General features: G+C 41.3%; 1 protein-coding gene and 2 pseudogenes across 1 annotated transcript; 2 read left to right on the forward strand and 1 right to left on the reverse strand.

Moving 5' to 3' along the window:
* Positions 1 to 4,444: 4,444 nt before the first annotated feature.
* Positions 4,445 to 83,601, reverse strand: TBX5 (T-box transcription factor 5). The gene is made up of 9 exons (XM_088443474.1): positions 83,121 to 83,601; positions 81,387 to 81,547; positions 79,619 to 79,713; positions 72,112 to 72,231; positions 65,151 to 65,298; positions 17,605 to 17,757; positions 13,266 to 13,357; positions 11,042 to 11,271; positions 4,445 to 6,006 (listed from the first exon to the last, which is right to left on the reverse strand). Exons 2-9 carry the CDS (start codon positions 81,531 to 81,533, stop codon positions 5,435 to 5,437), a joined length of 1,557 nt encoding a protein of 518 aa, XP_088299600.1. The 5' UTR covers positions 81,534 to 81,547; positions 83,121 to 83,601; the 3' UTR covers positions 4,445 to 5,434.
* Positions 83,602 to 138,887: 55,286 nt separating this feature from the next.
* Positions 138,888 to 140,543, forward strand: LOC148509163 (uncharacterized; annotated as a pseudogene).
* A 2,526-nt stretch (positions 140,544 to 143,069) lies between these two features.
* LOC148509164 (uncharacterized) overlaps positions 143,070 to 144,179 on the forward strand; it is a 1,655-nt pseudogene continuing 545 nt past the window's right edge.

Below are 144,179 nucleotides of genomic sequence, written 5' to 3' on the forward strand. Positions count from 1 at the left end.
CAATTTATAAATGTAGTAATTTATGATGGAGACGAAAACTCAGTAGCTGCTTCCAAATATTTATCATTCCCATCTACACTGTGATCTATGCAGCTATAATTTTCTACAACTTGTTATGTAACTAACACCCATACACATGGCTAGGCACACCTGCTGGAGAGCAGATAGTAAAATGAGTGTACTGACAAACAGATATAGAACTGGATACTGCTCAAATAGAAATAATGTTCTAACTATTAATAATATTGGGTTGATTTTCCCTGATCTAGATTAGCAGGTTAATTTCTACATTTTAAATGTTTTAAACATGTTGCTGTTTTTACATTTGATTTCTTAGCACATTATTTGACACATGGTGGCTGCCTGGTGTATAATTTTTCTGCTTTCTTATATACTGCAGATAGCAGTCTACAATGCCTTCAGCTTTCTCTCTCATTGTGCTGCCCCCCTGCTTTCTTTTCCACCTTTCATCTTCCAGACTCTTACTGTTGGCTGTCTGTCTGAGCAGCCCTCTGCAGACATGCATCCTATGGCAGCACACGCCATTTTAAGCAGTGTGTGTTGTACATACTCTAGTGCACCGCCTCTTCTCTCACAACTGAGTATTTTCCGTTAATCCGGTGGTTACATCTAACCAGGGAGGGGATGGGAGTTCTGTGGTTAGCTGGGGTCTTTCCCTCATGATCACAATATAAATAAGGTCTGGAATACATTCCAGGTTTCCTGGTTTTTGGTTCATGTTGGCAGATCCATCGCTGCCTCTCATCGTAAGCACCCCCCTGAGAGATAGCTGTGGTTTTTCCTTTCTTTCCATCTCTGTGCACGCTCAGTTGCAGGAATCTTGAGGCGATCATGAATGGTGATGACTTAACCCCTTCATCTATAGATTGCCACACTCAATTGTGTGTAAGTGTGCTCTGAATAACTACATATTTGTTAAACGTTTGCTATTCTTTTTTTAAAAAAAATACTGCTTTATTGTGAATGGAAAGAAAACTAAGCCTACTAGCAATGTCAATATGACCTGTAACCTCTTGTAAGGATACTTAGTGGCCATTTTTATTATTCCAGTTACTACTAGTATAAGTTATTACACATATTAGCAAAAATACACTATGAATATAAATCCAAGTAGAAATTTAAATTAATAATTTTATACATCTCAGTCTAAATCCACATAATCAGAAAATGTTCAGGTAGACAATAGGCTTGATCTTTTTTGCATCTAGGTATAACACTTGTTCTGATCCTCATCCTCCAATCAGCAATAAGTTTTTATCTGTATATTGCAGGCAGGGCCGGCTCCAGGGGTCGGACCGAAAATGGGGGCGTGGGCTAATTACCATAGGTCACGCCCCCTATGTGATGTTATTAGGAGGCGTGCCCGTATGGCACACCTCCAAATAATGTCAGGCTGGGGGGAGCCTCACAAGCTGGGCTTCCCCCAGCCCCTCTCCCGTCACTGAATGGATGCCGCGCACATGCACGCAGCATCCATTCAGACTCCAGGGTCCGGCACCGCCGCACAGCTGCGGTGGTGGGGGTCCCCAACCTCCCGACTTGACCACCTGTGGGCCACTTTGGCCCACGTGTGGAACAGCGGGACAGTACTGTCCCACTGAAATCGGGATGTTGGGGAGGGGTGCGCCCTCTATGGGTGGCGCCACTGTGCAGCTGCACTGGTCGAACACCCCTAGAGCTGGCCCTGATTGCAGGTTAGACAAGAAAGTAAATGTCTGATTGATTGCTGTGGTTTATTGCAAGTGTTACTGCTAATAAATAATCCCTACTGCCCATGAATCTTATACTCAGGGCCTGATTCATTAAGGATCGCAACTAAAACAGCGCACGCAGGTGGCCGATTGTTGTGTACTGCGCATGCTTATGCATTGAAGTGTAGTGTTCACTCTAGGAATGGCACCGGGCAGGGCGCCGGACCTAGAGAAAGGGCACATCTGCGCGCGCTAAAGGCCAAGAGAAAAGGGGGTGTCTTTATGACGCGTCCCCTTTTCATCACTCTTGGGGCCGTGCCCAGCACTTACAGCCCCCAAGCACTGCGGTCACTGTGAATGGATGCTGGGTGCATGCCGTTTTCCCCACCCGCGGGACAGTGCAGCCCGTGGGAGGAGACAGAACCCGCAGGCTGTTTCAGCAGGGAAACAGCCTAGCAGGAATGCTAGAAGTGCACATGCGTGAAGGCTAGACTGCGATTGCACTGCAATTACACAGAGCTTGGTAAGCCATCGCAGAGTGAGTGATAGGTAATCTGCATTTGGGGGTGGTGACGTGGGAGTGTTTGGAGATATGCAAGTGTGCCTGTCCATTTGAAAGCCATTACATGGGCGTGCCTAAATTAGCGATTGCGACGGCATACGTAGCTTGAGTACTTACTGCGTGCAACGAGGTTAGTAATTTCTAAGTAAGGTCAGACCTGCTGTAATTCTGCATGAGGGGCTGATGGTACTTGATGTTACCGATATGCAGGACTGCAAGGTATTACGGATGTGAGATAGTGGTAGTAGGAGGCAGTGGGCGTTTGTGAGGTTTACTTGTTGCTAAAAACACAATTATACTTTTCAGAAAATGCATGTAGCCATAGGTATCATTGTGCATTATAACCAATGCAGGGAAATTATAGTAATGATCCCATTTGAATGTATATATATCTCTGTTATTTTAACAGTTACATAATGGGGGTAAGGTGCAATCAGGGAGATTGCCAGACTCTTCAGGGAGACAGGGTGATTGCTACTATCTCAAGGAGTCTCCCTGACAATGAGTGAGAGTTGGCAAATATGATATATATATACTGTGTATATATATAGTACCAGTCAAAAGTTTGGACACACCTTCTCATTGAATGGTTTTTGTTTATTTTAATTATTTTCAACATATGGAATTATGCTGTAAACAAAAAGTGTTAGACAAATTAAAATATGTTTTATATTTTAGATTCCTCAAAGTAGCCCCCTTTTGCTTGGATGCCAGCTTTGCACACTCTTGGCATTCTCTCAATCAGCTTCACGAGGTAGTCTCCTGGAATGGTTTTCCAACAGTCTTGAAGGAGTTCCCAGAGGTGCTGAGCACTTGCTGGCTGCTTTTCCTTCACTCTGCGGTCCAACTCATCCTAAACCAGCTCATTTGGGTTTAGGTTGGGTGATTGTGGAGGCCAGGTCATCTGATGCAGCACTCCATCACTTTCCTTCTTGGTCAAGTAGCCTGGAGGTGTGTTTGGGGTCATTGTTTTGTTGAAAAACAAATGATGGTCCCAGTAAGCGCAAACCAGATGGGATGGCATGGCGCTGCAGAATGCTGTGGTAGCCATGCTGGTTAAGTGTGCCTTGAATTTTGAATAAATCACCAACAGTGTCACCAGCAAAGCACCCCCACACCATCACACCTCCTCCTCCATGCTTCACAGTGGGAACCACACATGCAGAAACCATCTGCTCACCTTCTCAGCGTCTCACAAAGACACTGCAGTTGGAACCAAAAATCTCAAATTTGGACTCATCAGACCAAAGTACAGATTTCCACTGGTCTAATGTAATTTCCTTGTGTTTCTTGGCCCAAACAATTCTCTTGTTGTTCATCCTCAGTAGTGGCTTCTTCGCAGCAATACGACCATGAAGGCCTGATTCACGCAGTCTGCTCTGAACAGTTGATGTTGAGATTTGTCTGCTTCTTGAACTCTTTGAAGACTTTATGTGGTCTCTAATCTGAGTTGCTGTTAAATAGCGGTTTCTGAGGCTAGTAACTCTAATGAACTTATCCTCTGCAGCAGAGGTAACTCTTGGTCTTCCTTTCCTGGGACGGTCCTCATGAGAGCCAGTTTCATCATAGTGTTTGATGCTTTTTGCAACTGCACTTGTTCAAAGTTCTTGAAATTTTCCGTATCGACTGACCTTGATGACTTAAAGTAATGATGGACTGTCGTTTCTCTTTACTGAGTTGAGTGGTTGGTGCCATAATGTGGATTATGACAGTAGTCAAATAGTGGTGTCCACTGTGTACTAACCCTACCTCTACACAACACAACTGATCTAAAATATATTTAGATTTTTTTAACATTATTATTTTGTTTACAACATAATTCCATATGTGTTCTTTCATAGTTTTGGTGTCTTCAGTATTAATCTACTATGTTGAAAATAATTTAAATAAGCAAAAACCATTGAATGAGAAGGTGTGTCCAAACTTTTGACTGGTACTGTATATATTTATATATTTAAACTCAATTACATGATTCTACAGTTATTACATAAACTATATTACTGGGGCGATTAATTTCAAATAAATTTTAGTAGTATTGTAGAGAATTGAGTGTGTTACATTTATAATTCAGTTTTCAAGGCATTACATAAATAGCCATTTATGTAAGAAACATCACAGAAAGAGCAAGCAGAAAAAAATATATTATCTTTTATTATATAACAATGTCAATTACACAACAGTTAACAAACATAGCACAGTGTGTATGTGGAGAGGACAGGGACCCAATGCCCAGGTGCATTATAAAGTTACAATGGCACCGAGACTGTAGACTGAGGGAGAGCAGCTCACCCCTAACATTGCAACCTTACAGAATGCATTCCTTTTATAAATACCATGTGATAAACCATTTTAATTTAAGAGAGTTCAACTTGGGGGATACATTGCTCTTTGGGTATAGTTAGTGCTATTGGAATTGTTCTTGAGAAAAATACAAATGCAGATAGCCCAAGTCTTTTTCTTGGAGTAGTTATTTATCTCAAAGTTATAATGAAATGCATGTTTTTTGTATCGCCATCTTACTGACCTGTTTTATTTACATATATCTACGTGTTTAGGTGTGTCTATATTTTGTATGTAATCTTGGTGGATAATGATTTTAGTACGGTAACCCAAAAATCAACAGAAATTCCTGGGAACCATGGTTACATGAGTAGAATCACTGCCCTTCTCCAACACAACATCACTGTGTCCATACTTTTACTGAGATCTTCAAACCCCATGGTTTCAGCCTCCTATATCACATAGTGTAACACACTGCAAACACCAAACAGTTCTGGCAGAGGCAAGTAGGTGAATTGATGAAGTGCATGACCTTTTCACTTTCTTACTCCCACATGTAGGTACCATCATGGTCCAGCCTGCTGTGTGAAGTGCAAAGCCTCTGATTGGGCTCTTTCCAGCAGATGTTGTCACCTTAGCATCTTATTGGATGCGTTTTCTATCCAACATTCATCTCTGTCCTATCTATGATCCAGGTGTAAGAATGAATAGGAAGAAAGTGAAAGATGACTGTGAATGTTTGTTTTGAGGTGTTCAAGAAATAATGGTTCAACATACAAATCATTGTGTCTCTTTAGCATATGTCCACTTTATCGGGTCCTACAGACATTTTGTTTAGACCTTTCACTCCAAAAAAATGTTGCCTAATGTCTCTGCTCTGTTAGCTGTTCTCACTCCAGTCTGGCACCATACCCACCCCATGGACAGAGTGGTACTGGTGTGGGGATAGGGTCCGAGGAACACCATGTGGGTAGAGGAAATCAGAGGACTGGAGTGATGAAGCCTGTTGTAACCCAGACTGAGGAGCACACTGTCTCACGATCGCCGGATGAGAAGGTTGATGTTGGAACATAGAGTGGGAATCTGCAGCCTGTGTACCTGCATGGTTGCCCAGCCTGGGCATAAGTGAGCTGGAGGTGAAATGAGCTGAGAAGTGCTGGTAGGGCAGCCGCTCCATGGGTTGCATCCCTCCTCCCACTGTACAGCTGCTATAAGAGGGTACACTTGACCAACTATTACAGGAAATGTCTTCTATGCCTGCAACAGGTTCTGTGGCAGGCGCTGAGTTAGCATACATGCAGGCCTGGCGTTGGGCAGACTCTGTGCGAAAGGAAGTTGAAGAAGAGGAAGATGATGGTTGTGGGTACCCAGGCCTGTAGTATGGGTCTTCCTCACTTGGAGACGTGTCCATGTAGGGCTTCTTATAGCTATGCTCAGCTGACTCTTCACTCGCTGTTGGGAGAATATAAATATTTCTTGTTAAATCTTGCATACCAGTATGTTTGCATCACACTAACAAGGCATCCCTGAACAAATGTATTTTATTCTTTAATCTCTCTTCTGTGCCTGAGAATTATGATCTGATGCATAGTGAGCACTACCCCTGGTTACACAGCATATTTGTGTGAAATCTCTCTGCATATGCCCCAAAAAACATAAAATGTGCCTATGTAGACTTGGGTGATTCTGGCACTTAGATCTGCCTGCACCTTTATTGGCGTGACTGGGGAGGGAATTTGCACTCCAACATAGGCCAAGTGCAGTGAGGGTGTGTTTGCATAATTGGGAACACATACAGAACAGCAACCAGATGAATATATGACTGAAAAAGCCTTTTTACTACAGATGGTCAAGGGCAGGTACAAATTCTCTGCTGCTGCTGATGATGATGGTGATGATGATGACGACGGTTAGCAGCACTAGTGAACTGCTTGTGATTGGCTGATTGTCAATGCAATGTTAATGCTGATAGGTGCTTTATTCACCGCTCAAATATATATTATGCTTTTGTGCAAGTGTGTTTCAGCATTTTATTTTACTATCGGATATGATACAGGGAGTTTTTTCTGCTGTAGTAGATGTTGTTTTTTTTTTTTACATTTCATTGATTTGTAATAGCAAAATTGACCCACCCCCTGAATCTAGACAACTGTACATATGTGGTGTCATGTGACTATAAATCCAGGAAGCACCCATCATCTCTATCTGGCTATGATGACGAGAAGCACATGGTAAGGTGGTAAGTATGCTTTTTGTCACAAAAAAAGTTTTTTGCTTGTCGAGTACATTTGTTACATGTCAGGTATAATGACTGTCATGTCAAAGCAGATTTATCCAGGTCTAAAAATATATATCATAGATGTTGGTGATTTGCCAATGTATAAAACCATGTGAATCTTTCAGCTAAAGATTAGTCTGAATTACTAAGATAGGCATTTTTTTTCCAAAATGGTGGCTGTGGGGTAAATTGAGCCAGTGGTTCAACTCGTTGGAAATATATGTGCACACACTTGTGGATTTAGCAGAGTTCTTGTACACACCAGCGGATGCTTCAAAACTATGAACAGCCCAGTTGCTCAATCATTAGACTGGTTTATTGATGTTACACAGCGTACAGCCGTACTCACTGTTATACGCACTCTGGTCAGGATGGAGTGGAGCTTGTGCAGAGCAGGGTGTCATAGAGCTCACCAGCCAGTGAGTGTATGCTGGATGCAGGTAGCTGTGCAGGAGCACTGAACAGCATCTAGTACAACCGGTAATACGGAGCTAAGTGGTACTCGGCTGTATACCACTGCATTGCGATTATACAGTGACAAGTTGGCACCGTGCATGTGCAGTACTTAGGTAGGCACCCAACTTGGTACAGGGAATGAAGCTTCCCTGGAGCAGCAGCAGGCCCCTGATTTGCGCAGTAGCGCACTCCACTTCCAAAACAAAGTAACCCACCGTGAAGCACTGAAGTTAAGTCTCTGAAGTATGAAATAGTTCTCGATTTAGTATTACCCAACCAATTTGGAGTTTAATATTTTAAACATTGTAGAAAAGCTATGCCAACAAAGTACAAGAGAAACACTGACTGGGGCTCAACAACCCTTTGGGAGATGGAGAGAGCAGCCACCAATGTCAAGGGTGGAAATCCATCAGAGCAGTGGAAAATACAGAAATATTAACAGGTCAACCCTGCGTAGAAACATATAAAAGAAGGAGGAAAAGGAAGTCAAAACAATAGGGTACAGTGGGACAGCAAAGGCAAAGAGGGTCTTCACAGAGGCATACATATACCCTCCCCCCAGCACAACTATTATTGGATAAAAGGAGCTCAGGACACGATTCCCCTGCACATCTTCCTGCAATCACTGACAGTTGGAGTAGTAACCCCATGCCCCTGCTCCTCTCATGTGTCAGTCACCTCACTCGCTCTTGGAGTGAGAGACTGGTTATGGCACGGATTAAGCTTGGTGGCAGTGTACAAGTTCCACCATGGGTGGCAAAAGAGAGTGGAATGCTCCTGCCAGTATAATGTAAAAGAGTATTAGAAATCACTTTTACAGTCACGTGAATAAGACAGTCTGGCCTCTTTTATACCTGTATATCAGAATATAATTAGTAAGCAACCAGGCCTAGAATTTTTTATATATATATATATATATATATATACATACATACTGTATATCTACACTGTATATATATATATATATACATATATCTACACTATATATATATATATACATATATATATATATATATATATATATAAAATTAAATCTCGTGGGACAAATAACACATAACAGATTTTACTCTTTCATTATTATAAAAACATACCTTCTAACTGTCCCAATTTTGGTGGGACAGTCCTGCCTTCGGGCACTGTCCCGAAGTCCCCCAAGCGGGCTGCAGTGTCCTGCGGGGAAGGAAAGGTTGGGAACTCTCTTTCACCTGATGCTCTGTATAACATGGATTCGGCAAATGCAACCCATCTAAACAGTGTAGAGAGATATTTGTGCGGTCCCATCCACTCGTTAAGTAACGAGCAATAGGGATGTTATGGACAGCCATGCCCCAGATGTAGCATGCAACAGCGTGCGTGGCTATGCACCCATTTTGTTCGTACACACAAATTCCCAACTTCCTCCTTCCAAATGTCAGGAGGTATGCAGAAATGTGACAACTTGCAAAAAAAACATGCAAAAACATATGTATACTCCGTGATTCAGTAGAATCACCATTAGCAGTGGTAACGTAAACTGGCTCACTGATCGTGATCCAGGTCCTCTAGAGCTGTGCAAGATGACCTCAAGAAATCACCTCTCCACTACCTTCGTAATAGCTGGTATGATATTTTTGAGGTGATACACTGATCTCGGTTTTCAATTACATACTGGGAGCATGCATTAGCACATTGGTCCGTTCAGAGAATGTTAATCTAGATCAGAGGTTCCCAAACGCGGCCCTCAAGGCTCACCAACAGTTCAGGATTTAGATGAATCCATGGTTGAGCACAGATGGTTAAATCAAATTGACTGAGGTACTAATTAAGTCACCTGTGCTCAACCAAGGATATCTCTAAAACCTGAACTGTTGAGGAGCCTTGAGGATCGCGTTTGGGAACCTCTGATCTAGATGCCACTGACAAACTTTTTGAAAAGATTGGTTTTCGCTGAAAGCCATACTTGCCTTTTTTCATATTATATAGTCATGAAATATAACATTTAGGGCCTTATTCAGAAAACTCGATTTGCAGGGGGTGGGGTTGTCAGAAATTGCATTTTTCTTTAGTTTGCATGTACGGCAATTCGACAGACATGCAACTACATACGTCTAGGGGGCCGTTAAAAGGGCAGGTAGTGGTCATGCAGATGTGGCCAAAGTACAGTAACAACATAATGTGGGCATGTAGTTATGAATTGCAATTAAAATGTCTGGTGAAAATGTAGCCTCCAGGAGGGTTACAAGCACTATAAACCTGGTGAAATTTGCACACCGATAAAAATTACTGCGTTTGATAGGTTGCACACGTTGAAAACACACCCATATGTGCAAAATCACTAATACTGTTGCAAGAGTGTCACTTACATTGTAGTGCACACTTGCTTTACAAAAGAGAAAAGACTCTCCCTGATGGCAGGACGAAGCATCGGATCACCATCACGACCATTGGTTTCGGCATCAGCCATCTGAGTGAGCCTAAGGCTACTCAAAATGGCCATCACAGCTCAGCCAAGCCAAGAAAATTTGCATCAGAAGACACAGACACTGACCTTAGCACTCCCAGAAAATGGGGCCACACACCCTCATTTTCAGGAACGCTGGCTGTCTCTACTCCTTCCCCACCCCCAAACTGCGGCTTAGGAGCACTGCGACTGTATTCACAGAAGGAGAATTGCACAGTGCAGACCCTGCTCATGCATAGATCTCCAACACTCAGAGTTGTATGCAAACCATTGAGTTTGCTAACAACACTGAATCAGGCCCTGTGTTGGGGAAGGGGAAGGCTGCACATATAAGTGTGTTGTAAAAAAAAATCCTATTTGAGTCTACTTTGCTCTGCCTTACAGATGCACCAGTCCTATTGGGTACTTATTATCTGCTTTATCCATTCATTAACTGTACTGTGCCTCCATTGTGTACTGCAATTTTTAGCATTTTCAATTCTCATAGTGAAACCAGGTCTCCAGTCTTACTACAGCATCATCAGATCCTGGTACATTAAGGAGAAGGAACCACAGCTACAGACTTTCGAATGTGACCAACTCTGAATAGGTCCCAAAAATATGAAGTCCAGCACTGAATAAGGCCATTCAGTGGCAGCAATGGGGTCAGTGACACCCAGTGTGGTAAGTAAAGTCCCATGCACCTGCAGGCATAAAAAAAGGAGTGTGGTATTGTTGGTGGTGGCGTGGCCCTGCAGCACACACCCCGCTTTCATCACTCTGCGGGCGTGCCCAGCACTCCCCTAGATGCCGGACTGCCCTCAGAGATTCTGCCTGCACTGTTACGTTTAAATTAAAAAGATAATGTGTCGTCAATTTGTGTGTCGACTATTTGAAATTGTCAACCTTTTAATCCCGCGGCCTTCTGCACTGTTGACACCACCACTTGTCTGTTTTAGAAGCTTTAGTAAATCTAGCCCTTACTGTATTGTTTTTTCAAGTATTATATGCCGTGAAATGTTGTTGGCATTGCATACATTGTAAAATAAGGCTGTTCTTTGCATCATGCATCTACTCACAAATGATTTTGACTTTGGGAATAAAATGACTTGGCCACACATTTGTGCTGCAGTGTTTATGTACAGGTACAACATGGTCTTGTCTCTGCATTATAATGGGAAACTTGATCAAATCTATATCTGAAACACAACATGCTATTTTCTAAAAATGACACTTTTTTTATACAGTATACCTGAAATCTACACATATCTCTTAAAAAATGTGATTTATCATCCTCAAGAATAATCAGAAATATTTTGCAGTTGTACATGTACCTTTCCTTTTTGTGCAGTGGTATATGGGGCCGGGTTCATGAGGCAGAGATGGGTATGAGTTGGATGAAGGCAGTAGGTCCTGCGAGGTGCTGCTTACACCATTCTCACACTGGTACTGGGAATTGAGGTTGGAGGAACTAGTAATATTGCGGGATTCAGAGGGAAACGGGCTATGATTTGATGTAACCTTCTGTCGCACAGTGCTTCTTGGGACCACAGGATACTCTTTGCTGCAGAGAAAGGATAAGGAGTTATGGCATGACATCTTGTGCAATATAAGTGAATGCAAAAAAAAACTAAAAAAGAAAACTAATAAATAACTTTACAAAATATATGTACTTTTTTTAACGGGATGTAGGAATGAGACCAGCGGCCGCGATGCAGCTGGTCTCAATACCGACATCCAAATCCTGACAAGGGACTTAAGATAGGCGTCGAAAAAATACTGGCGCCTATCTTAATCCCGATGCCAGAACTCTGAAGGACGCCAGCCCGAACGAGGTAAGTACGGGGCACCCTTAGCGTTAGCCTCGGGTGGGGAGGGTTAGGTTTAGGGAGCATATTGGGGTTAGGTTTTTTTGGGGGGGTTAGGGTTAGGCACCCCTAGGGGGGAGGGCCAGGGTTAGGCACCCCCAGGGGAGGTTAGGGTTAGGCCAGAGGTTCCCAAACTTTTTTGAATCACGGCACCCTAGAGTAACGGCATTGTTTTCAGGGCACCCCTAAGCCAAACATTTATTATTGAGAAATTCAGAAAAAATGTAGTAAAGTGAAGTAAATTGTGCTTAACTGTCAACCTTAGGTTCAGTTATGTGGTTGTGGACAGGTTAGAGCTTCTGTGTGTCCACATATTTACATTACATTGACCATAAATAATTAGATTTGGTGCTGAACCACCAACTTGAGGCACCCCTGCAAGTGTCCCTAGGCACCCCAGGGTGCCACGGCACACAGTTTGGGAACCACTGGGTTAGGCATTAGGGGGAGGTTAGTTTTAGACATCACTAAGGGAGGGGTAGGGACAGGGTACATACCTGCCCTGTCGGGATCCTCTCCTTTCGGGCTGCCGGCGTAGGGATATGAACCGGCGGCTATTCAGCCCCCGGGACTTCATACCCATTCCTTTTTTAACTAGTGAGCTCCATAATTCTTGCTATTATCTTGGCACACTCTTTGGTCTATAATCCAATTACCATCAGCCAACAGAATATCTGATATTAGGGGGTATATTTATCAAAGTTCGATTTTACTTTCGTTTTGAAGTTCGATTTAGCTCACCTCAAACCGAATCAAATAGAAAGTACAAATCCTTCTTCAAATTCCTCATTTACTAAAATTCGATTTTAGAAGCATTTTCTAAATCGATTTCGATTTGGTTCGGTTTTGAACAGTGATTTGCTGTTCTATTTGGCATGTTCATGAACAAATCGAACTGCAAATCCCACTTCAAAACGAACTGCAAATCCCCAACTGAATAGAACTGCTTCATGCTTTCACTTTCAGCATGAGTAGTTTGTTTTCACACAGATACATGCATACATCAGTGAGATGCATGCATGTATCTTACTGTAACAAGCTTAGAGTTTTTTTTTTCCCTTGTACTTAGACAACCAGGACTGGCTATGAAAAGCCCGGGGTTGGTTCTGTTTTAGGGGGGGACCCCACGTAATTTTTTTTCTAAAATTAACTCTTTCTAAGCTTTTTACAGTAAGATACATGCATGCATCACACTGATGTATGCATGTATCTGTTTCAATCCGACCTGCTCATGCTCAAATCGAAAGCATGAAGCAGGTCTATTCATTTGGGGATTTGAAGTTCGATTTTGTGTTCAATTTCAAATCGAATAATAGTAAATAAGGGACTTGTGTGTTGGTCTATGTAAAAGTACCAATGTTTTTCCGATCTTCGATTTGAGTGCGATTTGAGTAAAATTCGGTTTTAAGTTCGATTTTACATTCGATTTGGCCTTTAGTAAATACCCAAATGCAAAATCGAATGTAAATCGAATGCCAAATCACTCAAAATTCAAAACTGAACTTTAGTAAATTTACCCCTCGGTGTTCACCTACTTGGTAACTTAAGCTTCATGTCATATTTGGAGGGCCTAGATATGAAAAAAAGTGGATATTTCCTGTTTCATACTAGTCCTAGAAGCCTTTGCTGCATTGTTAGCCGCATAAAAATGTTTACAGGTTCAGAGTACAAAATGAATAGCAGAAAATACCTTTGCATCCTGGACATGCGGTGCAGCTCCATGTCGTCACTCCCTCTAAATCCTTTGGCAAATGGGTTGTTTTCAATCTTTAACTGTGTTATCTGATAAGAAGATGTGACTGAAATCAGGATGTGGCAGCATTAAATTCTGTATATTGCAAGTGTTTTGAAAATCACTGACCATACTACCTATGCAGACAGTACCAGATACAGGTCAAAGGTAACATAGAGACAACACTGTACTTTAACACTTACCTTCCTACCGGCCTGATATTACTGGGACAGTCCCAGGTTCGGTGTGGAAGTCCTGACTTGAGGGTACTGTCTCACACATTTATTATGATTCCCTTGCACTTACCTATACTTGTCGACTTTCTATTATCCCCTTCTGGGAGAGTCCCAGAGGGGAAAACCTTATCCGACAGGTGGGTGGTGTGGTGCCGCATTATCATGATTGTGGTCCCTTCCAACACTGTTTAAAGCTGTGGTTCGAGCTGTTTAACAGTAGGGTTGGGGCTTACATCATAATCCCCCCCCATCCCCGGTGTTCATAACAACAATTTGCTGTAGTTTACAGCAAAGGTTGGGCTAGTATGACGCATTTCAATGCAAATCACGTCATCCAAACTCCCAGTTGAAGTGGGTGGCACTGGGAGAATGCCTAACTGGGAGAGACCCAAATTCGAGAGTTGTCGGGTATGCATTACCCTGCAGCACACAGAAGGCAAACAAATGTGGTTTTAAAGATTGTAATCTATAAAAGTGCGGTCACACTCACTGGGGGCATTATCATGTCCATTATGATGTGGTCACACCCCTTCCTGATTTGCTACCTAAAAATTGGTAAGTATAACAAAGCTCTATGGGACCTTGGTGTTGCATGCAAGTCAGGCGCAACTGCTGAGTTGCACGTATCTCTGCAGCCGCAATAGCCCTAGCTATCATCACTATAAATGCGCATTTGCACAAGAGCCTATATTGGGTGCAGAATATCTGTCCAAAATTAAATGGACCCCTGCGTACGCTACACACAAGTCATCATAACTGACAATTCCACCTACACACCCACGACATGCCCTCAGAACTCTTAGGGGGCGATTCAAATGTTTTGACGGCGTTTTTATTTTAAGACGCCCAACGGAGCATTTCAATTGTTGCTCCTTCAGGGCATGATGGCCGCCGGTGCCGGCATTTCTGCTCACACCCTCAGGAGGGTGCGAGCAGAAATGTGTGAGAAACCCACTGGTTAGGGTGCGCTAACCGCAGTTATCATACCATAACCAGAACTTTAAACGGGTTTAGCCGTTGTACACGGCTAAACCCAGGGCAAAGATGGCAATAATTAATGAGTGCCCAGAACAATTGAATTGCAACACTGGGCGCTCATTAATTATCACAGCTTAAAAAACATTTGAATCGCCCCCTTAGTCTGCATGTGGACACCCTGTTGACGCCCAATTACACGCATTCAGGTGCAAATGGTGATGCAACTCAAATGTGCATGACACAGAATTGCTTGCAGTTGCTCATAGTTCTCTATGCTTGGCAACAGAGCATGTTCAGCACTAAATGTTGTGCACCTGCAGTATATGCACAATTGAAATAAGAAGAAAGCATACTTGCCTACCCTCTTGATTCCGCCTAGAGCCTCCCGAAAATCGAGTGTCGCTCCCGGCCCCCCGGAAAGGCAGACAAGCCTCTCGGCAGCCACCGACCGCTCTGCCCCCCCACACGCTGTAATAAGAGAATCCCCCGCAGCAGGGGGGGCCGGTGATGTGAATCTCGCCAAATCGCATCATTTTGGCCCCACCCCCTGCTTCACAATGCCGGTAATCTCGGCATTGTGTAGAGGGGCGGGGCCATAATGACGTGATCAGTGAGGCCACGCCCCTGCTCCGCTTACAAATGCTGGCCACGCCCCCTTTATTTGCCCCGGAAGGGGCAGCCAGAAAGTCGGCAACCCTGGAAGAAAGATGAGCAAAACTGCAAATACATATAAATTTACGATTTACGATTGAAAGTGCCTCTGGTGAGCTGTTAAAACCAAAGCTGAGCACACACCTATACAATCGTGTGATTGGGCTGACAACTGTATAGGTGTGTATGCAGGAGTAATGCAGGAGCATTAGCCTATTACTTTAAAACGCCCCTGCAACGATCGGGAGCTGGAGGTGTTAATATTTATCTGCCCAACTGCCCAACCTGTGTGATCGCACGCCGGTCCCTGTATGCCTCTACCTGATTGACAGGCAGAGGTATTTACGGAGCAGTGTGGGGTTGACCTTGCCCGGGAGTGGCCTCGCTAGCCGGCTAGCCTGCGTAAGCTGAGGCTTACTCAGCCAGCCGGTGCTGTCCACCATCGCGACTGATGGTAGCAATGGTTATCCCAGCCTGCGACCTCAGTCGCAGTGCTGGGATCGCAAATACAGAAGGGGGTGTTATATAACTGTATTTGTATATTTCCAAGGACGGAATTGCAAAGCTGCTTGCGTGCAGCTTTGCAATTCCATCCTGTGCTGAATCACCTCCACAATGAGCTATTTCTAGCTTATTGTGTATGGGGCTGACGGGGTCAATCTGGGTGCACACTGCTCGGCTGTTCAGAGATCTAGAGAAGCCTAGTAAAATTTAGCTCCTCCAGCATTACAGGCTGGCAATGTCTTATCACTTCACCAGCTACTCTTTAGTGCTTGTGTGCAAATGTTAATCTGACTTTGCTAGTTCACACAAAAAAATTTATTAAATAGAATAAAGAATGGAAAACTTAAGTAAAAATAGAAAAAAAAAGGATTTTTATATAATAAATTAAGGGAAAAAATGCTGTAGTTGACTAATAAAGCATTTTTTTGAATACTGGCCCCAACTATCGCCATCCTCAGATATAGATGTACTTGCGCACTGTCCATGGGAAATAGGGGGAAACCTTCGCTAGAGACCCTCAGTGAAAGCTAGTTGTTAATTTCACCAGCAGGGAGGGCTTGGTAAGGGGTTGGGTACGGGATGCCGACACTCAGGATACTGGCACTCAGAATCCCGATGCCAGCATTACGACTGGGTTACAATCCCAATGTAACCACATGAATAAACTAACCCTACCCCTCCCCATAAACTTAACCCTTGTTCCCCGCAACCTAAACCTAACCTTCCCCCCGCAGCCTAACCCTTACCTTCTGGTTCTCGCAGCCTAATCCTAATCCTCCAACCGCAGCCATGCCCTTCCCCTAGTGCTTAATCCCTAACCATTCCCTTAACCCCAATACTTACTATTGTGATGCTGGCACCGGGATTCTGACTTGTATCGGGATTCCGGTGCCGGCATTCTGAGTGCTGGCATCCTGACAGCCGGGATCATAACTACATCCCCTTGGTAAATATGGTGAATGGGTGTTCGCAGAGCCGTAACTAGACTTTTTGGTGCCCTGTGCCAGAAAGAGCATTGCCCCCCCCCCCATTTTTCAAAGGGACATAACGCACCCAAAAAAGTGGAATGGCCTTATGAGGAAGGGCCAGGGAAGAGATAGGGGAGGCCAGGAGATGCTGGGGATGAAAAATAATAGGAAGCTACAAGTGAGAATGATAATGAACAGAAAATTGACAGGCCCAAACAGTACCCCCTGCCCTGTGGTGCCCTGTTCCATGGCACCGGCCGCACTACCCTAGCTACGGCCCTGGGTGTTCGTGTTTGCAAAGTGGATTTTCTCCCCATATTAAATAGGCCAGTAAATATGTTAACGGCATTGAAATTGCAGGAAAAAAATATATACATTTCAGTACAGTTCCTGGGTAACTTCTCATTCAGTATCCAGGTAATATGTCAACTGTTAGTGAAGTCATAAGTTTATCATCTGACCCACTCCCTTATTCCAAATGTGCAGATGAAATTCTTTCTAAGGATTTCAGTGTATTTTTATTTTACTCCTTTTTTTTTAATAAAGATTTCTCCACATGGACATAAATGTTCTTTTTTTTTTTTTGTATATACAGATTTTATAGAAGAAAAAAGGATTGGCTGGCTTTGCTCCTTTCCAGAGACCTGTAAAATGTGTGCATGAGCCATGGAAAGTAGGGTAAGGGCAATTTATTGAGCTTGTTTTGTTAACTCATTCACTGCTTTTTACCTAGACTAAGGTGCACTCATGCTAAATTTTTATCAGTAATATTTTTTCAACTTGTAATTTATTTTTATTTAGGGGGATGCTTTTGCTGATGTAACAACCACAATTTCAATTACCAGTAGACAATAGTGAACAAGTAATGGATTGTACTATTGCATTTGCACTAAAGCAACAGTTTAGCAATACAGTTGTAGTGAGAGAACAGTTTTAATGGTGACAAATTGTGCGCCTTACCTTGTGGTTCTGATAGGAGGTGACAGCTATAAAGGCAGTCTCTGAGAAGACATGGGTGCAGAAAGCAGTATTCTTGGACCCAAAACCATTATTTTCATCTGCTTTAACTATGTGAAGCCGTGGTTGATATTTGTGCATGGAATTCAGTATGATCTACAGTAAAAAAAAAAAGAGCAGAAAGAAATATAAAAGAAATGTAAAAACAAGTAATACGTTTTATGCAACGTCATGTCAGAAAGTCAGGTTTATAGATTTCCTAAAATGTAAAAAACACTTATAAACAATAAGAATGATGATTCTGTTTGTAGATGTCACAGTCTATTTTTAGTTACAAAAAAACAAAAAAAAATTGTGTATTGTAGTAATGGAATACTAAACAGTCACTATAAGTTGTTTTTTTTTACCAGCCAAATATAATTTTTTCCTTTTTATACTATAGTCTTACTAATAAGTTTGCAAACTGAAAATCAGTAGGGAAAACAGTTAGGGTATATTTAATAAAGTGCAGGTTTTTAGAAGCGGAGATATTGCCCATAGTAACCAATCAGATTCTAGCTTCTAGATTCTAGAAGGTGCTAGACAAAAGTTAAGTAGAATCTGATTGGTTGCTATGGGCAGCATCTCCACTTCTAAAAATCTGTACTTTAGTAAATATACCCCTTAGTGTATCAATATTCATTTATACTGCCTTATATTTTAAGTGAAAAATATACATATATCAGATTTTTACTGAGATTTAATATGACTGAAAATTTGATCGCTCTGATTTATATTTCTTTACATTAATTATAATTGTTAACTAAATGTTATATTTTATTTGCATATTACATCTAATGTAATCTTGACTTGAAAAGATCTTATGTAACTAAATTAGGAAACGTTTCTGGTAAATACACTTATGCGCCTATTTTTTTAGACTTCGAAAATAAAAGTTTCTTATTGCCAATTATCGTGGCAAAATAAATAAATAATTTTCAAGGCTATTTATGATTTTTTTGTGAGGAGTAAATAGTTAAATATTAATGTAAGCTAACATTTTATTGTTGGGATTGGACCCAGCTTGCTGACTGCACATATGCGAAATTATCAAAATGGCTATCAAAATCTGAAAATATTACTTTTCATAGCTTGATAAAGTGAAGATTGCATTACTTAGCTACTTTACTTTATTATCTCTTACGTTCAACTTTTGACAAATAACAGTAATACAGTAATACTAAAACCATTTTCTGGGGGGGCTGGTGGTGGATTTTAATAAATAGGCCGTCCATACAAAGTTGGTTTATTTTTTTTTTTAATGTAGCTTGTACAAACTCGTGCTATTCATTATATAACTATTGCAATGGGAGGAACAGTATCCCAGTATGTCATGTTTCATTACTTGACATGCTATGATTGACTAATGCATTCTCATCACATTATGATAAGAATCATTGATGATTGATGCATGTAGTACCACAGGAGCACAATGCTAAATCCAAGCATAGGTGTCATATTATTATTATCATTTATTTATATGTCGCCACAAGTGTTACGCAGCGCCTTACAAAATATATAAACAATTACGTGACCAAAGACTTACAGTACAATACAATAGAATGCAGGACAAGGACATGGATAATATACATTGCTAAATTAGCGACCACAACACCCACATAAGCAGCAGAGCTTAAGCAACCAAGTGTTAGGTGCCCTAGTGGGGAGTAAGAAGTAGATGAAAGTAGGGAGAAACACAAGAGGGTAGAGGGACCTACTGATAAAGGCTTCCATTCTAAAGTGGAGGGGCAGACAAACAGGTGAGTCACAGATGGGGAAGAAGGGGAGGAAGGCGCATACAGCAGGAAGTTAGGTTGAGAGCTGGAAGGCTTAATGAAGTAGTGGGTCTTGAGAGCCCGTTAAAATGATTGTAGAGAGGTGGAGAGTCTGATGGGGAGAGGGAGAGAGTTCCAAAGGTGCGGAGCAGCACGGGCAAAATCTTGGAGGCGAGAGTGAGAGGAAGTAATCAGTTGGCATGAAAGGCAGCATGCATTAGTTGAACAAAGAGGGCGGACAGGAGAGTAAAGGGAGATATCTATCTATATGTCATATCTATCTTACCAAGCAGTGAAATAAATTCTTCTATATCTGTATGTGAAAGAGTAGGAGCAGTTGAAAGGAACTTTCCTGAATACATATACCAAGGCACCCATTGGCTGCCTATACTTCCCATGGCAACCCATTATTTGAGGTGAGCCTCTAGTCACGTGCCACTAGCCTCTACCTTTGCCACCTTGGCCAGCCCAAATCTCTTCTGATTTTGGGCCAAATCACCCTGATATTCCCCACAGGAAAGCCACCTCTCCTCTCTTACCTACTTCCTTAAACATCCTGTTACAGGATCTACCACTATCAAAGGACTATTGTGATCCCAATCTGTGGACACCATCACTGTCACCATCACTATCTCAAAACTACTTCATCTTTATTCTAACTACAGAACTGATTGCTATCCACAGTCTCTAAACTGCTTCATAATTATGGACCTCTGCTTCTACTACTCCTCATTTCACCACCTTCAACCATCCGCAACTCCTATTCCAACCCATCACCTCTTTGCTACTCCTAGTGTCCCTTGGGGGTGATTCAAATGTTTACACAGCAGGTATTTTTTAAACATGGCCAAACTCAGTCGGATAGGGCGTGAAGACCGTGATAATGAATGGGTGCCAAGAACAAATGAATTGCAACACTGGGCACCCATTAATTGTTGCCACCAACACAACAATTGAATTGCCCCCTAATATTTTCATTTTCAACTACTTAGCCCGCTACCATATAATTTCCATATTCCAAAATAAATAGTCTCACATGATTCTCCTGTCTCTTCAATATCCCTCTAGAATGTAAGCTATCACAGGTAAAGTTATTTACCTTATGTGGCCTGCAAATGCAAGCTGCTGCTGTATTTTAAGCAGCAGAACAATTGGCTGGCTTCTGGCTGGTAGCATAGGCAGGCCAAGTAGTGCCAATATGCCAACAACTGAGGGGAGGAGCTATGGCTGGGTCCATCGTGTGACCTCCTCCTCCACACAAAGCAGGGAGGTCACTCTCAGTGGTACTGAAAATGGAAGTAGACAAACAGGCACAGTGGGCTTCAGTGAGGAACCAGACAAAGAAAGCCAGTGTGCTGTCCCAGGCCTCCAATGGCAGACTGTAATGACATTAAAGGGGCATTTGGAGAAGTGTAATGGCATGTGAGAAGCTTATGGCATAAAGGGGGCATTTGGAGGAGTATGATGCCATATAAGGGGCATATGGAGAAGTCTAGTGACATATACGAGACATGTGGAGAGGTCTGATGGCACATGATGGGCACGTGGAGGAGTCTGATGACATATAAGGGGTATGTTGATGGTTCTGATGGCATTGATTTTGTCTCTAATGTTGTTTGTGTATCTGCCTCCCATATGGGATTCTGTCCCATCTCTAACTTCCTAAGTGTGTCTGCATCTATGTGTCCTTTAGATGTGAGTCTGTTGATTTTTTCTCCATCTGGAGGGAATTGTGTGCCATAATGAAGAGGGCATTGTGTGGCATAATGTGGACTTTGGGAATAGTGTGGTATATAATGATTTCAGGGCACTTTTGCATAATGTGGACTGAGGCCACAGTGTGACACAATTTGAACTGGGAACACTGGGCCTGATTCAGATCCGTTTGCGAGCGCATAGCGCTCGGAAGCGGGTCGATGGTGGGGTACTGCGCATGTGCAAGCCCTGGAACAAGAGAGAAACTCTCTCGCTCCGGGGCCCACTACAAACGGGGTGGCTACAAACCATCGTGACCATCACCTGGCCGCTTGCAAAAGCTGTGGGTGGTCACCCACAGCTTAGTGAGTGGCCAGCAGGCCGCAACAAAAAACAAACAAAAACACCCTGATTAAGAGCGAGCGCTCTTCAAGACGTCCAGCTCTGAATGAGGCCCACTGTGTGGTATAATGTGAAATATATTTTAAACCTATAGTAAAACTTAAATGTCTGATCCACCAAATCTCCCTAACTTTTCAGAGTGGCCAACTCAAAAGAATAGTTTAATACCCATGTTTTAAGTACTGCTAAAATAACTAATGATTTAAAATTGACAACCAAAGAGATTTTAATACTCACAGTTCCACTATTTACAAGGAACGTGGGTGAGAGAAAGACAAAAGGGCTAATGCAATGTTGAATGCATCTATTTATGTAGTGTATCCTGCCTGTTTTCACACTGTGTATGCTCCAGAACCAAGCATCTCAGGCAGATCTCCACTTGTTTTGCTCAAGGGGGAGAAACCTGCGCTGCACTCAGTGATGGAGTTTTTGTTAGTCAGCTGCACGACCTTATAAGGTACCCTGTCCCTACTAATTCAACTTAAACTTAAAACATACAATGAAGGTCTGCGCTAGTCTTATTGTGTAGATATGATATAGTGAGTAAAGATGTTTACCACACATACACATGAATGACTTAATGGAAATATAAATTAGAGTGGTAAAAACCATTATAGGGGTTCTTTACAGGCAGAGTGGTACTCATACACTTTATATTTCCATTAAGTCATTCATGTGTGGTTAACATCTTTACTCACTATACCATAATTACACAATAAGACTAGCGCAGACCTTCATTGTATGTTTTACATCTCCACTTACGACTGAGTATTTATGACTAAACAGACCTATTTTCAGGTGGATCTTTAGCACCAGGGATATTATTGTCGCAAGTGAGTACTGATAGGGATGACAGCTATGAAACCAAGATAAGGGGTCTGATTGCAAAGATGCAGATGCAGAATTCTGCTTATGGGCGAATATGCAAAATTATTCTTGTCCGTTCCATGCAGGAACAATTCCAGCTGTAAATACTCCATCATTGCACGCATGGAAATAATTGTAAGTAGGCAAATATTTTTTTCCTTTCAACAGCCAAATAGCCCTCACATTTTTTTCTTTAATAAATATATGTAAAATAAGTTATGGAAAGTGAGGAGTGATAAATTAGAGTGATAAAATAAGCCTCACATAGGGGTCTTTTCAACACGTTAATTATCGGACCCATATAATTAACATTCCTTCTCGATGCGAGCGCTGGAGCAATTCATCATTGCTCCGGCATGGAGACGGTTAATCTGAAAATCAGCTGTCTCTCCCACAGGTCACGCATGCGCACAAGAGCTCCGATGTCCGGCGGAAGGAGTTGGACAGGGGCAGAGGGATCCGAAAGGATCTTTTTTCACGACCCGGTACTCCTTTCCATAGTGGGTAGGAGCTGGTTGCAGGAGCAATCTCCATCTGAAGATGGTGAATGCTCCTGCAATAAAGATCTGAAAATATTGTATTTGAATTCTGTTCCCATACTACTGTATGGGGACAGCGGGTCATTCCGGTAACCAGGAGATAGCTTTACCCCTTTGATGACTGGTTCGAACACATAATTTCTACAATTGCAGGTGAACATGTTCATTTTCACTTGCTTTTGTAGAAATTAAGTGATGATGAATAGACCCCTTAGACACAGGCATGGTTTATAAGGTAAATCTACATATTGGTATGTTGTTTTTGGATGCTTCTTTCAGGACATACCTTCCATCTCTTCTGTGGCAGCTTCTGTTTCTATAATGCGTGGGACTGGGCATGGGAAATTACACTCAGTCAGCTCTGCTACTTAATCACTTTCAGTTGCTGCATTAGTATCTGCCTACTGACCTTTTATTACCTCCACACAACTAGCAAGTAATCATCAGGATCATGCTCTTGTATTGCTGCAGCAATTCCAGCTGATCATCCACGTGTACAGAAAGAACCCACATGTACAGGGCAATGAAAACAGACATCATTTATTCAGACGTAAGTAAAAAAATTTTTTAATTTAGCGTGCAGTTACAGTATAACAGATGTAAGTTACATTGCTGGAACATAAGGACTACTATCAGCTCTCCACTCCACCCTACCTTTAATAGTGATCACCAGCTGCAAATCACTGTGATTGGTTCATTAGCTATGCTCTTTGACCAGCCCTTGCTAATAACAGTCCTTCTTGGAAGTGAGCGTGTGGGCAGCAGCCATGGCATAGATCAGCTAGGATAAGTGATGTAGGTTAAGTGGCATAAAGCTAGGGCTGTACTAGCAACAGTGGTGGTGGTCTAGGCAGTGACTGCATATCATTATTGCTAGCTGTTTGTTAGAGATGAGCGGGTCCGGTTCTTCCAGATCTGAGGCGAGATATGAGTCCGGCTCGGGTTTTCCAGTTGACTGGAATCTCAAAGCGAGGCTTTGATTTTCACGGGTTTTGGATTGTATAAAAGTCCCTCTCCACGGTGATCGGCGCCATTTGCTTGCTGAGTCCCAGGCTGTCAGGGCTGTGCTTCATCCAAGATTGGCTGCTGTGTCCAACCAGGGGCTTCTGTGTCCATCCAGGGTCTGCTGTGTCCATCCAGGGATTGCTGTGTCCATCCAGCGGCAGTGGCTGCTGTGTCCATCCAGGGGCTGCTGTGTCCATCCAGGGCAGGGGCTGCTGTGTCCATCCAGGGGTTTCTGTGTCCATCCAGGGGCTGCTGTGTCCAACCAGGGGTGCTCTGTCCATCCAAGGGTGCCCAGTGTATAAAAAAATAATAGCTAATAATAATATATTTAATAAAAAAACAATATATCAATTTTTTGTGCTATACCCCAGTGTACTATATTATTATTATTTTTATTTATTGCGACGCTGCCTATCAGACCGCAGTGTAATATTCATACACATATTGTTTGTGACACTGTAAGTGGTAGCGCAGTGTATAATAAATATTGTGACACTGTAAGTGGAAAATGCAGTGTATTCATAAAAAATATTGTCACATTGTTAATGGAAACGCAGCGTGGTTGCAAAATATATTGTGACACTGCTAAGTGGAGAACGCAGTGTATTTGTAAAAAATATTATCACACTGTAAATGGTAGCGCAGTGTGTTATTCTTTTCTTATTCATAAAAAATCTTGTGACACTAAGTGGTAGCGCAGTGTGTTATTCTTTTCTTATTCATAAAAAATCTTGTGACACTGTAAGTGGAAACTTCACAATTTAATAAAACAAAGTTAGTAATAAAACAATGCAACTTTTCACTTCTTTCCTCAATCATGAATAAATTATTAGTCTACACGTCGACTACAAGACCCTAAATAACGTGCATAATATATTAAACATAATGATATCACAAACGCTTCAGCTGAGATTTACATAAACATAGTCATAGTTTCAAAAGGTGAAATTAGAGGATATGGTTTAAAAATTTAATAAATCAGCTAAAACTACGTTCTCTGATATAATGTCCTTACTCCCTACCCATGACCCCTCTACCTGAATTTCATCGAGTCAAAGGGGCAACTCCATGCAACCGTATTCCAGAGTGCAGCTACTCCTCCTGTAGCCCAGGTCAGAAGATGTGTAGGGGGTGTGGTGATATGGACTAAAATGTAGCTCACATCCACTAAAGTGGACAATGAATCCCCTATCTAACAGTGAGCGCAGCTGTAATTTTACACAACACAGGATGGGATGACAATATAATAATGGGAGCTGATATAATCTGGGGTGATGGTATAGGCTGGTGTAATGATTTTAACTGGGGTTATAGGCTGGGGTGATGCCTAGGCATAAGACCAGAAAAGCCACATCTTGGGAGTGGAATTATTTTAACCCAAATTCTGACAACAGTTGTGAAGGCATCTGTACCATTTGTAAAGCCAAAATTAGTAGAGATAGGGACCTAAACCATCTATTATTATTATTATACTTTATTTATATGGCGCCACAAGGGTTCCGCAGCACCTTACAATGTACATAAACAAATGAGCACACAAGAAAACAGTTATTAACAGTACGGACAATGCAGGACAGATACATGATTAATACATTGCTGCATAACACTTAGATAAGCAGCATGGTGTCGGCAACCAAGGGTGGGGTACTGTTGTATATTAAAGTATAATCAAGTGAAGGAGAAGCACATGAGGGAAGAGGGCCCTGCTCGTGAGAGCTTACATTCTAAGGGGAGGGGGCAGACAGACAGGGGTGACACAGATGGGCTGGATACAAAGGTGACACTAATATAACATTTATGGAAAGGTTAGTTTAAACTTAAGAGGAAAGGACAATGAGTTGTTCCAAATTTCACCAAGCCTCAAGATTTGGGGGCCACAACCAAGGTCCATATCTAGGAACCTCCACCCTGTTACGTCATCAGCAGCTAAAAATGTAACAACAAGCAGTCCAGCATCAGCTAGCTCCCTTCTTTATGCTAGATCCAAGCACCTGCCATCTTCACCACCAACACCTTCATCAACAATATCCTCAATCATGAAGCATAGACAGCCCAGCTGAATGAGTGACAGGACAAGCCATTTGTGGGTGGTAACAGTGGCAGGCCACTAGAAATGGGGGAGTGGAGGTGCAAACGCAGGCATGCCCGAGCGTCTTAACGCCGTTTCAGAGGCATGCATATTTAACAGGCAGCATCATTGTACATGTCACCTGGTTAAATTTTACACTGAAGTGCTCGCAGTGCTTGCGGTAGGGAATAGTCAACCTCAAGCACTGCATTCGCTTCCAATGGTACCCGATGTACCGATGGTTGCATACACTTCCTGGAGATGTCATGCTCAGGTGGGCATCTTAAGACAGGCTGGTGTGCATCTACATACACGTGTATGCGGCTGCCAGAAAAAAGTAAACTTTCCCAAATAAAGACCCACTGGTGATGCAGATGAGTCAACACAACCAAGTTTTGCCATCTGGTCAGGTCTAAAAGAATTGCCTACAATTAATGAGACCTCTACATTGACTCCATCTGATATGGTCACCATTCACAGAATGGTTGAGGACTATTTTAATGATAGCAATCCTTTGCAAAGGATTATTTAACAGTCAATTGTTTTGGAAACCACTTTCTGGTCCCCTTCTGGAATGAAAATCCACTCGCAGCAGCAGCAGGCATGGTGCTCAATGATTCTTCTGGGGCAAGGACTGATGTGAATGAGTAAAATATTTTTTGTAAATGCCTCCCCTCCCCTTCTCCCTCATAAATTTGCTTCGGAATCAAAAAATGAAATTAAATTTACTACCAACCCTTCCTGTTCCTGCCTTCAACTACATACATACTCCAACTCCCTCAGGCCTCTTGAATTATAAAAAAAACATTTGATGTGCCATATTATAAGTTGAACTGTCACGTGTTTGTGCCACCCATTGCTGCCGCTTAGCTTAGTCAGCCAGCTAGCTGTGTCCATCAGGGGCAGTGGCTACTGTGTACATCACGTATTGTGACACTGTACATGGTAGCGACGTGTATTTATAAAAAATATTGTGACACTGTAAGTGGTAGCGCAGTGTATTCATAAAAAATATTATGATACTGTAAGTAGTAGCGCAGTGTATTATTCATAAAAAATATTGTGACACTGTAGGTCATTGATACCGCAGTGTAATATTTAACATTGGTACAAATTTATGTGTGTGCTATACCCCACTTCTTTCGTGTTTGTTGCTATGGATAACGATCAGCTGAGATGAGAGCAGGAACCACATACTAGTGCTGGAGCTGCTGCCAGTGCCACCAGTCATAACGATACTAGTCTGTCTACATCATCTACTAAAGTCGATTCCCAAGGGCATACAGGGCTTAAGTCAGGGCATCTAAAATCAGAGATGCAATCTTTTACAGTGGTAAAGAAAAAAACATCAAAGGGAAAGTTAGCTGCAGAAAGACATAAAATTGGCAATAGGCCTTTCACCACATGAAGTGGCAAGGAAAGGCCTTGTCCTTTATTTATTCTGCCTCTTATGATGATGAAAGCCCTTCTCCCTGTAGACGTTTCAAAAAAATTAAAAAAATTTAAGGCACAGGAACCAACTATGTGCTGAGAAATTTCACTAATGCCTGAGGTGAGTCTAAGTGTGTCGGCGGGTGCCATGTGTGAGCCTGACCTTTCCAAAACTGTACTTAAAGAGGAGCCTCCTTCCACCACTAGTGCATCCTGTGCAAATGTGGGGTTGAGCAGCACAAGTCAACATGCTGACATAGAAATCAAGGATGCTTATGTGGAAGTGCACCAGGATGAGGAGGATATTTGTGTAGCTGACACTAATAAGGATGTTGATGATAAGGATGCTGATGATGAAGATTTTGTTGATGAGGCTGTTGTTTGTGTAAATCAGGCCCCAGTGGAAACCGTTATTGCCCATGATAAGGAAAAGCCCATTGTCATGCCTGGGCATAAAACAAAAAAAATCCTCTTCTTATGTGTGGAATAATTTCTACCCAAATCTAGACAACAATTGTCAATCCATCTGTACTACTTGTCATACCAGAGTAAATAGTGGTAGATATCTGAATATCTAGGAACTTCCTCCCTGTTATGTCATCTACAGCGCATCCATCCAAGGTGTTTGCAAAATTCTGAAACTTTGGCTAAAAAAGTAACAACAAGCAGTCCAGCGTCAGCTAGCTCCCTTCTCTCTGCTAGATCTAAGCACATGGCATCCTCACCACCAACACCTTCATCAACAATATCCTCAATCATGATCGGAACTAGTCCTGCATCCAATTTGATAAGGCTAACTCAGTCCTCCCCTATCCTGGATTCCTCAGAAGAATCCTTGAGTGCTACACCTGCTGCTGCTGCTGCTGCTGGAAGTGGATCTTCATCCCAGAAGAGGAACAGGAAGACTACTAGTAGTAGTTAAAAAAAAACAATTGACAGTTAAACAAACCTTTGTAAGGGGGAGCAAGTATGACAGCAGTCACCCAGTTGCACAGCGGATCACTGACACCATAATATCTATGCTGGTATTAGATGTGCATCCAATATCCACCATTAGTGCAGTGGGTTTTAGCCAGTTAATTGAGGTCCTGTGCCCCTACTACCAAATCCCATCTAGATTCCACTTCACTAGAAAAGCAATTCCCAGCCTGTACAGGGACGTTAAAAAAACTTAATTAATGGCCTCCAAAATGCTGTTGTACCCACTGTCCACTTAACCACAGATATGTGGACAAGTGGAACAGGGAAAATGCAAGATTACATGACTGTAATAACCCACTGGGTGGATGTATTGCCTTTAGCGCCACCAACAGCAGCATCTAAGAAACAGCAGCTCAAAGACAGGCCACTCTGTGTATCACCAGTTTCACTAAGGGGCATACCGCTGATAACCTCTTAGAAAAACTCAGGGAATTCATTGCAAAATGGCTTACCCCGCTTGGACTCTCCTCTGGATTTATGATTTCTGACAACGCCAACAATATTGTGAGAGCATTACAGCAGGGTGAATTCCAACATGTTCCATGTTTTGCTCACATAATCAACTTGGTGGTGCAAAGTAAAAAAAAAATTAGAGGGCCGTGCATGAGATGCTCTCTGTGGCCCGCAAAATTTCTGGACATTTTCTTCATTCAGCAGGTGCATGTAGAAGATTGCAGCACCTGCAAGAAATGTTGAATTTGCCCTATCACCAGCTGAAGCAAGAAGTAGTTACAAGGTGGAACTCCATCCTTTATATGATTCAGCGGATGGAGGAACAGCAAAAAGCTACACAACGAACTATGACATAGAAAGGGGAGGGGGGATGTACCTTACTCAAGCTCAGTGGAAAATACTTTTTGTGTTGTGCAAAGTGCTGAAACCCTTCGCAGTAGTCACCGTGAAGTGAGTTCAGACACTACCAGCTTGAGTCAGGTAATTTCACTAATTAGATTGTTGGAAAAGCAGCTTGAAAAACTGAAGGAGCTAAAACGAAGTGATTCCGCTAAGTATGTCGACTTGTAGATCAAGTCCTTTATTCGCTTCGTCAGGATCCAAGGGTTGTCAGGATCTTACAATCGGATCAATACATTTTGGCGAACCGTGCTGGATCCTAGGTTTAAGTCATACGTATGTCTTTCTTCCCAGAGGACACAGATCTGAAGAGATGCAAAGAGCAAGGTAAGGAAATTGTCAGCTCAAGCGGCATGTGATGCAGCGATGGCTCCTCCTTTAGTTTCTCCAGCAACTGCGGCTGCCTGAAAAAACGAAACTTTCCCAAATAAAGACCCACTGGTGATGCAGATGAGTCAACACAACCAAGTTTTGCCATCTGGTCAGGTCTAAAAGAATTGCCTACAATTAATGAGACCTCTACATTGACTCCATCTGATATGGTCACCATTCACAGAATGGTTGAGGACTATTTTAATGATAGCATCCAATTTGGCATGTTAGACAGTCCATTTGACTCCTTGCAGGAAGAAAAAGCAATTTGGAGGCCCTTGCACAAACTGGCTTTGCTTTACTTGAGCTGCCCACCCTCCAGTGTGTACTCCGAAAGAGTTTTCAGCACAGCCGGGAGCCTTGTCAGCGATCGGCGTAGGAGGCTACTTTCTCAAAATGTGGAAAAGTTGATGTTCATCAAAATGAACTACAAATTCCACAAGGAAGACGTTTACCGCCAATTACATCCAAAAATTACAGAGGCATCTGAGGCTGTAATGGTGGATTCCAGTATGGACGAATAAATATTGTGTGAAGATGATGTACACCCTGATGAGGGTAAGTTATCGGATGATGATGGCGACAACATCTTGCCTCTGTAAAGCCAGTTTGTGCATGGAGAGATCATTGCTAGCAATGTCAGCTGCCCGTTTGTAGCTTGTTTTGTGGAGGCCCAAACAAACCAATCTCTTCAGCCACAATTGGCAGTCCTTGTCGCTGAAGTGATTGGTTTGTTAAACTGCGCATGTCCTGTTTAATATATACAACATAAGGGTGGGTGGAAGGGCCCAAGGAGAATTCCATCTTACACCTCTTTTCTTTGCATTATGTGCTGTTTGGTGCATTGCTGCCTGACATTTTTATTTTTCTAGTTTATTAAACTACCATCCTGTCTACCACTGCAGTGCCACTCTATGCCATGTTGGAAGCTGAACAGCTGAACTGCCTGATGTTAGTGCCGCCCACTGCTGTCGCTTAGCTTAGTCAGCCAGCTAGTTCAATGCAACCTTTTGGCCTAAACTGGATGAAATCAATATTGTGAGCTGTGAGATGGTCAAAATTGACTGGAAATTACTGGAAATAAATGTTATTGATATTAATAATACTGTAGAAACAAAAACAGGCCCAAATTATGTGATTTCAGCTGTTTTTATGATTTTTTAGAAAAAATACAGATCCAAAACCAAAACCCGCAAGGATCCAAAACCTTGAAGGAGATACAGATCCAAAACCAAAACATGGGGTCGGCGCACATCCCTAGTTATAAGGGACAATGGCCCTCATTCAGAGCCATACACTCTGAGCAGAGCGCACGCTCTGAATGAGGGCCGTCCTCCTAAAAAATGGAGCGTCCTCCTGGACGCTCGTATAGCTGTGGGTCACCACCCACAGCCTATACGAGCGTGCAGTTTGATGGCCGCGATGGTCTTGACAATCGCGACCATTGAAACTGCGAGCCGGAGCCTGCGGTTGAGGTTTTCAACCGCAAGCTCCGGAGTGATTTTGGCTCTATCAGAGCCAAAATCACTCCCACTGACATCACTAGTGATGTCAGTGGGCCGGCTTCTGACGAGAGGCGTTCCCTTGGGAACGCCCCCGTCAGGGAGGCACGCCCCCGGCACGCCCACCAAAGGGGGCGTGCTGTCAATCAACATCGACAGCACGCCCCCTTTGATCAGACACAACGAGCGAAGGACTTTCCTTCGCTCGTCGCGTCTGGCGCATGCGCACGACGGAGCTCCCTCCGTCGTGCGCATGCTCAGTGCAGAACATCGACCCACTTGTGAGTGGACAGCCGCTCGTGAGTGGGTCTGAATCAGGGCCAATAATCCTTATGGCTACATGCATTTTTTGAAAAGTATCAGTGTGTTTTCATCAACAAGTAGATTTTACTAACTGCTTTGGGGTTAATTTACATTTTGATGTAAATCAACTTTATTACACGCCTCTCAGATGTAGCAGCACATGCCCACTTTAACGCGCGCTAATAGTTGTTGCTTTCATAATCTCCCTGAAATTATTTATCAAAAGTAGGCAAGTATGATGAATTGGCCGTCGCCCGTCTGTAAGTTTATGCAAATGGCCTACAAATTCCTTCCCTAGTGTACATTTGTACAATATCATTGTACAATGTGTTTAATTTGAATTAGGGACAGAGGGCCTTATTCAGACCCGGTCGCAAGCACTGAGCGCTCGCAACTGGGTCGATGTTTGCCCACTGGGCATGCGCAAGTCGGAGCTGGATCAGATGTGCACATGCGCGAGACCCGGCTAGCGACGTGTGCTCTGTCGCTACGGGTCTCGCACCAAAAGGGGCGAGCTGTCGATGGTGATTGACAGCTCACCCCATTTGGGAGGCGGGTAAGGGGGGTGGCCGGCCAAACGGAGGCGTTCCCGACAGAATGCTTGCCGTTTGGGGACGGCCCCACTGACATCAGCAATGATGTCAGTGGGGAGCTTCCTGCTCGATCAGAGCAGGAAGCTCCCTGGGGCTTGCGCTTGCCGAGACCCAACCTTAGGGTCTCGTCGCAAGCCCAGATGGTCACGATGGTCCTGACCATCGTGACCATCAACCTGGTCACTCGCTAGAGCTGTGCTTGGTAACCCACAGCTTAGCTAGCGACCAGGAGGCCGTACTTCACACCACAAGCGGCCGCCCTCATTCAGAGCGACCGCTTGTATCTAGCGATCAACTCTGAATGAGGGCCAGAGTATGTCATAATATGAATTGGGGGCATGCACAGTGTAGCATATAATGTGAATTGAGGGCATGCACAGTGTGGCATATAATCTGAATTGGCAGCATGCACAGTGTGGCACATAATGTGAATTGGGGTATGCACAGTGTAGCATATAATGTGAATTGGCATGATTGCAGAGTGTGGTATAAAATGTGATTTGGGGGCATGCACAGTGTGGCATATAATGTGAATTGGTAGCATGCACAGTGTGGCACATACTGTGAATTGGGGCATTCACAGTGTGGCATATAATGTGAATTGGCAGCATGCATAGTGTAGTATATATTGGCAGCATGCACAGTGTGGCACATAATGTGAATTGGGGACATGCACAATGTGGCATAAAATGTGAGCTGGGGAACACATAGTGTGGCATATAATGTGTATTGGCAGCATGCACAGTGTGTCACATAATGTGAATTGTGGCATGCACAGTGTAGCACATAATGTGAATTGGCATGATTGCACAGTGTGGCATAAAATGTGAATTGGGGGCATGCACAGTGTGGCATATAATGTGAATTAGGGGCATGCACAGTGTTGCATAAAATGTGAATTGGCAGCATGCACAGTGTGAAACATAATGTGAATTATGGCATGCAAAGTGTAGCATATAATGTGAATTGGCATTATTGCACAGTGTAGCATAAATATGAATTGGGGGCATGCACAATGTGGTATATAATGTGAATTGGGGGCATGCACAGTGTGAAACATAATCTGAATTGGGGCATGCACAGTGTGGCATATAATGTGAATTGGCAGCATGCATAGTGTAGTATATATTGGCAGCATGCACAGTGTGGCACGTAATGTGAATTGCCAACCTACATTTGCAAGTGAGCAGCGCAATGGCCAGCATGCACTTTAGACAAGCGGAGTCCAAACCTGTAAGTATAGTGATAGCATTAGCTATATTTCCAGAGTCCATGACCCAGTAAGAAACTCTTCTTAAATTGTACCCCAAAATAATAGTTATCACAGCAAAATGGCAGGGAATCATAAATAGGCCCCTAAATGTGCATTGTTTCTACCTGATGATATAGGAGAAGTGGTGAGTGTGTACCTGTGAGTAGACAGATGCCTCTGATGGGTTCATTGAAAAGTCTTCTTTCTGTCAGTTACCTAGAAGCATTTACCTTCAGAAAGTCCATGGGGTGAAATGGATGTTGGTTTAATTCTATAGGATCATGTGATTCTTTATGTAGGTCTGTTTTTATCAAATTTTTGTTGCCAATAAACCTAATTTTTTTTCTACTGGAATGGACTTGTTCTGTGTTAGTGCTGCACTTACAGCTTGGCTATAACCTGTCACTCAGTGACTGCAGCAGTGCTCAGGACACTGACATCAATTGATTTTCTAGACTGCACTTTATTTCTTATTGAAATAAGAATTGTGCATTCTCATATAAGTGACATTATATAAGAGACTACACCGATATTGCAAGTCAAGAGCAGCTTACTGATATTTTTTAATCGTATGGGTCTTACTGTAACTTCAGGTCCTCAATGACATGGGTTACACTAGCTGCTTTGTCTTCCCAGTGTCGCTGTGGAGTTGAGCATCGCTTACCTGTCCAGTGACTTTTTTCTTCATAAATTGTGTGAAATAAGATTTTCTATGGCGATGAGTATCAATAGGAAATATTCATTTCTGTGGTGTATTAATAGACCCCACTTTCTTCAATTTAGCAGTAGGTCTCTAATGCAACTTATTGTGCACATTTGAAAAATGTAAATGTAAATAGCATCTGTGTGAAGGAAAATTCTTTTTGAATGCTTCAAACTATTTGCTTCAAACTATGTTTTTGTTTTAGCTCATGAAACATTACAGGTGTTTTCAGACATCTCTCAATCTTCCATCTATGAAGAGTTAAGGGGCGTCACCCAATACTCTGGTTTAGAACTGCAGAGATTTCCATTTCTGAATAGGAAAATCCATAAAGTTTACAGAACCTGGAAGAATAACCATTATAGTGGGCTAGGAGCCAAGTTGCAGAGACAGGCACACAAGCCAGGCACCATGCCCTCTGATTCAGTTAGTTATGGGAAATAAAAAAAATGAAATTAGGATTTTAGAGGCTTGAATCCCAAATAAATACATATTAAGCTTCCACAAGGCTCTCTAACGGAAATTTGTTTCAGTACATCATTGATCCTGATTAAATAAGTGTATATTTGGTAGGAAGGAACAAGCAATATGCTTAATTTCTGTTTTTGGATATTAAAAGATTTTATCCTGACGTTTGTGCAATTGTAATGAGACTAACTTATGCCCTTTAATGTGTTAATATTTAGAAACAAAGAACTGACAGATATATATTGTAATTTCTGTGTATTATAACTATTATATAGGTGCTATATGAATGGAGGAGATGAACTGTCCAGCAGACAGTGGCATATCTATAATTGGTGCAGTGTGTGCGGGGCACACGGGACCCCGGGTCCAGGGGGGCCCTGCACCCATATTATTTTAAACTTACCTGTCCATGGTCCTGCGGCGGGTGTCAGCGCTGCTCAGAACACCGGAAAATGGCCGCCACTGCCATTTTTCCATTGTTCTGCGCATGCGCAGTAGACTCCGGGCACACTCTAATGCCCGGAGTCTACTAATGCTCCGGTGGCTGGCCAGCCGCGTCAGTTGGCTGCCGGCCACCGGGAAGAGAAGAGGAGGCCCCGCACAGGGAGTGCACACGGGCCCCTTCCTCTCTTAAAACGCCCCTGCCAGCAGACGTTGTTTTAGGAATACATGGGACATATGACGGACTATTATGTAATGGATATGTGTGCACTGTGGGCCTGGTTCATTAAGGATCGCTATTGCGATCACAGCTCCGTAATCGCACACAGTTCTGCTGCAAAAATATGCTAATGAAAGCTATCGCAATGCCGTCGCACTGCCAACATAGAGACCCCCACTGCCTCTCACTATCGCTATCTCACATCCGTAATACCTTGCAGTCCTGCATATACATCGGTAACATCAAGTACCATCGGCTCCTCACGCAGAATTACAGCAGCCCTGACCTTACTTAGAAATTGCTAACCTCGTTGCACGCAGTAAGCACTCAAGCTGCATATGCCGTCGCAATGGCTAATTTAGGTACGTCCATGTAATGGTGTTCAAACGGACAGGCACGCCTGCGTTTCTACAACCACTCCAACATCACCAGCCCCAAACGCTGACCTGTCACTCACTCTGCGGTAGCTTACCGTGCTCTGCGTAATTGCAGTGCGATCGCAGTGTAGCCTTCGCGCATGCGCAGTACACAACAATCGACAAACTGCGTTGCAGTTGCGATCCTTACTGAATCAGACCCTGTGTCAGTGGAGTACAGGAAAGTGAATTATTTATATGTTGTTAAGTACAGGTCTTTGCATAAGGAAGAGGTCAAAGGCCTTTGTCCTGGTGCCCCGGAAGTAGGAACATATAAAATGTACATGACATGATGTCATTATAGACACAGTACTCTTATATGTTTACATGTTTAGAAAATGCCATCCTTTTGATGTAAAATGGATGACTATGTATACCCATTCACTATAACATTTGGCGTCAGAAGCAGCCGACTCCCGCCAACCCCTGCAACAAGGGAGACAGTCTAGCTCACGAGGCCTCTCTCATCCCAATGGCTTAGCCAAATTCCTTTGACATGTAGGTAACTTGCAGGCCTCAGCAGTGAATGATCTAATGGCTTTTAATTTCATTACAGGGACTCTAATTGAGAGGCTACCGCTGCACTTTCGCTCTCGAGGGACATCTTACCCTATTCCCTCAGTCTCTACTCACAGTAGGAGCACGGCTGTTACCCCCTGTGCTTGCCCCCCCTCCAATTTCCCTCCTCACCTCCCACCACTCTGCAGCAATAACCGTACGCTACATTACACTCTGACTCTTTCTAGCCTGTACAGATGATGCATCTCTTTAATCTACTATCTCTTCGTTTTACTGTCTATTACCTAGAGTGTCTATAGAGTGTCTAGAGTTACATTGTCAGGTACAAATTCTGCACTCACAAGCCTAACAGTATTCGTTTCTTGTAATGCATACTTACCTTTAATGTACCAAGTTAGATGGAAAGCAACATTACTGTAAGTTGCCTTATCTTTTACAATAGCTAGATAGAAGTCAGGTTACAAGTTTTCAGTATGGTGATAACTACTATTATGAAGGAAATGAATGATGACATTCATATTGCTATATTTTCTGAAGTGTTACCTGAGAACAACTATAAAATGATCTAAGAAAATATTGAAGATTGATAATTACCAAATTCAAAGTAGAAAATAACGTTAGATACCTAAAATATAAATGGGGGTGTGCACATAGCAACCCCAATGTCTGACGCTGTCTCCATACTTGTCAGGAAATTACCGGTGCCACCAGTATTCCAAAGAGATGACAATGTCAGTGATGTAGCAGCGCAGCCGAGCCCTCCCCTTCACTTCACACCTTAATTATATCCGGCCCCAGAGGTGCTGAGGATGGAGCAGTGCAGTGAGTAGCACATATAATATATGAAATACTGTCTAATTCTGCTTGGCATTATATGAATTGGGGGCTCTACTGGCATTAGAGACACAACACTGGGAGGTGCTAAACACACCCATCTGCATGGAATATCCCTCTCTAGACACCCTAATGAAATGAATTGCGCAAACTAATGATAATATACAAAAATAGTAAGATTGACAGAAATAAGTGTTGCCAAAATTCTCAAAACAATAAGAAAGGGGCCTATTTTGATTTTGTGTTTTAAGTATTGTAATGCCTAATGCAGGATATATCAGAAATACCTCCATTGTTAAGCAATCTAATGCTGCAGACCACAGTCCCCATTTTTCTAAATGGGGACTGCAGTCTAGTCCAGTTTGGCATGTTCCAAAAAGCGTATACTTTCGGAGCTTGACCCCCTTTAGCTGATGACTTTTTTAGTTGGTGCTAGCTGCTTTAACCCTCTAGGTAGAGCATTGCCGGTGAGGGACCTTCTGATACCTCCATGCTCCTCCCCTTTTCTGCATCACAAAAGTTGTCTGTGCATGTGTGGCCTCATAGCAAAGATAGCAGCAAAGTTATAGCATTAATTAGTCCTTTGCTGCCAACTTTTGTCGCCAGAATAGGCTCTTAGCAGAGACACTGTCCCGGCAAGAGGTTTTATCAAATACCAACCAAAAAGTAATTTGTCATCACCGTGATATGTACTGTTAGGAAATTATTCTGGCCCCTTGGCCATCAATGATAAATAGACCCCAAAGTCTGCTATCATCAACATACTTCTGTTTGGCAAATGTATCAAGTTGGGATTTGCAATTTGTTTTTGCTGAATGCCATCCATGGTTGTTAGTGGAGATAGCTCAGGGTGAGGAATGAAACATTTTCTATAACATGCACCGCACAGAATGACTGACACAATACATTGACAACTGTCACCAATTCCGTTTCAGGTAAAGTTCTCCTCTTCAGATTATAATGCAATTCCTAGATAATATACCAAATTCTTGTACATACAAACTTGTATCTCAGTACAGGTTGAGTCTCCCATATCCAAATATTCCGAAATACGGAATATTCCAAAATACGTAATATTTTTAGCATGACTGAAATAGTGAAACCTTTGCTTTTTGATGTTCAATGTACACAAACTTTGTTAAAGGCACAAAATTATTAAAAATAAAGTATAAAATTACCTATAGGCTATGGCCCTGATTCAGAGGCGCTCGCTATTTGCGAGCGCTCGCTCTGAATCAGGGCAGGCCATTTTCATTTTACCCCGGCCTCCAGGCCGCTCGCTAAGCTGTGGGTGACCGCCCCGTCTTGTAGCGAACCCCGGGACGAGTGATTTCTCACTCGCTCCGGGGCTTGTGCACGCCGCGCGTGCGCACTGCCCGGCCATCGACCCGCTTGCGAGCTATACATCCATTGTCTGGAATATTCTTTCCTGCCACCATAATATCTATCACACTAATGTTTTATATATCAGTGGTGGGATCAAAATGCCCAGCAGAAGTAGCTGACAATTGCTATCATCATCAGTGCGGGGGTCAAGCAGAGAAACATCTACTGACAGGCTTATTTGTGCCTGTGTCCAGATCTACCTCTGTCACATTTAGATGAAATTGTCCTTACTGTAATCGGCCTACACTAAACCTGCCTCTTCCCAACCCTGTTCCGCCTTTCTAAATGTAAGTGTAAGATGCAGCTCAGTATGCAGTTGGACAGAAGTATAAACTTAATGTGTACTTGCACAGTATAAAAATGCATATTTTATGCAGAAAAGAAGCATTTGTTCAACTTTAGGGACCATGCCCACAGGGCATTTCACTGTTCTTTACATTCACTATTTATAGCTTCTTATTTTTTCACTGTTATCACACCAGTAATTTTATTAGTAATGAATAAAAATGTATGAAGAATAAGAACTTTTTTTTTTCATTGATGAAAAACTTATTGCTAATGATTTGTTTTTCCAATTTTCGTTCATTAAAAAATCCCAGATTTTAAAATGTTTGCCTTGATATTTCTGGTATTCCCAGTGGTAGCAGCATTTTGTGTAAAAAGAGTATTGTTTTCTAATATTTGTATTCCAAATTATAATTACATTAATTCCCTATTAGTAACCATATAAAAGGAGACATAGGGGAAAATGTAATGACTTACGAGATGCAGACATGACGCTATTCCGCCAAGTCTGCCCGTTATTTTAAAGTGGCATTAATTTAAAAGGCAAAAGAATTGCGCTGAAGCCTGCATCTCGTAGGCTATTGCATTTCCCCCATAGTGTCATACTTAGGGGTATATTTACTAAAGTGCGGGTTTTAGATGTGGAGATGTTGTCCATAGCAACCAATCAGATTCTACTTATCATTTATCTAGTACCTTCTAGAAGATAATAGCTATAATCTGATTGGTTGCTATGGACAACTCCATTTCTAAAAACACCCTGCACTTTAGTAAATATACCCCTTAGAGTTGGACATAAGTGTGTTTGTGACTTGTGAAGATTTGTATTTCCATACTGTGGTGGTGTATCTTAAACTTGCAGATCCCTGCACTTAGAGAGGGGTATCCGGGGTGTTAGCTTGTGAGTTCGGAGCAGTACGCAAGTCAACCATGCCTCTTACAGACGTGATTGATTTTAATTCAGAAACACCTTTTAGGAAACACATATTTGTGGGTGCTATAGACATGGTTTAAGATTTGATGAAGTTGATGATAAAACAGCTGTATTTTATCTATACACTAGAGTACATCTGTTCAGTTTCTTCTTGGATTGTGATTGTGATCTATCCAAACTCAACACAATTTAAAGGAAGACCATCAATGAATAATGAATTATGACTAAAATGCTAATCACATAAAGTTTTAAGATAAATGAGAAAATCTGTTTGAATTTGAATTTCTAACTACTAAATGCTGACATTCCAGAGCTAGTGTGAGTGGCAGAATAGGAGATTGCACCTAATGCTTTAACTACTCCACTGCCAAACAATCTGGCAGCACATTGTATAGTAACGGGATTACAATTCATTTTTTTATATCAATTGTTCCCAAAATAGTCTTCATCCAATCTTCAAGGGGAATATAAAATGCATGTGGAGGTTAAAGGGTTAAAGCAGACAAGATATGTCGAAATGGAATTTCCAGCCATACTAACGGATGCTGATAGAATTTGCCCTGTTGTCTTATGATAAATATACAGGCTCAAAGCAGAACTTATCTGTAAAAGCCTTTGAAGAGTGACTTAACCCCTGCAAGAATGACTGAAGTTTGGAAGGAGCTGCTTGCACTTCCATCCGGCCTTATGTTGCCCTCTGCTCTCCTTTCTGCTTAGATCTCTTTGTCTCTGGAACTCCTTATCCAATGGTGTATGTGAGCTGGACTTGATCCTTTGTTTATTGCTAAAGATGTCTCTTTGTTCATATGAACTGAGAAACCCGAGTCAGCTTAGTTAATAAGGTTTTTTTTGTTAACTCCTTCGTTAGCAAAGGTGCGTTAATTTAAAACGTTTTGCATCCATACTTTATCTCGAAAGGGTTAAATCATCCTTTTCTAGTTAAATAAAGAGCTAGGTCTATTTTTAGTATCTATCCTAGTTTTATGTGTATTTTATGGTTAGTCTTTTTAAAGGAAACACATCAATATAGAATAATTGAATATGTTTTCCAAATTTGAGCATAACTCAACCATGCAATTAATTTTATTAGAAAACAAGTTTTAGTATGTTGTTTGAATGCTCTTCGGTATTATTGTTTTATATTTAGTCTTATTTAATAACCTAAACGTTTCACTGCTACAGGTTGACAGACTGTTACTGTGAATTTGGGCACACATGTGGGTGGACAAAGTGGATGATTTGCACAAATGCCCCGTGAGTTATGTTACGGACTGCAGACAAAGTTGATGGCACACAATCATTCAGCTGCATTCTCCATTTTACATTTAAATTACATTATTTTTGGTATCACAACATTTTTTAGGACACATTAAGTAAATATTGGGTAAACTAACCAATATTGCAATGTTATGCCAGCTTTATGAGTGATTAATGTCCCTTGCTAGGTAAATAAGGAATGTCAGAACAAAGCGCTAATTATGTTTATTTCTGTTTTATTTTGGACCCCATATTGAAAATTTCCTTTTTTATGGTAATTTTATAAAATTACTTACACAGCTTTCTGGGTTTTTAGACATTAACGCGCATCAACCTGGGTTTTTTGTTATGTGCGAATGCAAACAACCCAGGTTGAAGTCCTGGGTCCACGACCCTCATCTGTATTAGGGTCAGGGCCTGAGACCAGGGAAAATCACGGGTTGACAAACCCATGTATTTCCCGGGTGGTCTGTCTGAAAGGGGTATTAGACACATCACAAGTTCTCCTTTGCATTACAGTGCTTTACTACATAATGACCTTGGCCCTGATTCAGAGCCGGACGCTCTGACAGAGCGCTCGCTCTGAATCAGGGCCGTCCCTCCTACCTTTTGGAGCGGCCTCCTGGCCGCTTGCATAGCTGTGAGTGACCACCCACAGCTATAGCGAGCGGCCAAAATGATGGTCGCAATGGTCAAGACCATCGCGACCATCGGGCTTGCGATGAGACCCTTGCGGTAGGGTCTCGCTGCCGCAAGCCCTGGAGTGCTTTTGGCTCTATCAGAGCCAAAAGTACTCCCACTGACATCACTAGTGATGTCAGTGGAGTCGGCCCCAGACAGTAGGCGTTCCCATGGGAACGCCTCCGTCTGGGCAGCCACGCCCCCGGCACGCCCACCAAAGGGGGCGTGCTGTCAGTTACCATTGACAGCACGCCCCCTTTGCTGCGAGACCCATAACGACGGCTTGCCCGGCGTTATTCGGGTCTCGCGCGTGCGCACGACAGAGCCGGCTCCCTCGTGCGCATGCACGAGTGGGCAACACGGGTCTGAATCAGGCCCAGTGTTCATCTGAGAGACTGCACCTAATATAGTGTGCTGTCTAGGACATATGCTCTCGCTCAGCATAGCTCCTTCTATTTGGAGGAAGCTGGCCTGGGAGAGAGCATAGTGCAGTCTGAGAGGGCTACAATATGCTCTTTCCCAGACAAACAATGGTTCAGGAAAACTGTGTGTAGTTTGCTTAATACAATAAAAATAGTGGAGGACCACATTACTTCAGATGTTTGGCATTGTATGCACATCTTTTAAGCACTTCAGAATAAATTATTGTTCTCTCTTTAATTGTATCAAAGCTTTGTCTAAAGTATCTTATAGCTTTGAATGCAGTTCTGCTGTACAAAGAGAAAAGTCTTCCATCTAGTACAAATGAAGTGCCTATTTATCTTTGGCTAGAGGTGTAATTTTAAAATATTTTCTTTTCTCCCGCATTCAGGGGTGCCAAAGGGGAAGTGGGTACAAGTTACCTGAATCCAGGACCTCTATAGGGGCCTGGGCGTGCAGGGGAGGCGTAATCATGCTCCATTGCAATGTCACAACCATGCACGCATACTATAGAAGTGTGCATAGCCACAAGTCCTCCAGTGGTCACTCCACCAGTACCAATGTCCACCGAATGTCTTGATGCCCTGCCTGCATTTAATTAAAAAAAATATATGCCCAAGCTTAAAAGCTTTAACAGGTGCCCTCACCTTACTGCTTGGAGTGCCAGTAAAGTGATAAAGTAAAAATGACATACTGTTTCACTTGGCTAAACTCTGTTGTTATGTGCAGCTTGCCGCTGGGCATTGGACCTAAAATCCCCAAAAATCCATTGGTAGAATACGTTTTTGAAAACAATGTCTAAACAAAAAAACAACAACAGTTAATTGTATAACATACTTTATAACTCAGTGGTCGCCAACCTTAATTGAGGTGTGAGCTACTTGAGAAAATGAAATCTCTAAATTGCTATTAAAATTGTAGAAAAAAAAATCTGATATATAACCTAAGGTTATTTAATTAAATTTGTTTTAAAAAGTTTAAGAACAGGCACATTTCACTGTTAATTACCGGATCCAAGCAGGTACGTGCAGTAGAGGAGCAAAAGATATAGGCAGGGCTGCTGTGCGATTTTCCGGTAGGGCTGGGCGAGAGTCTCTTGCTCCGCCATGGCATAGACGCCGTGGGTGGAGTCACGGGGAAGCACAGTCTGCAGCAATCACCTGAAGTGCTTGCCTGTGGTTCCACCCATGGCGTCGACGCCATGGGGGAGCGAGGGTCAGAGGTCACTTCTTCCTAGTTGACTCTGCAGCACTGCAGCTAGGTAAGCTACCAAAATTAAGACCACGAGCTACTGTAAGCACGCAAGCTATAGGTTGGAGACCACTGATATAACTGAAATACATACTAAATAGAAAAGAAGTAACAACCTGCGCTGTCAATCAATATAACAATCAAAAACATGCAAAGAAAAGCACATAAAAGGCTAAATAGCCATAACATTTCTTCCTTCTTGAATGTTATGGCTATTTAGCCTTTTATGTGTTTTTCTTTACATTTTATTGGGATGTAGTCAAAAGGTCAAAAATGTCAACAGTCATAATGTTGACAGTTATAATGTCGACATTGTTAAAATGTTGACTTGTACCTGGTCGACATTCTCAGAATGTTGACAGATTGAATGTCAACATTGTTATTATGTCAACATTGTTAATGACATGCAACTGGTCAACATTCTCTGAAGGTCGACAGATGAAATATTGACATTATCAGAATGTCGACATAAGGATTAGGCTATGGATGGAAGGGTTAGGCTACGGTAGGAGGATGCAGTTAGGCTGCGCAATTGGGATTTTAGGGTTAGGCGCTAGAGGGAGGGTTAGGATTAGGCTATGGAAGGAGGTTGCAGTTAGGCTGCGCGGGGGTATCTTATGGTTAGGGACTAGAGGGAGGGTTAGGGGTAGTGATTAATTAAGGTTAAGGATAGCGCAGAAATACATACTGGAATGTTGAAGGATAAAAGCTCTGACCCAGAAGTCACAGTCACATTACCGCCAGGATCCAGAAGATGCAGCTGCAGCCGCCTGGAGCAAGTAAGTCACCGCTGAGCCACCAGGATGAAAGCCGACATTCTAACATGTTGACATTTCATCATTGTGTACATGATGAAAGTCGACATGGTCAACGTCAACATTGTGACCATGTTGACATGATGAATGTTGACATTATGACTGTTGACATTTCATAGCACCACAATACTGTATAAATTAACAATTATGACTGTTGACATTTCATAGCACCACAATACTGTATAAATTAACAATAGTATTGGAGGAGACAAAGAGCAGTAATCCGATTAATATGGAGAGTGAATCAAAAATAAGCTGTTTCGTTAACGTAAAAATCATATTTTCTTTAACAAAGAGGATTTTGCCTTTCATAAATCTGCCATTATAACTCAAATTCAGATGTGTCCACATACACCTATCCTAAAATGGGGCTATTTGGCACACTACAGGTTTTGCAACTGGGCTGCACCATGTGTAGCACCAGAAACTTTTTCACATCACTAATGCAACAAAACTGCAATGCACGGGTACCCTGAGTACTGACGATGACATTTCATGTAGCTTCTGTGATCCAAGTGACCAACACCATGCCTCATGCCACGCAACTTCATACCAATTCCTTTGCAACAACAATGCTACTCCTAAGTAACTAGGACACAATGTGCATGATTTAGAGGTGCACGCTAATGCAACTGCAGCTTTGTCTTTTTGCAGAGTCACAGCAGCGACAATATACCATGCTAGTTTCAGCCTTACCCTTTGTGTCCTAGTGTATGCCAGAATGTGCAAGCCCTGAGATGCCCACTTTCACTGCCCATGCAGGGTATAACACTGCTGGTGGTTCTGAACAATCCATCATCGTGTGCAGCATGGATAATTGCACCTGTCTATGGTTAGGTGCAGTATATTCATCTGAACTCTCGCTAAACATGGCCTCTGTGCTTGTGCATATGAGGACATAGCCACATTCGCTGACATGCCTGCGACACTCCCACAACACGCCAATGAGATGGCCTTATTTTGGTTCTCTTCAGGCCACCGCCCAGAAGCGCCCATAGTTTTGCCTTGCCAGTTCTGATACCAGCGGTCCCATACCCAACTGCGCATTAGTGCGTACACTCTAGTTTTCTTTTGAATCTAGTTAACGCGTTTGTAGTAGCAAATAATCATGTACCCCTGAATCAGGCCATATAAGTGAATATGTGTGCAGTTACCATGTGAATAAGAAGTTCAGGTAAAAGAATAAAATTACAGGAATTGCAACCATGTGTGCAGTAAAGTGCAAAAATGTTGTGTGTATAAGGACACATCATATCCTCAGCTCTAGAAAAGCCATGAAATGTTTACATATCCAGTAGATTTGTGAATATTATTAGTAACATTTTCAAATAAAGATACCTTTGTATTTACTACAGCTGTATTCTTTGTCTCATACATGACTGCTAATCTAGTCACTATCTAGAGGACTGTATTCCATAACTGCTGAAATGTCAAAATAAAATAACTGCATGCAATTTCTGAAATGTACAGTATTCTACTAAAAAATACCCAGGGTTCACAAGGAAATCCTATAGAAAACAACTTTTGATAAGTACTGTATATGTACAGCTTACATTTATGAGAAAATGTGCCAAATGTACTGTATATAAAAGAACTTTACATTTATTATAATTTATGGGACAAAGACTTGAAATCAGAATAAATATATCACAAAGAAGCCAGAGAATAGAGCTGGGAAACGCGAAGTGTTCGCACTCATAGTTACATGATCTTACCTCCTGTAATATCACTGCTTCCAATAAGAATCCTGCTTTGATTGAACTTTGTATAAAGAGTTTAATTTTACAAAGTTTAAAAATGTTTGTAGACTTGTCATGTGATTTGTTTGCACACTTTACTAACCTGAGACACATTTGTTTGTGAACAAGGCATTAAATTCCTGCTGCTGATGATAATAGCAACAGCACCACCATAATGACATAATTCTAATCTTTTGAAGTTTTTCCTAGAAATGTGCAGATTAGTAAATATTTTTGCAATAATGAGATGCAGGGGTTATTGTGAGCCGGCAAGAGGTTAAATGTTGTACTTCTTGTAGATTAGTACATGTGGAATGATATCTCTATGTGAAAAGCCCAGTAACTTCAAGGTTAAATCCAAAGTCACTCTGTCTTATCTGCATACTCACAAGCAGTACTCAGCAGATAAGCACACAGCACCACTAGCAGCCCCCCATCCCTGCCTTTGTGTCCCACACTGAACAAATAAACTCTTTGGTGATGTAATCATGTGTGTGTTCTCCATTGATTCCTAATTCTTATTTTATACCCAGACACCCATATATTACCCTAGCAGCATTACAGGACAATTCAGACCTAAGTGGCTGAGGAATTATTTATATAAAATGTTCACAGTCTAAGACCCTTTTGTTAATGTTTTAAAATAGCCAGTGACATAAGCAAATGTATATGTAATTGCTGAATATTACCAAATGGAGTGATTCAATGACTGTCCCTGGCTTCTGTGACTAATGAAGCTTATGCCTAGCTTATGCCGGTCCTTCCCTATCCTCATTTAATTTGGGTCAGTGTACCGTATTATATAGTAATATAAAATAATATATCAGGCAATGGTATGAATGAGTGGGATATACAGTCCAGTTTAGGAAATGTGTTACTGCCTGGCCTTACTTGTGTTCTTCAGGAGGGTTATGCTGGGTACACACTGACAGATACATTGGCCGATCAATTGATCGGCCAATATAACTGCTGCACGTCTGCCAGTGTGTACCCGCGATATGTCGGTGAATGTCGTCATTCACCGACATATTGCATTGGCTGTGCTGCAAAGCCGATGGACAGATATGTCTGCAGACATATCTGTCCATTGGCAGGTGTGTATGGGCGATCGGTAGACTGCCTGTACACACAAAGCGGCAGCCGCAAGGAGGGGAGCCGGACACGCCCACGACCCGCCCACCAGCCGCCGGGATCCGAGGGCACAAGCAGATGATGGTTGTTCAGTGTGTATGAACGACCATCTTCTGCAGATATATCTGTCAGGTGTGTACCCATCTTAAGTGTCTATGGGCCTAATTCAGACCCACTCGCGAGCGCTCCATCGTGCGCATGCGCGAGACCCGGATAGCGACAGGCAAGCTGTCGCTATGGGTCTCGCTACAAAGGGGGCGTGCTGTCGATGGTGAGTGACAGCATGCTCCCTTTGGAGGGCATGTCGGGGCGTGGCTGGCCAGACGGAGGCGTTCTCATGGGAACGCCTACCGTCTGGGGCTGGCCCCACTGACATCACAAGTGATGTCAGTGGGAGTGCTTTCGGCTCTGATAGAGCCAAAAGCACTCCAGGGCTTGCGGCAGACGAGATCCTACCACAAGGGTCTCATCGCAAGCCCACAGCTATGCGAGCGGCCAGGAGGCCGCTCTAAAAAAGAGAGGGAGGGCACTGATTCAGAGCGAGCGCTCTGTCAGAGCGTCCGGCTCTGAATCAGGGCCTATGTTTCCTGTCTGCAAGATGAACACCTTGGCCTTTGAGGGGGTAATTACTGGTGTAATTACTGTGAATCTGTACACGAAGGGGCTGATTCTGAGCCAAGCGCATCTCTTTTCACGAATGCAAATAGCGAGTTTAAGTATACAGTGCATATGCGGAAGCGAGTTTACGCATTTTTCCATATCTCCAGCTGATTCTGAGTCCGTTTAAAAAGAATACATACTAGATATAGTTTATATACATTTAAAATAGATCTACTCTCAATTTTCAAATACTTAAGCCACCTTCTGGACTCCCTCCCTCCCGGTTGTTGTGTTAAAACTCACCGCGCCCCACTACTACTGAAAGACAAGGACGGAGACACACTGAAATCTTCCTCCTTAAGGAGAGTTCTCTCCTCATCCGTGATAGCACTGTGCTAAGTGCCGAAATTAACAAAGGGGTAAGCGAGGGGATGAAGTGAGCACACGGGGGGAGGTTTGAGACCTACTACAAGCTATAACGGCATGCATATCTTGCGGTCTTTACAGCTGTAATCTTTAAAATACCATTATAATAACAGACTGTTACAAAGTTGTTTAAAAAAAACGGATCCTAGTGCTTATTTTTCTCCTGGCATAGTCTGTTATACTATGTGTCAAGCGATATCAAAAGTGAGTGATTAGGAAAACTAATCACTTAAAAACCACAGTGACTACTGATCACATTCTCTAATTAACTCATTGAAAATTGTTTGTATACATGTATATTAAATTTTTTCTGCTTTTTAAATAAATTGTATATTTTTATTCAAAACTGTTGCGCTCCTTAAAGGCGTATATCTCCTATTTTTGTGTTGTGATTCTGAGTCAGACTGACCTTTTGCTGTGTAGTGCATTGCGTGAAACTGGCATTTCGGGGTGGGAACTAGGTGGCAGCCATGCCATCGCTATGAACTGTTTTGTCTTATGGGAGTGTTAATGGTGTGTAGATAGAATTCTGTGCTATTTGGAGTAGAGTCATGTGTACGGAGTAGAGAGGCTTGAATCAGATGGATCTCTTGCATCTAGCTAGTGCAAGTGCCAATGAAGGTTGTGGCTGTGAACAGACAAACACTTGAAGTCGCAAGGATTCCCGCATTAGCCGTACAGGAAACTCACATTAGTATAATGTAGTAAATCTGGCAGCCACTGTATTAAGCAAAAGCAGCCACTTTGCATCCGACCCAGAATCAAAGTCTGGAAGCAGCTCTGTAGAAGAACTCTCTCTGTCTCAGTCTTTGCCAATGTGTCCTACAAGTTGGGGTGTGTTGTATGCACAACAAAACTAAATCCTAAGTAATACCCCTCAAGTTATTAATATTACTTTAACCCAGAGCCAGATTAAGGATGGGGGGCATGGTGCCACAGGCCTCCTCTCTCAGGCCCCTAACCCCCACCCCGGCCAGGGCACACTGCTGCACTGTACAGTCCCGAGCATTTTCAAAGAGTTGGACAATTGGGGGTTGGCCAGATCACGAGTGGGGGTGGGGCGGATGTCGAGTTGGGTTGGTGCTGACCTGCGGGAGGGCCGGCAGAGTGGGGACGTGTCCCCCTGTCTTAAGTGCCCTGGGCCCTCCTGAAGGATTAATCCAGCCCTGCTTTAACCATCTATTATTACCCAGATTGAAGGTCAGCTGTTAAGAAGAAGCAGTGTATAGATTATCAATTGCTCAATGATTTCAATGAACCTTGTGTTCTAGGGGCACATTTATCAAAGATCAATTGAGGTAAATTCCCCGAAAACACCTGTTTTCGGGGGTTTACCTCAAATACTTAGTATCCCCCGAATGTATGAAGGAGGGACCGCAGCAGGTATCTCCGATACCTGCTGCGATCCCTCCATTGCCGCCAGCAGCCGCCTCCCCCATAGGTTTCTATGGGGGATGCGATGCTACCAAATGTATCAATATCGGGAATGCTTTGCATTCCCGATATTGACCCCAGCAGCTAACGCCATCTGCAGATAGCGTTAGCCGCTGTGTCCTATGGGCACTTACCGCATTTGAGCCGGCGGAGGGATCTTCCAGATCCCTCCGCTGGCAATGGGCGCCGCTCATGTGCCGTCCGCGGGACTGCGTATGCGCAGCAGCCCGGAATGCGCTCCGGCCACATCGCAGGGACAGGCTCTTTTCGGAGCCCGTCTCCATGCATGTACTGGGTCATACATTCGGCCGGTATGATCGCATTTTGCAATGCGATCATGGGCGATACTGCATGCCCTGATCGCATTGCAAAATGCGATCCTTAATAAATGGGCCCCCTAATGAGGTAGATATAAGAACTTTGTTTCAGACACATTTGATACAAGGGAATGTGTCCGACATGCAGGTTACAATAAGAGGTGACATTGTACGTTTCATTAATAGTAAAAGATGGAAGCATTTCAGAGACAAATTTTAGAAATATTGATGTGTCTCTTCTCTCTAAAGATTATGGAAAGTTGTACACCAGCAACCTAACAGAAAAGTATTAATAATGATATTTGGTGACTTTATTCTGTGCATTTTTATGTTTTTAGGTGCTGTGTTGTCTGTTTTTGAATAACTATTATATAGACATAATTCTGAATATTTATCTAGCATAAGCTTTCCATGCCAAGATACATTTTCAAAAGGGTAATAAAGATTTTGGCCCAAATGTAATAGGGTGAGAGTTTAGAAAATGTGTTTAGCAGTAAAATCTCACATTGATCAAGTTTTATCTTCAAAATGGGAAAACATCTGGATGAGAGTTTAAATTGTGAGAGTTTTTTTAATCTAAAAACATGAGTTTGCATATCCTCGGTCTGTATTACATTGGCCGAGTTTAAAAAGTGTGAGAGCTTACTGATAAACTCTCACATTTTCTAAACTCTCACTCTATTACACTTGGCCCTTTGTATTTCTGTTTTTTTTTTTTCTTTTTAAGATGTTGTGTATTTAATCTGTCTGTTTTCAGTTTGCTTTTGTGGGAATGAGATTTGCATTCAGATAGTGCCACTACCCTGCACAAATGATCGTCCTCAGATGTAACATTTCCCAGTCATAAAGTAAATTTTTTTTTGTAGGCCTACTAATGAAAGCAAACAATATTTCATAAATGCATTGTGCAAAGAAATTGCTTTCTGTGCCTACAGCTAACTTCTGCCATTGCGAGTTCAAGGTCTTTATCAAGGCTGCCTTGATAAAGACCTTGAACTGGTTGAAACGCGATGGCGGTAGAGGGACATCACAAGACCTTTTTCCAGGGCCGGTGTGAGACGGATGAGGATCAGTAGCTGAGGTTATTACCCGGGTTAGAAACATCTCCTCAGTCATTGTATGCATCTATTTGACCGGATTCTGGTAGGAGGCCAACTTCACCTGTGATGTTGTACATGTTGGTTGTTCAAAGAAGCCTAAATCTGATATTCTGCTCACTTGGAGTGGATTAACAGTCTATTTTTTTTATGAAAGTATTGTTTGTGGTGTATAATAAACGTGTTATGTACAAATGTTTGGGTTAAATTAGCCTATTTATTTTGGAAGGCACGTTTTTTTGTTAATCTGTTTTGCAGAGTGAATAATGGCCCTGATTCAGAGCCGGACGCTCTGACCAGAGCGCTCGCTCTGAATCAGGGCCCACCTCCATTAATATGGAGCGTCCTCCTGGACGCTCTTATAGCTGTGGGTCACCACCCACAGCATATACGAGCGTGCAAAATGATGGTCGCGATGGTCTTGACCATCGCGACCATCAGAACTGCGAGTAAAAGCCTGCGGTTTGGTTTTTCAACCGCAAGGCAGGAGTGATTTTGGCTTTCAGAGCCAAAATCACTCCCACTGACATCACTAGTGATGTCAGTGGGGCCGGCTTCAGACGGTAGGCGTTCCCTTGGGAACGCCTCCGTCTGGCAGCCACCCCCCCGGCACGCCCACCAAAGGGGGCGTGCTGTCAGTCACCATCGACAGCATGTCGGGTCTCGCGCATGCGCACGACGGAGCTCCCTCCGTCGTGCGCATGCGCAGTGGGGACCATCGACCCACTTGCGAGCGGACAGCCGCTCACGAGTGGGTCTGAATGACCCCCAATATTCACCTACTTGTTTGATTAATATTGTGTATACCTGTTTTGACCATCTGCACTAGATTATATATTTTCTTATTTTACATGTTTTTGACTTTTCACATCATATCAATCCTTCAAGATGGAAGGATAAAAGGAAAAATAACTGATACATTTAACATAAGTATCACCTTGACACGATTCATTATTGGCGCTAGGGTGGTGTACCTTAAAAAATTCTTGGGCTTTTGATATCTGACATCTGATGTGTTTGCAGTCAGACTTGGACGATTCCATTCATTTTAATGCAGTCAAAAATTGTTCAAATCGTTCAAATTGTTCATCTGACAAATCTGAGTGTGAAAAGTGTACCTTTTTACATTGTAAATACTTATTTTCTATAAAGTTTAGATGGAAAATAAACATAGTAAGAATTGCAACTAAAATGCAGAAAAATAACAATATTATTGTGCAGTTAGTGACAATGAAAAAGAGTAATGTATCCAAGACCACCCTTTAAATCCAGGGTCTGTACCTGGAAATTAAGATAATTTGGCAACTATCGGCTAGCTCAGTCTTTTCCAACCTATTTCATGTGAAAGGTACATCCTGCACAACTCCATTGTGCTTTGTTTAGATGCAACCTGCAGATGTACAGCATACACCTGAGCTAAGGCAAATGTGGCCATGAAACATACCAGTGGCTGCAGTACTGTGGTTATCAAGGTCATGACAGCAATGGGGCTCAGATGTCCCACAGTGGTTACCTTGGAGTACAGTGTCAGTTCCAAGAACCCTTTCCCATTGTTTACTGTACAATGCTCAACCTGAATGCTTTGGCATATAGCAAATAATCCTGTTACATTATTAAAGTGAGTATGGTAAGTATAAAGACTTAGGTGCAGGATGTGCAATGTGGGGGCCCCTGGACCTATTGACCTGCGTGCACCGCACACCCTGCACCCATTATAAATACAGTATGCCACTGGTGAGGGTTTGAATGTATGGATGAGGAGCTTATATTATATAATGAGGAGCTTATATTATATAATATATTATATAATGCCGAGAAGGGGATCATGTGTACTAATTATTTGGGCTTGTTGGCTGTGTGCTGAGTTGCAATGGGAGCAGGGAGACTGCTTGCTGCCACTGGGCAGCACCAGTACCTGGGCCCGTGGCAGCTCTAGGCATCCATGATGGGAATGTGGTGCCATTGGTGATATTTACAAAATGGTGTAGCGAAAATAGGACCACAGCAGGACAATATTCCTCCCTGTAATGCCCCGTCCCCCAAACATGCGATTTTTAGGATGTCACAATGAGGTGGCAGGGCCTCCGGGACCAGGAAATAACTGAGCACCTGGGCAACTCTGTGATTTCGACCGGAGTGTCCTAACTATGCTTCAGGTGGCTCTCTAGGCAGGACGGCTAGCACACCCCTACTTAGAGCCCTAAGCACAGATGGAGTGGTAAGAGAATTTAGGATGGATTCTAGGGGGGATAGCTGGAAGTAGGGTAAGCCAACTAGCTGTAGGTTGCAGTATTCTATGTGTGTATACACATACACACACATATGGGTGGGTGATTACCAGACCTGTGTATGGTATTGAATGATGTAAACCAGAAAGTAGGTATAAAAGATAGAAATGAACATATGGTATGAATCTGTGTAACACCATCTTCAAAAATGAATGCAATTATCAAGCATTAATAGAAAAAAAACAAGAAAAATGCCTACTTTTTGGATGCAGTTGCATTTATTTTAAAGATGAGCGTTTCGGTTTTACTCGTTTATGTTCGGATCCCAAATACAGCATCTTATTGGCTATCCAGCTCTCACGTGTTTTGGATAGCCAATAATATAAATCCAAACTTGCGCTAATTGGCAAAAAGAAAGGAGTCAAAACTGAACTGCTCATATCTAATTTATTTATTCATTTATTTATTAAGTAAGAAACAATGATGTTGTCTATGGATGCTATGTGGAAGGAGGCCAGGCCTAATATCTGTGGGCATCTAGTTACACTACTGTAGAAGCAATATGGTCCCATGTGGCTAACCTGACAACCCTAATACAAAGTGTACTTACTTCTGTTAACACACAGTCAGCTAGACATAAGTGTTGCAGAATAAATAGTTTTATATTGAACAAATGGATTAATTGTAACTTATTTACATTATTGTTACATAGATAACCATGTAAGCATTGCTCATCTTTGTTGGTTGCAAACTGGAAGCTTATAATCCATTTAAGCATTACATGATATTTATAGTCACATACAGGGTTAAATCCCAGAAGCCCTCCCCTTTTGTGTGGTTCCCCTCTCCCTGTAGGCTTTTCTTTCTCTCTGCCTTTTTTCCAAGACAACCATTCCATCAATCCTGAAAAGCCGCAGAGTAGAGCCCTGCCAAACAGCAGTGTGTGTATAAGAACCCTGTTCATTCATCCATTGATGTATGAGGGAGATTTGATCTGTGCCTCCATTGGCATCACCTGCGTTAACCACCGTCTGATCACGGAGTTCACCCGCTGGCTGCTGAAATCTCTCTGCACCAGGGCCTGGAAGGATATGCCCAGCACGCTGCTTGCAGAGTAATTCCTTACAATTACCATCTCCTCACTACAACTTGGCTCACACATCCACATGTTCAAAGTAACCCCTTCACTGACACATATATCTATGAGATCATTTTCAGGACCTGAGATATTAACATTCAACTTTCACTATTCAAAATATTATTCTTTATATCCAAAATTCAAAGTGCTATGAGAATAGTTACAGAATGTGAATTGTTTTGCTCATGCTATATGTGATTACTACTTTAATTGGTTATGTAACCAATGTCTGTAACGGGTTGTTATACATGCTTCTCTTAGTTGCTATTACATCTATGTCCTTAACAGTGGAAATTATTTCTTCCACCATGGACAAGGACCATATAAGTTTCTGCAAACAGTTCCAGTGACCGAAGATGGACATGTACTATTACAGTAAACAAAGGCCTCAAAAGTTCTTACTGCTTGAGTATTCTGTGGCACCCTTAGTTCAATAAAGGTTAGTAGACATGGTACGATATCTATGAACGATATGAACGATAACGATATCGTTCAATGAGCTATTGTTCATATCGTTAATTCTTATGCAGTGGACGACCAATGATGCGCGTTCCCGCATGAAAGATATCTATGATCGTCCGTACATGCAGGCCAACTTGCACGATATTGTCAACTTTGCCTGTTCAGAGATGTGGCAGGATGACTTCACTGAAAGATATCTTTCAAGTCGTTGGTGGTACAGATTGTACTGGGTGTATGCAGCTAAACACAACAGATAGGGCCAGCGCTAAGCTTTTCAGCAGCCAGCGCCAGTGCTGTGTTGTGGCCCCTTCCCTCCCTCGCTCCCTCTCCCTATGCGTATACCAATAACACCAGTATGTGGGAGGAGAACGGGGTTTACAGAGCCGGCCAGCGGGAGGTAAGTAATCTTCAGGCACGGTGCTCCGGGAGACGGCCCAGCTAGCCCGTGCCTTCATTCGCCACTGATAACAGTATATTAACTCATTCATTGGACTGTGACTTCCAGAGTAAAAACAACAGGTATAAAGATTGGACTTTGCTTTAGTGCATAGTTTTTATTACCTATCAATAGTGCACTGTCAATTCTGTGTGAAATCTAAACACTTGATGACCACAACATACAAAACACCCACACACATATCTTATACATCTGCACTGCACTGTAATATCACCAGAATTAAACATTTGTTATGAGTAAATAGTAGCAGTGCCCAGCTTGTTACCATTTGTAGATCGGGGAACAGGTTGGCATTTTCTCCTCTTGGGAGTGTGTCGCTATGACATCATAGCAAAGTGTCACTTTTTCAGCCTATTACCTACATGGAGGAGCTACAACCAGCAGCTTCTCAGGTAAGAAGCTGCCAGCTGCTGCTCCCCTATGTTTGCGACCGGACCATAATGAAGTGTCATAGTGAACATAAAGACACTGAATAAGTAGAATTATGTTACTTATAGGGACAAATTTATCACATCCCACATTTATAATGGGGGTCGGTTCAAATCCTGATGCCAGAAGATCGGCACCAGTGAAGATTCCGACTGCGCTAAAGGCAAGTACTAACTAACCTAACCCCCCCTAACCCTCCTTTAGGGGTGCCTAACCCTAACCTCCCTCCCTAGTCCCTAACCCTAACCTCCCTGGGGGTGCCTAACCCTAACCCCCCCTTCCCCTAGCCTAACCCTCCTGGGGTGGCTGCCTAACCCTAAGTCCCCCCCCCGGGAGCCCTTAACCTAACCCTCCCCCCGCGGCTTACCTTTAATCGGGATGCTGGGTGTCGGGCTCTCGGTGTAGGTAAATTGACAGGCGTCGGGATTTCGACACCTGCCATTAGACCACTGCCGGGATTAGACCCTTGGTATCCCGACTGCATACCCTTATAATGTAGTCACAGGACATGAATGCAAATTATCACTTGCAATTATCATCCTTCGGGTGCCAAGACAGAGATTCCGAGAAAGCTCTGTCTCAATGAGGTTTTAGAAACAGAGAGATAGCTACCGATACAGCTTTGCTTCTGGGTTCAGACCCGGCAATCCTAATACACATGCACAGCCTGTGGGCAACAGTACAGGTGAAAGTTCCCTCTATGGGCTAAGACCGTCTGAACATGGCATTAGCTATTGATACCAAGTTCCAGAATGCGAAGCGCTGCTTTTGTGATCAAAAATGGGGGACTGCAGCAGATATACCCAATATCTACTGCAGTCCCCATATATTCTTGGGTTGTTTAATACTTGTGGGATTTCCTGCAATATATAATTATGATAAATATGCCTCTTTGGCACCACGTAAACTATGGAACCCTAGGTGACCACCTATGTTTGCCTAGTGATATCTCCGGCCTTGCACATGCACAGTGCACTGAATTTGTATGAAAGTCAATTTAAAAATAAAAAAAAAATAGGCTAAAAAATAATCACATACCCAAAGATCTCCTGTATGCCTTGAACACTTCAGTGCAGCATACAACATGTACAGTTGCAATTAAATAACATAATTTGTATAGTTTTGTTACTTTTGTATGAATTTGATTGCATGTCTCTCAAACAATAAAATATTTTTATACAATTTAATCAAAATTAATTTGTATAATTAATGTAAGTAGCATGATCTTTAATTTATAGGTCACTAATGCATTTTGGTTTAGTAACTCATACACAAATGTTTTACTGTGAATCAAAATAAATGTGTCTAACACACCGTCCCTTAACTTTTATCCACCAAACCCTAGCCGCATCGTTTATACATTTAAAAAAAAAAAAAAAGCTAATAATTTGCATGAGTACAGAAGACTATATGGTTCCTATTTTGTCCATATATAATACATAAAATAAAACTATTTCCCCAATATAAATGAAATAAAATATAAATTGTCCCACCCACCCTTATAAAATTATATATAATTAAAATTCACATTTGTTCGCAAAGTTATAATGAAAACCACAATTTTATGCTAATTGGCCAGAATATAAAAGAATATTTATCAAAGAGTATAATATAATATTTAATTGTAAGAAAATTACGTTTAGTGGTCATGTCATGGAAGGGGGTTATGCACAAAGTCCTACCTACATGGTGATGTACATAAATTACAGAAATTTACCTACTGAAAGGGGGTTATGCAGGGCCGGATTAAGGTCTGTGGGGGCCCCTGGGCATCAAACATGTGGAGGCCCCTATTAAATGTGACAAACTGGGGGTATGCACAATGGGGACCTTATGCAGAGCCCCCAGTAGTGTCAGTGCCCACAGTGGTAGTGCCACGTATGGAGTTCACCCAGTAGTAGTGCCCCTTATGCAGTGCCCCCTATGCAATACTCCCATTAGTAGTGCCCACTGTAGTAATGCCCTCTGTATAAATGCCCGCAGTAGTAATACCCCTGTAGTTGTGCCCCAAATAGTAATGCCCCCAGTAGTAATTGGGCGTGTGCCCAATAGCAATGCCCTAGTAGTAATGCCCCCTGTATAAATCCCCCAGTAGTAATACCCATGTAGTTGTGCCCCCAATGTTAATGCCCCCAGTAGTCATTCCCCCTTTAGTAGAGCCCTTGGTAGAAATGCCCTCTGTAGAAATGCCCTCTGTAGAAATGCCCCTCTATTAGTGCCCCCAATACTAATGCTCCCTCGCTAGTAGAGCCCCCAATAGTAATGCTCCTGATTAATGCCCCCAGTAGTAATGCCTCCCCCTCCGAGTAATTCCTTCCCCCAGAGTAGTGCCCCCAGTAGTAATTCCCCCCCAGTAATGCCCCCAGTAGTAATGCCCCCAGTAGTAATGCCTTCCCCCTCCCCGAGTAATGCCCCAGTAGTAATGCTCCCCCCACCAGTAATGCCCCCAGTAGTAATGCCTCCCCCGTCCCCGAGTAATGCCGCCGGTTTAATGCTCCCACCCCGAGTAATGTCCCCTGTAGTAATGCCCCCCGCCGGTAATGCCCCCAGTAGGCCGCTTGCACTTTAAAAAAAAAAAAAGCTCATACTTACCTTAACCTAAGCCCCGCGTCCGCTGCAGTCCGCCCGTCTGCTCCTCTGCACAATGGCAGAGACGTCCTGACGTCTCTGCCATAGTGCTCTGCTTGAGCCGGAAGCTGGAGCTCACGTGAGCTCAAGCCTCCGGCTGCCGCTGCGGGGAGGGAGCCGGGCGCCCACTGGTTACAGCGGGCGCCTGGTAAATGGAGCCTCCCTGTGGTGCCGGGGCTGGGTTGGCCTGGAGGAGGCGGAACTGGTTCCGTCTCCTCCGGTCCACTTTAACCCCGATGGGTGTGGGGGCCCTTAACGTGGGGGGGCCCAAGGACGATCGCCCCTGTCGCCCCCCCGTTAATCTGGCCCTGGGGTTATGTTTAAAGAAAGTAATTGTTGTACCAAAAATGAAAAAGTGGGATGTATACTGACATGCCTGAATCCAAAACACTGATCAGTGAAGTGTAAATGCTACAGTAAAACCAAAAGCGTTCTTATTTATTTATAATTATTTATAATATATCTTAAATTTACCAATCTTACCTGACAATATATGCATTCGGACGTAACTAGGTATTTGAAGGCACCATAGCAAAAGTTTGTGAGGGCCCCTATGTACCACCCAATGGTGGAAAAATATATATAACACATGTAACTTTAACTTTGACAAGGAAGTTGGGCCCCCTCAGCTCTAGGCCTCATAGCAGCTGCACCCCTTGGACCTATGGTAGTTACGTCCATGTTGTGTATACATTGCTGAATGTGAATAGTGAATAAGTGTAGAATGGCTCTGAATTTATTTGCACTCTAAGACATTCTATTTGGCAGCACCCACAGTCTGTTGCTCTGATAACTTGCATGATTTCACTAACAGAATAAAGCCGGACTATAATTATTCAGCCCTCATAAGTCTATACATATATATTCTGCCCCTCTCATCTCCATATAAAATATGTCACATTTCTGGTTTTAATTGAAAGTTTTAAAGGGACATTATCATTATGTTTCTGTTTTCATAATACTAATAATATTAATACTAATCTCCAGAGCCGTAAAGAGCTGGCCCGGGCCTGGAGGAAGGGGGCATGGCCTAATCGCGGAAGGTGTGGCCACGCCCCCTTTGGGAAAGAAAAAACCTTTCTGCAGCGCCGCTTGGAGGGGGTCGCTGTGAGCCCCCAGCCTGGCACAAATACAGGGGGGGGGGGCGCGATCAGTGTGCCCCAAACATGCAGAGGAGACTGCTGCTGCCGCCCAGGACACAGTCAGCAGCATGTGCTAGGCTGCTGTCAGGTAAAGTGGGGGGGCTGCAACGGATCTGGGCCCGCGCCAGGCCCCTCCAGCAAGTCTGGGCTCGGGTAATTAGTACCCACTCCCCCCCCTCTCGGGGCCCCTGCTAATCTCCAGTGGCATAACTGCAGGGTGGCTAGACTGGCAAATATCCAGGGATTCACAAGGTGAAGGGGGCCCACCGCTGTGCTCCCTGTAGACGGTACAGCTTTTCTGAGCGTTCTAGGGACGCTTGGAGCAATGCAGTAATGATCTGGAGTCGGCGGTCCCCAAACGCACCCGACAACCGCGACCCACCTGCTGCTGCGAGTGGCCGGAATGCAACAGTGTGTACCGCCGCCGCTGGGAATGCACAGGTATGCGCAGTGAGAATAGAGAGAGGTGATTGGCGGCCATCACATGCTGGGTTGAGTGAAGTGGAGATGAGCCCAGGCATGTAGGATGCTGCTGGGTATGGAGGAGGAGGGTTATCATCATACTTGCCTACTTTTGAAAAAGCATTTCAGGGAAATTTTGAAAGCAACACCTATGAGCGCGGCGGTAAAGTGGCATGTACTGCTACATCTGAGGAGCGTGTCATAAAATTACTTACATCCAAATGTAAACGAGCCCAAAAGCAGTTAGTAAGATCTATTTTTTGAAGAAAACACACTGATATATTACAGAAAATACATGTAGCCATAGGGATCACTGTCCATTATAACCAATGCAGGGAAATTATACTAATGATCCCATTTGAATGTAAATATATCTGTTTATTTTTATATATAACATGCATAATAGGGGTAAGGTAGAATCAGGGAGATTGCTGGACTCTTCAGGGAGACGGGGAGATTGCTACTGTTTCAGGGAGTCTCCCTGACAATGAGGGAGAGTTGGCAAGTATGGTTATCATATCTGCAGGTGCTGCTGGTTATGAAGTGATGTGTTAGTGATTGGGGATCACACACATTACCTTAATATTAACTAGTGTTATTTTCGCTCTTTCCAGTAACAACTGCTTGTGCAGAGCGTTCTTTTTCCAAACTTAGGGCCCCACTTAATAACGAACCTAAACACCAGCGGCATATTTTGTTTAGTATCGCAGTGGTACAAACGAATATGCCACTGGTATTCATCGTTACTTACCTTGCTGGCGAGGTCCAGCGATGTTCCCCTTGTCAGTGGCATCTTCCGCTCAGCTACTGGCAGCCTGACGCTGCTAGTGACAGGCTCCTATTTTAGTGCGCATGCGCGATGGTCAGTCTGAGCATGTACATGACTGTTTCAATTGACAAGAACCCGGCAGTGCCTAGAAGGCTTCGCTGAAGCCAGAAAGGCTGCTGCCGGGTCCCCATTGCCGGACAGTGATTACCGCCGTTGGTTAAATATTGAAAGGATAACATAACCCTTTAAAGAGTGCTAAAGGGCTGATGAATCGTATGGGGCCCTTAAAATCGTAAAAAACTATCTGAGAAGCACAATGAGTCAGGAAGGAATGTAAGGTTTAGCAGTTCCATCCATCGAGCAGTACGTGGCTAGGAAGCTGGATTTCTAAGACGTTATAGAAAACTTTGCTGAGGTCAGAGCCGGAAGGAAGGAATTTTATGCTATGAAAAAGCTGTACAGTAATAAAGTTTAACAAGTAATCAATTCTTTCTTTTTTTTCTCAACTCTGATTATTATTTATATTGTGTATACAGTAACACTCCAATTCTTTAGAATGTCCTTAGCTGAATGGGTTTATATATTGTGTTTTTTGTGTTTACTTAATTGCACTGTAAATTGTAGTTAGAGGTGTTACGTATTTCTAATATGCATGATACAGAAATTATTCAGATATGATAAAACATGTAGACTAACGGTTTATAGAAATCAAATAGAAGACCCACCTTGAGAGTTTGCCAGGGGTTCTCCAAGCCTCTAGTTACACCCCTGGGTACCATATATAGCTCTATATTAGAGAGGGTACCAGATATAGTTCTACATGTTAGTTTGGGCACCAGATAACAGTATGCACATTCAACTGGGTACCAGGTTATTAATATTACCTTGGGGACCATGTATGGCTTATCTTATTAGACCAGGTGCCAGATAAGGATCTGCATATTAGACTGGACACCAGATAAGGATCTGCATATTAGACCAGGTGCCAGATAAGAATCTGCATATTAGACTGGACACCAGATATGAATCTGCATATTAGACTGGACACCAGATAAGGATCTGCATATTAGACTGGACACCAGATAAGGATCTGCATATTAGACTGGACACCAGATAAGGATCTGCATATTAGACTGGACACCAGATAAGAATCTGCATATTAGACTGGACACCAGATAAGGATCTGCATATTAGACTGGACACCAGATAAGGATCTGCATATTAGACTGGACACCTGATAAGGCATATTAGACAATGTGTACCAAATATGATTCTCCTCATAGGAGTGGGCTTCAGATAAGACTCGCTCTGCATGTTGCACTGACAGGGAAGGATTGTTGCTCCTTCGCTCCAACCAGTTACCTTGAAAATAAATAAGTACTTATGGACATTGATGTTTTCTAGCTGGAGTGTTAAAGCGCTCCTGTGTGACATAATTATTTACTTCTACCCTGTAATGTGGCATACTGTCCATCGGACACTAAGTGTATCCTTTATTGCCATACCATACACACTCATCATTTGCTTATTTTAGGGCTACATGCTATACAAACTAAATGACATTGTATGAAACTTGCATTAACAATGTGTTCAATTAAAAAGAAAAAAGAAAACTATATACAACTAGGTACAGCTGCATATTCAATTACCCTACAGACACTGTATGCTGGATGTAATTATCTTGATCTGTTACTATACTGTATATGTAGACAACAATACAGTGACAATTATTTTGTAATTGTAAACCGTATATATGTTATTGTTATCAGATAACTATTGTTCCATGCTGACAGCTCTAATACAATGAGGAGGAGTTAATGTAAACAGCAGGATGTGTTTTTTTTATAAATGTATTATATCATGTATTTCTCAAGGGAACAAACTGCAGATGGAGAGCTAGACATAAACAACTACCCATTCACAGAATATAACACTAAACGTACAGGTTAGTTCAAACAAACATGTTAATGTTATATATATATATATATATATATATATATAGTATATAGATATATATATAGTATATAGATATATATGTATGTATGTAGTAAACTAATCTTAGGTCTGTGATAAACTAAAACATTTATTTAAAGTGTACCAGTCTTACCTATCTAAACCTGCAGTGGTGCCTCTAAAACATCATATAGTGACGTCTCTACTTTCCCGTGTTATAACAAAAATAAGAACCCTTCTTGTAAATAACTTTTCTGTGATGTTACTAATAACATTTGACACTATTAAAATGCTTTTGATGGTTATTCTCATTTGAATGTTGAAGCCACAAGCCTTCCACAGAAATGTCAGATGGAACATGAGAGAACAGATTATGAAAAGATATATAACTATAAGAAGTGAGGCTCTTTTGGTGTAGTCACGTAGGTGTACTCACCAAATAAAACAAAGAAGAACTTTCAATAGAAAAATAACAAACAAATTTGCACCCTGGCACAGAGGCCCACAGAGCTCTGGCTGTGATACTCACAAGCTAGGTGTGAACTACAGCTGGGAAAACACCCTGTTCAGCAATTACAATACCTTCTCCCCCAGTGCAGTATAAAGGGACTTGCAGATGTTGGAGACTTTCCATGTGCTCTGGGTGAGTTACCAAATAGCTTACAATATATGTGGGATAAACTGCACTGTTACTGAAGGAGTCAACTGCTCTGTAAGGGAATTGTTGGGGGAGTGGAGTGGGTTTAGAGCAGGCATTGGGAAGAAAAGGTAGACATCCAAGAACCAATGGCAATGGTAGTTATGGAGTTGGAATGGAGCAACAGGAGACATGATGGTGTTGGTCAAAGGCAGCAACCAAGAGAAATGACGGTGTAGTGGTGGTGGAGGAAAGGGGTGACAAGAGACATGGTGGTGGTGGTCGTGGTGGAGGAGAAATGGAGCAACAGAGACATTGTGGTAGCAATGGTGGTGGAAGTAGGGAGGATAGGACCAACAAGAGACATGGTGGTGAGCGATAAGAGAAATGATGGCAGCAATGGTAATGATGGAGGAAGAAGAGAGGATAGAATTAATTAGGGACATGGAAGCGACAGTGATGTAGCAGGTGTGACAACAGATGGCCAGACACTAAGTGGGGAGAGACTGGTGAGCCATGCTGCTATTCCTAGAGCTTAACATCCACAGTATATATAGTTTATTGTTGGTCAGTAAAGGATCATGATGTTTTCTTAAGTTTGTTTCACACATTAATATGATTTAAGTGTAAAATATCAAGATTAGTTTTACATTTTATGTAATTTATATCAAGGTCATAGATGTGTTCTAGTATTCTCTGTAAAGTTTAATTCGCCTTGATTCAATTCACTGTATAATTGCAATTTTTATACGGTTTTTATGTGTGTGTGTGTGTGTGTGTGTGTGTGTGTGTGTGTGTGTGTGTGTGTGTGTGTGTTTTTTCCCCATTTTTATTAATACTATTTTAAAAATTAGAATATTAAACATATAAAACTAAGCACATTTCAGATACATGCACTGCCAAATTATATAAATTTCAAGAATATGCTTGCAACTGAGTGTGAAGACAACTGATACACAACAACACAAGAAACTCTATAATGCACAATGTTTAATGTAGGAAAATATATAATATAATATAACATATATTATATATACGGTGTAGTGGTTAGCGTTACTGCCTCACAGCACTGAGATCGTGGGTTCATATCCCACCACGGCCCTAACTGTGCAGAGTTTGTATATTCTCCCTGTGCTTGCACGGGTTTCCTCCGGGTACTCCGGTTTCCTCCCACACTCCAAAAATATACTGGTAGGTTAATTGACTCCCAGGCAAAAATTAACCCTAGTGTGTATGTGTGTGAGCATGTGTTAGGGAATATAGATTGTAAGCTCCACTGGGGCAGGGACTGATGTGAATGACCAAATATTCTCTGTAAAGCGCTGCGGAATATGTGCGCGCTATATAAATAACTGGTAATAATAATATATATATGATATATATATATATGATATATATATATATTATATATATATATATATATATATATATAGGTGCAGCTATACCCACCACTCTATGATGAGAACGTTTCGGGAGTTACCCCGTGGCATGGCATTTGCGATTATATTGCTATAATGATCATACTATGTTATAGATCTGTATGGGATGCGATTCAAGTTTAATAATATGTATTTGGATTGGTTTATATTTGCCGTGTCCGCGACAGGGAGAAGTGTTTGTTTTTAAATTACTTATATTGCATGGAAGGTTGCTAAGCAACCTCACATTACTGACATGTGACCACTCACACTACAGTCGCTGGGCGGTGACGTCATACGGATGCGACGCATGTTTCGAGTGCGCTCCGGAGGACGGCTTCTGCTGGCGTTCTGCAGGTGAGTTGGTTTGCATGTTGATTGGTGATGGTATATGTACATGTCTGTCTTCATTGTTTGTATCTTGTCCCTGATGACGGGGTAACTCCCGAAACGTCGGCTGAATAAAGGACTTTTACTTCATACTTCATCACAGACTCCTGAGTGCCGCCTAGTTTGGTATCTTATATATCTATATATATATATATATATATATATAATATATATATCATAATATATATATATATATATATAAATATATATATATTTATATATATAAAATATATTTTCCTATATTGAGCATTGTTCATTAATGTTACTGTTTATTGTATAGTTCTTTGTCATTTTGAAAGCATTTGCTTAATTTGCATGCAAAGTGGTATATTTAAATAATAATAATATGATTTACTGAAGTATTTATCATTAGCAAAAGTACTTACATGTCCAAAAGGATCTAGATGATTGTTGGTGAGCTTCAGCTTCTGGAATGACACCAGCTGCCTCATCCAGTGTGCACCAGTAGCAGGTGAGTCTGGGTGAACGTACAAACGCCCAGGCATAGCAGGTTCAGCTTTCCCGGTTACTGACCTGCATCAAGAACAGAGACCGATAATCCACTCAACTATTGCCCTTTGCATGTACTGATTTACAAAGAATTCTCAGTGTTCAGCAACAACATATAGATCAGCCAAAGGAAACCACATTTTTCAGCTACAATTTGACGTAAATATCTGCACACCTTTGGTATGGTATGGAAGATGTTGGACGCATTGTAAGCACCTCAAAGGGACATTAGAATATAAAAATATTTATTTTAAAACCAATATAGATTTTTAAAATCTTTTACACAAAATATAGGGTATGTCCTGGCTCTGAAACAACTTTTTCTTATAAATTATTTGGAGAAATAAGACTCTTATGACTTGTACACACTGCCATTCATTTTGTCCATTCAGCTCACTTCCTTAAATCCTAGAAACTAATGTAAGCAAACAGACCTGTGCATGCATACTTTCTAAGGGGTGTTCCGGCATCAGATATTTATACCTTGCCTGCAGATTGCACAAGTGAAAAAATGCTCAGTGAAATATGATGGAGTGCTCTGGGAACTACAGTCATACACTATGCTACAGGGATTCTTTGAGAACACACTATGAAAACTATGTTAAAAATTAGGAAAAACTTCATGGTTTTGTCTATGCATTTAGCAGGTGGTGTTTTTTGTGTTATAAAAAATTTAGATGACGAAATTCACCTCAAAACACCCCCCTACACTTGCCACCTGGAATTTCACTCCTAGAGACCCCAGCAAGTTGATCTTAAAAGTAGGAACGTATACTACAGATTAAGTTGTATATTTACTAATGGGCAATTTGTCAATGCTGGCTATCGTCGGCAGCTTTGACCGTTAGTTTTAAGATGGCAACAGGAATCAATATTAAATAAGTCTGGTTTAGCATTGATTCCTGTTGCCATTAGTAAATATACCCCACAGTGCATGAGTGTGTCTACTTTTGTATCCATGTGCAAAATGATATTTAATTTTGCACAATGACCTTATTTACATGAGATAAAGGGCCAGAGCAGGCACACTAAGGGTAGAAGAACAGGGTTATCTTGATTATTCCACCACTATATGAATTGGGTTTATCCCTATACTATCTGTGAGAATTAATTTGGGCCTTTCGGTTGAGCTTTAATGTAAAAGGACATTTCAATGCTCACTTCAGCCAATGTGCATTATTAGGCGGATCTGGAAAGCGAGGAGCAGATTTTTTTTTCTATGCGCAGTTCCAGGAAACAGTAACTAGGCTTGCACTTTCTAACCGGATCATATTTTTGTGATCTGCAAAATAGGTTTCCGTATAGAATAGCCTGTGACATATGGATAATTGAATGTTTACCAAACTATTTAAATAAACTGTACTTACAAATATATATTGCCTTTAAATTCTTACAACTCACTCATTCATGTAAAAGAAATTTGTTTTGGCAGTAATTTTGCTTACTGCATCTGTGAGAGTAGATGGAATTGCTCGTTAGTTAATTTCTGATGTTATTTCATTTACCACAAACTCATTTGTTCAAATTATGGCCCTCCCATATTCATGAAACGGAATCATAACATTTATTGTAATATAGGTGGATCCTAGGACGGCCTGTTCAGTCAGGAACCACCAGCTGTCATCTTATCCCCTGGCAACACCATAGTAAATGTAGTGCAACCTGGAGTATTTTGTACCCCTTTACCTGACTTTATAGTATGGCTGATTGTTGAGATACATTTGTTGAAATATCAGTGAAATAGAACAATTTAACATGAGGTTTTTTCATAAGACAATTTTGTCTGAGGTGATGACAGCTTGGGACTCTGCGAGTGGCTAGCAGCATACAAACATCCTTGTACAGGGTACAGACAGTCAGCTGACTGTATATCATGTAGGAAATGCTCTAAAAGCATCTTGCATAGCTGTGCCATCAGAGCAAGGCTGGGGCTCCAGGCACTAGTAGGAGGATATATAAAAAAAATGAAACTAAACTCCTATAAACCAGGATTCTGTTACCTTACTGTGCCTCAGTCTATATAGTTTAGGGGCCTCCTACTTCAGGTGTTCATTAGAAAATTGCAGCAATATAGGTGCAATATATAAGTTAAATCGCAATATGTGGATGTGTTCTAACATTGATATGTACAGTTTATTAGCCTTTTTTTTATCACATAACTCTATTATTATATTGAATGATTTTAGGAGACCTGTGAAACTTTTTAAGATATGCTCTGCTCCCCTCACTTACCTACCCACTTCAAGTGTTCATTAGAAAAAAGAAACCTATAACCCTGATAATTGTTCTCTATTATGAAATCCAAAAGTTACATTATATCGGCCTTACATGCTGTATTCATTTATAAATCTCTTTGGTGTGAGGGATATATCAATTAAAATGCAGTATGCTTTTCACAGCATAAATCTAGGTAAACTATATAGCTAGTACTGCTAAACAAAAAAATCAATTACAGCTGATCACAACCTTTACACATAGCAGTGTATTGTCATGTTGCTTGTGCAGTTTTTATGTTGTATTTATGTATTTTATTTTCTTTGTTTGCTTTTCTAGCTACTTACTTCAATATGTTTAAATAGTTGCCTGAAGGGTGTGATTTTGATTATAAAACTCACTGGTTACAGTAAATAATTACCTACAGAAGCCTTTACTAGTCAACAGTTTCTACTGAGAGTGTTCTGCTTCTCAGCCAAAAACACATATTTAAAACTGTGGCTTATAGTTGGAACGCCTATTATTAAATAGAACAAGATGTGATAGACAGTAAAACTGCCCTAAGTATCACAAAGGTTTCCAAGCAATAGCACTGTATCCAGCTCCCGTAAGACATCATTGGAGCCATCCAAATAACCAGAAGATCAATGTATTCCAAAAACCAAGAACAAAGGCCCTCATTCAGAGCCGTACGCTCTGAGCAGAGCGCACGCTCTGAATGAGGGCCGGGCTCCATTTTCATGGAGCGTCCTCCTGGACGCTCGTATAGCTGTGGGTCACCACCCACAGGCTATACGAGCGTGCTTTGTGATGGCCGCGATGGTCGAGACCATCGCGACCATCGAATTTTCGAGCCGGAGCCTGCGGTTGAGGTTTTCAACCGCAAGCTCCGGAGTGATTTTGGCTCTATCAGAGCCAAAATCACTCCCACTGACATCACTAGTGATGTCAGTGGGCCGGCTTCTGACGGGAGGCGTTCCCGTGGGAACGCCCCCGTCAGGGAGGCACGCCCCCGGCACGCCCACCAAAGGGGGCGTGCTGTCAATCAACATTGACAGCACGCCCCCTTTGATCGGACACAACGAGCGAAGGACTTTCCTTCGCTCGTCGCGTCTGGCGCATGCGCACGACGGAGCTCCCTCCGTCGTGCGCATGCTCAGTGCATAACATCGACCCACTTGCGAGCGCACAGCCGCTCGCGAGTGGGTCTGAATCAGGCCCAAAGTGCTTAATAAAATGTAAACTCCATGATTGCAAGTAGTATTAGGCTATACATTAGGTATTTTTTAAGTTATTAAATAGACTTATTATAACTATCTTTTATGTTCATTTTGTAATGTCATATTTACCTTCATCTACATCTTAAAGTTTTTACAATGAAAACAAAGAATAAATAAACTAATATTAATTTTGTGCATTGATATTGGACCTATTTAAAGGAATTCTAAGGTTACATTCCAAATTGTGTTATTTAATAGAAGTACTAATAATATTACAAATACATGGGTACAAATATGGTGACCTTGTCTGTTGCTCCTTTGAGGAAGAATTAGTGTGAAGGATCTTTCATGGAGCAACTCAAATACTAAAATGGGACCATGGAAACTATTTTTTATTGACTTAATATTTAATACTTATGTGAGTTTTATAAGATATTGGCACAAATGTAATAGCCTGTTATTTACAGGCAACAGCGTATTATCTGCGATATAGCAGCAAGATTTAAAGTGACAATTGGTTTTAAGGCAAATACAGATGGTCTATCAAGTAGACCAAGTAGGTCCAGGAAATGTTACGCAGGGGCTTGATGAAACTGTACTAGTTTATCCTCCTGAGAGCGAAAGCATGATGCATCAAAGGCAACAATGCGGTCAAACCTCAAAAAATGCTTTTTTTCAGAGTTGTGACAGCATTTTGCATATACACCAAGCTCCAACCGCTAAACTTCCCGGAACTTGGTCCCGGTAGGCAACGCCATCTATATATGGTGTTGCCTAATAGAAGCCTATGGGCTTCTTTTCAGAGTTTTCCCCAAAAGGGATTCAATAGGATCCCTCTCAGGGTACGCCACGGCTTGCACATGCGCTGGCTGAGGGGCGCGCATGCGCAGGAGGACACCAGAGGGACTTTTGGGTAATTAACCCCGTAAGTCCCCACATTGCAAAGGACAGCTCTTATAGACCTTATATGTCCTTTGCTTAAACGTTCATTCATATGGAGTTACTAAATGCACATATGCACGCAATCAGTGGCGGAATGCATCACATCCAAACTGAAATGCGGATGCATGCCGCCCTGAATATGATGGGAGCTCTGAAGCAGAAAGCATAGAAGCTTCTATATGCAAACAACATTACCACCTGACAGATAAGTCATGTGGAGCAGAACAGAAAGCGCAATTTGCTGCATAAAATAAACATTTTACTTCTGCGCATACTTGCAAAGCACTATTTATATTTGTAGCCATACGAACAGTCAGTCACATATTGTGCTTATGACCATGTGCAGCTCCCTAAGATTGAAGCAGCGGATCGAGGGAAGTAGGGGATGTGTAAGCATGACCATAATACAATATGGGTGTTTTGGTGCAAATGTAACCAATGAAGACTGTGACATAGATATGCCTTTACCCTGGCTCATCTTATGTACAAAATGATAATGACATAAAGGCACATATGTAATCCATGATGATCTGGCTGCACTTTTTGCTTTTGCCAATGCATCATGGCTCACAAATTATTATTATTATTATTATTATTATTATTATTATTATTATTATTATTATTATCCTTTATTTATATGTCACCACAAGGGTTCCGCAGCGCCTTACACAGTACATAGTCAAATAAGCACACAAGAAAACAGAAATTAACAGTACAAACAATACAGGACAGATACATGATTTATATATTGCTGTATAACACTTAGATAAGCAGCATGGTGTCTGTAACCAAGGGTTGGATGCTGTTGTAAATTAGAGTATAATTAAGTGAAGGAGAAGCACATGAGGGAAGAGGGCCCTGCTAGTGAGAGCTTACATTCTAAGAGGAGGGGGCAGACAGACATGGTGACACAGATGGGCTGGATACAAGGGTCACAGTAATCTAACATCTATGGAAAGGTTAGTCTAAACTTAAGAGGAAAAAAAACAATGAGTACAGCCAGGGCCGCCATCAGGGGGGGACTGCCGGGACTCTAGTACCGGGCCCGGAGACAGAGGGGGCCCGGCTGACACTGTCAAAGAATGCACAGGGCGGCTGGCAGGGGCCAGGGAGAAAGCATCAGCGCTGTGGAATTTCAACTATGCAGTACCCACTGGAGCCGTCCGTGAGCTATGATTGGCTCGCAGAACGGCAGCCAATCAGGAGCAGCCGCTCCTTATCAGCCAATCAGGAGCAGCCGCTCCTGATTGGCTGCCGTTCCGCGAGCTGTGATTGGCTCGGAGCCGGCTGCGTAGTTCAGATGCTGCAATGGCGCGGACGCTGGCGGACGGCTCCAGTCCGACTCCATAGTTGAATTTCACAGCGCTGATGCTTTCTCCCTGGCACCTGCCAGCCGCCCGGTGCATTCCTTGCCGCAGTTAGCCGGGCACAATCTCTCTCTGGAGAATGCAGGTATGTTGACCCTGCCCTGTGCCCCCCCTTTCTCTTGTCCAGCCAGCGCTGTTCCCCCCAGTCCAGCCAGCCAGTCTTTCCTGCGCCCAGCCCCCCGTTCAGCCAGCCAGCCTTCCCTGCCTTGCTCCTCCCCCAGTCCAGCTAGTCTTTCCTGCGTCCCCCCTCCTAGTCAAGCCAACCTGCCTGTCTACCCTGTGCGCCCTCCCCATGTTCAGCCAGCCTTTCCTGTGCCCCCCCCAGTCCAGCCAGCCTTCCTTCCCTGTGCCCCCTACCCATATCCAGCCAGCCTTTCCTGCACTCTCCCCAGTTCAGCCTGCCTGCCTTGCCCCTCCCCAGTCCAGCCAGCCTGCCTTCCCTGTGCCCCCTACCCATAACCAGCCAGCCTTTCCTGTGCCCCCCACAGTTCAGCCAGCTGCCTTCCCTGTGCCCCCAACCCATAACCAGCCAGCCTTTCCTGCGCCCCCCAGTCCAGCCAGCCTGTCTTCCCTGTGCCCCCTCCCCATATTCAGGGGCCCTGCCTATTTTGTTGGTACCGGGCCCCAGAATTTCTGATGGCAGCCCTGAGTACAGCAAACTTTGCACCAAGCCGCATGATTTGAGGGCCACAGCTAAGGACCATTTGAGAGGTGATCTTGCTGCGTGGATTTGTAAGGTATAGTTGGAGTGGATAAGCAGATTGCATGGGGAGAGCCGTAGGGATGCGGGCAGCATTGGAGATCCAGTTGCAGGCACAATCCATAGGCATGGTGGAAGTGTGGTGGTAGATAAAAGCAGTCCTTAATAGCAGGAATTGGTGATCTGTTAAATTCTCCTTCTGTTCTCCTCCTGTTTAACTCCTGAATAACTCCAGCTTTAACTTAAATGTTCTATTGACACTTTAAACACTTTGCATATTTTCTTCAGACCCAATTTGCGCTTAATGTTTAAATGCAAATTGCATCCACATCCACCTCTACATGAATCCAAGCAGGGCACATTTCAAAACAAAGGAAAAAAGTAAATCACCTACCATTTATTATCAGCAAACTTGTATCTGTGGTCATCAGCTGGAACAATATCCATGAGAAGGATGTATTTGGTTTTTGGATTGAGGCCAGTAACTTTCACCTTGTAACTGGGAAACATACGCCTGGAACAACAGAGTAGACAAAATTAGACATATCTCAATTTAAAGGCACATATATTTTAATGTTGCATAAACATTAAATTGCTTAGTCCAACAGTATTTAGGGTGTGACTTTCTTCTACCCATAAACACATATTAATGGTGACAAGCTCTGCGTTATCCTCCTACTGTAATAATTATTGATCATATTTACCCAGAAATGCCATTCTATATTAGACAGGAAAATGAAAACTTTCTGACTGAGAAGGATGAATACGTTGTGATTGCTGGCCCCTGCTGCTGGCCCTATGTAATAATTAATGATTAAATTGGGATTGCTGCCCCCCCTACTACTGTCCCTATGTAAAAATGAAAGAATACATTTGGATTGCTAGCCCCTACTGTTATCTCTATGTAATTATTAATGAATAATTTGGGATTGCTGTCTCCTACTGCTATTCCTATGTAATAATTAATGAATATGTTTGGATTGCTGACCTCTACTGCTGTCCCTATGTAATAATTAATAAATGAGTTGGGAATTCTGGCCTCTACTGCTGGCCCTATCTAATATTTAATTAATAAATTGTGATTGTTGGACCCTAATGCTATCCATATGTAATAATGAATGAATAAGTTGGGATTGCTGCTCACTTCTGCTGTCCCCATGTAACAATTATTGAATAAGTTGTGATTGTTGGCCTTCAATGCTGTACCTATGTAATAATTGAATACACACATTCACACAAACACTCAAAAAAACTTTGACTGTGGCTTCTAATACTGTATATATGTAATCATTATTGAATAATATGATTGCTGGCCTTCACTGCTGCCCCTTTGTAATAAGCACTGAATATATTGGGATTGTTAGCCTCTACTGCTATCCCTCCATAATAGAAAGTATCTTTCTCTGTGGTCTTTCACAAACCTGCATGAAAATGTATTTGGTACAAGTTAAACTATTTAAAAATGCTATTTTTAAAGAGGTTTAAATAATTACAGATATTGATGCCAGTTCATACATTGTATTCTCCCCTAAACTCCTCCCATATCCACTTTTGTGGTAAAGCTATGTCACTGATTATATAGGTCAATGGTGAGGTTATAGATTATACCACTAGTTTTCTCTAACATTTTATTTGCAGATGTATTTTAATACTCAGTTGACGATTTGATATATTTAACCTAAATGTTGATACATTGTCTTAAATGCATATAGTTGGTATATAGTTTTCTTAGAGATAGTTTGCACCAAGTTGTGATAAAGCAGTCACTTGCTCACAATATATTCACCCCACTAAGGGCTGTAAATATGTACCTAGAGTGTACCCTCAAGGCCGCCCAATAGATGGCACCTCTTTCTGGCACCTGAGAAGCTACCATAGCCATATACTAGTGGAGGGCTCCATGTCAGACCATCAGATGCCGTTTCCTTCTATCTATAGCCTGTCCCTGCTCATTGATGCCGCTGCTCCTCAGCAGCTTCTCATGCCAGTGTGACTCTGATGTCCCTCCTCACCCACAACTCCCCATCCCATTCTTCCCTGGTGACAGCTCTACCCGCGGACCCGTGCTAAGGGCCCGAGCATAAGCGTGGCTGCAGATCTTCCAGGAGCTAGATGTCAACAAGGATGCACTAGACGGAACTGCGGGTAAGAGGGCATGGGAAGCGGGGAACTGGGACACCAGCGACAGTCTGGGGGCAGATCTTTGGTGGAGCACCTTCCTGGCATGCGAAGCAGTCGGCAGTAGACTGGACATTTTGTGATTTGTAGTTCCACCACAGTAGCAGTCTTACAGTATTTTGACTGAAACTCAGTCCTCAAAGCCCCCACATCAGGGGGTTTTCCCCTCTATCTGGGGTATCAGGAGGGCTCCCCACCACACATCGGGTGGATTTCGCCTCCATCAGGAGGACTCTGAGCCTCATGCTAAATTCACTATACAGGTCACTATCTTATCTGTGACTAACGCATAGCTGTGTATACCCAAAAAATGGTGTTTTGGGGGATATCCTGCACATTTACTTAGTAAATAGGTCTAATAGAAACAAATTCACATATTCTATATTAGTGTTTTTGTGCATATGTATAGATAAACAGATCGATAGATAGATAGATACATATGCACCATATTTATTTTCACTTTTTTAGGGGGGGAGGGTCACCAAATTATAACTTGCCTCCGGGCATCTTGGATGAACTTACGTCTCTGAGTATAAGTCTTCCATTGTTGCATTGTATTACAGAGAACTCTGAAAAGATACCAGCTGTGAAATTTGCTTCTCTATCCTGAGGTTCATGTAATGCAGATATGGGAATCTCACAAACATTGTACATAGATCATATATTGACTACATAAAACTGCAAATGTTACAATGGATCTGCGACTGTCATTCAATATGAAAAAATCAACTTCTACAAATTGAGGCCTTATTGTGGGTGATACATTTATCAAATCGTTAGACAAAAAAAACCCATTGTATAGCTGCTAAGGCATTACAGGAGACATTGCATGCTCATTTCTAAAGGCGCATATTCACTACATAATAAAAATGAACGATTGAACGATTATTACATCATTATCATTCAATCGTTCATTAATCGTGCAGTTAATATGCTGGCAATGACCAGCGATGCGCGCTCCTGCTGGTCGTTGTTGGCATCTGTCATCGCCTGAACATGCAGGCCAACCTGCCGTTATAGATGAGGTAGGGGGCCTGCACTGAACGACATATCCACTGCACAGTATGATGAACGATTACGATGTTGTAATCATACAGTCATTCTACACTTGTGTAGTGGATACGCACCCTAAGACTTTTAATATGGTGTTTTATGTCACTCCCATTGGATACAAATTCAATAGCTGAAAATGATTTCTCTCCTGAAGTATAATTCTCCAGTGTTCTATTCTTATTATTGGAATTTTTTGAAAGCTAATCTATTATTATATTCCTTGTTCTGTTCGTGAAATAACTAAAAACAAAACATCTAATTCTTTGGGCAAATTGATTATAAAGCAGAGAGTTGGGAAGGTTGAAAATAAAGAGCAATAGTTACCCACAGAAAATGGCCATTATTTGGAGGAATTCCACTTTATGGGATATAACTAGCTCTGGACTTGAATTGGACCTGTTCCAGTTCTGCAGTTATGAGATTTCGGTAAACACTAGTGGAAATAAATGGGCATTCTCTGCCCAGAATGTCACAGCATGCATAAAGGTGACACACTGTATTGAAAATGTCTGGATGCATTCCTTTTAATTAGCACGGCTATATCTGACGCTTTACAGATACTGTATGCGCTATGCCATGTGGCAGAAAAACACATGAGCTCTCTGGATTCATTCCAGGCTTCCCATTGATAAATGGAAAGTCTTATGGCCTTTATGTATGTTTTTGGAAAACAGGTCAAACTACATAGGTACAGTTTTAATAATGATGAAAGTTGACACAATTAATAATGCAGTTGCCTGTAAGAAGTTCCAGAGCAGGATTGTTGCTATAATTATTCATTATTAGTTTATTTATAATAAGGGGAAAGGGTCAAGAGAGAGTTGAATGGTAAACATAAAACTGGCTTTAATATATATTGATTATATATCTATAATATATATATATATATGTATATATATATATATATAAATACAGTATATATATACATATATATATATATATATACAATATATATATATATATATATATATATATATATATATGTATAAATTAGAGGTTTTATAAAAGACTAGTGTATTCTATTGAGTTGTACAAAGTTAATAGTATTCACAAATGGACAGAGGCAGTGTTTAGTAAGTCCTTACAAAATTGTAAGTATTTATCATGTAAAAAGCCATTGGCCTTTAAGTTAATTTACTACAGTCAGTGACAGTGGACTTTTCTAATGATAGGAACGGAAAGAAAGTATGAGGCACTGATGATGGCACCAATAATGCAGTCCCAGCTATTGCTCCGCTGATTGGTGGAAGTAATGTAAGGGCATATTAACGAAGCCAAGTAACTATAGCCAAACCTCATGAAATATAAACACAGACAATATACCTATTATATATATTCTTATAAATACATACGTGTTTTTGTCCTCCACATAATGGGTTTACATTTTCTATTACTACAAACTGCTTTATCACCTTGTAAGCATCCTACCTCACAAAAGCTGGATACTTACAAAGGGAGCTCGCAAATCCTTATGTATGTGATACATTTATGTTATAAATTAATATAATATATTCTATATAGAGTACCAGAAATGTAACCTGTAAAACAACTCCATGGACATTATCCTTGTCAGTTGGGGGTAATACTTGTCTGCTATGTAGCTAACGTTACCTAAATATTTAAAAGTGAATTTATTTAAATTAGAATATATTTTATAAATGCAATATAGATTATAGCACTATGTAGAGAAGAGGTATGGGTGAGTATGAAATAACGACAAATTATTTAACTGTAGCCTCTTCCTCCTCATGTTACCCACCCCTGTAGTGGATCAGACCCCAGCCCAAATATAGGTGGAAGGATAGTAGAAATTACACAAATTGTGCATCGCCCGATAACAAGTTTCATGTGAATCATTGAAAGAACTTGCCGTAGCTTCAGTGATTAACCAGACTGGTCACCGTGCCCAGCTTACTTCTTATTGGTTGCTATAGATTCACGCAGCTTCGAGGTTGCCAGTAGATGACCCCATAGACATTAGTAATGCATTATTATTATTATATCTTAGATGCACCACAGAAATGAATTCAACAGAAGTGGAATTTATGAGAGAAACATTCTGTTCATACTAATCGCAGCAAAGACAACTGTATTAGTGGTTTAGTCGCTGGATAATCATATTCCCGTCTCTACCTTAGACTTTCCAAGTGTCACTTACGGTATATGAGTCATGAATAATAATTTCACATTGGGATAAACGTTTTATCATATGTACTGCCCCAATAGTTACATTATTTATTGCTGGTATTGCTCATACAATCACTTGTTTTTCCTCAAACCTGTTTATTCTCCTGTTTGAGTTTTTTGTGGTATTAGTAACATTCCTATTAATAACACAAGAGGCTCAAACAGGAGAATAAACAGGTTTGAGGGAAAACAATTGACTAGCAATACCAGCAATAAATAATGTAACTAGTAGTACATATGATAAAACGTTTATCTCAGTGTGAAATTATTATTCATGACTCCTATGCAAATCGCTTTATTTTTACATAGAAGTGTAATATGCTGACCCGTCCCTGTATTTCTCCCACCCGTGACTCTGACATCCGAGGCACACTCCACCAGATGACACCCGAGGCACATTCCACCAGATGACACCCGAGGCACAATCTACCAGATGACACCCGAAGCACACCCCGCCAGATGATATTTTGACTGGAATAAAATGGAAAGGGACCCTGCTATAAACTGTGCGACTTTGGCAACTGTAGACTATAAAAAGAATCCCAGATCATACAGAGAATGACATCAATGCTATGAAGTGTTAGCTGTGGCGAAATCAGAAAATTTTATTTTATATAATTTCATTTGTCTGACTAATATTGCGAATTTAGAAAGTTCCGATCCATCAGTATTCGGACAGCTCATTCTGATGAAGACATTGGATGTTTCTACGAATTAACGTTATGTCAGCACTTATATCCAATGCAGATATGTGTATTCATAGCAACATGTACGTCTGACATCTTGTCCACTCCGAAAGAAAGCGCATAAATGGCTAAATATATCCCTATCAGTGCACCTCTTAGAACCAGAGGCCAAAATGTCTCTGTATATATTCCTAAATTGCCCCGATTACTGGCACAACTTTTAAAAATGATACTGCTATTATATCTTTTAAACAAAACGGCAGTAAAAGCAATTTTCCCTGCTCAAGAGAAACTGGATATGCCTAACTCTTTGCAGAGCCCAATTTATCACCTGAACTTTCATGTTTCTGAGATTTTTATATACAAATCGTGCTTTAAAAAATGTACTTTTACATTTAAGTGGGGACTCGCATTAACCACTTATAGGCGAAATGTCACTTACACGGTCTGCCAGTACATTAATGAGCTACAATATATATGGTAACCACTGTCTTCTATACATTGCATCCACGTGTGTGTGTGTCTGTATTATTTATTAACAGTTAGTTATTAACAGTTTCTTATATAGCGTAGCATATTCCGCTGCGCTTTTCAATTGGAAACAACAGTAATAGAACAAAACTGTGAAATAACAGAGGTAAGAGGGCCCTGCTCGCAAGCTTACAATCTATAGATGTGTGTGTGTCGAAGGTGTAAAAAATGAAGTTCAGTTATTTAGACAGAGAGGCATAGGCAGCAAGAGGGTATGTATATATATATATATATATATATATATATATACACACATATATAAACACAATCACACTGTATGTGTGTGTGTGTGTGTGTGTGTGTGTGTGTGTGTGTGTGTGTGTGTGTGTGTGTGTGTGTGTGTGTGTGTGTGTGTGTGTGTGTGTGTGTGTGTAGATAAATGTCAGTGCTGGCTTCAGCAATATATATATATATATATATATATGGACATAGGCAGCAAGAGAGTAGTAATGTGGGGTACAGATGGGCAGAAGACTCAGGACATGATGGTGAGATGCATATATATTAACAAACGAAGATTCATTAGAGATTTGGTGAAAAATATATATTTAATAGATTTGTATTCCAAGACAGTCGTAAGAGTATAAGCAGTGATGTTTTAAAAATGAAATGTCTTTATTAGATTGTGATACTAAATCCTACCTATCAAGACAATGAGGATCTGCCAACCCCGCTCCCCACTCTCCTGGAAAGTGTCCAGTTCTGTGGGGAGACCGGCCTGAAAGGTTCAAGGAACTAGCCCAATGATAGCGAGCGTCTCTTCCTGAACCTACATTACTTCCGTCTTCCCTGTATCTTCCACTATCTCTTTCATCTTCTCCGTTTGAAATATTTTTTAAGATGTCACTTTTTTTACTCCGCTTTATGTTTATCTGCATTATTTCATAATTGGGAGGACACACCTACACGCAATCCCGAATATATATAGATGTCCTATACAACTCTCTCCTCTGTGTCCCTCTCTGTCTTTCACAGTAGCGCTCTCTCTCTCTCTCTCTCTCTCTCTCTCTCTCTCTCTCTCTCTCTCTCTCTCTCTACCTTCCCCCACTTTAACAATTCTCTATATAGAATGAGATTACTACAAATATTTTCTATGGGACAATTTCACATTACAGTTAGAAATATGACAGGCCGATACAGCCAGTCTAATGAACAAAATAATTGTCTAGGACGTGTGATTAATGGAGGATTTGCAAAGAATGCACTGCTCACGTCCCAGAATAAAACATACCAAGTGCTCTCTATATATCAGTATGATTTCCTTACCTTCCTGCCTTAGTGATTATCATCTCCGTGCCAACTTCGTGAAATTTCGTCCATAACTCTCTTTCGTGCAAGAACACCTTAATGCCTTCCATTCCCTTGCCAGAAAGCAGAATATTTATTAGTCACAGCTAGTTATCCTCCCAATTCTCTGTCTCAAGTTATAATCTAACTTCAGATACTGGATAAATTCAACTAAAAGTGTGATTTTGTATCTGAGATAATAATAATAACAATAATAATAATAATAATAATAATAATAATAATAATAATAATAATAATAATATTTTTTTTAAAACCATCACAGTAAAAGCAAAACATATAAAACAATTAAATTACTGACTTTCATATAGTATAATTTTCATTTAAAAAAAAAAAATCACCTAGTACAATTTCATTGTAATTCTATGTAGCCCCTTACATTTTAGCCTGGGGATCTACAGTATAAACAGTAACACATTCTAAAATTAAGATAATTCTAAATCATCAGTGGAAAAATGAGATATTGTATATATGGCTCTTGGGTTGTAAATTACAAATATGTAAATGTAAGTAATCTAAAGTAGCAAATTAGAAATAATTAAATTAAATAATATAAATGATTGTATGCTTTTGTGAAATATTTATTTTTATGATGCATACATGATTCGTGTATGTTAATTAGCTTAATTATCATCAGAATGTAAAATGAAGGCAATAAATAAAGGAATATTTGGTGGTAATAATACTATATTTCTGTAGTTAATTGTGTACTCATTGCCCTGTCACTTCAGGGGTTCACTTAACTACGCCAGGGGTATATTATACAATGGGGGTACACTCTACGCTTGGGGTGTAGTCTACGTCAGGGGTATACTCTACATTCGGCGTCCAGTCTAGGCCAGGAGTATACTCTACGCTAGAAGTGTAGTTTACATCAGGGTTACACTGTACACCGGGGGTACACTCTAGGTCAAGTGTATACTCTTCGCTAGATGTATAGTCTACGTCAGGGGTATACTGTACACCGGGGGTACACTCGACGGTAGCTGTATACTCTATGCTAGATGTATAGTCTACATCAGGGGTATACTGTACACCGGGGGTACACTCGACGCTAGATGTATAGTCTACATCAGGGGTATACTGTACACCGGGGGTACACTCGACGCCGGGTGTATGCTCTACGCTAGATGTTTAGTCTACATTAGGGGTATGCTGTACATTGGGGGTACACTCTACGCCAGCTGTATACTTTACGCTAGCTGTATAGTCTACATCAGGGGTATACTGTACACTGGGGGTACACTCTACGCTAGATGTATAGTCTACATCAGGGGTATACTGTACACCGGGGGTACACTCGACGCCAGGTGTATGCTCTACGCTAGATGTTTAGTCTACATTAGGGGTATGCTGTACATTGGTTTACACTCGACGCCAGGTGTATACTCTACATTGGAGGTACACTCTGCTCCAGGGGAATACTCTACGCTAGGGTTATACTCAAAACAGAAGAATCAGAATCAGCTCATTGTGTGGAAAGTAATTTTAGGTACCATGTACTGTGCATCTGGTTAGAATACTATTTTGTATGTTTATAAGTAGATCGCTAATATTGTAAAATAAATTAATAAAAATAAAATATATAATAATAATGCTTTCTTATGCTCTATTTTTCTAATTTTGTTGAAAAAAGTTTGTATACTGTAATACCATTATGGACACACTGTACTGCGCGACAGTGATCTCTAGGACTTTTTTATTTTTAGAACTGACGCTATGCGATTACCTGCTGAGTAAAGGCCGCTTGTGGTGAGGTGGGAGTCTTGCTGCTGGCCCCCAGCTGGCTGTCTTGCTTGGGATCGCACTGCAGTTCCTTAGGGTCTGGTTCCACTGGGGTATCAGGCATCCCATAGCCCTCATCGGTGTCCGCCATCTTACAAAGGGATCCTGCACTCAAAACATATGTAGGTCTCATTATATGAGTGTGTATGTCATATCTCTGTTCACACGTTACACAACTGGCTCCTACTATGAGTAGGAGGCCCTAGTAAGCAGGTCTATCTGTGTTACTCATCCTATTACAATATTTATTAGTTAGCACATGATTAACAGCTATGTCCATGGAGATACATGTTTGTCATTTATAGTGTGTAAACAAGTATATGCATGTGTATGCGTCATTGTATCAATGTTTCAGAAATGTTCATATACATACTGTACATCAAATACTGATATGTAAGATTTTATTAAAATACAATAAAATTACATTATAATATGAACTGTTAATAATGGCAAACAATTCGGTAACATTGTTTCATACGAAAACAGATTATTTTTTTTTAATTACATTGTGTATATAGTATAAAGATCTCCATGTGTATACTTAAAAAAATATTATGCACATACACACTGAGACATAAATGCATTATATATATATATATATATATATATATATATATGCTACAATTATTATAACAAACACACACATATCAACACATCCCTTTCTGCTGTATGTGTGTATGTATGTATATATATATATATACATATATATATATATATAATAAATTTACAATGACGTGCCCTGATTAATCGCAAACTATTTCCAGCTGACACTGCTTGCTATGAGCCAGTGACCAGATAACTGACATTCCTGCAATGTGGTAAGAAGACAGTTTTGTAACTGTAAAACTGTTCGCTTCAAATACCTGAAAATAAACCTATTGCGTTTCATGTCATATACTACTTCCTCTGATCTCTACAGGAAACCCGATAATATATAAATTAGGATATGTAACATGAATAATTATAATATATAAGAACTTATAGAAACTTGTAAATGAAAACTATCACGTGTATAATTACTAAAGTCAGAAGTTGAACTTGATAAAATGTGTATACATAATTTAGTTTTTGAAACAACGAAGCAGTATATTTATATTTGTACTGTACATCTGACGAAATGTTTATTTTTGTGTTTGCAAAGTGTATTTATTTATAATTATTTATTTCAGACTTCTTTATATTATTATTCTGCGACTGCATTATAGTGTGATATCGTCCTATAGGTAATGCTATTATAATATATGTGTTCTTTCTTGGGAAATCAGTAGCCTATGAATAAAATGATTGGTTTGTTTACAACTGTATGAATACATGCTTACATTTCGAGAATGCACCTGCTAATATGTATCTAAATAATGTAAATTAACACATAAGAATAGAAGTATCATTACAATCAATATGTCATATATTATAAGTATCATATCCTACAGTCATAATATTTTACTAATAGTCATTAAGTTACAGGAAGGCATTGGTAATGTTCGAGCAACATAAAGGCAGGCCTGTTCCAACACACAATTATAGAACAAAAACTACCGTCCCACTGTAGTATAATGAAAATGCTAACAATACAAATGAGTGTTGCTGGCAGAGTGACCCCTGCCTCAGCATGCAGAGAAATCCGGGTCTGCCCACACTCTGGTGAGATGTTAGCAGAATTTAGGAGTGCACTCAGTACCTGTGTGCGGTTATCCTTTGTAGGCTGAAAGGCCCTTGTTTATTCTTTGCAGAAGATTATTTCTTCAGTCGTTTGTCTCCCCACAACAATGATGGCACAGGCTGGGGTCTTCCAGTTGGATTCATGCACAATCCTTATCTGAGTCTATCGGGCAATGTTCTGTATGTGAGCAGAGGGGAAGGAGCGTCTCCCTCACCCCGTGCTAGATTTGCTGTGTGGCTGCAACAGAAGCTTGGATCTCATTCCCAGACACAGCGGGTCCTTCCCTGCACACACTCAGATTATCAGAGAGAAGGAGATAAATCCAGGGGCTCTTATCACTGCAATGGAGGAGAATCTTCTCTCAGTTATTGATGGCGATAGGGTTACTGGGAGGGCAGCCTTGTGCTGGTGTCCGAGCTGTGCTGGCTCTATGCTTTGCTTTTCTTATGTATCCATTCCTGTATGTGTGTGTGTCTCCTCTCTCTCTTTCTCTCTCTCTCTCACTCTCTCTCTGGAGGGCAGTGTGCGCTGCATAGAGAGAGAAATACAGGCTGTTCTATTGCACGCAGCTTAGTGTAATGATGGGGAGGGGAGAGAGTGGGAGCACTGGAAGCCAACCAGCGCCTAACGTGTACCGCAGCTACACTTACTATCTCACTTGCACTCAGCGTATCCCTCACTCATACTCAAATATTTCCTTATGTTTTATCTTCCAGAGCTCCTTCCTTATATGTATTTACATATTATCCTCTACACTTTTTCCCCCCAGCTTGCAGTTTCTCCCCACTGCCTATTTTCTGAGCTACCCTGCAATATTTAACTCATTCACCACCCGAGGCCCAAGTACATCTACTATAGCATCTTCTCAAAGTACATTTCACAATATATACTGTATATATATTTTAATAATATGCCACCTAATTCATTACACGTGTATGTATTCTTGGAGGAGAGTGACAATCTGATCATACAAACATGTTGTATAATATAAATCTGTATACCTATATCTATACATAAATACACACACACATAGTTAGACAGCTACTCTGTGTTTGCTGTAGAGTATTTTTCTCGCTCTGTGATTCTAGTCACGGCAGGAAACATCAAAGATGTAAAAATAGATACTTCAATCCTTGGAATGCTCTAACTATTTAACTTGATGGTAATGTAATGTATACAAAGCAGCAGGTCCGGCTATAATAAAATAATCAAACCGTCATACTGCAAAGGAGATTGGTTTTATCTGGGTATTTCTTCCCTCTCCTTCCCCCTCTTTCTCCCCTGTCCTTTATCTCTTTCATTTACTGACTCATCCCTCTCTTCCAACCTCTCTCTCTCTCTCTCTCTCTCTCTCTCTCTCTCTCTCTCTCTCTCTCATCTCTCGTTTGATTTTTGAAACTACAGTTAAACTTGACTCTCCCATTGTCAGATTGGATGATTGTGCTCATAATAATTTATGCTCATCCATTAATTGATACTAATTCGATAATGTAATATATCATGACAAACAGACATGGGCATGACAAAAAAACGTATGATTTGGATGCCTACAAGAGGTGCCTTACATGGAATTCCAAAATATAAAAACAATAATAACAACAACAACAACAACAATCCAGTAGACTATGAGATGACAATTATCCTTTTTTAAAACTGTGGATTATGATAGCAACAATATAATAATAACAATAATAACAATAATAATAATAATAATAATAATAATAATAATAATAATAATAATAATAATAATAATAATAATGTCAGTGTTGTACATTTGCGTGGTCGCTGGCTTGGGATGTGTATTCTCAACCCATGTATACTAAATATACATGGCTGTGCTATTTACTATGAGAGACATTTCAGGTGTACAGTTCTCTTCCATTCATCACGCTGACAGGAGAGCAGTGTGCACATCTCAAATCGTATATACACAGGAAAGGCCTCACTGATGCTGTTATTAGCATCCTTGTATAATTACAGTGATGGAATATGAGTGATACCTATGGATTATAAAACAAAACAACCGCAGCTCCAGCCTACCCATCTACTCTCCAATCCTACAGACATATACGGCCAGTACACAAAACTGTGAATATATAAATATATATATATATATATATATATATATATATATATACACACACACATACACGCACACACTTATGGTAAACAATTCAGTTATATATTTGTATAGCAGGACAGGAAAACAAATAAACATGCAGAGGTATGCACACCAGTTAGCTTTGTAAATGTCTTTCGGGGTCTTACCTTTTATACAGTGGCTCAGATGATTGAAACAAGTAGTACAATAGTGTCAGTGTTGTTGCCCTGGGATCCTGGAATACAGCTGCACAACTATTCCAGCAGTACACAAATCCTTGTCTTGATTTAGGAATAATTACAGCTCATTGTTAGCACAGTATAACCAAAGTCAACTTCTAGGTCCTAGTAGAAAAACAACCCAAAATATTGTTTTTAATGTCCACTTGCAGTAAAGGCAGCGGCGCACAGACCGGGCTTGTACGTGGGGGCAGACAGAGCACCTCTGCTGCTCCATGACGTCATCCCATGTACCCTTGTCTGTTGTGCATGCCTTGTGCTGAGGATGTACAGTGTGTAGCCAGACCTCATCTTATGCCAGTCTTATCTAGAAGATAGCCCCGTAGAATTTATGTATAAGAAGAGTACTTCTATCTGAGGATTAAGCGGCACAGTTATAGTATGGTACTTTAATAGAGGAAAAGGTACTGGGGGATAGGGTGATCATAAATTAGAATACATGTTGTACTGTACATTTGATTTCTCTGTTTTAGGCAGAATTGCACGTCAAATGAATACACCGACACCTCCCAGGCTGTAGTTATATATAGCCAATGATAACCTGCCTGAACCTTTTCACTTTCACTGACTAATTATTTACTGTGATAAAAGAGTTGTCCATTGCTTCTGCCCAGATAAACTCTAATTTAACCCATGAGCTGCGAACCATTGTAATCCTGTTTCAAGACCCTAAGGAGTTACATAGCCCTGCTGCATATTATGTCACTATCTGTTTGTTTTTCTTGCTTGACTGATGTGTTTTCTGTTGTTTCGGGTTTTGTTGTGTCTTTCCCCACACTAGTTAGAGAAAAAGAGAGGCACACGGGGAAAACACCGATGATATACACACACCAGGACCAGGACATCATCCCATAGTATATAAACCATCTTTAGTCAAGCTGGCAAATGGTATACAAACCTGTATGGGATTTTTCATATACTTGTATTCTGTATGATGCACGTTTAGCGTTGATGCTGCATTGCTACAACTTGCTATATTAATTGCACAGTGTTTGGAGTATATAAATACAGGGTTCAGTGATGTGTATAGCAGAGGTTCTTATTTAAACATATCACAAAGGATTCTCCCTTCTGACAGTATGACAATTTGTTACATGGAACGATCAGTGACAAAAGCCAAAAACCTTGTTCTCTCTCTCTCTTTATTTTTTATTTGGCCGAGAACCGTGAGCAGAATTACAGTCCAAACTCAATTATCAACCTCTTTACTAAAAAAAAAAAAAAAAAATCTAGTAACCTCAAACCTCTTGTAACTTTAAGTCATTCGCAGTCAGGCTGCGGAGTAACTTTAATTCTCCAAGTCTATCATGGGATTCCCAAGGAACTGGGTATGAATTAACTCTCCAATGTTCTTTCTTTCTCTTAGTTATCTATTTGTGGCCTAGAATGTTTTTGTCCGTATGTGATTGCCCCATAACCCGGCACCCCCCTCGTCCTTTGATATTCCTGTTGGCAACATTGGGAATGTCAAGACATTAGTTCTTCTAATTCTGACATTAACTTGACTTGGGCTGCCAGATTGTCTGCAGTTTGAAAGAGGAGTCACCAGGCTTAGCCAGGAAGATTTACTGATTGGTCTAAGAAATGATGGAGCACATTTAACAATGAAATCATGTGAGGGGAGAGTGAAAGGGTGAGAAGGTATTTCCTTCATTTAATGCACCACATATTAATTATTCAATACAAACGGTCGCCAGGGTTATTCAAATTAATATATGTAATAGCTGGAATGTTGGGACGGAAATCTTCAGTTGTATCCTCAATCACACAAAATAATCACGTGTCAGCAATGTACAGATATGTACTGACGTGTGATTAAAGAATAAATATACCTCTCCATGAATGAGGAAATGAGAGAGAGAGAGAGAGTAATTTATATTTGTATAACACTGTAGGATCTTATTTGTTTATCTTAATTCAGTAAAATATATATGCGGTTATATTTTTATCTTACTTTATTTTAGCGTCTATAACCTGAATAGATCGCAATACAAGCTCTTGTACCCTTTGGTCTGGTCATTTTGTTGCTATCCGTGTGTATGCGTGTGTTGCAGGGAAATACATATTTATGAGTTACATATTTCAAGTAAATGTGCAAATTTCAATAAAACATGTAATAGAAGTTTAGTCCAAGTGGAGGGGTCATGTCGATACGCAGTACTTTAAGTGCATGAAAGCTCCACATCTCTGGTAAGTGCCATGTTTACACTGTGCTTACTTTGTACACAATATACAAAGATATTAGTCCAAATGGTGCAGACAGTTCTAGTGAGTACATTTGGTCCCAGCTAATAAACAAGTCGCTCCTCTTCCAATCTCTGTTATATTTGTTTTGAGCTGTCGTTAAGATCATTTATCTGTGTGGTGATAACTAGTCTGTAGAACAGTGCATGCGCGTGTTAAATAATATTTTTATGATCATTTAATGCAACTGACAACACTGGTCAAAACAGACAAGTGTACATACCTCCACTAATTCTGGAAGCGATGTAAACGTTTATATACATTTCTATTATTATTATTAAGGAGTTAAGTTTTCACGCTCTTCAACTAGAGCAGCAATGAACTCTGGACTATTACATTAGGCCCTGAACTGAATCACGATCTACCATCTTACATTATATTGGCTGAGCTGTATGTCCTCACATGTGTGTTTTGTGCACTTTGTTCGAGACACACACACACACACACACACACACACACACACACACACACACACACACACACACACACACACACACACACACACACACAGTCGAGACTTAATTTATGTTGTTGGCCGCTCACCAATCGCAGTCTGCAATTGCAATCTCCCCGCAAGTATATCCCATACACTAGATTTCCTGGCTTTCAGTCCATGCTCCCATGGGGCTGAGTGGATAAACACTTAGTCAACACCTGGATTAAGATTTTAGACCGTTAATGTAAAACAAAAACTAGATATTCACATTATAACTAAGAGAACTGAGAACCCAGGTGGGTCATTTAAACACATATACACACCTCTTTCTCCTGCATGTCTGCCACACTCTGTCTTTCAAACCTAGATTCATTGCACAGAAAGAAATCGTTTCTCCCTATGCAGCAAGATACACATACGATACATACTATAATCTTTTGTGCTTGCCTTCAATTATTCCCAGACTGGATTTGATCATATGTTAAGTGTTTAAATCCATTCTGATTAGAAAACTTCACAATTGTGTCTCTGAAAGAGTTAAGGTTTTTCACTACTGCAAGTTCTAGGGCAGAAAACCCCTCTGCTACACTTAATTAAAATGGTTTACCAGTGAAAAAAGTTGTTTTGCTGGTTAAACTGAAATCCAAGTTGATAGCCAGAAGTTGAAATAGGACATAAATGGATGCTTGTCATAGTTTATGGAATATATTAGGTATGTTTGGGGGAGATGCTGTGGGGATGTAGTCCATAAAGTCTAGGTTTTTCCTTAATCCTTTATAATAAGTGCTTTCTGCTTTACATGTGATTGAGGTTATTACACCGATTCAGCTCATTAAAGGGCGCTATGCGTTGAATGGCCAGTATTCTGTACACACACACTCCCACATTGAAACGTTTTCTGCGGGCCTGTAAATCACCACTTCTTCTGTGACAGAGAGGATGGATTATGGGACAGAAAAATCTTAGTGGGACAGAAAAACCAGGCAGTTCTTAGCATTTCATTGAATATACGGTGCATGCATTTCACAACCTTTTTACAGTTACATGAGAGCAGCATGGAATTAAGATCTGACTGCTGTATTCTTTGCCATACACTGGGGTTTGACATTATATATATATATTTATATATATATATATATATATTTCTATATATATAAATAATTATATATATATATATATATATATATATATATATATATATATGCATGGGTGATATACGCACAGATATTTATATATATATACAAAATTATATGTAAAATTGTGTTGCCCGTAACACACACACACACATATATATATATATATATATATATACACACACACAGTATAACGGGGAGCACAATGATATAGGTGTATAGCAGTGGGACACGGATGGTCACAAGGACACCGGACTTGTTGGTGGCTTCCTGCATTGTTGTATGCAGACCATCCATCAGTCCCACTCCACACCCTCAAAACCTCTCCAGTGGGTCTTGGTGCTTGCATATTTGTTTATTGTCCATCCTCGAGACTTCCTGTCCCCCCTTTAGCCCCATAGCCTGCTCCACCAGAAACTAGGTTCCTTTGATCATCGCCACAGTGAGGGTGCCGTGCCCAGTACAGTCCAGCTTCTCCCATTAAGTGCCTATAAAAAGAGGGCAGGTTTGGTGAGTTTCAGGCTGCAGCAATTTGCTTTTTACTGTTCATTTCTACAAGACCGAACACATGTTCCTGTGAGCAGGTTCATAGATGCATTGTAAATCAAATGAAAAAAAGGCATTTATGAGTTTAGCAGGAAATGGAGGCACAAAATCAGATATATCACTGTGCTCAAGTCGTGTGTTTTATTTTCATTCCCTTGGGTTAACCCACTCTGTGCCTTGTTCCAGCACTCTGTACGGGTCAGACACTGGCTTGTAACTGGGCACAACTGTCACACAACTTTTTGTCTCCCTATAAGAAACCTCTCACGTCAGTCTGTTTGATGGGACTACACCTAGCATTATTATAGTGACACTATAGTGCCCAGTAATTGCACTACCTTAGAGATGAGAGGAGCAGGCCACTTCTACATACAATGTAAACCTAACATGTGCTCATACATTGGCAACATTGGTGAAACACAGCATATATCAGCAACCTGTGGCTCTCCAGCAGCTGTTGACTACAAGTCCCAGCATTCTGACATTCTCCTGCTTTATAAATGGCAGAAGCTACCTGTAAGACCGGATTTCATAAATTGACCCTCATTCTTCAATGCGAGTGAAATATATTTTCCACGATGTTACATAAAAGTGACATGTAATTATCAGTTATTTATTTCCCATCTCTCTCAATCCACGTCTGTCTGATGATTATATCAATACATACATTATAATAATAGCGTGTCCCATTGGTAGTATTACACTAATCTGATATTAGCTTATGCAGTGGTTGTATGTATGCTGGCAGTTATATCTGTTCAAGGAACACCTTCCATACGATATACTGTATAATCAGCAACCCACATATGTAGTGTTCTAGGCTACTGTGTTCTCTAGGTGATAGATCCGCGGCTCACTGGTCTGGCCAGACTGCGGCTTTTCTTTCTTTCTTTCTTTCTTTCTTTCTTTCTTTCTTTCTTTCTTTCTTTCTTTCTTTCTTTCTTTCTTTCTTTCTTTCTTTCTTTCCTTCTCTCTTCTACAAAATATAGTTTTATTTTGTTTTAGAGCAATAAATACAATTTAAATAACTGTTCCGCAAGGGTCATATAGTATATCGCATGTGTACTACAATGTAACGACACCTGTGTCTATTCTTGTTTATTGATAAAACTCAACTCATCAGAAAAGGGCAAATAATATTAACATACATTAGATAGAAATCGGCGACACAAAAAATATTCACAGCTCCACCTAACCTTGCTCATTGTGTGTATGTGTGTGTGTGTATTTAATTTATTTATTTATTGGGGGGGGGGGGGGGTAGTTATACCTAGTTGTTTAATTTAATTTGTTATGTTTATTTTCTCTTTGTGTATATTATTGCATTTTCCTTTTAAACAAAACAATAGGAACAAATGATCCCAAATTCCAAGTTTCTCGTCTCACACCCCGGTATATACTACATATACAGTATGGATTATTCGTACTCGACACAGCTTTATCCCCAGATGAGCGACAGGGTGGCCCAAGTTGGAATATGAATTGTTATAGATATAGCTGTACATAAGGTGCAGATTTTAATCAATGTAATAAGTCGAAGCAACATATTGCCCTTGTCGGGGTAAAAACGATTCTCGGTTTATACTATTCTCTGAACATGAAATCTGTTGTAAAGAGTTTATTATTTTTTAATTGTTATGCCCACAGCAGTGTGGTTATTTTGGACGCATTTTGTGTTTTTTTTTCTTTGAATCATTTTATGTGGTATTTGTTTTAATGAATTTACATAATTTATAAGAGTAAACGTAGCTTCTCCTTTCACGCTCTCCTTTCAGTTTTCATATAACGAATATGTCCACTTATGGTTTCCTCACTTTCCATGTCCTTTAGTCATATTTACTGTACATATATATGCAGTATACTGTATACATACCTAATGTACACCGTCCTTGCCGTTTCAGAGACTGGCGCAGTATAACAGCCTAATCACAATTAATTACATTTTCTATAGTTTTGTGACTCACAAGAAATACATAATAACCAACAAACACACATTTTTAGAATTTTATGTACTACTCAATTATACTGAAATCCGTTATTTTCCTGAAAATGCGGATGATTTGGTCGATTAAACACATTAAATCGGTTGTTAACTTGAAAACAAAGATTTATCACTATAAATAGCTATTACAGTATCGCCTTCTTGTTATGACATGTACAAAAAAATAGAACCTGCGATGAAAAAAAACTTTCCAACAGAAAAAAAGAACTTTTGAAAGTAATAGGTTACAATAGTCTTGTGAATACAATATGTGTGTTTATATGCACAATACTCATTTATGTAATACCTCGATAGTTTACATTTTTGTTCCGGTAAAAGTTATAATTTATAAACCTAGGATAAGCTTGCAGGCATTATTTTATATGTTTTATTAAAATTGTAGGTACAAACTACATTCTTTACTGGCTGCTCTCCTTTCACTGTAAAATATTTAGTTTGCATAGTAAAATATATATATCCGCTCATTCTTCCTGACATTTTGAGACAGTGAATCACACAATCCTTAGCTCTCTTTAATGATGCCAACCAGCTCAAACTGTATTTGCTCTCAGTCTTTTAAAATTCATTTTACGACTACAATTTGGAAGCTGCGAAGGACATTATTATAAAATGCCCATTAACACCATTGATATAAGAGCAGCGGGAGTAGAGCAGGAAGAGAGAATACACTTATATGAGTGATATCTTCTTTTCCCCACAGACAGTTTATCAAAGTTCAGCTCATCTTCTCCATGTCCTCCTCACTAATCCTCCCTCCTCCTATCCCAGCTCTCTCCCTCCTCTGCCCTCCTCCTATATGCCTCTCTCCTCAGTGACTCCACAGCTCCACTCCTCAATAGCTATTCTCTTCCTATCTACCTAGCCCACAAAGGTCTATTTAAGATCAGAGGTGGGTTAATTTTCCCATATGATATATTCCCAGTCTGCCTCGCTCCTGACCCTAAGACCCTCATTAGTGATATCTGTAGGCCTTTTTCAGGAATAGCTCTTGCCTCAATAACAGAGCTTATCCGTGTAACTGGAGATCTGCACAAGTCAACTCTGGCTTTATGTGACATGCAAAACAATGTTGTGGTTGTAATTAAGAGCTTAAAAAGGTATAGTAAATAATTTAGAGACCGCTATTCAGAGGAGAAAATAGCTTCACTTGTGGTAAAGCAAGTACAAAAGTGATGCCTATTACTAGATAGGAGAAAGCCAATTTATTTCTTTATTTCACTAATATCGTTTTTGTGACTGAGGAATTGGTACATCATTTATTTTTCAGTGGCCTGTGCTAAAGTTTGCTGCAAAGTGACAGATAGTTCATGTAAGTCACATGGCTGCTTCTAACGAATGCATCAGTCTGATATTTCTATTTCTATTTGTATAGTATAGTAATAATGTAATCTGACAGTTGATAATAGCTGAATATTATGTGTGGTAGTCTCATATTTGTCTGGAAACTTAATGACAAGTGATGAAGAATAGGATCATTGTTTAATATTGTTTTCTATGGGAAATCAATCTTAGATTGGAAACAACAAGCAATTATACCAGTTATGCATGGAACAAAAACATTGCACCAGCAGATGCCTACCATGTGGTCATTGGCTCTGCCAATCCACAGTGTCATGCCAATGACACAGAGCCACCACTTTGTACAATCTGCTCCATCATTCCTGGGTGCGGTTTATGACATGTATAACATTTCCCTAAATTTGCTTCCATTATAGTATAATGTTGCTGTGCAGGTGTATACAGCATAGAATGAGAAACTCCTACACTGAGAAACCTGGAATAATTCATCCATTTTATCTGTAAAGTGGCAACTGATGTGTAACACTTAGAGCCTGATGTAGAGTTAAACTCGGCCGCAGATGCTCCTTCTTTGTGTGCACAGAATGGAAAATGCATAATAGTGCCAGTATAAAAGAATTGTTTGCATCTTTGAGACCGGATCACCCTATCTGTACAGTGTTTCATCACCATCATCATCATCAGGGTGCACTTGTGCCAGACTAAACTTGGTGCAAAAAAGGTCCTTCAGACAAATTGGATAAATCCGTTTGATTCAACCAATTTGTCAAAACGTCTGTTTTTGTCCATTTCCTGGCATTTGGGAGCAAATGGTCGATTGTCATTTGCTCCTATATGTTACCAGATTTTCATTCCAACCAGCCAGATTGGACAGATACTCTTATAGTGTGTACCTAGCTTTAGACCCAGTTGCTTGAAAATTATAGCAAGTATATGCCCAAGATAACTGCCGATCCTGATAATCTTCTGATTTTCAGATGTTGGCTGGAACAGGTGTTAAATGTCAGTGACGGTACAAGATAGAATGGAGCCTGTGTTCATTCTCAGTGTGCCCCCCTTCCCTCACCGGTGCATGTGCTGAGCAGACTCTGGCACTGTGCTGTAGTCTACCATCATTTCCCCGATGATGTCTTTACTGCGCATGGGCAGATCTCTTGGAAAATGGTGTGAGCAGCATTTTCCTAGTGATTTCTGTGTCTCTTGTCAAAAAGGTAAGTATAGTGTATGGATGCAGAATGGACCTGTGTGCACTGCACACTCTACACCAATTATAAATATAGCCATGGTAAGTGTCAGTGCCATAGCACTGCTGAGCTCTGTGCCACCCCCAGCACATATGACATTGATGTCATGGCAGAGGGTGCCACCACCAGGAAGCTGAGTGCTGTATGTGTCCAAAGGGCATCCCTATTTACAGTACTGGTCACATGATGACCTTGTCTGTGTATGTATGCAGTTATTGTCCAACTATGCTAACAATCCCATCTAACTACAAGATCCAAGGGTTACACTTTTGGATTACTCAGATTTGAACCCATATAGTGATGTGCTATTATGGACTGCCAGATCTGTCTCTGTGGCCAAATCTGAAAGATCCATCTGGATAACACTTAGCCCATGTATATTCAACTTTTTAAATAGTGTGGCACCCTGCAGCTAGCATCTTTGCACCAGTGCCACCTAGAGAGTCCTTAGGGCGCTTCAGACGGTCACACCACTGCCCTTACAGATCCCTGGAGCATCCTCAGGATGCTCCGGGCATTGCTGTAATCACCGGCGATTGTGGCCCCACCCCGTGTGACGTCACACGGAGGGGGCATGGTCGCACCTGGCCCGTGAATAATGTTCTATATATAAAAATGGCCCTTGGCTGGAAAAAGGTTCCCATCCCTGGTCTAGAGGAAGTAATTCATTTAATATCAAATGTAATTAATTTGATATTGAATGAGTGGGAGTTTTGTCAGAGAAATTTGTGGTAAATACATGGATTAGGCAAAGTAAACTGATTTACACCTAAACAAAGGGAATTGATTATTAAATGTTGCCACAATAATACTGAATAGAGCAGAACTAATAACATTATACTAATACAGGTTGAGTCTCCCATATCCAGATATTCCGAAACACGGAATATTCCGAAATACGGAATTATTTTGGCATGACTGAGATAATGAAACCTTTGATTTTTGATGGTTCAATGTACACAAACTTTGTCTAAGGCACACATTATTAAAAATATTATATAAAATTTCCTTCAGGCTGTGTGTATAAGGTGTATATGAAACATAAATGAATTTCATTTCTGTATTTAAACTTTGCTTGAGCCACAAAATTATTGAAAATATTGTATAAAATTACCTGCAGGTTGTGTGTATAAGGTGTATATAACACATAAATGCATTCTGTGTTTATATTTGGGTCCTATTCCCAAGATATTTCATTATGGTATGCAATTATTCCAAAATACGGAATATTCCATTATCCAAAATACCCCTGGTCCCAAGGATTTTGGATATGGGAGACTCAACCTGTAGTCTATTAAGGTGCCATTATTGCAATTTTTTGGGATGTATGATAAATAACCATATATACGTATCATATAATAACAGTACTAGAGAAATACAACAGCTATTTTATTTCACTTTAAGACATCACTATTTACACTTTTTTCCCTTTTATATTTTGCTGGCTATATATATATTAGGAGACCCTTATAAAGGTTATGTTTTAATTTAGAATATATCGGATTCCTGTAGGGTTTTAATGTAACTAATCATTATATTAGTGATTCAATCATTCGGTGAGTGCCCTATATTGGAATACTGTGTTTCTTTTAGTTTTATTATATGTTAAATATATTCCTGGTGCACCTCCCTAGGAGAGATATATGTACAAACACATTTGTTATGATTTCATTTTGGGGAAAAAAGATTATAGAATATTTAGGGATCTGTGTGGAAATGTTTGTATGTCCAATGTACCAGCCATGTTGTCTCTGCGTGGAAGGAAAGTGCTACGTTACAATCACTGGTATCTTATGCATTGCCTCATTCCTTGCCCCCTCATCCCCAGGGTTGTATCCAGTGTCAGGGCTGTTAAGAGTCTGGAGCCCGCAAACCTGGAATATGGAGGCCATAGAGTTTTATTTGTACTATTGCTCTCATGCTGTTACCAATGCAGTGTTATTTAAGAACATGATACAAAATGGCACATATGTGCTCCATTTACAATTGCTTTCATTAGTATAACAATATTGCTATAGTTTACAGTACATTTGCTCTATTTGCACCAATGTTCATTCCATGATGTAAGAATCATATCTGAGATGACACAATTCTAGTTATGTCTTACCTTCCAGTCCCTTAGTCTGCTCCTCTTTCCCCATAACGCACATCCCTCTACTGCCAAGGTGCTCACTGGGACTGATGCACAGTTGTGCTCATGTGCCTACTTGCTGGTCTGTATGGGCCGCATTTGGGTGAACACACTCTAACTGTACATTGCCTAGGTGAGAATACCCTTCACAAGTGCAAAATCCATCCAGTGAGGGCCCTGCTGATGAGTATCCCATGCTGGATTTCCTTTGTTTGGGGAGGGGAGGATTGAATTTCAGGGGCAGGACATTACATTGCTTAACTGCTAATAAATGGATCTAGAAACACTACATCTGTAATATTACATTTATATGTACAACAGAAATGCAGTTTTAATCTATAAAACAATACATATCAAATGCTGATTAAAATAAGTCTAAACATCAATATACAGTTATACAAATTCAATAGAAATAGGAAATTATGCCTATAATGAAAATTATATTTAGTATAATGTACAGACTGTGTTGTATTTTATTGTACTTCATTCAGTTTTAATATTAGACTTTGACAGTCGACATTAGGGATAAGCTGCGTGTGGGATGGTTAGGCTCTGGGGGGAGGTTAGGGTTAGGCTTTGGGGGATTAGGGTTAAGCTATGGGTGGGAGGGATAGGGTTAGGCTGTGGGGGGAGGGATAGGGTTAGGCTGAGGGGGGATTGAAAGGGATAAGCTGTGGTGGGAGGTATAGGGTTAGGCTGTGGGGGGAGGGATAGTGTTAGGCTGTGGGTTGAGGGATAGGGTAAGGCTGTGGGGGGAGGCATAGGGTTAGGCTGTGGGATGAGGGATAGGGTTAGGCTGTGGGATGAGGGATAGGGTTAGGCTGTGGGATGGTTAGGGTTAGGCACCAAAGGGAGGGTTTGGGGTAGCGATTAGTGTTAGGGATAGGGGAAAATACTCACTGGAAACTAAGACCTGGAAGTCACAGTTACATGACTGACAAGATCCAGAAGATGTTGCTGCACTTGCTGTAGCTTTTGGGAGCAGGTGTGTTACTGCCGGGATGCCAGGGCAATATGTTGACATTCTAACATGTTGACATTCTATCACTGTCTACATGATGAATGTTGACATTATGACATGATGAATGTCGACATTATGACTATCGACATATCATGCCACACCCCTTCCAGCCTACACTCTATTAATGCAGTGTCTACAGGCAAGAGCCTAATACTCATATGTCAAGCCCCATTCAATATTGGGTATTGTAGCTGACAATGCTAGTCTGCTCCAGAGGTCGCACATATGCCCATGCTTTTCTGAACATGCTCAGAGACAGGTGCTTACTCAGTGAAGCCTTGTTCGGACTTTCAGTGAGCCCAAACGGGACTTCCCCACGCTTGAGCTGGATGTACAGAAAAGCAGACTAGAATTTTCCAGAGTAGATAGGAGGCCATTGTCAGGCCCCTCATACTGCTGGCCTTCATAGCAGTCATGTGGATTGATCAGGTGGTAACTCCACACCACAGCCTGAAGGAGAAAGTGCAAGTTATAGTGCCACATTGCTCTTCCACCTGAAATAACACAGAGTGAAAGGAAGAGATTTGTGTGTGTGTGCAGAAAAGCACTATAGGTCTGTCAGTATAATCTGATGTTCAAGGTGTGGCTATTAAATAACAAGACTGATACTATAATTTATGTCGAATTATATTGAGTACATTTTATCTCTGTTCCTATGTACTCCCCTTCTGCATTCACACACTGCCACATTCTTATTTTCCATCGGTCAAAGCCGCGCTGTAGCTCATTATCTGTCAGCTGTGTCAACAGATCCATCGTTTACTTCTTTACCTCAGAATCTGATGCAAAACGGGTTCCCTTGAGTACAGATTTGACTTTGTGGAAAAGAAAGAAGTCACATGGTGCTAGGTCTGGCAGTATGGAGGGTGTTCTAGCACTACAATCTGTTTCTCTGCCAAACACTGCTTCACAGAGAGAGCTGTGTGGGCTGGTGTGTTGTCCTGATGGAGGATGAAACTATTTTTCCACCACTCTGACCTCTTTCTTCTGATTCTTTCCCACAAATTTTTGTAGTAATTTCACTGTTGCGCCTTCTGGTACCCAGTCTTCTAAAATAACACCCTTTCTATCAAAGAAAACAATTGACATGGCTTTGACTTTGGATTTGCTTTGATGTGCTTTCTTCATTCTTGGGGATGATGGTGTTTTCCAGTGCATGGACTGGTGTTTTGTCTCAGGATCATACTGGAAGATCTATATTTCATTACAGGTAAATAACGTTATCTAAAAAATGCGAATCCCCTTGAATTTGTTTCAAAATGTCTGTACTAATTTGCTTTCGATTTGCTTTCTGCTCAGCAGTGAAAAGCCTCGGAATCATCTTAGCACAAACTTTTGTCCTATTAAGATCTTGATGCAAAACTTGCCTAATAGTTTCTTTGTCAATGTTTACCATTTCTGCTATCATTCAGATGTTGAGTTGGTGGTCAGTTTAATCAATTTTCAATTTTTTTTCCACATTTTCATTTATTTTTGATGTGCAATGCCTTCTGAGACATTCTTCATTTTTGACATTCTCACGACTATCACTAAATCTTTTGTGCCACTCAAACGCAGTGTACTCCGTAAGCCTCGGTTATTATATGGAAAGATTCGGTGGGAGTTTTGTTCAGTTTAACTAAGAAGTTAACACTTTGCTCCACTTTTGAACCAAGCATCTTTATGACTCATGGAAAAAACACAACTTCTTCAAGAGCCCGTGTCCCAGCCACAGCGGGTGTAGTAGAATATATAGACAATTATCATATTGACATGCATAAGGTCAACAAGATAATGGTGACATGGACAAAATGTCAATGTGCAGCATGTCAGCAGTGACCATGTTGACAGTCATCATGTCTACATAGATGATACAATGTCGACATAACATTCCTGGTGGCCCAACGGTCTCTTACCTGGTCCCCGTGGCAGCAGCATCTCCGGCGTCCTCTTCCGGGTTCTGGTAGTCATGAAACAAGTAGTTCCAGTGCAGAAGTCAGACGAGTGGCATTCTGGTGAGTACAGTCCCCCTATCCCCAATCCTAATCCCTATCCCTAACCCTTCTCTTAGGGCCTAACTCTAAACTACCCAACCCTGCAGATTAATCCTAACCTCCCTCAATGCCTAACCCTCCTAGCAGCGCCTAAACCTAAGTGTTGGCATTCTGAGAATGTCGACATTTCACATGGTGACATTTCAGATATTGACAATGTGAACATGTAGACATTCTGAGGATGTCGACATGGTGCCTGTCGACATGTTGAACCATGTCAACTTCTAGTGTCAACATTGTGGTGTTAACATTATGAATGTCAACATGGTAACTATCAACAATGTGACTGGATACCACGACGGCCCTAAATAGCCCTACAATTACATTCCAAATCACTGCAATATGCCGCAGTAAGAATGTTATTTTTGGGGCTGCATTGTGTATTTTAATAAATAAGGGCAAGTGTCTCTTGTATTACAAACCTTCTGCCAGACTAAACAGTTTGTGATGGGTTTTGTAGCCACTCCTATGAGTAATACAATTGTTTTACTGCAGTAGTAGTATATCAATTCAGAACGGAAAATACCTAAACAAAGTAATTGCTGCTAATATTGAAATAAAATATCTACTAACAAAAAATAAAATGGAATATACTAATACTTTATTGTTACATAATTATAAGGCATTAAAAGTATTGTTGGTAATTTAAAAGGAACAATATGTAATAGTTCAAATAATTATTTAAGACTGATGCATGTACAATGTAATATTCCAGAAATAAAAAGGTAATCAATATCAAATGTATGGTTTAGATAATTAGCAAATATAATCTACTTTGCAGGACAACTTGGTACGGTACAAAGTTATAACACATAACGCACATGAGGAAGGGAATCATTTATCACTAATATATGTAGGAATCCGGGTAGATGAATCTACGGCTCTTCCCTTTTCAGTGTGTTTGGCAATCTGTAATTATATTTTTATTGTTGACTAATGTATTGAGTTTGATCATAATACATTTTGCCTTATAGCACAATTTATTTTATTAGTTTTTTTTACCCATTGTTAACATTTTTTAGGACCATAATTGTCTTGTTCAGTTTATTATATTTATGTAATCTACTAATAAAATAAAAATAAAATGTCTGCTGTGTTATAAACCCTGTTGTTGTTCATTTATGTAAGGTATGGGAATTGATGGGACATCTGACCTATTACTGGTAAATATCCATGAATCAGATCAATTCAAAGAGTGTGTCTGACCTCCAGTTTAAAGAGAGAAATTGGGAGAGAGAAGATAAGAGGGAGAGGAGAGGAAGCAAGATTCAGGTATATTTATCACATCTAAATGCATACAGCACATGTAGTGATTATCTATAGGGACTTGTCTGAAAATGTTCTGCAATAAAGAGTCAAGAAACCTAAAATGAAAGTGTGCAAGTTATCCAGACAAGTTTCTGTGTGTTGCATTACTGGCAGTTGCATTTTTACATTTTTAGTATGTCCAACATTTGAAGACACTGGCAGTGCCAGAACTACGCTATGGGCACTGTTCAGGGTGCAACTGCTATGGGACCTGGAGGTGAGTGAGGCAGGTGTTCAGTAAAGTCTCTGTTGAAGACATTGTTGGGACTGCACTGTTTGGCCTTTAGGTAGTTACAGTCTCAATTGATCATTAGTGAGAAGTTCATTAATGCTCCATTCACAAAGCTCAAGGCAACTCATTACCCTGTAAGTCTGTTGAATATCTGAAATGGCAGATAAGTAATAACAACTGCTTGAACTAAACTGCATAACATGAAATATAATAATGGTTCCAAGGAACCATGCATTTCAGGTTATGTGGCCCAGTTAGAGGAGAATGCACACAGTTTGAGAAAACAAGGACTTGAATTAGCACTGGCTCCTGTGTCACAGAGAGAATGAGGAGTTTCCCCCACTATGACTTCTCTATTTTAAGTCTCAGGTTAGAACATTGCATTAATCGTAATGTGATTACAAGTGTATTTTAACACTTCCACAGTTTATTAATTGCTAGATCAGGAGAATTTCAGCTGAATCTTAATTAAACTAAATACATTTACACATCTAGCACTGGGTAAATAGTGTAGTGTAGATATTTAATAGTGAATCGACAGTTAAAAATTAACAACATTTAAAACACACACACACACACACACACACACACACACACACACACACACACACACACACACACACACACACACACACACACACACACACACACACACACACACACACACACACACACACACACACACATTAAAATAAAAAACAATGTTTTGGGAGGAGTTCAGTGAGTCAGAGTAAAGTACTACACTTACCCTGAATGCAGTTCTCACTAGATTTGCCAGGGTCCCGGATTGCTTTTACAGGCCCCATACATCTCTCTGCTGATCTCATACTACTTGGCCCTTTTTAAGTAGGCCTATCAGGCATCAATATTTTCCCCCTATGAACACCAGGGGAACTGATAGGAGGGGAAGCAGGTTCAAATTACTCGGCCTAGGCCTCTGCATGGGCCCAGGAGTTTCAGGGAGGCATAACTACGGCCACTGGCTTGCTGCAACTACGCCCCTGGTGCTAAGCTGTTGCGACCCTTCTCATTACCAGGGTTTTTCCTGGGATCGACCCGGATTACCTGTAATGTGAACAGCGCGACCCAGGTTTTTAGACCTGGGTCACACTGAAAAGAGCTGATTGGCTGTTCGGGGCACTGGCAGACAACATGGCTCACTGGAGTAAGAGGAGGTGCAAGAGCTGCTAGCTGTCAATTGCTGTCACAATGCTGAGGAACTCCAGGCAACAGAGTAGTAACTCGTCAGCCATGATTAAAGCAATGCAGTCTCCACCAAGCACCCAAGTCACCACTCACTTTTCATGACATAATTTTTCTGAGGCAAAAAAGCATCCATTTTAAATGATTCAGACTGATTGCCAGGACAAACATAGCTTAAGTGTAAAAGGGGTCGGCTGAGGAATAAACCTGGTCCAAAGGAATAGTGTGAAAGGAAGTCTCTGAGCTGTGAATCCATGTTCAGAACCCAGGGTCAGAGCCCATGCTTATGTCTAAAAAGGGTATTATTGTTCTGTCCTCCTCTTTTTTAGTACAAGAAATAAATATCAGTTCAACTCACATAGTAATGAGCAGTAGCATAAAACAATACAGTTATTACACGGTATACACAATGTCCAGGCTTTTCAGTCTGACCTTGGATGTATTCTGCCGCTCATGTGAGCAGACCAGGTGTATAGCCACCAGCATCAGTGATCCCAGTTCCTGTAGTATTTTCTCAGTAGTTTCCTGGGCTGCATTCCATTTGAAACGTGACATTAGCAAATTCTGCTAAAATGAATGAGCCCTTCTAGCTTCCAATATAAAAATAATTATTTATTAGCCAGAAATATGCAGCAATTTTAATTTTGCACAGATGAGCCTATTTCGATGTGCACGTACATAGGTGCACGGCCATTTTCCGCTATTGTGAACTGTCTCCATGCAAGCACTTTGATCATTGCCTTGCAGAATTGAGGACCCATATGGGAATGCACATAATAGCTGAAGTAGAAATAAAAAAGGTTCTGCCAGCCATCACTTTTGGACTAACTCCTTAATTAGTTACAACTTTTATGTATTTCCCCTAAATTACTGTTCATTGGAGCCTTTTTATGTCATTATGAAGTCATGAGAGCAAGGAAATATTAAAGCTATCTTTATTTCATGTGTCGCATTTCAACTATGTTATATTTCTATTACACATTGCACTTGGTACAAAAATATTTCCATTTCACATTTAAGCTGACACTTTTTCCATCAGACTAAACTTTTAACACTGTAATTTCCAGATTGTTTTTTAAAGGCTCTGGATGATCACATTAAATTAGTGTCAGTCTATAGGACAACCATTACCATTAAATTATGTCTAAGGGAGTATTCAGTTAGTGACAATGGACCCTTACTGTTTATCTATCATCTTGTGACCACCATAGAGGTCTCACCCCATAGAGGTGTGCAGTACAAGCTGTGATGTTGCAGTACTGTAACCATTGGTGATGTGTGTAGCCGCAGATCATGACCGCACATTGCTGATAATGGAATACATAGATCTCTGATATATATCTGATATCTGTTGCGTTCCCCCCATTTCCGACAGCAGATGCAACTCTAATAGGTTTCTATAGGGGATGCAAAGCTGTCAGGTTCACCAGGCTCTGGAATGTGAAGCATTATGGAACTTGGACCTGCAGATAGATGGCGTTAGCTGCTGTAGCCTATGGGCTACAATTTACAAAAATTAACAGGAGAGGGTTTATTGGGGTGATACTAAATATTTTTGGGTATCCCCCGAAAATTTATGTTTTGGGGGAAAATGCTGCAAATATTTAATGATAAATAGGCCTCTCTAAGACAGATAGGAAGAGGCATAGTTATAGAAGGTGCTCTTAACAATTTTATGTATATTGATAATAACAATACATTACAATTAGAATTTTAATCAAGTTGTTAGATTTCTTTAAATTGACAGGTACTCTGTAAGAATAAAATTATTTACTTCAACTATTGCATTATAAGATTGAAGTCTGCCTCACTTTAGCATGGAAAATGTTAACAGTAACTTCACTAGCATAAAGAGAATAACGAATTAAACATTTTGATCAAAACGTTTTTACGCTTTATTGCCTGATTTCTTTTCTGAAACAGGTTCCTGAACATAAAAATAAATAAATAAATAAATAAATAAATTTCTTGCTTGGAAAAGGTCATACAGATATATTATTACAAAACTGTATCTGTCTGAAATTATTATTTTTATCATGGAAAGTATTTGGAGAATTTCAATAAAACATAATCAACTGGAGATATGGTTGTAATTATTAATAATTAGTAGTATTAGTTTAGTTTGGTAGCCAGTTATCAAATATATTGCTATGTTTATATTTCATTAGCATACAAGCCTCTTAATTCATAATATATAAATAAATAAAAACCTAAGTTTTGAAGTATTCAGTGCAATAAAAGGACTAATCATAAGAGAGAAATAAAGCTTACAAAACACATATTTTGTTATTGTTAATTAAGCATTCTTATTACCAGTCTGGTTACTGCAGTTCATAGGGCAATGATATAATCATCATTATCAATAGTCCTGTATCTCCCTCATATATCGGAAGATTTCCTATTAGCCAGTCAGTGCTAACAGTAAAGTGATAAAAAAGAGTGCTTTGCAAACATTGGCCAGTTTCACACCACTTCTAATTACCAGTATAATCCAACTCAGATAAGAATGATTTAACTGTTCTACTGCTTTGAGCCAAGATAAACAGATTTCAGGTTCAATTTGCTTTGTAAATTGTGCTTTGTAGCTATTGTTGAAAATTCTCTGTCAGGTTTATGATTCTTCTGTGGTTTTGAATCTCAGTCACTGAACTTGGCTAAATCTCCATGCAATGGTGTAAAGAGAAGTGTTTTAATTGTTGATGTATGAATAATGGATCATTCATCATGAACATTGATTTTCTATTTCCTGCCCTTATAGGTTTGCAAAAATGGTTGATCTGTTTGTTGTTGTGATCGCTGATCCCCATTTTTTCCCTTTTTGCTTATGTTATATTCTTATAATAAGTAGTGCAGAGCACAGGATTTACAACATATGACATATTATTGCAGGCAATACAATTATGTCCAGGCTATTTTGTTTTCTAATGGATCAAGTCACTGGTTTTAGTGATCTTGGCTGATTACTGAGCACATGGTACATAATTGGTTTTGTGTTTCATTTTGCAGGTATCTGCCCTGACCAGCCATATTTGTGTTGTATTACTATTTTTTTAGATCCACTAACTGATCTGTTTTCTAAAAAGTAAATTAATACTTCCTCTTCTATTCTTCACTCAATGCAGCCATAGCAATGAAAGTAGTTGTCCCACGTCTGATTTGCACACATTCTCTTGCCACGTTATCGTATTATGAGCCATTGTAGCAGAACATCCTAGCTTTAGGAAGACATAACACTAGGGGAGAGCTCATAGACGTGACCTCAGAGATATGTTCCCCATAGTCACTATCCTATTGCACTAAAAAGTAGACATACAATTTTTTATATCAAATCAGAAATGTGTAAACATCAGATGAGCATAAAAAGTGAGATCTTCTAAATGAACATAAATATACAGGTGAAAACATATAGCAGAACTCAATACACGTGAAGGGATAACCCTTATAGGTGATAAGAATGGCGAAATAAAGAAAATGACATCACAAACTGACAGCTGTAAAACAGCATTTAAATATAAAATGCTATTCACCACAAACTAGTCCTAGAAAATATCACAATGGATATGTGGTAGGTGGAGGCGTCCCTCTACTCCACCAGGGAGGAGCCTCCAACTACCACATATCCATTGTGATATTTTCTAGGACTAGTTTGTGGTGAATAGCATTTTATATTTAAATGCTGTTTTACAACTGTCAGTTTGTTATGTCATTTTCTTTATTTCGCCATTGTTATCACATAAGGGTTATCCATTCACGTCTACTAAGTTCTGCTATATGTTTTCACCTGTAGGTTTATTTAGTGGATCTAATTTTTTATGCTCATCTGATGTTTACACATTTCTGATTTGATATAAAAAATTGTATGTCTACTTTTTATTACAATCAGATAGTGACTATGGGGAATATATCTCTGAGGTCCTCTTCCCATACAGGGACAATATCTATCCGAATATTGCTTAATTCAGTGTCACCTGAAATTGTGACTATTCACATGTACATTGTGTGTTACTGAGTAGCCTTGAGAATACTGTTTTAGGACTCTAACATTTGTGTTTGCTCTCTATATTGGTCCTATGTTTATACAGGGACAATTGGGGATATCGGCATGGATTTTACTTTATTCCGTGCCACTATATGAATGACTCATGAAGTTCTGATTATTTATATGAACATTGTGGACCTCATTCAGAGTCGGTCATTGCGGCTGCACAGTCGTAAGATAAAAGGGTCCGGATATGCAAATGAAGCGCTCGCAAGTTGTGTCGTTGAGATGGGATCATTAGCTGGACGAGCGAGGGGAGGATGCGGCCGTAAGACTAAAAATACGCCCCCTTCTCGTTCACATTACACATCATCTCCGGGCACATAAGGATTAATTGAGACCATCGGAAACCATCGGAGCTGCTCGTAGAGCTTAAGGTTGACCATACCCTCACTTAAGCACAACGATCTAGTCAGTGTAAAAACCTCCCATGTTACATGTGCCATGACACTACTTAGTTAATTATGCACTCCCATAAAACGCCGTTTGCATAGTCAGGCACGCCTGCGTTCGGATCTCCACTCCCCCGTTCACAAGCACCTTCCCCTGTTACCACCCACAAACGCCTAATCCTGTCACTCAAACTAACAACCTGGCTGTGTTCAAGGAGAGAGCAATTTCTGATCGTAATAGCTAGTTTGCGCACGCGCATTGCGAATTTTACGCACGTGCAGTTTAGCGAACATCGGTGGCGTACGACCGTGCGGCTGCAACGACCGTCTCTGAATGAGGTCCTGTGTGTGGCTGAGCACCTTTGATAAATACCATTTTAGGACTTTAACAGTTGTGTCTATTCCCTATATCTGTCCTCTGCCTACAAAGGGATGATTGAGGATTTCTAATCGATTTATTCTTAAATCAGTGCCACCAAATGAATGACACATGAGTTTGTGATTATTTACATGTATATTGTTTGTTTTTGGATCATGCATTCATGCAACAAATATTGACAACAGGATTTTTTTGTTTCCTTTTATGTTATCAATAGTATACTCTGCACACATATACACTTATCATATTTATCAGCCACTGCTACAATTATTCCAACAATAGACTAATCAGGGAGCTATCATTAGATTCTGCATAGACACTGCCTTTACTAGTGAGCAATAATAGTGAGAAACTGCAGATTATTGTATATTTTGTATTATATATTCACGTATTACTTTTCCATTTCTTTTTTGCACTGTGGGCCTGATTCAGAGCCACTCGTAAGCGGCAGCTCGTTCGCTCCGAGCGATGTTTGCCAAACTGCGCATGCGTACGGATCGTTATAGGCATGCACGACCCAGTCAGTGCGGCCGAAATTCATGTGCTCGCAAAATAGCGAATGCCTGATAATTTGAGTGACAGGTTGAGGCGTATGTGGATGGTAACAGGGGAAGGTGCTTGAAAACGGGGAGTGGAGATCCGATCGCAGGCGTGCTTAAAGGTCAAAACGGGCGTCTTATGGGTGTGCATATTTAAAACAGCAACGTCATTGACCACGTCACTGGGTTTTTTTTTAGCCAGAACTGCTCGCAAAATTGTGGTAGCAAAAACCAACCACAAGAATAGCGAGCAGCTCATACCCTGGTCGATGTACTCGATTAATCTAATAAATAGCGGACATGACGTAGGATGCGAGCGGCCAGGGGGCGTTTTTATCAAATAAACGAGCGCATGTTTTGTTCGCTCGTTCAGACATGGAGGTGGCAACAGACCGCAAGGAGCGTATGGTTCATTTGAATAGCCACCCCTTTTTTCTGAACGAGCGAGCGCTAATTGCGAGCGGCTCTGAAAGAGGGCCTGTGTTCTGTAATAGTCATAAACTATAACAAATTATTTTAATATAACCAATAAAAGGTACATTTTATTTTTGCTTCATTTCCCCTCCCACCTCATCTCTCCCTCTTCCCTCCCCCCATCCCTGCTCCCTACACTTCTCAATTGTAGTGTGCCCCAACAAGGAGTTCTGTTCTATTCCCTTTTTTCTTATACAAATCTTGTTCACTCCAGGGAGCACCTCCTGCCCCCCTTTTTCTTAGTAGACTCAATTGAGTCCCTGATTGTTAATCTGCCTACTGTGCATTTGACCTCCATTTTTCCCCTTTCCCTATATGCATTCTATTCTAGGCGCCCCAAGTTCTGAGTTATTTTCTTCCTTTTTGTTTTGTCAGAGTTACCAGTCCATTAGCTGAAAGTAGTGTCCAGTCATTCAGAGCCACTGCACAAGTAGGTTATTGCCTGGACCTGGACAATGAGAACTCCCAGTGCAAACCCTAGAAATGACTAATCAGAGATGGCCAACAGAGGTATCACAGGGCTGTCAGCAGTAGACTTTAAACTTGCTATCAGAGTTGAGGTTTTTATGGTTAACTAGCCAAAAGGAGTATGTGTGGTTAATAAGCCACCTTAGAGTCTGCCTTATATACTAACCATCAGAACTCAGGTCTACACTGTATTAATGCCAAGAGAATTGGGCACAGAATTACACATTAGCCAACAGGATAGGGATTTACATTATATATTAGCCTCAAGAATTAAGTTTGGCATGGAATACCAAAATTGCAGTATACTTTGGGCATGATTCAGACCCGGTCGCAAGCGCTGAGTGCTCGCAACCAGGTCGATGTTTACCCACTGGGCATGCGCATGATGGAGCCGGCTCCGTCGTGCGCATGCGCGAGACCCGGCTAGCGACGGGTGCTCCGTCGCTCCGGGTCTCGCACCAAAGGGGGCAAGCTGTCGATGGTGAGTGACAGCTCGCCCCGTTTGGTAGGCGTGACCGGGGGGTGGCTTCACAAACGGAGGCGTTCCCAAGCGAATGCCTGCCGTTTGTGGGCAGCCCCACTGACATCACCAGTGATGTCAGTGGGAGAGCTTCCGGCTCTATTAGAGCCGAAAACTCTCTGGGGCTTGAGGCCACGAGACCCTACCACAAGGGTCTCGTCGCAAGTCTGATGCTCAACCTGGCCGCTCGCCACAGCTATGCGAGTGGCCAGGAGGCCTCTCCAAAAAAACCCAAAACGCCCTGATTCAGAGCGAGCGCTCTATCAGAGCGTCCGGCTCTGAATCAGGCCCTTTGTTCACTAATAACCAGCATATAGAGCGGGATGTACTAAAAGGAAAATGCTGCCAAAAATCCATAAACTGTACTTTTTGGAATTTGGACACATTTTTGATATGCAATGCATTCTGGCGCTTCGACCCAATAGGCACTGTCATCTTTAGAGAAAATGTCCAATCGGATCCTTACCAGTGTGCTCTGTGGCATGCATTTCATATGATGCATGCACGGAGGGACTTCTGGATCATAAACCCAGAAATCCCTTTATCGCAAAGAACAGCTCTTATCAGCATTTCTAGGTACATACTGGCATTGTTAACGCCGATATGTACCCGATAAGAGGTGGGATGTACCGCATCGGCAATGCGATGCTTAGTACATCCCATCCTGAGATTTCCATTGTGTAATAGCAAAAAGAATTGTAGTTTACAATGTAAAGCAGGCACCAAAATTTGGGTGTGCATTATCCACCAATCAGCAAAATAAACATGCTACCACAATTGTAGTTTCCATTGTATTATAGTAACCATTATAGGCCCGTATTCAATTAGTTTTGCGTACGCGATGAAGTTTTGCCTGCCGTACTTTTCGCCTACATGGCATATTTTAGCCGCGGAAACTTATTTGCTCCAATTCAATTAAAAAAAACACGAAAAGGGCGATACGCGAAGTCAGAACAGGCGAAAAGTGGTGTCAGAATCGGGGAAATCAGCCTGAAGCCCCCAAATAGATGCAAAAACATTGGGGATCAATGTAGTAGTGCCCGATTGCCCTAATTAAACTGTTTGGGGTACTTAAGTTGGTACAATTGCCTCTAATTAGCGTCTTTGCACAAGTGGTGAAGAATAGCATTAAGTTTTTTAGGTGAAAATAAGTAGTCCTGTCAAATTTGGGATACTTGAAAATGGGTGCAAGCATATTTAAAAGTTGCTCAAGTGAAGTTATAAAACACGTAAAAAACGCACCTTAAGCAAACACCTACAATAAAAATAACACCTCACCCATACTTGCAGACCCCCAAAAAGTCTATTTTGCTACTTTTTAAGTTTGTACCCTCACATTGTACTTTTTCACCCCCAAATTCAAACAACTTATTAGGGGTGTTCCTTACTTTTTTTTAGGGATTTTTTGACACAGTTGTCCTTTGGGGGCCTGTTCCAAGGGTTCTGAGTGGTTCCCCACCTTTCCACCCCAAATTAACAAAAATGCACTTTCTTTTCTCCTGCTATTCAGAGGCGAATATTTTTCACCTATTACATTGCATTGCGTTTCCAAGTACGCGAAAAGCGGATGGAATTGAATACGGAGATAAGTTTCCGTCTGGCAAAAAGTTGCAAACGGCGATACTTTTTCGCGGATCTCGTCTTTTCGCTTCTAATTGAATACTGGCCATAGTTGAAATCTGTATTCTATACCAGATTTGCTTTATATTGTCACTGCATTGTATATCAATCATCAGAATAAGTTTTATATTGTACATTTGCCACCAGAAACAGTATTTTAACGTGGTCCCTGGTCCTTAGAATGGCAGTAAGTATTACAATATATACAGTACCTGCCACAAAAAGTGAGTTGTGTTATATACGTCACCAGAATTGGGGACTATGGAATGTGCTCTACTTATATGATGGGCAACATATTGAGTAACTATTTTTAATCATACTAAAATGCATAATTTGTTTAGTAACATCTATTTTATATAGCACATACATATTGTATTACGTTACAAAGTTAGTCACATCAGTTCTTTCCCCAGCGGATCTTACAATCTATATTGTCTACCAAATGTAGGTTAGTTTTTGTTAGGAGCCATTTAACCTATCAGTATGTTTTTTGGATTGTGGGAAGAAACGCATGCGAACACAAGAAGACATACAAACACTACACAGATAGGGGCTGTTTGGAATCAAACTCAGGACCCCAGTGCTGCCCACAATATCGTTTATTTTTGTTTACATACCAGTGTTATTTCATTCTCAGAGTTTGTTTTTACTTTGCACATGCTGGTGTGACTTTTTTTTATGTAAATGTGTAACTAGGAGGCCCCAACACATCTCTCCCTGAGGAACCCTATATTGTTTAAAGCCAGCCTTGGATATGCTATTTTATTCTGGGATCATATAATATGATTGAATTCAAGACTTTTAACATCTTCACTAGTTTTAATTATTTAATCTAGTTCTTTTGTAAGTATAGAACATAACATTTTGAGAAAACAGAACATTATGACTTTATGCAAGTCAAAAAAATCTTTTTAAGTAATATACAATTACAAAGCTGAACTTGTTCTGAAAAATATAATAAAGCTGTGTAAAGTATAATACATGTGCAGGATGTGTTTGTTCTTTGTTGTTATTGCAAATTTTCACAATAAAGCCACAAAAATCTTTCAAATAACAATTCAAAATAAACAATATTTAATGAAAAATATCAATATATTGCAGTGCAAAAATATTTTAAAATAATCACGGAGAATATCTTAACAAAATCACCAAGTTACAGTGCTCGTTATCTGCAAAGCGAGTATATAGGACATATAAAAAACTTATATACCTGCTTATGGAACCATGCCTGTTATTAGCAATTGTCATAGCTGATAAGAGAAAAGATAATCATATTTGAAGCTTGCTTTTTTCTTGCTACAATAAAGTAACCTTTTATTGTCTAATAATAAGAAGTGTTTTCACAGAGTGATGCCTAAACAAGTGGTCCAAATATTGTGCCCATGTGAAGATTGGAAATTGTAATTGAGTTCACTAAAGTCTGCGGTCAGTACAAATCAACCAGGATAATTTATTTGAGAAATATAGAAGTCGTCTTTCGTATCTTATATTTACCCCTGTGTGCTAGTCATACATTTATTTCATTTAGTACCTAAGCTCAGTTCAAAATACAGACTATCCTTTGCCCCATATATGTAATTACATTTAAAATAAATTGCTCAGAGTGGCACAAGCATTTTTATTTCCTTGGTTGTTGGGGAGAAAGATGATTATTGATGCAAAGATGATCAATTTATGCAGATTTCTGTAGGAAATTATTTACTGGAATGAAATTCTCCACTGGTGTTTAAGAAATAAATAGTCAATACAAATAGACCCAAACATAATTTGTCTGCCATTATTTAATTGTATCATAGATGTCACATAAAAAAGCTACTACTACTCTTTTTTGAAAATGAGCAGACCGGATTTGTTGGAGGAGCTTTACAAAAGTGTGATTTGGCAAAACAGTTTATTTATTGCTTGGTTTATATGTGGTTTTCAAATTGTGAGATTTAAAAACCACATTAAACTGAAACTGCACATTAAAAAGATTTCCTAGAACCAGTACTGGAACATCCATCCTGAATTTTACACATTTAAAGAATATAAAGTCTACAAAGGATCAGGCTGCAGTTTGTGGAATTGGATGTCAAACAGCCAGTGAAAGTTTCTTTAGACGTCATTATGTTATGTGAAGTTACTAAAACTGCATGCTGATAAAGTAATTTGGCCTATAATTTCCATGTTGATGGAAGTTTATAGAGTTTTATAAGGTTTGTTGTTTAAGAATAAAAGTTTTTACTCTATAAGTCTACTTAATATATTTTCATTTAATAAGAGGCTTACTGCTAATCATTTAACAGGTTGATTTTAGATACCAGCAGACAATTTCTAAACATGCTCAATTGTTCTACTCACTTCTAATTATTACTATAATTTAATTAGTTACCATTGCAATTGTGCTCATTGGAAAATTAAATGCAAACAGAACATGTGACAGAAAAATGTAGCAGAACTTTAATTGATGCAAACATGTAACTACATGGATATGTAAGCACTCAATATTCAATAATATATGTGACATTCATAAAACATAAGCACAATAAATTATTTACAGACAAATTCTCTATATGTATAGACATGATTCATAGAGAATGCAAGGCCTACCTGAGATTTATTGCTATCAGTACAGCATTTACCTGTTCTGATGCAACATAATATACTACAGGTTGAGTCTCCCATATCCAAAATGCTTGGGACCAGGGGTATTTTGAATATTGGAATATTCCGTATTTTGGAATATTTGGATAAAATAATCAAATATCTTAGGAATGGGACCCAAATCTAAACACAGAATGCATTTATGGTTCATATACACCTTATACACAAGCCTGAAAGTTATTTTATACTATACGTTTAATAATTTGTGCTTTAAACAAAGTTTGTGTACATTGATCCAACAGAAAGCAAAGCTTTCACTTTCTCAGTCATGCCAATAATATTCCGTATTTCGGTATTTCAGAATATTTGGATATGGGAGATTCAACATGTATATGTACCCATATTGGAGCATAGCACTTGTATAGGCCCATAGACTAGCACTCCATGGGCTGCCTCTTAGGGAGATAGATAGTAAAGACAAATGAGTGTAACTAGAAATTGCAGCAGGGATCTTAGCTGAGGAGAAAAAGCAGATAGGAGATGTGAGGCTGTATGGAGGAGGGTCAGAGAGGGAGAAAGTGCTTTGGAGCTAGGACATAGAGAAAGAGATAAGAGATAAGAAAAGACAAAGAGGAGACAGAGAGACTGTTAGTGAATAAGCAGGGAAGTGAAATAGCGCATTCAAAAATGAAATCCAGACAATTTTTATTTTACGCACACAAGGGCAGATTCATTTAGGAACCCACTAAATCCACTCATTCCTAGTGGAACTCAACATCTTTCAAATTAGTCAGTGAAGGGGTTAACTATGGGCATTTTATAAACAGACAATAGTTTATAGTCTTTATATAATTATCTTGTCTGCTCATGTTCTAATAAATTCTCTATCTCTAATGTAGCCATGTAAATTTACTAGTGGCTGCGCTTTAGAACCTAGTAGCCAATTAGATCCTTTCATATTAATAATATAGTTTACAAGTTGAAAGCACAAATCTGATTGGTTGATTTGAGTTATGGATTTTTTTTTGCTCCATTAGCTGTACACCAGTTTTATAAGTGTCTGCTAATATATTTTATAGGCACAAAAATGACAGATCTGCAAATAGACAATGTAAGGATCATCATCATCATCAGAATATTTATTTATTTATTACCAGTTATTTATATAGCGCATACATATTCCGCAGCGCTTTACAGAGAATATTCGACCATTCACATCTGTCCCTGCCCCAGAGGAGCTTACAATCTATATTCCCTACCACATGCCCACCCACATACACACTAGGGGTAATTTTGTTAGGAGCCAATTAACCTACCAGTATATTTTTGGAGTGTGGGAGGAAACCGGAGTACCCGGGGGAAACCCACACAAGCACAGGGACAATATACAAACTCCACACATATATTTCAACCTTTGATTGCAGTAATTTTTCTTTAGATAAAAATATTAAACCATGATATATTTTCCATTTTTATCTCAAACAAGGAAAAAAAATCCATCCTGGTTACTTAATGGTGTTTTTATTTCACTATGGATTAATATTGTAAAATAAAAAATAATTTGTTTATAAAGTACATTTCAGTTTTGTGAACTTATGACTTTCCTAAGACTTAAGGGAGCTATTTATATGGTCAGTATACAAACACTATCGTATATATTTATGTAATTGCTGGATAACAAGCCAACTCTTTCACTTTATCAAACTGGTTAGAGCAGTCTGTTCTTTGAAATCTCGAACAGAAGTGATCTCCATACAGTTATTAGAAGAAAGACTTGCACACAAGCCCAGCTCACTGACTGTCTAGGTGGGAGTCAGGGCTTAATGAGTGAAATGCCTCCAGTTCTGCAATCTGCAGTTTGTCAACGGATGAATTAAACCAGTCTCCCATCTGTTTAGAAGACTCAGCTTTAATAAACCTATAACTGACACATTGTCATTATAACTTGTTGCTTTTCACTGCAGGAAGCCACAAGGAAACAGCATCACAGCATGTACAACACACACCACAAAAACACATTTACAGGCAAATTAATGACATTTATACACATTGCAGTTACAATCTAAGGAATATTTCCCCCCCACAAAATAATATACAACAGCCATATATACTAATGAAGTTGTGCATCCAGCTTTCTGCATATTCAAGATGACATTTAAATATGAAACCTATTATGGAGTAAAATAAAATCTGAAATTGTCAAATACAATTATATATTTGTGGATTTTATATTGAAATCAGTCGAAATCCTGAATCAGGATGTCAGGGTGCCAGCTCTTCTGTGCACCTCGCACTCTCTCAGCAATGGCTTTTTTCTCCTTAATGTCTACGGAGTTCTTTTGGCATTTATCTGTATCATCAAAGCTAGTTTAAGGCAATATACATATTTTTAGAATTTACTGAAAATATATTTTAACTTAAAAAAAGTCAAGTGGTGAAAAATCAATGTAAATACTAATATAAAGTCACTTTCAGAGTATTCCAAGTTTATGCCGGCACATTGCGTCTACCAACATCTGGAATTGTGCATGAGGGATGCTGCACCATTCTTCCATAAGAACCGATGGCTGGTTGAAGCTGGTGGAAAATTCTGGCTTTAGCATTGTTCTGGAGAATGTTATAAATGCAGACCTGGTTATACATGACCATGACATATGGATAACATCTACACCATGTTCTTCAAACCATTGGGTAACCAATTGTGCACTGTAGATAGGGGCATTGTCATCTTGGAAAACAACCCTCCTATCACAAATGAAATGCTGCAATTAAATGTGACCTTACAGTTCTTATTAAGGGAATGTCTGCATCCAAACCACGCCAGTAAAATGCACCACAATTATTATGGAACGGAAAGAACAATTCACTGTTGGAAACAAGCACTTAGGCTGTAGAGTTTCTGTAAGCTGGCCCCACATGCCTGATTACCAAGAATATGGTAAAGAATGATTCACCTTTTCCAACTGCTCGGAAACCTGTTGCTTGTGCTCTATGCACCACTGAACTCACAGACATTCATTGTCACGATTATGATATCTTGCTCTGTGGAGTTCATGTGTGCTATATGTGTGCTATATGTGTGCTATATGTGTGCTGTATGTGCTATTGCCCACTAGTGTCATTTGCCGATGATCTTTAGCCTCTGGAATACCATGCTGACATCACCTTAGTCACTGGTGCTCCTGAAAGCTCAGCTGCCTTGGTCACCTATAGTGCTGCCAATTGAACCCCCAACAAACACCTATTTTTCAAGGCTCCTTATGCGCCATGCTAGCCTTAATTATAGGCAACCAGGGCAGTCCAACATTTTTGTAAATTACCTTGACCATGTCTGAATGTTATATGTTTAATTAATGTAATAATGTAATAATTAATGAGTAATGGAATACTCCTGTTTTAAGTGTATATGGTGTCCCTCATATACTCAGGTATTTACATCCATTATCTGTATGAAGCTCTAGAACCCTGTCAGCTAAATCATTTATTTATCTGTAGAGCCCAACTTAAATGATGAAACATAACCATAGTTCCCAGTAATTCCTGACACTTCATGTGACAGTAATTACATTTGTTCTTTGCCAGACTCTTGGTTACGATAAACTTGTGTAGCCTAGCAGTGCCCCTCTCACCAGCACCACCTTCTTATAAATACAGTTTCACTTGCACTAACTTACAGTGATAACAGGAAGTACAGGGTTAAGTACCTCTCCCTTAGCATGGCAGTTGTAAATTGATAAATAGGGCTCAGTTTGAGCGGCTGGGGGGGGACTAGAGAAATAGGAAGGATGGAGAAAAGTTTTGTAGATTTACAAAAATAAACACATCTACTTGAGTCCTTTGATGGCAAGCTTTCTGTCTGCCGTAAGGAAGAAAAAGCCAGCTGAGTGATTCATGAATTTACAGATTAGACAGCAGCACCTAACACATTGGGTCTAAGAATGACCTTTCACATCTGGCGTTCCAAAATCTATTGGTAAATAAGCGTGAGGTTATGGACTGATGTCTGAGTTTGGTGCAAAAATCACATATATACCTACAAGATATCTCTGACTTTTACTTTCTAAAGCATTCATGCATTATATCAGAGAGTAGTGTAACAAAGCAAGTATTGCACATGCTTTAAATTCCACCTAAATACATCAGGGGTCACCCTTATAATTGGATCTGACTGCCATGTATGGAGGGCTGAATTTTATCTGCAAAATGAAAACATCCATCACTTGTATTATATTTCCTGGCCATACACATTACAATCCAATCATTCAGTCCAATTGTTTATCAGCTTATGTGTATAGACTCATTGATTAACAATTTCATTGTATTTGGTGAGAATTTTGTTATTCTGATAACAATCAGATGTCAGCGGTCTAACGTATAATGTTTGCCGGCGATTATAGTCCAACAGTCCTATGAATGTCCTGTTTTGTACTGAAGCTGTCTTTCTGTCACAATAAAATGATATTGTGTGTTGCAATCACTTATCTCTTTAAAAAAAATGCTATTAGTAATTAGTTGCCCACTTTTTAAGATCCATTGAGCAAAATCTATAATTTCATGCCCAGAATATTGATCCTATGGAGACGTCAGGTAGGACTGAGTGGTTCTTATTTACAATAAGATTTGCTGTGTAAGGCCTGATCTAGGTACTCCTGTAGGTAACTGCAACACTGCATAGATTGCAGTCAGACTGACAGTAGGCTCACAGGAATGTGGGTAGAAGCGTGAGCCTGCTGTCAGTCACTATGAGATAGGGCCTGGCGGTGTATATCATCTAAGCAAGTGTCCTGAAATGAATAACAGGTGAATGGCATATTAGGAGCACTTGAACCATGGCTACAATAAGTAAAGGTGACAACAGTAAGTCTTGTAGAAAAATAGGGTTTATGTGTATCATAGGTATAGGAATATGTGTTTATTGGGTGAACATCTATGTAATGTTTACTTGTGGCAATTATTTTATTGGCCTTGAAAATATATATACTTGAGGGACTTCAATTCTACTTCTCTGGGTGTCCGGGCTGCAGATCATTGCATTTTTTGCCTTATGTTTAATTTGTTCATAAATCACAGACGAGCAGGTATAATTTTGGTTTTGTTTTGGTAGATGTATATAGCACATTTGGCCCACAGTTTAGATGGATTTGGTGCATATTTAAATGTTTAATTTATTAATATAAGGAACTCATACCAGTATTGCTATAATATTTATGATCATGATTGCTTGATGACGTCAGTGGTTGGTGTATCAGAATAAAGTTTTAAACAAGGAGTAAAGGCCCCTACACACTAGATGATTTTTTAAACGATTTGCCTGTTTCCGCCGCATCGGAATGGCAAATCGTTAAAATCGGCCAGTGTGTACACACTATAGCGTGTGGTGCGCGCTCCCATGAGGTCACCAGTCGCATCGTTTTATCTTCCCTACAGGAGGTCCAATCAGATGATGCGGCTGATGATCCCATGCTGCTGGACGGGTACCGGATTGTCCAGTGTGTACGGGCCGCCCGATGTGTCGGCCCATCAACATCACTGGGTAGACACGTAATTTAGTTTGTACCCAGCTTAACAGTGGTAAGAAGAATAAAATAAAGTCTAATTCATTTCAATATTAATCCTGAAACAGTAGATTTATATATTTCAGTTGGTGCTGGATTTGTTTTGATTCTGAAAAGTAAAATGAGGCCTTTACTAAGAGAGTGATAGCCTTTAAGCATTGACGAGTGATGTTGGTGAGTCCAGTATCAGCATTACAGATTAATTGCAATGGGAATATTATAGATATTGAAGGATACATTTCAATACCCTACCTGGTATATGTCCATTAAATCAATGAACACTGAATACTTTTAAAGTGACAAACCATACAACGTATTATAAATAATGTAAATCTGCATTGACACAACAACTATGGGCCGAATTCAATTCAATGTGAAGATGAATAGCCACGGGAGGGAGCTCCGGCAGCTATTCAATACACTGCGCTGTTTGGGCGGATTAAAGGATTTCTGTTCGCACCCCCTGGGGATGCGAGGAGAAATCTGACAAAAGTGCCAGGCACGCAGCTGTTTGCCGGCTTAGCGCGGCGCTAACAGCCGTGTGCCCGGCACTTTCGCTGGAGAATTCCGGTTCTAGCGCCTAAACACCCAGGTTAAGTCGCGAGAACTAATATTCTCTGACTTAACCAGTTCCCGACCAGGCACACCGTGCAGTATATTGAATAGCTGCGGGAGCTCACTCCCGCGACTATTCATCTTCGCATTGAATTGAATTCGGCCCTATGTACTTTACATGTACAGCACAATATGGCTTATTTATTATCATACAAAATGTGCCCCATTGCTATTTTATGACATCATGCACCTATTTTTGTGCAGTGTCTGTGCAAAAAGATTGTGGCAGCTGCAAGGGGTACAAGGTTTAGCATCTGATGAAAATAGATGGGCAGATCAGAACATCTCTAGCATAATTTGGGTTGGGTGTGTACTCAAGCACTGATAATTACTCACACATGCAAAAACCTTTCCTGGAGAAGAAACTGAAATGAGATTCAAGGTACATAGAGGGTTCATTTAAATGGTGTTTACTGGATAACTAATGGCTGCAGAGCCATTTTTCGCCATACAGGTTCCTGACCCTGCGGTATTTGACCATTTATATGCACAAATACCAGCATGTTATTCTTTATGTGTCCAAATGTCTAGTACAAGGATGGAAGGCAGATTTCACTTTTTTCAGTGTTCATTTATTTTTACGTTTCATTTTATAAACTGGTAAACTAGGTTGGATCAATAATAGTGGATGGAGATTGCAGGTGAAGGTGTAGTTGTGGCCTTTTAAGGCACAATACATGCCAGAAGCAACTTGTGGGCAGAAGGCCATTGCTTCTTACTATTAAAGGTCTCTTGTTGTAACAACAGCTTTCAAGCAAGGGTCATGCAACGCAGGTGAGAATATGTATTTTGTTTAAATAAAGTTTATTTTCAAAACCCTGTGTTTTAATAGAGTTAAGAATAGCCAAATTAAGTGTGAATGATGTATTGCATTATAAAGTTACCCTGTGATTGGCAGTACCCCACTTATGGGGTGCTTATTAAATAAAAGCCTTAGGGTGACCAAAATAGTTCCTACGCTTATAAGCACGTCATTATATTTAGTAAGAGATACGCTGTTTTAATGCTATCTGTTTATTGTACAGCCCTGGTTCTAGTTGATGTACTCAAGGGGGTGCACCATGATGAAACTTTTCACAAGAATTAAACTTTAATTAATCCAGAGACAAAACATAGATGTTATGATTGAAATGTACTTCTTCATGGTTTGACATATATAGAAATTGGCAAAAAGTAAATCCTATGAGCATAAACCAGGATGAAAACCAATTTAGAGCTTTTTCCATATATGCCATCAAGATTTGGCATATAGTTACTTACCGATTAAATCTGATGACACTAAATGCAATGACCAAGAATTTTCCAGATGGAAAGGGCCCTAAAATACTCCCCAGATGGAAAGTCAAAAGAAGGACAGCACTTAAAATATAAGAGCCTGGTTTGATTCCAGTGGTTATGTGTGACAGCCTGAAATCCAGAGCACTTGGGGGTGAGAGCCACCGATGTCAGGAACATGTATATATGCCTTTGAAGTGAGACAGCAAGCAGCATTTTGCTTGAATTAGAGAAATGGCACATGCTAAATGTTCAGTGGAGAGTTTCAACCCAGAGGGGAATTGTAACATTCTCAGACTTATGTTCTGCTTGAATCTTTATACAAGCGCTCTACAAACAGAAGCAGCATTTTCCAAACATCACAACAACATAGGCTGGATTTATTTGTTACTTTGTCTGATTTATGATAAGTTATATGGTATGAGTGAGAGTGGCTAAAGCACTATGTCCTCATGATTCCCAACAGCTCATGGTTTCAGGAATTCTGTCTGTGGAAACAGGTAAGCTAATTACTAATCAAGTCAAGTAACCTCAAGTCATCTGTGCATGATTAACCCCTTAGCCGCTGAGTGTTTTCTTGCCCATGTGCTGGGCTTATTCTGGTACTTTTTGAGCTGGTCACATTCCAGCATCAATATCAATAATTTTGTAAGCAGTAACAGGCCAAAACAATTACAGAGTCGTTCTGAACATAAAAAACCTAAAGGCAGTATACACAGGTGGGGCATTGGAAGAGTGGGGAAAAATATTATTTTAGCACCCCTGCAGGGGTAGCTTATGAGGAAACATGATGGGTGATCTACGGTTTATCCAAGATACTTCACCTCTTCCATCCCTAAGCAACACTTTTTTTGGATTGGCTATCAATCCTGCCTTATAGATGGAGTCCAGCACTGCTTGTACCATGGTCATGTGAGACTACCAATCAGGATTATAGATGGCTACATCATCAAGATAATCAGCAGCATACTGTCTATGAGGCCTTATAATTTTATCCATCATCCTCTGAAAGGTGGCAGGTGCCCCATGTAACACAAATGGCAACAGCCTATATTGGAACAGACCCTCCAGTCACAAAAGGCTGTCTTTTCTTTTGCCTTGTCTGTCTGTCATTGGCATTTGCCAGTACCCTTTGGTCAAGTCTAGAGTGATTAAGTACCCTACGCTTCCCAGTCTTGTAATAAGTTTATCCACACGAGGCATTGGGTAGGCATCAAACTTAGGGCCGTATTCAATTAGCGGCAAACACTGCCTTTTTTCCCCAATTAGCGAAAACTGACTTTTTCTAAAAAAAAACAAAACGTCAGAATTTTCACCAAAAAACAGGCGAAATTGGCAATAGGCAAAAAAAACTGGAGAAAAGTTTTCTCCATCACAGACCAGGAGAAAAAAATGCAAATCCCTATTTTTGGCTAAAAATGTTGGGATTTCTTTCAGAACCCTTAGGATACCCCCTAATGATAAATTACAGAAAACATTTTTTGTAAGTTGCGTACTTTGGCAAAAAACGACCGCACAATTTTTTTTCCAGTAAATTACTGTTCCACGTAAATTGGGGGTACGTTAAAATGGTTGCAAGTATATTTTTGTGTCATAAAAACGCAATTTTAAAAACCATAAAAAAACGCCTGCTTCGACCGCGTGCAATGTTTACAAACTTTTCTCCAGTTTTCTTTTCCCTGTTGCCATTTTCACCTGTGCTTTGGTGAAAATTTCACTACTTTTTTGGCAAAAAAAGGTCCGTTTTGCCAATGGTGAAAAAAATTGCTGTTTTCGCTGCTAATTGAATACAGCCCTTAGACGCACTATTCAGTTTGCAAAAATCATTGCATAAGCTCCTGTCAGGTTTTGGAATGAGTACTTGTCCACTAACTATGCAAATATCTAATTCTAAATATTTAAAGATTTCTTTACACACCGATTCCAGTTAGGCTTCTTGTATTCCATAGGGGTTTAGGTTAGCCTTAACCCAGGGTTCAGTGACATGTTTAATGACTGTTGTATTGCAGGGTATTTCAGAAAAAAAAATCTCTATTTCTTATGCGAAATTCTTTATCATCATGCTGTTGAATAGTTGAGAGGATTTTAGCTATTGTTACTTCAGGAACAAAAGGTACTGTGGTTACCAGAGGGACCGCGTGGCTGATATAAGTACTCTATCTTTCCACGGTTATATAAGATTTATATGATAGATTTGTTCTGACTTTTTTTTTACAGGCTGGTATATCTTATTATTAACCTCACTCAATTTTCTATGATTTCAAATGATCCTTGCCACTTGGCCAAGAATTTACTTTCTATTGTGGGAACCAAATAAGCACTCTGTCCCCATAAGCAAAGATGTGTAACTTTACGTGATTGTATACCCTTTTTTGTATCTGCTGAGCCTGTTCCAAGTGCTCGCTCACTATCGGAACCACTACAGCTATCCTTTCCTGCATCTGAGAAACATGCTGAATAACCATCTTTGATTGTCCTACCTCTGTCTTTTTTGCAATATCCAGCAATTCCTTTGGGTGTCTCCCATACAGCAAATCAAATCTCTAATGGCCAGATATAAATAGGATAATAAATAATACCCAGTCTTCCCCATCTTTATCTACCACTTTCTTTAGCATTTTATTTAAAGTTTTAGTAAACCTCTCCACTAAACCATCAGCCTGAGGGCAATACACAGAGGTCCTTAACTGAGTAACCTTAAACAGGCAGCACAACTCTTTTGTGATTCTTGACATAAATGTGGTACCCTGATCAGTTAGGATTTCCTTAGGTATCCCCACTCTGCTAAAGATGTGTACTTATTCCCTAGCAATAGTCTTTGTAGACATATTGCGCAATGGTATCGCTTCGAGTATCTGGTAGCATAATCCATTACTACCAAAATATAATGATGATCCCAGGTAGACTTTATTAGAAGTCCAACTAAATACATAGCTATTCTCTGAAATGGGACCTCAATAATGGCATTGGGACAAGTGGACTTCTATAATGTGGCCTTTTTGGACATGTGATACAATAAATCTTGATGTACTGCCAAATGAGAGTAGACCACCTACTGTCAGGCTCTACTGGGTTTCCATGAATAACTTTTATATTCTCTCTAGCCTTTACCAGAATAGGGTCTTTTAACTATTCTGAGGCAAAAATATAATTTCTCACTTCATGATCAGGTATACAGTAAACTGGTTCAACAACATTTTCTACTTCAGTAAGGGGTACACCATTCTGCGCTCCACTGCTTATCATTTTCTGACTCCCCAACCATGCTTGGAGAAGGAAACACTTCAGACTCGGAGAAGATTCCCACTATAGCAGTACCATTATTAATTGGGGTTGGGTTATTTATGTCTGTAATAAATTGGGTTTCCCACAGCTTCGTGAAGTGGGCAAAATCTCTCCTCAATTTAGCCTCAAATTGAATATAAAAGAAGAAACTAATCCCAAACTGACTACAGTAGGACCACACTGTGTTTCTATATTCACTTCAACAGTAAAATGATACAGAGTATCCCCATGTATAGAGGTTACACCAACAGTTTTTCTTACATTTTGAGGGGTTCACCAACTTGGCTTTTACAAATGTAACCAAACTACCAGAATCAAACAGAGCCTCTACCATTTTGCCTTCTACAATGATTATACACATTTGTTTATCTGGTTCAGTCTGCTGGTCTGCAGTGCAGGATAGCTGAGCAAAGAAAGATACTCTGCAATTCACATAAGCAGTATCATATTGCATAGGTTCAAAAGTAAGTGGATGGTTAGCACCAACATGGCCCAAGCCATCACATCTAAAACATCTAATCATATTTTTCTCAAGTGTCTTATGACTTGAACCTTCCTGGCACAGCTGGCCAATCGCCAGGATCCAAGCCTTCCGTCTCTGGATTTTTAAGTTCATTCCACTCACCAGTACCCTTTTCTCTTGGAACAGTCTTAACAGAATTCACTGGAGATCGCCGTTGCAGAACTGTTGAGGTATACTCAACAGTTGGTCGACCATTTCCACCAGATGGTGTGCTCTTTTAGGGTCCCTGTGGCTCACCCACTTGCACAGTGCTGCAGGCAGTGACCATAGGTATCGATCCATAACACCTCTATTAAAGTCTCTGGGTGTAGCCACTTCTTGGGGAGATGGATGAGTCAAAACCTCAGTTTTTAGATTATCATAGTCCTTGGCATCAGTAAGGCTTTAGTCAAAATATGCCTTTTGTGGTTCCTCTGACAGGAAGGGTCGAAAGGCCTGCCCACTGATTTTTAGGCCAACTTTTTCTCCACCGTTCTTTCAAAAGTTGTTAGATAAGCATCAACATCATCACTTTTTGTCATCTTTTGCAAAAAATGAGTAGCCAATATGAAGTTGGAGCTAGTTGTGACAACAATGGAAGCATTTCCAGGCAGTGCTGCCAGATGCTGCACCACCTCCTTCATGGCTTCGCCGTCTTGATGCAGCTGCCTCCGAGTTTCCACAGCATCCGTTTGTTGTTGCCTCTGGAGTTCATTAAGGTCCATTTGTTGTTGACTCTGGGCCTCCTTAATGGCTAATTTCTGCACCCTGGTAGCTTTTTGCTGAGCCACTGTAGCAGTGCCTTGACTATATCTTCCATGGTATAGGTGGGAAGTAAAATGTGGCTCCCCTAAGTATCTGATGATGACACCACCAGGAATTCACACAATAAGTATTTTCCCAACAGCAAATAAATTGAGTGTCTGTCGCTTGGCTGCAATTTAGGTGCAGTGCTTGCATTTTCCACCATGTGTGGAAAGATAGAGGTATGGGTGACATCTCCTGGGGTAAATGGTTGCACTTGTCATGCAGCAGCCAAGTAGTATTACACCAGTCCAGGGTCTTGAAACAAGTAACCGCAGCTAGTTTTATTAGCAGCACAAAAATAAACAAAACATAAAAGTAAATCCAGGTCTATCTCGCTCTAACTAAACAAACTGATTCTCTCTCTGAGTAGAGGCACCTAACCTCCTTCTCACAAAACAGAAGTCTTTAACACAGTACTTACATTCAGTAATCACAGTGTCTCTCAACAGGCCACTGACTCTCCCTATTCTCCAACCCCTCATCCAGTCTATCTACCCCTGCTCCTGTTTTTCCCTCCCAGTAGCGATGCAATGTGATGTGAGGAGATATCTGTACAGGTATGACCTACAATACTATAGGATAACGACATCTGTAGACGTTACCTATTGTGCCTGAGTTTGGAAATGCTTTGCATTGCAGAGCTTGATAAATCCAGCAGCACAGCAGTTTCTATGGGGTTTGCATTTGCGGAAGAAAATGGAGGGACCGCAGCAGACATCAGAGATATCTCCTGCGATCTCTCCATATTACATCTGGGTGATCCTTAATATTTGAGGGTACCCCCTGAAAATGACTGTTTTCAGGGAATATCCAGCAAATATTGAATGATAAATTGGCCCCTTAATGTGAACATGCATTATGCAGTAATTACACTCATATCTAAGCATGACCCAGCCGCACACATATAATACGACAGGTTTATTCATAACCTCACACATATGAGGCAGCAAGTTCATTCATATCTAATTGTGAAACACTCCTACAAGCAATAGGTTCATGCAAATAGTTCACACATCTTTAATCATATCTCACATTTTTGTATTGTAGTGGCTTCACTCTTCTCAAATCTAGACCCACACATACATAATGCAGCCTGTTCACTCATCTCTTATCATATTCCACACATATAATGATGTGTGTTCAATCATTTCTTATCATATTCCACACATACACAATGATTTGTGTTCACTAGACCCTAATATATTATGCATGACCTGCACATCTACAATCTGGAACCGCACATATATAATGCTGCAGTGTCACTCATCTTTAATTTTGAGCCACATATACATTATGATCCATGCTCACATATATAATGCAACAAGATGAATCCTATTTGTGATCCATATTTACAGCTGGTAAACACACATAGACACACACACACACACACACACACACACACACACACACACACACACACACACACACACACACCAGTGACGTGTGGTGAAGTTAATGGCTGGGGAGGCACTGGCTAGTATGAGAGCCAGATTTACAGACATGTATATGAACCCGAGGGCATTATACAAAGGTGCAGCAATATATAGTGCTGGAAATTTGGTGTGTTTTGATCACGGATGTGCGGAAAAGGTAGAAGGGGGAGGCAGTGCCATTAAAAATGATTAAAAATAATACAAAGAAGATATTTATAATATTTTCTTTACATATTTCTTATAAATTTTACAGTCAAAAGTCTGGAGTATACTTACGTATGACAGGAAAGGCTCTACCTCACCTGACACACACACACACACACACACACACACACACACACACACACACACACACACACACACACACACACACAGTTTAATAATGGACCTTCAATTACATCTGCAGCCTTCATTTTTTACATTGCAGTCCAACATTGGAGAGCATGGCATATGAAAATGTGCTTGTAAGAAATTAGTAACTGTCAGTGCAGGTGCAGTGTGACAGTTGATCCTACGACTCACTGATCTTCTGTTGGGGCTCTGCCTGCCCCCCACTGGTACATATCAGCCTGTGCCTTCAGATCAGTGCAGTTTTAGGCACTGGAAGACGTCCTGAGTAGAGACTCCAAGGCCTACTTGGTTGGCACCAAGTAGACTTCTATGGCCCTAACAAACTTCAAACTTAGCCAAAAACATAATCCTGGTCAAACTACACCACCATGCTAAATATGGTGGAGCTAGGAACAAAACTCTGACCATGCATAAAGGACAAACTGTCAGACACACACACACTTTCTCGCTTATTGTATACTAGCGACCAGCCCCGGCTTCACAAGGGAGCAATTTTGAATTCACTGCGATAGTCTTTTTTAACCAAGATTTTCCTCCTGACTTCAACAGAAGATTTAGTTTTTATGTGACATGCAAAAGGGCCACGTCAAGTTGTTCATGAGCAAAATAGTCTCCACTTAGGTCAAATCCAGCCAAGTTAAGTGTCTGTCCCTGTGCTTTATTTATTGTCATACCAAAGGAACGGTAAAAAATACCCTGAAATTTTGTATCAATAAACAGGGCTACATAAATTTTTCTGCAAAAACTGAATAATACATATCAATCTCTTCATGGTATAAAAGAAAGTCCATTGTGATATATCTTTAACGGTTTGGGCAGCATAAGCCAAGAAAGCGCTCAAACGTTTTTTCATTGACTTGCTTAACTAAAATCATCACTGCTCAGCTCCCTTTGGTTATATATTAATGTTTTATACACCTAAATCTTCCTCGACAAATGCTGTATAGAATAGTGAAAACTGCATCAAAATCCGTCCAGTGGTTCTCAAGATTAGCCCAAACAAACAGACAAATACCTATCAGGGACCTTTTTTCATTGACTTGCTTCACTAAAATCGTCACTGCTCGGCTCCCTTTTGTTACACATTAATGTTTCATACACCTAGGGGTCTATTCATCATCACTTAATTTATACAAAAGCAGGTGAAATATAAATTTTTCACCTACTTTTGTATAATTTAAGTGTCAGACCCATTCATCATTCATGTAACAAAGGGGATGTCACATATATCCAAATCAAACACCCACGTTGGAAGGAGGTCTTGATTGGACACCCGCGGTGGCCGTGGGGGTGGTAGGTGGTCTAACGTGCCAGAACGGACACCCATGGTGGCCGCACAGGGGGAGTGTTAGGGGGCTCCCGATTGGACACCCGCAGTGGCCTCAGGGGGGTGGAACAGTGCCGGATCGCACGTCTGTGGTGGCCGAGGGAGTCGGCGGTGAGAGGGTGCTGGATCAGAAGATACCCAAGGTGGTTGTGGGGGGTGGTCCGTATCAGTCACCGGGGGACGCGGGGGTGGAAGGGTGGCCGGACTGGACACCGGAGGCCGTGCGCGAGGGAGTGTGTGTGTGAAAGACAGGGGGAACAGAGGGGGGGCAGACGCAGTGAGGAAATTCTTATAGATACCTCACCTGTAGGGGGCATATTATCACTTTTTTCCGGAAAACTTACTCCGCAAAAATAGCAGCTTTTCGGAAGTGATACTTTTGTTAGTGAGGCATGTTGAATGCCTCCAAAAGATTTTTTAAACTCGCAGCAAGTTTAAGTAGTCTATTTGTGATGTTAATTAACAGGGTCCGAAAATCAGCTGTCCCCGCGATCGGCTTCACTGCTCCTACAGGTCACACATGCGCACAAGAGCCCCGGCGTCCGGTGGAAGGAGCCGGATAGGGGCGGAGTGATCCGAAAGCATCCCTCTTCGCAACCCGGGACTCCTTACCATAGGGAAGGAGTGGGTTGCAAGCCCAGAGCAGGAGCAAATGCCATCTGAAAAAAAATATTGTATTTTCGGAACTTGATGAATTTTGTCCCCATACTAGTGTATGGGGAGAGTGGGCCATTCTGCGAGTGGATATATGTGATATATCCTGTTTTACTTACTGGATGAATGGCCAGAATACTTAATTTCTAAAATTTTTGTGGAAACGAAGTGATGATGAATAGACCCCTAAAACATAATTATCACTAGTGATTATTATGTCATGATGAATAGGCCCCCTAAACCTTCCTCAACAAATACTCTATAGAAAAGAGAAAACTGCATTAAAATCCATCCAGTGGTTCTCGAGATTAGCTAAAAACAAACAGACAGACGTCTACCAGGACTTTATTTTATACTATGCTAGCGACCCACCCTGGCTTCACACGGGATCAATTTAATCTCGCCACAGCCCCCTGCATCTCATAACAACCTATGCCATGTCACCACAGTCCCCTGCATCTCACCACAACCCCCTGCATCTCACAACAGCCAACTGCTACTCACTACTAACCCCTGCATTTCACCACAGCATCCTATAGTTCACCACAGACCCTTGCATCTCATCACAGGCCCCTTTTACTCACTGTGGGTTCTTACAACAGCCCCTGCATAACCCCACAGGCTTCTGCATCTCAACACAACCCCCTGCTTCTCACTCCTGCACCCTGCATCTCACAAGTGTTACCACAGCCCCCACTGTGGCTGCCCTGCAGTTGACTGGGGCCCGGCCACTGGGATATGCTGGGAAGGGCAGGAGGATCATGGATGAGAGATTTGTATTGCAGCTACTGTAAGCACTGTCAGCAGCATGTTCCGGGGCTGGGGCACCTGTGCATATTTCTGCAGCCTCCATGCGCACCCCTCCCCAGCTGCCAAATATGGTGATGAGCATAGTACTCTTTGCACAATGTAACCTGTATTCCTGTTGAGTTTCCTCACCATGGTGTCCCTGTCTGAGAACAGCACTGACTTCCATGGTAGGTGCCTCCTGATCATCGAGGGTGTGTGGGTAGGAACATCACGCTGGAGACGGAACACTTCACGGTGGAGGAGTGTTGGCTAGAGTCTGCCTGTAGGCTCAGTGTAGGGATGGACATCGGTTTCTGGCCGTGATTCAGAGCTGGACACTCTGACAGAGCGCTCGCTCTGAATCAGGGCCGTACTTCTTGATTTTTAGAGCGGCCTCCTGGCCGCTCGTATAGCTGTGGGTGACCACCCACAGCTATAGCGAGCAGCCAGGAAGATGGTCGTGATGGTCAAGACCATCGCGACCATTGGGATTGCGACAAGACCTTTGTGGTAGGGTCTCGTTGCCGCAAGCCCTATAGTGCTTTCGGCTCAAACAGAGCGAAAGCACTCTCACTGACATCACTTGTGATGTCAGTGGGGCCGGCCCCAGACAGTAGGCGTTCCCATGGGAACGCCTCCGTCTGGGCAGCCACGCCCCTGGCATGCCCACCAAAGGGGGTGTGCTGTCACTCAACATCGACAGCATGCCCCCTTTGGTACGAGACCCAGAACGACGATTTGCCTGTCGCTATCCGAGTCTCACGCATGCGCACGACGGAACTGGCTCCATCGTGCGCATGCGCACTGGGCCAACATCGACCCACTTGCGAGCGCTCAGCGCTCGTGAGTGGGTCTGAATCAGGCCCTCTGATCATTACTAACCATCGATGTTTGTGTTCTGAATGTAGTGTTTTTACCATTGATGGTGGTGGTCTGATGTTTGCTGCCATTGAATGGAAATCATTCAGTGGTGTTCCGATGTTTGTTTTAATTAAATTCCTGATAGCTATGCCTCCCCTGGCTCTTACCTGACTACTGTGACTGTATCATGGCATCTTCATGGGTTAGTTGGAAGCTGTCTCTCTCTCTCTCTGTGCATAATTCAGATTTGGGAATTGAGTAAAATAGAGCAAGTAATTCTGGACAAACCATGTTGCAATGCAAGGGTTCCAAATACATAGTTGTTTTTGCATGTGGAGTACATACTGGCTGCTTTTGCATGTAGTCTACAAATGCTGGACAGCTTTATTTTTAAAATGGAATTAAGATTTACATTACATACATTAAACTTCCTATAGCACATCTCTTATGTCCTCTAACTCTTCACTTGTTGGTGACATGTATTCAACTTTTTACAGAAGATCCGCTTATTCTTGACTGTTTTTCAGTACTTGGTCTACAATTCACGTCCAGTTGTCATCTAAGGATGCCATCTGTTTGTCTGTTGCTGATTTCCATTCTTCCCACCTGTGCCAGAGTTCAATAGTTTGACTAGAATCAGAGGCCGTCATCGTACAACACTCTTCGGTATCTAGGACGTATAGTTGTTGGCATTGAATTGCTATCACTACCACCATACCTCTTATCAGGGCCGGCTATTGGGGCGTTCTACCAGTGTGGTTGAATTGGGGCACCACCCCATAGAGGGTGCACCCCTCCCAACCATCCAGATTTCAGCATTTTTTGGGGGCACTGTCCCGCTGTTCCACTGGCAGACTGGTGTGTCCCGTGGGCAATCGGGAGGTTGGGGACCCCCACTGCCATTGCCGCGCAGCAGTGCCAGACTGCAGAGAAGCTGAATGCCTTGGCTCATAACTTGTTGATATGTCCTATTGGTGTAGAACATAGGCACCAGCAGAATGTGAAGTGGAGTTGAGGACAGTTTATCCTTAAGTAGGTTTGGAAGTTTATTCAGGATAACAGTGATTGTCAGCTGTAACAGAGTGTAGTACAGAGTAAGCAGTTATGTTACCAGAGACAGTGTTAATGCTGATAGTGATATCTGCAGTAAGATCTCCTTGGAGAAACATGTGCATTACAATTACACAACTAAGATGGTGCAGCGGTCTCGTATGCGCAGTAAAGGTTGCGGCAGCCATCTTAGTAAAGGTGGCTGCTTGTCTTCACAGTAAAGGCGTAGGAGATAGCACTGGAGCACTCTCCTCTCTAACATAATCATGACCTGCACATACATATTGGAGTAAATTTGCTTGTCTTCAATTGTTATTAACATTCATTTATAAAATGACAGCATACTCCGTGGTACTTTATAATTAAGAACAAATTAGAAAATCAAGAATGGTTATTGACAAACAGATAAAGAGGTAAGAACTTTCTGCTCTTACTATCTATGGGACAATAGGAGATTTATACATGACCTTAAATCCCACATTTTGCATATTTGTGCAACCAGATTGTAATGAGAGAAAGTTGATAGTGGGGCTATTTAATCCAATTTTATGGAAATGCTTTTGGATAAGTAGATTATTTGCATATACAAAAAAGAATATATGCAAATTTTATATGAGCTTCATAGAGGGTGGTAATTCTGTACAATAGGTGTTCAAGAGAGTGATTAGGAGATTTGATAAACTTGCCTGAAAGGGTGAGTTTTCAGAGAGAGCTTAAATATTTGGAGGCTAGAGGAAAGTCTTGTATGAGTGAGTATATACTGTAAGAAGTTCTTTAGCTGGGAATGGGAGCAGGTAGTGATAGTTATACACCCAGATATTTGGTATAGAGAAAGGGTCAAATGTAGGCTGTATGCTGGTACGAAACTGATATGTAATGCCGGCTATCGGGTTGCCTCCTGTCAAAATACAGAGAGAGGCATCCCAATGGTTGGTATCCCGACAGGGGTCGGGTAAGTATACTTATCCTCCCCCTTCTCCTCCTAACCCTCCCTTCTTGTAGCCTAAGCCTAACCCTCCCCACCCCACACCCTAATGTGGCACCCCAGTATTTAAACAGAGAGAAAGAGCCCTTTCTTCCACCTAACTAGTTATTGGTTATATGTAACTTCATATATGTACATATTAAATGGTGAAAAGAAGTACTGTTGTGAATATATATAAATATCTGTATTATGGTACAGTGATGGTGCTTTACTGCTGTGTGTTTATGCCAATTAACTACCCCTTAAACAAGGACATAATGGCACTTTCCATTGAACTTAGTGTAATAAACTTGCAGGAGAGGTCATGTGATCAGTACTCTTCCAACTGAGTTTTAGGGGGAACTCCCTCCTGTTTAAGTTAATGAGAGCCCAGAGTGAGAGAGGAGCAGGAAGGCAGCCTGACCTGTGAACTGAGGAGGCGGAGTCTGTTAGGTGGGAAGACAGAGCTGTGAGGAGACCTGGAGTGTCTAGATGGAGTCTGAGCCTGCTATCCGGATGGCTGAAGTGTAGAGCAGGTCCTGTCAGAATCTTGGATCACTGCACCCTGCATCACACCTCGCAGGCAATGGAGATTATAATGGTGATATGAAGCCTTGCAGTGAGTAACTCATCCTCCCCATATCAGCACAAACAGAGTCTGTATATATCTTTTGCTACTGTTCAAGCATTTCAAACCCACTATCCAGTGTAAAGCATCTGTGAGACTTTTGGAGGGAGTCAGGAATAAACAACAGCCATTTATTCAATTGAGTTCATTAAGGACCGATAAAAGACAGGAGACATTAACTTTGTCACTTGGTACAGTCTAATTGCAGCACTGCTAGGAGAATTAATACCTGCAACCACAGTAATTATCCCGGGCACCGTTTGCAAACATTGACTTCTATTTAGACAATCTCTTGCATGCAACAGAAGGGTAGACAAAATTGTCCTTGTTTGTGCACAAACTAACGGAAGGTTATTCTTGCTTCACACTTACCAGTATGTGTGAATGCTATGTAATATGTATGCCTGCATTTAGGGGGTCATTCAGACCCACTCACAAGCGGCAGTACGCTCGCAAGTGGGTCGATGTTCCCCACTGCGCATGTGCACGATGGAGGGAGCTCCATCGTGCGCATGCGCGAGACCCGGACTGCGACAGCCAAGCTGTTGCTCCGGGTCTCGCACCAAAGGGGGCGTGCTGTCGATGTTGATTGACAGCACGCCCCCTTAGGTGGGCGTGCCTGCCAGACGGAGGCATTCCCATGGGAACGCCTACCGTCTGAAGCCGGCCCCACTGACATCACTAGTGATGTCAGTGGGAGTGATTTTGGCTCTGATAGAGCCAAAATCACTCCAGGGCTTGTGGCAGGGAGACCCTACCACACGGTCTCCGTCGCAAGTCCGATGGTCGCGATGGTCAAGACCATCGCGACCATCTTTTTGGACGCTCGTATATGCTGTGGGTGGTGACCCACAGCTATACGAGCATCCAGGAGGACGCTCTATTTTAATGGAGGAGGGCCCTGATTCAGAGCGAGCGCTCTGGTCAGAGCGTTCGGCTCTGAATCAGGCCCTTAATCCCTTGTTTTGCAGTCTGATCTGAAGTTCCAGCGTTCCCGCTCAAATAGAACTTTATGGATGCAAAGGTCATTTGCTTGTTCAAAGTGTATAATAAGAATTGTATTTCTAATTGCTGAACCATAATAATTGTCATAAAACTTGATATTTACATTGTTATTTGACAATAAATTATTGCATTGTCTGTAAATTCCTTTGGTAAAATACTTTTGTTGCCTGTAATAACGCCCGATGACTGACAAGAACCAAGGGATAAACCAGACGGGTAAGGTACCCTTTGTATCACACCACACTCAGGGTCGTTAGTAAAAAGTGGTTACCACAACTTGGTGTCCGCGAACAGGATCGAAGCAAACTACAATAGACAAGATGTCAGAACCCCAATCTCCTACACCAACGTCAGGCCAAAGATTGAAACAGATTACAACCGACCAGATGTCAGAACCCCAATCTTCGACAATAACGTCAGGCCGAAGATTTTTACCTGCAACAAATGCCTCACCCAACAGAAGGAGGTTACCAATGACAGAGACTTCACCTATTACCATGCCGTATTATTTTGGGGCCCCATGGCTACTGATGTACTCGGGAGATGCACATACACCAGATATGAGTACATTCAAAGCATTTAAAGACAAAATTCAGTCTATGTTTAGGCTATACCCACTGAGCGACGTGCAAAGAGTAGAGATCTTGCGTGGACTGAAAGGGCCTGCACGACGTGAGGTCAAAGCGTGGTCTGATACACAACACGAAGCGGTGGAAGCCATATTTAAAAAATTAGCCAGCATCTTTGACTCACGCTCCCTGTCAGAACTTAAAGGTCGTCTTTATGCTAGAAAACAAAAACCTCAGGAGTCATTAAGGGAGTTTGCCCTGGGCCTATAGGAAGCCATGTGTACAATTCAAGCCTTAGAACCACGAGAGGCAGAACAAGAAGATGAAACCCTCATCAACTTATTTATTGAAGGGGCGCAAGGAGAAGCGACACGTTCCCAATTGAGAATTTGGAGACGTCAGAATCCGGAATGCTCTTTCTCTGAGTTTAAGGAGGAGGTGTTGCAGATCCTTGGTCTAAACCAGAATGCCGACCCTGAAGGTCACGAATCTTTAGAACATTTAGAAGATGAGAACTGGGGTGAGGTCAGCCAAATCCTGAGACCTGAACCCCTAACTCCTAAGGGGACGGCAACACAAGAAGTACAGTCTGGTCACGATCCGATTGGAGTTCTTACAAGTAAAATCACAGAGTTAATGCAAAATATGTCAGAACTGGGTCGAGAGGTGAAAGAGATCCATCATGAACAAGCTGGAGCCAGGCGCAGAGAGTGGCACCAAGACCATGACAGGAGAAACCGATCAAACTGGGATATCCTACGAGATTGAGGTCGATGCACAACAGATCAATTCGACTCATAAGGGAGGCCCATCTGCAGAGGTTGCCGGCAAAGCGGCCACATTGAACGCTATTGCATCCAGAGAGAGCCTGAGGACCAGCCCACAGCAGTGACAGAAAGAATGGGTCTACAAATGGAGGAAGGGCAACCCAGAGATGCGAGTTCGAGCCCAGTAATACAGAACCAAATAAAATTTGTGAACACGCTAACTGCAGAGAATGTTACATCAATCAGTGCAAGAAGGATTACAGGGAATGTTGTATGGTTCCACGTGCGATGAGGATATGGATTCATCAACCGGGATGACATCAAGGAAGACGTGTTCGTCCATTATACAGCTATCAAAAAGAACAATCCGAGGAAGTACCTCCGCAGTTTGGGAGAGCGAGAGACGGTACAGTTTGATATTGTTGAGGGAAGAAATGGCCTGCTGGCAGCAAATGTGACCGGTCCTGGTGGCTTTCCAGTTCAAGGCAGCAGATATGCAACAGTTCGCAAGCGTTATTGGCACCATTCACATCACAGAGGTTCTCCATGTCATTACCAGCAAGACTACCACTATTCCAAACATAGAGAGGAACCTAGAGAAGCGGAAAGTGTGGTAGAAAGTACAAATCAGCAATGACCTTACCAGACAAATCGCAACCTAACACCCTATTTACTGAGATCATATGGACACAGACAAAAATACCTTGATGACAAAGTGGAGAGTGAACTATCAGAAAGAACAGACGAACAATTTGTGGAGAACCTGGGTGAGACAGTGCAGCAGGGTTGGAGGAACATAGGGAGGACACGACTTTCTCCAGAGCCAGTACCCGAGAGTGAATCTAGAGTGGAAAATATTCATACTAGTATGGCCTACCTCAATCAGGCAAATTTAAGTACCACTGACCGGGAAAGAGACATTGAAAGGGTGATTCACATGGCCACAACAGAGGGATCGGGGTCCCTTAAATCCCATAGCCCAGATATGATTAAGTCATGGTTGGAGTCTAATGTCCCTGTAGATACCCCTAATGAAGATAAAGGGGTCGTGACATCTCTTTCTCCAGACGAACATGGCCCAAATAGTGGGTACACCACTATAAGTGGTGAGGAGTTCATGTTTAGGGTGCAGCAGGCTATATGCAGATCTAGAAAGCGCAACAAAGGTGTTTTACCACTAGGATAGAGTGTACCTGGATGATGATGTTTATAAACACTGTTACATAAACTTGTTGGTATGGGCCGATGCCTGGGGACAGGCATCATTTAAGCGGGGAATTATGTGGCACCCCAGTATTTAAATAGAGAGAAAAAGCCCTTTCTTCCACCTAACTAGTTATTGGTTATATGTAACTTCATATATGTACATATTAAATGGTGAAAAGAAGTACTGTTGTGAATATATATAAATATCTGTATTATGGTACAGTGATGGTGCTTTACTGCTGTGTGTTTATGTCAATTAACAACCCCTTAAACAAGGACATAATGGCACTTTCCATTGAACTTAGTGTAATAAACTTGCAGGAGAGGTCATGTGATCAGGACTCTTCCAACTGAGTTTTAGGGGGAACTCTCTCCTGTTTAGTTAATGAGAGCCCAGAGTGAGAGAGGAGCAGGAAGGCAGCCTGACCTGTGAACTGAGGAGGCGGAGTCTGTTAGGTGGGAAGACAGAGCTGTGAGGAGAGCTGGAGTGTCTAGAAGGAGTCTGAGCCTGCTATCCGGATGGCTGAAGTGTAGAGCAGGTCCTGTCAGAATCTTGGATCACTGCACCCTGCATCACACCTCGCAGGCAATGGAGATTATAATGGTGATATGAAGCCTTGCAGTGAGTAACTCATCCTCCCCATATCAGCACAAACAGAGTCTGTATATATCTTTTGCTGCCGTTCAAGCATTTCAAACCCACAATCCAGTGTAAAGCATCTGTGAGACTTTTGGAGGGAGTCAGGAATAAACAACAGCCATTTATTCAATTGAGTTCATTAAGGACAGATAAAAGACAGGAGACATTAACTTTGTCACTTGGTACAGTCTAATTGCAGCACTGCTAGGGGAATTAATACCTGCAACCACAGTAATTATCCCGGGCACCGTTTGCAAACATTGACTTCTATTTAGACAATCTCTTGCATGCAACAGAAGGGTAGACAAAATTGTCCTTGTTTGTGCACAAACTAACGGAAGGTTATTCTTGCTTCACACTTATCAGTATGTGTGAATGCTATGTAATATGTATGCCTGCATTTACGGGGTCATTCAGACCCACTCGCAAGCGGCAGTACGCTCGCAAGTGGGTCGATGTTCCCCACTGTGCATGCGCACGATGGAGGGAGCTCCATCGTGCGCATGCGCGAGTCCCAGACTGCGACAGCCAAGCTGTCGCTCCGGGTCTCGCACCAAAGGGGGCGTGCTGTTGATGTTGATTGACAGCACGCCCCCTTAGGTGGGCGTGCCTGCCAGACGGAGGCATTCCCATGGGAACGCCTACCGTCTGAAGCCGGCCCCACTGACATCACTAGTGATGTCAGTGGGAGTGATTTTGGCTCTGATAGAGCCAAAATCACTCCAGGGCTTGTGGCAGGGAGACCCTACCACAGGGTCTCCGTCGCAAGTCCGATGGTCGCGATGGTCAAGACCATCGCGACCATCTTTTTGGACGCTCGTATATGCTGTGGGTGGTGACCCACAGCTATACGAGCGTCCCGGAGGACGCTCTATTTTAATGGAGGTGGGCCCTGATTCAGAGCGAGCGCTCTGGTCAGAGCGTTCGGCTCTGAATCAGGCCCTTAATCCCTTGTTTTGCAGTCTGATCTGAAGTTCCAGCGTTCCCGCTCAAATAGAACTTTATGGATCCAAAGGTCATTTGTTTGTTCAAAGTGTATAATAAGAATTGTATTTCTAATTGCTGAACCATAATAATTGTCATAAAACTTGATATTTACATTGTTATTTGACAATAAATTATTGCATTGTCTGTAAATTCCTTTGGTAAAATACTTTTGTTGCCTGTAATAACGCCCGATGACTGACAAGAACCAAGGGATAAACCAGATGGGTAAGGTACCCTTTGTATCACACCACACTCAGGGTCGTTAGTAAAAAGTGGTTACCACAACTTGGCGTCCGCAAACAGGATCGAAGCAAACTACAATAGACAAGATGTCAGAACCCCAATCTCCTACACCAACGTCAGGCCAAAGATTGAAACAGATTACAACCGACCAGATGTCAGAACCCCAATCTTCGACAATAACGTCAGGCCGAAGATTTTTACCTGCAACAAATGCCTCACCCAACAGAAGGAGGTTACCAATGACAGAGACTTCACCTATTACCATGCCGTATTATTTTGGGGCCCCATGGCTACTGATGTACTCGGGAGATGCACGTACACCAGATACGAGTACATTCAAAGAATTTAAAGACAAAATTCAGTCTATGTTTAGGCTATACCCACTGAGCGACGTGCAAAGAGTAGAGATCTTGCGTGGACAACTGAAAGGGCCTGCACGACGTGAGGTCAAAGCGTGGTCTGATGCACAACACGAAGCGGTGGAAGCCATATTTAAAAAATTAGCCAGCATCTTTGACTCACGCTCCCTGTCAGAACTTAAAGGTTGTCTTTATGCTAGAAAACAAAAACCTCAGGAGTCATTAAGGGAGTTTGCCCTGGGCCTACAGGAAGCCATGCGTACAAATCAAGCCTTAGAACCACGAGAGGCAGAACAAGAAGATGAAACCCTCATCAACTTATTTATTGAAGGGGCGCAAGGAGAAGCGACACGTTCCCAATTGAGAATGTGGAAACGTCAGAATCCGGAATGTTCTTTCTCTGAGTTTAAGGAGGAGGTGTTGCAGATCCTTGGTCTAAACCAGAATGCCGACCCTGAAGGTCACGAATCTTTAGAACATTTAGAAGATGAGAACTGGGGTGAGGTCAGCCAAATCCTGAGACCTGAACCCCTAACTCCTAAGGGGCCGGCAACACAACAAGTACAGTCTGGTCACGATCCGATTGGAGTTCTTACAAGTAAAATCACAGAGTTAATGCAAAATATGTCAGAACTGGGTCGAGAGGTGAAAGAGATCCATCATGAACAAGCTGGAGCCAGGCGCAGAGAGTGGCACCAAGACCATGACAGGAGAAACCGATCAAACTGGGATATCCTACGAGATTGAGGTCGATGCACAACAGATCAATTCGACTCATAAGGGAGGCCCATCTGCAGAGGTTGCCGGCAAAGCGGCCACATTGAACGCTATTGCATCCAGAGAGAGCCTGAGGACCAGCCCACAGCAGTGACAGAAAGAATGGGTCTACAAATGGAGGAAGGGCAACCCAGAGATGCGAGTTCGAGCCCAGTAATACAGAACCAAATAAAATTTGTGAACACGCTAACTGCAGAGAATGTTACATCAATCAGTGCAAGAAGGATTACAGGGAATGTTGTATGGTTCCACGTGCGATGAGGATATGGATTCATCAACCGGGATGACATCAAGGAAGACGTGTTCGTCCATTATACAGCTATCAAAAAGAACAATCCGAGGAAGTACCTCCGCAGTTTGGGAGAGCGAGAGACGGTACAGTTTGATATTGTTGAGGGAAGAAATGGCCTGCTGGCAGCAAATGTGACCGGTCCTGGTGGCTTTCCAGTTCAAGGCAGCAGATATGCAACAGTTCGCAAGCGTTATTGGCACCATTCACATCACAGAGGTTCTCCATGTCATTACCAGCAAGACTACCACTACTCCAAACATAGAGAGGAACCTAGAGAAGCGGAAAGTGTGGTAGAAAGTACAAATCAGCAATGACCTTACCAGACAAATCGCAACCTAACACCCTATTTACTGAGATCATATGGACACAGACAAAAATACCTTGATGACAAAGTGGAGAGTGAACTATCAGAAAGAACAGATGAACAATTTGTGGAGAACCTGGGCGACACAGTGCAGCAGGGTTGGAGGAACATAGGGAGGACACGACTTTCTCCAGAGCCAGTACCCGAGAGTGAATCTAGAGTGGAAAATATTCATACTAGTATGGCCTACCTCAATCAGGCAAATTTAAGTACCACTGACCGGGAAAGAGACATTAAAAGGGTGATTCACATGGCCACAACAGAGGGATCGGGGTCCCTTAAATCCCATAGCCCAGATATGATTAAGTCATGGTTGGAGTCTAATGTCCCTGTAGATACCCCTAATGAAGATAAAGGGGTCGTGACATCTCTTTCTCCAGACGAACATGGCCCAAATAGTGGGTACACCACTATAAGTGGTGAGGAGTTCATGTTTAGGGTGCAGCAGGCTATATGCAGATCTAGAAAGCGCAACAAAGGTGTTTTACCACTAGGATAGAGTGTACCTGGATGATGATGTTTATAAACACTGTTACATAAACTTGTTGGTATGGGCCGATGCCTGGGGACAAGCATCATTTAAGCGGGGAATTATGTGGCACCCCAGTATTTAAATAGAGAGAAAAAGCCCTTTCTTCCACTTAACTAGTTATTGGTTATATGTAACTTCATATATGTACATATTAAATGGTGAAAAGAAGTACTGTTGTGAATATATATAAATATCTGTATTATGGTACAGTGATGGTGCTTTACTCCTGTGTGTTTATGTCAATTAACAACCCCTTAAACAAGGACATAATGGCACTTTCCATTGAACTTAGTGTAATAAACTTGCAGGAGAGGTCATGTGATCAGAACTCTTCCAACTGAGTTTTAGGGGGAACTCTCTCCTGTTTAGTTAATGAGAGCCCAGAGTGAGAGAGGAGCAGGAAGGCAGCCTGACCTGTGAACTGAGGAGGCGGAGTCTGTTAGGTGGGAAGACAGAGCTGTGAGGAGAGCTGGAGTGTCTAGAAGGAGTCTGAGCCTGCTATCCGGATGGCTGAAGTGTAGAGCAGGTCCTCTCAGAATCTTGGATCACTGCACCCTGCATCACACCTCGCAGGCAATGGAGATTATAATGGTGATATGAAGCCTTGCAGTGAGTAACTCATCCTCCCCATATCAGCACAAACAGAGTCTGTATATATCTTTTGCTGCTGTTCAAGCATTTCAAACCCACAATCCAGTGTAAAGCATCTGTGAGACTTTTGGAGGGAGTCAGGAATAAACAACAGCCATTTATTCAATTGAGTTCATTAAGGACAGATAAAAGACAGGAGACATTAACTTTGTCACTTGGTACAGTCTAATTGCAGCACTGCTAGGGGAATTAATACCTGCAACCACAGTAATTATCCCGGGCACCGTTTGCAAACATTGACTTCTATTTAGACAATCTCTTGCATGCAACAGAAGGGTAGACAAAATTGTCCTTGTTTGTGCACAAACTAACGGAAGGTTATTCTTGCTTCACACTTATCAGTATGTGTGAATGCTATGTAATATGTATGCCTGCATTTACGGGGTCATTCAGACCCATTCGCAAGCGGCAGTACGCTCGCAAGTGGGTCGATGTTCCCCACTGCGCATGCGCACGATGGAGGGAGCTCCATCGTGCGCATGCGCGAGACCCAGACTGCGACAGCCAAGCTGTCGCTCCGGGGTCTCGCACCAAAGGGGGCGTGCTGTCGATGTTGATTGACAGCACGCCCCCTTAGGTGGGCGTGCCTGCCAGACGGAGGCATTCCCATGGGAACGCCTACCGTCTGAAGCCGGCCCCACTGACATCACTAGTGATGTCAGTGGGAGTGATTTTGGCTCTGATAGAGCCAAAATCACTCCAGGGCTTGTGGCAGGGAGACCCTACCACAGGGTCTCCGTCGCAAGTCCGATGGTCGCGATGGTCAAGACCATCGCGACCATCTTTTTGGACGCTCGTATATGCTGTGGGTGGTGACCCACAGCTATACGAGCGTCCCGGAGGACGCTCTATTTTAATGGAGGTGGGCCCTGATTCAGAGCGAGCGCTCTGGTCAGAGCGTTCGGCTCTGAATCAGGCCCTTAATCCCTTGTTTTGCAGTCTGATCTGAAGTTCCAGCGTTCCCGCTCAAATAGAACTTTATGGATCCAAAGGTCATTTGTTTGTTCAAAGTGTATAATAAGAATTGTATTTCTAATTGCTGAACCATAATAATTGTCATAAAACTTGATATTTACATTGTTATTTGACAATAAATTATTGCATTGTCTGTAAATTCCTTTGGTAAAATACTTTTGTTGCCTGTAATAACGCCCGATGACTGACAAGAACCAAGGGATAAACCAGATGGGTAAGGTACCCTTTGTATCACACCACACTCAGGGTCGTTAGTAAAAAGTGGTTACCACAACTTGGCGTCCGCGAACAGGATCGAAGCAAACTACAATAGACAAGATGTCAGAACCCCAATCTCCTACACCAACGTCAGGCCAAAGATTGAAACAGATTACAACCGACCAGATGTCAGAACCCCAATCTTCGACAATAACGTCAGGCCGAAGATTTTTACCTGCAACAAATGCCTCACCCAACAGAAGGAGGTTACCAATGACAGAGACTTCACCTATTACCATGCCGTATTATTTTGGGGCCCCATGGCTACTGATGTACTCGGGAGATGCACGTACACCAGATACGAGTACATTCAAAGAATTTAAAGACAAAATTCAGTCTATGTTTAGGCTATACCCACTGAGCGACGTGCAAAGAGTAGAGATCTTGCGTGGACAACTGAAAGGGCCTGCACGACGTGAGGTCAAAGCGTGGTCTGATGCACAACACGAAGCGGTGGAAGCCATATTTAAAAAATTAGCCAGCATCTTTGACTCACGCTCCCTGTCAGAACTTAAAGGTTGTCTTTATGCTAGAAAACAAAAACCTCAGGAGTCATTAAGGGACTTTGCCCATGGCCTACAGGAAGCCATGCGTACAAATCAAGCCTTAGAACCACGAGAGGCAGAACAAGAAGATGAAACCCTCATCAACTTATTTATTGAAGGGGCGCAAGGAGAAGCGACACGTTCCCAATTGAGAATGTGGAGACGTCAGAATCCGGAATGTTCTTTCTCTGAGTTTAAGGAGGAGGTGTTGCAGATCCTTGGTCTAAACCAGAATGCCGACCCTGAAGGTCACGAATCTTTAGAACATTTAGAAGATGAGAACTGGGGTGAGGTCAGCCAAATCCTGAGACCTGAACCCCTAACTCCTAAGGGGACGGCAACACAAGAAGTACAGTCTGGTCACGATCCGATTGGAGTTCTTACAAGTAAAATCACAGAGTTAATGCAAAATATGTCAGAACTGGGTCGAGAGGTGAAAGAGATCCGTCATGAACAAGCTGGAGCCAGGCGCAGAGAGTGGCACCAAGACCATGACAGGAGAAACCGATCAAACTGGGATATCCTACGAGATTGAGGTCGATGCACAACAGATCAATTCGACTCATAAGGGAGGCCCATCTGCAGAGGTTGCCGGCAAAGCGGCCACATTGAACGCTATTGCATC

This window comes from Taudactylus pleione, unplaced genomic scaffold, assembly GCF_031769625.1.
Source record: "Taudactylus pleione unplaced genomic scaffold, aTauple2 ptg000330l, whole genome shotgun sequence".
NCBI lineage: Eukaryota > Metazoa > Chordata > Amphibia > Anura > Myobatrachidae > Taudactylus > Taudactylus pleione.

Bases quoted from the DNA above. Each gene is read 5' to 3' on its own strand.
- TBX5 (XM_088443474.1), bottom strand. From the start codon at position 81,533: ATGGCGGACACCGATGAGGGCTATGGGATGCCTGATACCCCAGTGGAA. The intron at 17,758-65,150 runs GTAAGTACTTTT...TTTTTACTGTAG, and splicing joins ATCTAGATCCTTTTGGACAT to ATCATACTGAATTCCATGCA. The intron at 13,358-17,604 runs GTAAGGCGCACA...TCTTCTTATCAG, and splicing joins CCTCCTATCAGAACCACAAG to ATAACACAGTTAAAGATTGA.